Below are 131,806 nucleotides of genomic sequence, written 5' to 3'. Positions count from 1 at the left end.
ACTACCATAAATATGCGCGCACATAAATATGCGGGCACATAACTACCATATATATAACTATAATAAATATGCGCGCACATAAATATGCGCTCATAACTACCATATATATAACTACCATATATATGCGCGCACATAACTACCATATATATAACTACCATAAATATGCGAGCACATAAATATGCGCTCACATAAATATGCGCGCACATAACTACCATATATATAACTACCATATGTACATAAATATGTGCGCACATAACTACCATATATATGCACCCACATAAATATACGCGCACATAACTACCATATATATAACTCCCGTAAATATGCGCGCACGTAAATATGCGCGCACGTAACTACCATATATATATATATATATATATAACTACCATATATATGCACGCTCATAAATATGCGCGCACATAACTACCATATATATATAACTACCATTTATATATCTACCATAAATATGCGTGCACATAAATATGCGCGCACATAACTACCATATGTATGCGCGCACATAAATATGCGCGCACATAAATATGCGCGCACATAAATATGCGCGCACATAAATATGCGCGCACATAACTACCATATATATGCACGCACATATATATGCGCACACATATATATGTGCGCACATAACTACCATATGTATGCGCGCACATAACTACCATATGTATGCGCGTACATAACTACCATAAATATGCGCGCACATAAATATGCGCGCACATAAATATGCGCGCACATAAATATGCGCGCACATAAATATGCGCGCACATAAATATGCGCGCACATAAATATGCGCGCACATAACTACCATATATATAACTACCATAAATATGCGCACACATAACTACCATATATATGCACGCACATAAATATGCGCGCACATAACTGCCATAAATATAACTACCATATATATAACTACCATATGTACATAAATATGCGCGCACATAAATATGCGCGCACATAAATATGCGCGCACATAAATATGCGCGCACATAAATATGCGCGCACATAAATATGCGCGCACATAAATATGCGCGCACATAAATATGCGCGCACATAAATATGCGCGCACATAAATATGCGCGCACATAAATATGCGCGCACATAAATATGCGCGCACATAAATATGCGCGCACATAAATATGCGCGCACATAAATATGCGCGCACATAAATATGCGCGCACATAACTACCATATATATAACTACATAAATATAACGACATAAATATAACGACATAAATATGCGCGCACATAAATACCATATATATAACTACCATTTATATATCTACCATAAATATGCGCGCACATAACTACCATATATATAACTACTACCATGAATATGCGCGCACATGAATATGCGCGCACATGAATATGCGCGCACATGAATATGCGCGCACATAAATATGCGCGCACATAAATATGCGCGCACATAAATATGAGCGCACATAAATATGAGCGCACATAACTACCATATATACAACTACCATAAATATGCGCGCACATAAATGTGCTCACATAAATATGCGCGCACATAACTACCATATATACAACTACCATAAATATGCGCGCACATAAATGTGCTCACATAAATATGCGCGCACATAACTACCATATATACAACTACCATAAATATGCGCGCACATAAATGTGCTCACATAAATATGCGCGCACATAACTACCATAAATACAACTACCATAAATATGCGCGCACATAAATGTGCTCACATAAATATGCGCGCATATAACTACCATATATATAACTACCATATATATGCGCGCACATAACTACCATATATATGCACGCACATATATATATGTGCGTACATAACTACCATAAATATGCGCGCACATAAATATGCGCGCACATAAATATGCGCGCACATAAATATGCGCGCACATAAATATGCGCGCACATAAATATGCGCGCACATAAATATGCGCGCACATAAATATGCGCGCACATAAATATGCGCGCACATAAATATGCGCGCACATAAATATGCGCGCACATAAATATGCGCGCACATAAATATGCGCGCACATAAATATGCGCGCACATAACTACCATATATATAACTACCATATATATGCGCACTCATAAATATGCGCGCACATAACTACCATATATATAACTACCATAAATATGCGCGCACATAAATATGCGCGCACATAAATACCATATATATATAACTACCATAAATTTGCGCACACATAAATATGCGCACACATAACTACCATATATATAGCTACCATATATATGGGCGCACATAACTGCCATAAATATGTGCGCACATAAATATGAGCGCACATAACTACCATATATATAACTACTACCATGAATATGCGCGCACATAAATATGCGCGCACATAAATATGCGCGCACATAAATATGCGCGCACATAAATATGCGCGCACATAAATATGCGCGCACATAAATATGCGCGCACATAAATATGCGCGCACATAAATATGCGCGCACATAAATATGCGCGCACATAAATATGCGCGCACATAAATATGCGCGCACATAAATATGCGCGCACATAAATATGCGCGCACATAAATATGCGCGCACATAAATATGCGCGCACATAAATATGCGCGCACATAAATATGCGCGCACATAAATATGCGCGCACATAAATATGCGCGCACATAAATATGCGCGCACATAAATATGCGCGCACATAAATATGCGCGCACATAAATATGCGCGCACATAAATATGCGCGCACATAAATATGCGCGCACATAAATATGCGCGCACATAAATATGCGCGCACATAAATATGCGCGCACATAAATACGCGCGCACATAAATACGCGCGCACATAAATACGCGCGCACATAAATACCATATATATAACTACCATTTATATATCTACCATAAATATGCGCGCACATAAATATGCGCGCACATAAATACCATATATATAACTACCATTTATATATCTACCATAAATATGCGCGCACAAATATGAGCGCACAAATATGAGCGCACATAACTACCATATATATAACTACTACCATGAATATGCGCGCACATGAATATGCGCGCACATGAATATGCGCGCACATGAATATGCGCGCACATGAATATGCGCGCACATGAATATGCGCGCACATGAATATGCGCGCACATGAATATGCGCGCACATGAATATGCGCGCACATGAATATGCGCGCACATGAATATGCGCGCACATGAATATGCGCGCACATGAATATGCGCGCACATGAATATGCGCGCACATGAATATGCGCGCACATGAATATGCGCGCACATGAATATGCGCGCACATGAATATGCGCGCACATGAATATGCGCGCACATGAATATGCGCGCACATGAATATGCGCGCACATGAATATGCGCGCACATGAATATGCGCGCACATAAATATGCGCGCACATAAATATGCGCGCACATAAATATGCGCGCACATAAATATGCGCGCACATAAATATGCGCGCACATAAATATGCGCGCACATTAATATGCGCGCACATTAATATGCGCGCACATTAATATGCGCGCACATTAATATGCGCGCACATAAATATGCGCGCACATAAATATGCGCGCACATAAATATGCGCGCACATAACTACCATATATATAACTACCATAAATATGCGCGCACATAAATGTGCTCACATAAATATGCGCGCACATAACTACCATATATACAACTACCATAAATATGCGCGCACATAAATGTGCTCACATAAATATGCGCGCATATAACTACCATATATATAACTACCATATATATGCGCGCACATAACTACCATATATATGCACGCACATATATATATGTGCGTACATAACTACCATAAATATGCGCGCACATAAATATGCGCGCACATAAATATGCGCGCACATAAATATGAGCGCACATAAATATGAGCGCACATAACTACCATATATATAACTACCATAAATATGCGCGCACATAAATATGCGCGCACATAAATACCATATATATATAACTACCATAAATTTGCGCACACATAAATATGCGCACACATAACTACCATATATATAGCTACCATATATATGGGCGCACATAACTGCCATAAATATGTGCGCACATAAATACGAGCGCACATAAATACGAGCGCACATAAATACGAGCGCACATAAATACGAGCGCACATAAATACGCGCGCACATAAATACGCGCGCACATAAATACGCGCGCACATAAATACGCGCGCACATATATACGCGCGCACATATATACGCGCGCACATAAATACGCGCGCACATAAATACGCGCGCACATAAATATGAGCGCACATAAATATGAGCGCACATAACTACCATATATATAACTACCATAAATATGCGCGCACATAAATGTGCTCACATAAATATGCGCGCACATAACTACCATATATACAACTACCATAAATATGCGCGCACATAAATGTGCTCACATAAATATGCGCGCACATAACTACCATATATACAACTACCATAAATATGCGCGCACATAAATGTGCTCACATAAATATGCGCGCATATAACTACCATATATACAACTACCATAAATAGGCGCGCACATAACTACGCGCGCACATAACTACCAGCGCACATAACTACCAGCGCACATAACTACCATAAATATGCGCGCACGTAAATATGCGCGCACGTAAATATGCGCGCACGTAAATATGCGCGCACATAACTACCATATATATAACTACCATAAATATGCGCGCACGTAAATATGCGGGCACATAACTACCATATATATAACTATCATAAATATGCGCGCACATAACTACCATATATATAACTACCATATATATGCGCGCACATAACTACCATATATATGCACGCACATATATATATGTGCGTACATAACTACCATAAATATGCGCGCACATAAATATGCGCGCACATAAATATGCGCGCACATAAATATGCGCGCACATAACTACCATATATATAACTACCATAAATATGCGCGCACATAACTACCATATATATGCACGCACATAAATATGCGCGCACATAACTGCCATATATATAACTACCATATGTACATAAATATGCGCGCACATAAATATGCGCGCACATAAATATGCGCGCACATAACTACCATATATATAACTACCATATGTACATAAATATGCGCACACATAACTACCATATATATGCACGCACATATATATGCGCACACATATATATGCGCACACATAACTACCATATATATAACTACCATAAATATGCACGCACATAAATATGCGGGCACATAACTACCATATATATAACTATCATAAATATGCGCGCACATATCTACCATATATATAACTACCATAAATATGCGCGCACATAAATATGCGGGCACATAACTACCATATATATAACTACCATATATATGCGCGCTCATAAATATGCGCGCACATAACTACCATATATATAACTACCATTTATATATCTACCATAAATATGCGAGCACATAAATATGCGCTCACATAAATATGCGCGCACATAACTACCATATATATAACTACCATATGTACATAAATATGTGCGCACATAACTACCATATATATGCGCGCACATAACTACCATATATATATAACTACCGTAAATATGCGCGCACGTAAATATGCGCGCACGTAAATATGCGCGCACGTAAATACCATATATATATATATATATATATATATATATATATATATAACTACCATATATATGCGCGCTCATAAATATGCGCGCACATAACTACCATATATATAACTACCATTTATATATCTACCATAAATATGCGCGCACATAAATATGCGCGCACATAACCATATATATATAACTACCATAAATATGCGCGCACATAAATATGCGCGCACATAACTACCATATATATAACTACCATAAATATGCGCGCACATAAATATGCGCGCACATAACTACCATATATATAACTACCATAAATATGCGCGCACATAAATATGCGCGCACATAACTACCATATATATAACTACCATAAATATGCGCGCACATAAATATGCGCGCACATAACTACCATATATATAACTACCATAAATATGCGCGCACATAAATATGCGCGCACATAACTACCATATATATAACTACCATAAATATGCGCGCACATAAATATCCGCGCACATAACTACCATATATATAACTACCTATATATGCGCGCACATAGCTACCATATGTATGCGCGCACATAAATATGCGCGCACATAAATATGCGCGCACATAAATATGCGCGCACATAAATATGCGCGCACATAAATATGCGCGCACATAAATATGCGCGCACATAACTACCATATATATGCACGCACATATATATGCACACACATATATATGTGCGCACATAACTACCATAAATATGCGCGCACATAAATATGCGCGCACGTAACTACCATATATATGCACGCACATATATATATGTGCGTACATAACTACCATAAATATGCGCGCACATAACTACCATATATATGCACGCACATATATATATGTGCGTACATAACTACCATAAATATGCGCGCACATAACTACCATATATATGCACGCACATATATATATGTGCGTACATAACTACCATAAATATGCGCGCACATAAATATGCGCGCACATAACTACCATAAATATGCGCGCACATAAATATGCACGCACATAAATATGCACGCACATAAATATGCGCGCACATAAATATGCGCGCACATAACTACCATATATATGCACGCACATAAATATGCGCGCACATAACTACCATATATATAACTACCATAAATATGCGCGCACATAACTACCATATATATGCACGCACATAAATATGCGCGCACATAACTACCATATATATAACTACCATAAATATGCGCGCACATAAATATGCGCGCACATAACTACCATATATGCACGCACATAAATATGCGCGCACATAACTACCATATATATAACTACCATAAATATGCGCGCACATAAATATGCGCGCACATAAATATGCGCGCACATAAATATGCGCGCACATAACTACCATATATATGCACGCACATAAATATGCGCGCACATAACTACCATATATATAACTACCATAAATATGCGCGCACATAAATATGCGCTCGCATAAATATGCGCTCACATAACTACCATATATATGCACGCACATAAATATGCGCGCACATAGCTACCATATATATTTACGTATTATTCATGGTAGTTATATATATGGTAGTTATGTGCACGCATATTTATGTGAGCGCATATTTATGTGAGCGCATAACTACCATATATATAACTACCATAAATATGCGCGCACGTAAATATGCGCGCACGTAACTACCATATATATGCACGCACATATATATGTGCACACATAACTACCATATATATAACTACCATAAATATGCGCGCACATAACTACCATATATATGCACGCACATAAATATGCGGGCACATAACTACCATATATATAACTACCATAAATATGCGCGCACATAAATATGCGCTCACATAACTACGATATATATAACTACCATAAATATGCGCTCACATAAATATGCGCTCACATAAATATGCGCTCACATAAATATGCGCTCACATAACTACCATATATATGCACGCACATAAATATGCGCGCACATAACTGCCATATATATGCGCGCACATAACTATCATATATATACGCGCACATAAATATGCGCGCATATAACAACCATATATATAACTACCATATATATAACTACCATATGTACATAAATATGCGCGCACATAACTACCATATATGCACGCACATAAATATGCGCGCACATAACTACCATATATATAACTACCATAAATATGCGCGCACATAAATATGCGCGCACATAAATATGCGCGCACATAAATATGCGCGCACATAAATATGCGCGCACATAACTACCATATATATGCGCGCACATAACTACCATATATATAACTACCATAAATATGCGCGCACATAAATATGCGCTCGCATAAATATGCGCTCACATAACTACCATATATATGCACGCACATAAATATGCGCGCACATAGCTACCATATATATTTACGTATTATTCATGGTAGTTATATATATGGTAGTTATGTGCACGCATATTTATGTGAGCGCATATTTATGTGAGCGCATAACTACCATATATATAACTACCATAAATATGCGCGCACGTAAATATGCGCGCACGTAACTACCATATATATGCACGCACATATATATGTGCACACATAACTACCATATATATAACTACCATAAATATGCGCGCACATAACTACCATATATATGCACGCACATAAATATGCGGGCACATAACTACCATATATATAACTACCATAAATATGCGCGCACATAAATATGCGCTCACATAACTACGATATATATAACTACCATAAATATGCGCTCACATAAATATGCGCTCACATAAATATGCGCTCACATAAATATGCGCTCACATAACTACCATATATATGCACGCACATAAATATGCGCGCACATAACTGCCATATATATGCGCGCACATAACTATCATATATATACGCGCACATAAATATGCGCGCATATAACAACCATATATATAACTACCATATATATAACTACCATATGTACATAAATATGCGCGCACATAACTACCATATATATAACTACCATAAATATGCGCGCACGTAAATATGCGCGCACGTAAATATGCGCGCACGTAAATATGCGCGCACGTAAATATGCGCGCACGTAAATATGCGCGCACGTAAATATGCGCGCACGTAAATATGCGCGCACGTAAATATGCGCGCACGTAAATATGCGCGCACGTAACTACCATATATATGCACGCACATAAATATGCGGGCACATAACTACCATATATGTATATATATATATATAACTACCATAAATATGCGCGCACATAACTAACTACCATATTTATATTCGCGCACATAACTGCCATAAATATGAGCTCACATAAATATGCGTGCACATAAATATGCACGCACATAATTACCATATATATATCTACCATAAATATGCACGCACATAAATATGCGCGCACATAACTACCATATATATGCGAGCACATAAATATGCGTGCACATAACTACCATATATATAACTACCATAAATATGCACGCTCGTAAATATGCGTGCATGTAAGTATGCGTGCTGTAAAAGCGGGTGCTTGGGGCTGGTTGTCAGGCAAGTAAAATACACGTGAAGCTTGGTCTTCAGGTTCAACGGATGTTCGGTTTATTAGGAGCAAATTCACAAAGTTCAACATAAACAGCTTTCTTCAGCAACAAAGGGAAAGAAAAGGCTTACTTCAGCCACAAGGCAGTGCAGTCCATAAACTTAACAGGCTGGTCCTTCTGGTTCTCCAGAGCTATACTGGGTTTGGGTCCTCAGCTCTCAACAGCAGCAGCAACAATGAAAGTCAGAGACACACCCAACTGTTGGACAGGGTTTAAGGCTCTATTCACACAGAGTAACGCCAGGCGTCATTTGTGTGTAATTTGTGTGTCTTTTACGGCCGTCATAAAACGTTTACATACAGTTCTATAGGAAAAGATGGCCGTCATTTACGGCCGTCAATTACAATGACGGCCGTAAATGACGGCTGTCTTTTCCTATAGAACTCTATGTAAACGTTTTATGACGGCCGTAAAAGACACACAAATGACGCCTGGCGTTACTCTGTGTGAATGGAGCCTAAGGGTGAATTCACACTGAGTAAACGCTAGCTTATTCTGAACGTAAAACACGTTCAGAATAAGCAGCGTCTAAAGCAGCTCCATTCATTTCTATGGGAGCGGGAATACGAGCGCTCCCCATAGAAATGAATGGGCTGCTTCTTTCACTCCGTGCAGTCCCATTGAAGTGAATGGGGAGTGTCGGCGTATACGGCAAGCTCTGCTCATGCCGGAGCGTACACGCCGGCACTCCCCATTCACTTCAATGGAACTGCACGGAGTGAAAGAAGCAGCCCATTCATTTCTATGGGGAGCGCTCGTATCCCCGCTCCCATAGAAATGAATGGAGCTGCTTTAGACGCCGCTTATTCTGAACGTGTTTTACGTTCAGAATAAGCTAGCGTTTACTCAGTGTGAATTCACCCTAAGGCTCCCACTGCTGCTATTACCAAACCCTGGGATAGAGCATCGGGCCCGGGTCTACCAACAAACCCCAAAACCTGGACATGGATTCGTCCCTCACCAGGTGGAGAGGAGCCATCTCAATGGGATATATCTCCCCTCCACAACCATTCCCACTGCCTGCCTACATATCCTCCCCCTCTGCCCAAAGCCGTAGGGTTGGGCACCTTTGGAAAACAAACAATGGCTCCTAGACAAGGCATCCGCATTTGTGTGAGCTCTCCCAGGTCTATGTTCAACTATAAAGTCGAAGTCCTGTAATAATAAAAACCAGCGTGTCACTCTTGCATTATTCCCCTTATTTTTACTCATCCACTTCAGTGGAGCATGATCGGAGATGAGCCTGAATCTCCTGCCTAAGAGGTAATACCTCAGTGAGTCCAAGGCCCACTTGACTGCTAGGCACTCTTTTTCCACAATGGAATAGTTCCTCTCTGCAGAATTTAATTTCTGGCTTAAATACATTACGGGGTGTTCTTCCCCATTGACCTCTTGCGACAATACGGCTCCTAAGCCGACCTCTGAGGCATCAGTTTGCACTATAAACTCTTTAGCAAAGTCTGGTGCTATTAAGACTGGTTGTCTACACAGGGCTGTTTTAAGACTCTGAAAAGCCCTCTCTGCCTCGGGTGATCACTGTACCATCACTGACTTTCTTCCCTTAGTGAGGTCGGATAAGGGTGCTTCCATGCTAGCGAAATTGGGTACAAACCACCGGTAATACCCCACAATTCCTAAAAAAGCTCTCACCTGTTTTTTTGTGAGTGGGCGAGGCCAGCTTTGTATGGCATCTACTTTATTGTTTTGGGGTTTAATCAAGCCCCTCCCTACAACATAGCCCAAATACCTCGCCTGCTCCATGCCTATGGCACATTTTTCTGGGTTGGCTGTAAACCCTGCTTTCTTAAGAGAATCCAAAACAGCCTGAACCTTATTCAAATGGCTGCTCCAGTCTAGACTGAAAATAACTATGTCGTCCAGATAGGCTGCCGCATATTCTGTGTGTGGGGCAAGGATGGTATCCATGGCCCTTTGGAAGGTGGCAGGAGCTCCCTTCAGACCAAATGGCATCCTGACATATTGGAAACAACTGTCAGGGGTGGAAAACGCCGTTTTCTCCCTGGCATCTTTAGCCAGTGATATCTGCCAATACCCCTTTGTCAGATCTAAGGTAGTTATGTACCTGGCTGGACCCAACCTTTCAATGAGCTCATCTACCCACGGCATAGGGTAGGCATCCATTTTTTAAATGTCATTAAGTTTTCTGAAATCGTTACAAAAACGCCAAGTCCCATTAGGTTTAGGAACCAGTACAATGGGACTAGACCAGTCACTCTTGGACACTTCAATTACTCCCAGAGATAACATCCTCTGCACCTCTTCTGACACAATCTTCCTACGGGCCTCAGGTATTCTATAGGGTTTTACTTTTACGTGGGGCTCTGTAATGATCTCATGCTCTATCACAGTGGTACACCCTGGTAAACCAGAAAACATCTCCTGGTTGTGTTGCAGGAATTCTTTTGTTTCTTGTTTTTGTGAGGTTGACAGAGTCTCTGCTATGCCTACTTTATGGTGTCCTGACTCAACATTTGGGGATGGGCAGGTTACCATGGCCAAGGACTCCCTTTCTCTCCAGGGTTTGATCAGGTTTACATGGTAAATCTGGATGGGTTTTCTTTTCCCTGGTTGGTGCACCTTATAATTTACCTCTCCAACCCTTTCCAGGATTTCAAAAGGGCCCTGCCACTTCGCCAGAAATTTGCTTTCTACAGTGGGCACAAGTATTAGGACCCGGTCCCCAGGACTAAACTCTCTAACTCTTGCAGAGCGATTATATACACACTTTTGCATTTCCTGCGCTTTCTGCAAATGCTCCTTTACTATGGGCATTATCTTGGAGATTCTCTCCTGCATGTTTGCCACATGTTCTATAACACTGCGATATGGCGTGGCCTCAGATTCCCATGTCTCTTTAGCAAGGTCTAAGAGACCACGGGGATGTCTACCGTATAACAACTCAAACGGGGAGAACCCTGTAGAGGCCTGAGGAACTTCCCTAATAGAAAATAGCAAGTACGGTAACAGGCAATACCAATCTTTCCCATCTTTTTCGACAGCCTTTTTTAACATTGCCTTTAGGGTTTTATTGAATCTTTCTACCAGACCGTAAGTTTGGGGATGGTACACAGAGGTTCTCAACTGTCTGATTCTAAAAACCTTACAGAGTTCCTTCATAGCTCTGGTATAGTCCTTTGGGCAATGCGGCGGTCTCCACCCAAGACATACACAGCTGAAACAGTTATCTTCAATGGTTTGTTGCGCCAAACAACGACACTTGCCTGCCCGCGTCCTCCACCATATCTAAAAGCGGGTGCTTGGGGCTGGTTGTCAGGCAAGTAAAATACACGTGAAGCTTGGTCTTCAGGTTCAACGGATGTTCGGTTTATTAGGAGCAAATTCACAAAGTTCAACATAAGCAGCTTTCTTCAGCAACAAAGGAAAAGAAAAGGCTTACTTCAGCCACAAGGCAGTGCAGTCCATAAACTTAACAGGCTGGTCCTTCTGGTTCTCCAGAGCTATACTGGGTTTGGGTCCTCAGCTCTCAACAGCAGCAGCAACAATGAAAGTCAGAGACACACCCAACTGTTGGACAGGGTTTAAGGCTCCCACTGCTGCTATTACCAAACCCTGGGATAGAGAATCGGGCCCGGGTCTACCAACAAACCCCAAAACCTGGACATGGATTCGTCCCTCACCAGGTGGAGAGGAGCCATCTCAATGGGATATATCTCCCCTCCACAACCATTCCCACTGCCTGCCTACAGTGCACATAAATATGCGCGCACGTAAATATGCGCGCACATAACTACCATATATATAACTACCATATATATGCGCGCTCATAAATATGCGCGCACATAACTACCATATATATAACTACCATATATATGCGCGCTCATAAATATGCGCGCACATAACTACCATATATATAACTACCATATATATGCGCGCTCATAAATATGCGCGCACATAACTACCATATATATAACTACCATATATATATATATCTACCATAAATATGCGCGCACATAAATATGCGCGCACATAAATATGCACGCACATAACTACCATATATATAACTACCATAAATATGCGCGCACATAAATATGCGCACACATAAATATTCGCACACATAACTACCATATATATAACTACCATATATATGCGCACACATAACTGCCATAAATTGCGCGCACATAAATATGCGCGCACATAAATATGCGCGCACATAACTACCATATATATAACTACCATATATATGCGCGCACATAAATATGCGCGCACATAACTACCATATATATAACTACCATATATATGCGCGCACATAAATATGCGCGCACATATATATGCGCGCACATAACTATGCACGCACATAAATATGCATGCACATAAATATGCGCGCATATAACTACCATATATATATCTACCATAAATGTGCACGCACATAAATATGCGCGCACATAATTACCATATATATGCGTGCACATAACTACCATATATATAACTACCATATATATATCTACCATAAATATGCGCGCACATAACTACCATATATATAACTACCATATATATACACAAACATAACTACCATATATATAACTACCATAACTATGCGCGCACATAACTATGCGCGCACATAACTACCATATATATGCGAGCACATAAATATGCGTGCAAATAAATATGCGCGCACATAACTACCATGTATATAACTACCATATATATGCGCGCACATAACTGCCATAAATATGCGCGCACATAAATATGCGTGCACATAACTACCATGTATATAACTACCATATATATGCGCGCACATAACTGCCATAAATATGCGCGCACATAAATATGCGTGCACATAACTACCATATATATAACTACCATATATACCGTATATACTCGAGTATAAGCTGACCCGAATATAAGCCGACCCCCCTAATTTTACCACAAAAAACTAGGAAAACTTATTGACTCGAGTATAAGCCTAGGGGGAAATGCAGCAGCTACTGGAAAATTTCAAAAATTAAAATGGCTGAGCTCTTGGGTGCAGTAAGTGCTGGGAAAGGGGAGGGGGTGTTTTGGTTGTCTGTCTGCCCCTTCCCTGAGCTTGAGGACTGGGTTTTTTACCCCCACTTGGAATTCAGCCTGGCTGCATATAGGGTATCTGCAGTGCTCCTATTAACCCCTTCCCGACGGAATAGAAGCACTGCAGATCCCCTATATTCAGTAGACCGGGCACTGTCAGACACAGGGATACCTAATGTGTATGTGTTTCACAGTCATTTTCTACTTTGAGGGCAGGTTCACACCAGCGCCCAATCTCAGTTATGCAGGTTTCCGTTTCCTGCCCGAGAAACATTCATGGGTTTGAAAAGTGTCCGCCGGTGAGCGTCTTCTGCTCTCCGCATTGAAACCGTTTTTTTTTTTTTTTTTAGTCGGACATGCAGGACTTTGTGTCCAGTAAAAAACAAAAAACAAAACGGTTTCGCCATGGGCAGCAGAAGACGGCTCACCCACAGACACTGAATGTTGGTTTCTGTCTTCTGCTGACAGAAAACGGAAACCTGCATAACTGAGATCAGGTGCTGGTGTGAACCCGCTGTGAACTTTTATTTATTTTATTTTTTATTATATTTTTTTTAAACTTTTTTTAGCCCCCCTGGGGGACTTGAACCTGCAGTCATTTGATTGCAAGTTCCATAGACGGCAATACAAGTGTATTGCCGTCTATGGGAGAATCTCTACATTACTATTACGGCTGGTCATAGACCAGCCGTAATAGTAATATAGCGATGACAGGCCTGGGAGCCTTCATTAGGCTCCCGGCTGTTGTCGGAACAGGTTGGCTCCTGCGAGCTCGCTGCGCAGGAGCCGGCCTGCAACTTTAAAGGTACGGGGCCGGCCGGAGGGGGGAGGACATCTCCGGAGGGGGGAGGACATCTCCAGAGGGCACCTCCGCTGTAACGCTTACAGCGGAGATGCCGAAGCTTATGCCTATAATCAGAGATCGCAGGCATAAGCTTCAGCATCTCTGCTGTAAGCATTACAGCGGAGGTGCTGGTTTCTATGGCGACCGCTCTGCAGAACGGCGCCATTACGTTTACAGCCCGGCATCCGGACCCGGCATCCAGACACCGGGGCGGGTGCCGGGGCCCACAGCATCCCCACGCTCCTGCCAGGAGCGCGGCAATGCTGTACATTAAAATCTGCAGAAGTACTTACGGTACTTCTGCTAGCAGGCCAGGAAGCAGCCACACGCCGGGTGCGGGCCTGAGTTTACGTGGCTACGTCACCCGGCGTTTGATGGAGCGGTGGGGGGGCGGAGTCTGCTATCTTGGCCTGCTAGCAGAAAATTACCGTTATGACCCGAATATAAGCCGAGGAGCACTTTTTCAGCACAAAAACTGTGCTGAAAAACTCGGCTTATACTCGAGTATATACGGTATGTGTGTACATAAATATGCACGCACATAAATATGCACACACATAACTACCATATATATAACTACCATAAATATGCACACACATAACTACCATATATATAACTACCATAAATATGCGCTCACATAACTACCATATATATATGCGCGTACACAGCTGATAACTCAATTATTTATTCTTTCTTTACAGACTGAACCCATTAAACCGAGTGATGGCATACTGTACAGACTTGACTTTGAAGAAAGGAAATTTATTCTAAAATGCTACTGGAAGTATGAAAACGCAGTAGAAGTGCAAAGACAATTTAGGAGGGAGTTTAACAAAGAACCACTGGAATTAGAGATAAGTTTGAAGCTGATGGAACTGTTCAGGACATCCATAAGAAGCGTTCCGGAAGACCACGTACCTCGACAAGCAGGGGTGAACCTACCCCTTTCGCCGCCTGAGGCGAACTACAGAAAGCCGCCCCCCCCAGGAGTGGGCGGAGCGGAGGGGGCGTGGTGACGCGGAGGGGGCGGGGCTTAGCGCCGTTCGCAGGCAGAGAGCAGGCACGGAGAGGATGAGTGGAGGCTGCTGGAGCAGCGCTGCTCCAGTGGCCTCCCCAAACCACCACTCGGTGCTAAGCCAGTCCAGGACAGCTTGTTCTGGACTGGCTTAGGTAATCAAAAATGCCGCCCTCCCTGGGGCCCTGACATAGCGCCGCCTGAAGCGGTCGCTTCAGGTCGCCTCATGGCAGGTGTGGCGCTGTCGACAAGCCCCATAAAAGAAGAAAGATGCGGCACCTCCACACTACCATGTGTTATTCTCAGGTCCCCAGTAGGTGCAATTGTGTCTGTTAAATGAACCATTTAATTTGAAAGTGGCCTCACAATCTTTGTGGGAAAGTGTGCATCTTCGTTACATCGTTCCAAGTACCACTCGTAATACTGTAACTCTTTGGTCTGGATCATCGTCATTAAGAGCATGGACTAATCTTGGAATGTAACTTCTCCACTGACAACGTTTCATGATGTGATGGACTGATGATTTTGAAATCCCTACCTCAGGACTAGCTTGCCGCAAAGACTTTCTTGGACTTCGTTGAAATGTTTCCGGTAATCTTTCTTCTTTTATGGGGCTTGTCGAGGTACGTGGTCTTCTGGAACGCTTCTTATGGACGTCCTGAACAGTTCCATCAGCTTCAAACTTATCTCTAATTCGAGTGATGGTAGTAGCATTTTAGAATACATTTCCTTTCCTCAAAGTTCCAAAACACCGCTGTCAATGCTCGGCGACCATCAAACATACGCTGGGTTCACACCTGCGTTTGGGGTCTCCGTTCTATGGTTTCCGTCTTCTGCATGCCAGAAGACGGAAACCATAGACCGGGTCCGGCCGTGCGCGGCGGTGAGCGTTTTAGGCTCTCTGCCGCAAAACCGGATTTTTTTATCCGGACACAGAGTACTGCATGTCTGACTCTGTGTCCGGATTATAAAACCCGGTTTCGCGGCAGAGAGCCTAAAACGCTCACCACCGCGCACGGCCGGACATCTCTCTCACCCATTCAAATGAATGGGTGAGAGAGACTCCTGCAGGTTTCCGTATCCTGCCTGTGTTTTAGGCAGGAAACGGAAACCTAAGTACGGAGACCGGGCCGCAGATGTGAACGAGCCCTTAACTGAACTTGAATTGTTTTGTAAAGAGGAATGGTCCAAAATCCCTTCATCCAGGAACTGATTAAAAGCTACAGGAAGCGACTAGAGGCAAAAGGAGGATCTACTAAATATTAATGTCACTTTTCTGTTGAGGTGCCCAGACTTTTGCATCGGTCAAATTTTGGTTTAATGCATATTGCACATTTTCTGTTAGCACAATAAACCTCATTTCAATCCTGAAATATTACTGTGTCCATCAGTTATTAGATATATCAAACTGAAACGGCTGCTGCAAACACCAAAATATTTAGAACTAAAATGATTAAGATTAATAGGGGTGCCCAAACTTTTTCAACGGCCTCTTCATCTCCTACGTTTCATTGTCTTCTCTGCGCCGCCGTTCGGCTGAAATCCAGTTTTTTGTCGATATGCAAATAAGCTCTCACAGCACTGGGAGCGGGCCCCAGCACTCAGACAGCACTGGGGGCGGCCCTAATGCTGCGAGAGAACTCTCTGCAGCGCTGCCTCCATCTTCGTCAGCAACGGCCTCTTCATCTCCTACGTTTCGTTGTCTTCTCTGCGCCGCCGTTCGGCTGAAATCCTGTTTGTTGTCGGTATGCAAATAAGCTCTCACAGCACTTGGAGCAGACGGTTGGGAGGTATGATGCTAGCATTTCACCAATATCCATATATTTCCTGTGCACCCCCTCACAAGCATTCTACATCTCTCTAGTGCACCCCCATAGTGTTAAGCACTCCACAGCTCAGAGCCCCCGAAACAAGTTTCCAACAGCTCCCCATGTGTCTTTTAAGGCTGAAGCCCAACGTGGCAGAAACACCACAGCAAAAACCGCAGCGTTTACAGGCCCTGCTAAGTGGATAGGAGTCTAGCGAATCCCAAATATCAGAAAAATACCGGGGGAGTTTTTGTACATTGCAGCACATGGAAACGCAGGCAGACTCCCTATAAGTATAACTAAAGTAGAAAGTCCGCAGAGGAAAACTGCACATTTTATGTGAAAGGCGCTGTGGGAAGATCGCAATGTGTTTCCACAGAGGTTTTTCCTGCAGGGCTTTTTGGCTGTGGCCCCCTATGTGGGGCTTTAACCTAAAGTACATTGTCAATCACCTCTGCACCGCCAATGGAGGAGTTTCTTTGTGCCTCTTATGCAAACCTTAGGCCGGGTTCACATGGGGTATTTTGGACCGGAACCTGAGGCGGAGGCTGCCTCAGGTTCCGGTCCAAAATACGGGTAGCCGCAACTGGATGTCAGCGAAGTGCACCAGCATCCAGTTGAACACTCCACTCCGGATTAGGTCCAAATGAATGGACCTAGTCTGGAGGAGGCAGAGTCTTCAGGCAGATGTCGCGAGGTGACTCCACCTGAAGAATGAGCATGTCCGTTCTTTTTTACAGGAGCTGGAACAAACGGCTGCCAGAAAAAAGAACTGAACTGCTCCCATTGATTTCAATCGGAGCTGTCTTTTTGGTCAGTATTTTGAGGCGGATACGGCCTCAAAATCCTGTCCAAAAAACCCCATGTGAAATTACCCTAAATCCACCAAGCATCAACCATAGCTTGGCATCCCCTAAAGGAACACAGATCTAATTCCCCCCCCCCAATTCACCAGGCACCCCACACTCCCCCCCAGTTCACCATGCGCCCCGCATCCAACCCCCACAATTCACCAGGCACCCCACATCTCTCCCCAACAGTTCACCAGGCACCCCACATCTCTCCCCCACAGTACACCATGCACCCCACCTCTCCCCCACAGTCAATCGTGTACCCCACACCCAACCCCCACAGTACACAATGCACCCCCACATCTCTCCCCCACAGTTCACCATGCACCCCACATCTCTCCCCCACAGTTCACCATGCACCCCACATCTCTCCCCCACAGTTCACCATGCACCTCACATCTCTCTCCCACAGTTCACCATGCACCCCAATTCTCTCCCCCACAGTTCACCATGCACCCCACATCTCACCATGCACCCCACATCTATCCCCCACAGTTCACCATGCACCTCACAGCTCTCCCCCACAGTTCACCATGCACCCCACATCTCTGCCCCACAGTTCACCATGCACCCCACATCTCTCCCCCACAGTTCACCATGCACCCCACATCTCTCCCCCACAGTTCACCATGCACCTCACATCTCTCTCCCACAGTTCACCATGCACCTCACATCTCTCCCCCACAGTACACCATGCACCCCACCTCTCCCCCACAGTCAATCGTGTACCCCACACCCAACCCCCACAGTACACAATGCACCCCCACATCTCTCCCCCACAGTTCACCATGCACCCCACATCTCTCCCCCACAGTTCACCATGCACCTCACATCTCTCCCCCACAGTTCACCATGCACCCCACATCTCTCCCCCACAGTTCACCATGCACCCCACATCTCTCCCCCACAGTTCACCATGCACCTCACATCTCTCTCCCACAGTTCATCATGCACCCCACATCTCTCCCCCACAGTTCACCATGCACCCCACATCTCACCATGCACCCCACATCTCTCCCCCACAGTTCACCATGCACCTCACATCTCTCCCCCACAGTTCACCATGCACCCCACATCTCTCCCCCACAGTTCACCATGCACCCCACATCTCTCCCCCACAGTTCACCATGCACCCCACATCTCTCCCCCACAGTTCACCATGCACCCCACATCTCTCCCCCACAGTACACCATGCACCCCACATCTCTCCCCCACAGTTCACCATGCACCCCACATCTCTCCCCCACAGTTCACCATGCACCCCACATCTCTCCCCACAGTTGACCATGCACCCCACATCTCTCCCCCACAGTTCACCATGCACCCCACATCTCTCCCCCACAGTTCACCATGCACCCCACATCTCTCCCCCACAGTTCACCATGTACCCCACATCTCTCCCCCACAGTACACCATGCACCCCACATCTCTCCCCCACAGTTCACCATGCACCTCACATCTCTCTCCCACAGTTCACCATGCACCTCACATCTCTCTCCCACAGTTCACCATGCACCTCACATCTCTCCCCCACAGTTCACCATGCACCCCACATCTCTCCCCCACAGTTCACCATGCACCCCACATCTCTCCCTCACAGTTCACCATGCACCCCAATTCTCTCCCCCCAAACTACACCCTGCACCCACACCTCTCCCCCAAATCTTACATCTCTCTCCCTCTACATTACTCCCTGCAGTCCACCTACTGTATCTCCCCCCTCACTACACCCTGCACCTCGCAGGTCTCCATGTTGCTCCACTACACAGGATACAGTGGTAGGTCCTGCTTGCAATTAAAGACACGCCTATCCGGTCATGTGACCTTGTGACGTCAGAAGGTCCTTTCGGCGTCTAGTATTTAGCCTTTACCATTACAACAGTTTGTCTGTGATAAGAGCAGGGGTAGCTGTCGCCGGGCCCCTAATGTCCCGGGCCCTGTGGTAGCTGCCTCTGCCCATGACTTTTATCTCCGCATATATCAAGTGGAATGGGGGCAGAATCCCTGGACGATCGCCCAACGCAGGTGTAACAGTAGCCGTACATACAAAAAGAGAGCGTAACTAGCATTGCTGAATTGTCTATTCTTGTTCCTCTTGGTTATGCACAGTTCAGATTGAATTTGTGGTTGATGAAGCTGCTGCAGATTCAGTATCCCTGTACACACACAGCCGGTCTATGCTGTATTCCTGGCAGGTCTCCTGTATATAGTGTGAGTGTGGGACAGAGGGACATAAACAGGGTGACTCAGTCTTCTATCTGTCTATATCAATTTAGTCTTTTCTTCTCCAGTCTTGAATCCATGAATCCATAGGACCTCTCTGTATTATTTGTGGATTCAGGGCCGCCGATAGGCCAGTACTACTGCTACTGGCGTCAGGGGCCCGGCCAAATTAAAAAATGAGGGGGGGGGGGCCGGGTTTTGGCCCGCCACTGTGTGCCGGCCCCCTGGCGCCGGCAGCAGTCATTGTATGTCCTGTTTCAACTCAGATCTGCGTCCTCGCTTCGCCGCTGCCGCCTCTCTCGCTGACGCTGACACATATGCGGCTGAAGCGAGGAGCTGACCTGTGTCAGCTCCTCGCTTCGCCGCTGCCGCCTCTCTCGCTGACACATATGCGGCTGAGCTGGAACCCGGCTGAGCCGCATATGTGTCAGCGAGAGAGGTGGCAGCGGCGAAGCGAGGAGCTGACACAGGTCAGCTCCTCGCTTCAGCTGCATATGTGTCAGCGTCAGCGAGAGAGGCGGCAGCGGCGAAGCGAGGAGCTGACACAGGTCAGCTCCTCGCTTCAGCCGCTGAAGCGAGGAGCTGACCTGTATCAGCTCCTCGCTTCGCCGCTGCCGCCGGCTACCTGGCAGTGTAGACGCGATGTGATGACGTCACATCGCGTCTACAACTGTGCGCCAGTAAGAGAGAAAGGCGCGCAGAGAGCAGCGGGGGAACGAAGGAGAAGGTAAGTGTAATGTGGAACGTGAAACTGGGGGCAGATGAAGGAGAGGACGGCATGACACTGGGGGCAGAGATGGGAGACATGAATCTGGGGGCAGAGATGGGGGGGACATGAATCTGGGGGCAGAGATGGGGGGACATGAATCTGGGGGCAGAGATGGAGGAGACATGAATCTGGGGGCAGAGATGGAGGGGACATGAATCTGGGGGCAGAGATGAGGGGACATGAATCTGGGGGCAGATGAAGGGTGTATATGAAGCTGGGGGAGAGACGGAGGGGGGACATATAATTTACGGGTGACTGTAGGAGGATTATACAGTGTGCGGGCAAATGGAAAATTAATGAGTGGGAGGAGTCAACATAACAGTGGGTGGGGCTAAACCTCCTGGACATTTTGTCCCTCTTTTGGTTCTTCAAAAGTTGGGAGGTATGGGTACAGGGGGCAATGGAAAGATGTTAGAGGGTGGACGGGGGGGGGGGATTGTTGGGACATCGGGTGTGCGGCACTGCGGAGAGGGAACTGGGGCAATAATATATAATATATAAGTTTTTAGCTGGAGAACTACAAAGCACACAATACCTCCAAAGGTATGTGTGCTTTGTATTAATAATGATGTAGGCTGCTATGTTACTAGCATAACAGCCTGTTTGGGGGTGGGACTTTCACTTTAAAGGAGTGTTCACATTGCGTTTTTGGCCTCCCTTGCCGGGATACGTTGGTAACCAGTCACAATCAGCTCCCCACTTATCCCTGCACAGAGAACTGCAGGCCCCCCTTTTTTTTTAATGGCCAGTTCTTCGTGCAGGGATAAGTTGACAGCTGATTCTGACTGGTTACCAACGTATCCCGGCAAGGGAGGCCAAAAACGCAATGAGAAAAAGCCCTGAGGATTTATTAGGAGGGCTCTTATAGATGGTGTTTGCTCTCTATAGGCGCTGTCACACGGAGCAGATTGTACCTGCAAATAGAATCTGATTAAGCCTTGTAATGCTGCTAAATAAAGGGAAATGTAATACAGAATTGGTATGTCGCAAAATAAGGTAGTTTTAAAATGGCGGGGGAGGGGGGGGGCCCAGACACTTAGGCTGTATGGGGCCCCAAAATTCCTGATGGCGGCCCTGTGTGGATTATTTCTTATTTCCCCGCCCCAACACCCCCTCCCCCCCCCGTATTATATGTAGATTTTATCCTATCCATCCAATCCTAACACTACACAAATCCATAGAACTGTGCACTGTATTATTTGGGGATTATTTCCTATCTCTCCCATTCCGTCTCTTTGAGACCCTATCTCTCTAATCTCTCTCCACATGATGGACGCATTCGCTTTCTGCCTGGACCTTTAATACTGTTGATGAGTCCTTAGTGGCTGTCCGTAAGGCTTACAGGTGAACCTGTGTGATCTCTGAGGTCATGTCATCCTTTCCACATGGCAGCCACTGTTTTAGGTCTGTATACACTGAGTTTTTTGGCGAGGATTTTGATGCTGAATCCGCCTCAAAATCTGCCTCCAAAAAAAGCCTCCCAATAGAGTTGTATTGGGAGGCTTTTTTGGAGGCGGATTTTGAGGAGAATTCAGCGTCAAAATCCTCGCCTAGTTTGTGTGAATTGAACTGCAAAAAGTTAAACTTTGTTTGAATGTGTTTCTTTTGCAAAATTTGGAGTGAATCCAATTTGTTCTGAACTGTTTTGCTTATCTCTACTTACAAATTATATCTTACAACTTTATAGTGTTGAACAGTGCTTATAGTGTCATCTTATATTTCATATGTGATATCTTATAGGGTTATAGTATTACACAGTGCTTATAATGTGATGTAATATCTTATAAGTGACATTTTACAATGTTATAGTGTTATATAGTGCTTATAGTCTTTTTTAGATCATCTTCTAGATTACTCTTACATATTGTACAATGTGCTAGTGATATATAGTATTTCTAGATTACTCTTACATATTATATAATATACTAGTGATATATAGTACTTCTAGATTACTCTTACATATTATACAATATACTAGTGATATATAGTACTTCTAGATTACTCTTACATATTATATAATGTGCTAGTGATATATAGTACTTCTAGATTACGCTTACATATTGTACAATATACTAGTGATATATAGTACTTCTAGATTACTCTTACATATTATACAATATACTAGTGATATATAGTACTTCTAGATTATTCTTACATATTATACAATATACTAGTAATATATAGTACTTCAAGATTACTCTTACATATTATACAATATACTAGTGATATATAGTACTTCTAGATTACTCATATATTATACAATATATTAGTGATATATAGTACTTCTAGATTACTCTTACATATTATACAATGTGCTAGTGATATATAGTACTTCTAGATTACTCTTAGATATTATACAATATACTAGTGATATATAGTACTTCTAGATTACTCTTATATATTATACAATATACTAGTGATATATAGTACTTCTAGATTACTCTTACATATTATACAATGTGCTAGTGATATATAGTACTTCCAGATTACTCTTACATATTATATAATGTGCTAGTGATAAATAGTACTTCTAGATTACTCATATATTATACAATATACTAGTGATATATAGTACTTCTAGATTACCCTTACATATTATATAATATACTAGTGATATATAGTACTTCTAGATTACTCTTACATATTATACAATATACTAGTGATATATAGTACTTCTAGATTACTCTTACATATTATACAATATACTAGTGATATATAGTACTTCTAGATTACTCTTACATATTATACAATATACTAGTAATATATAGTACTTCTAGATTACTCTTACATATTATACAATATACTAGTGATATATAGTACTTCTAGATTACTCTTACATATTATACAATGTGCTAGTGATATATAGTATTTCTAGATTACTCATATATTATACAATATACTAGTGATATATAGTACTTCTAGATTACTCTTACATATTATATAATGTGCTAGTGATATATAGTACTTCTAGATTACTCATATATTATACAATATACTAGTGATATATAGTACTTCTAGATTACTCTTACATATTATATAATGTGCTAGTGATATATAGTACTTCTAGATTACTCATATATTATACAATATACTAGTGATCTATAGTACTTCTAGATTACTCTTACATATTATACAATGTGCTAGTGATATATAGTACTTCTAGATTACTCATATATTATACAATATACTAGTGATATATAGTACTTCTAGATTACTCGTACATATTATATAATGTGCTAGTGATATATAGTACTTCTAGATTACTCATATATTATACAATATACTAGTGATATATAGTACTTCTAGATTACTCTTACATAGTATACAATATACTAGTGATATATAGTACTTCTAGATTACTCTTACATATTATATAATGTGCTAGTGATATATAGTACTTCTAGATTACTCATATATTATACAATATACTAGTGATATATAGTACTTCTAGATTACTCTTACATATTATACAATGTACTAGTGATATATAGTGCTTCTAGATTACTCATATATTATACAATATACTAGTGATATATAGTACTTCTAGATTACTCTTACATATTATATAATGTGCTAGTGATATATAGTACTTCTAGATTACTCTTACATATTATACAATATACTAGTGATATATAGTACTTCTAGATTACTCTTACATATTATACAATATACTAGTGATATATAGTACTTCTAGATTACTCTTACATATTATACAATGTGATAGTGATATATAGTACTTCTAGTTTACTCTTATGTATTATACAACATACTAGTGATATATAGTACTTCTAGATTACTCATATATTATACAATATATTAGTGATATATTACTTCTAGTTTACTCTTATATATTATACAATGTGCTAGTGATATATAGTACTTCTAGTTTACTCTTATGTATTATACAATATACTAGTGATATATAGTACTTCTAGATTACTCTTATATATTATACAATATACTAGTGATATATTACTTCTAGATTACTCTTATATATTGTATAGCACATGAAGCTTTATCTTACATTCACTAAATATGCAATAAACAACTTTATTGCCATAATATCAGGAGTATAAAAGAACATTGGCAAGTAAAGACACAATATGATGGTAAGATAAATAATCCACTGATACGGTGTTTGTGACTCTGGGCAGGACACGGAGTAATTTGGCATCAGATTCCCTCATTGATGACCCTGCCGCCTACTGCTTTGCTATATACCGTATATATATATAGTTATAACAGTCCTGCCTAGAGCTCAGTTTAGGGTTCACTGATGTAATGAAGAATAAACCAAGTAACCCTAACCCAGGACGTCTGTCTGGTTCCTATAGAGGGGACATCATACAGAACTGACTCTACTAAACATCACCTAACACCATCATCTTCTCCACTGTGTCCATATGGTGGGTTTGGTGTTCAATGTCAGAATCCCGTGATTTTGGGTTTGTCCTTTTCTTGCAGAGTTCTGCAGTCCTATAAATGCCTGGTGTGACCCCGATAGAGACAGGAATGGCTCCTGTTCATCATAGTTCATCAGAGATTCCCTCTTCTTCGTTCCCACTCACAGACACAGCCTTGATATCAGGGAGAGAATGGTTTCTGGCCACATAGACAAGGGTGTACCACATCCTCCTCTGCATCTTCCTAAATTTTGAAACAAAGTTTTCATTGGTGACCAAATACAGTAAGGGGTTAATTGCGCTGTTCATGGCAGCCAGCCCTCTGGTCACCTGATAGGAGACATACACATCCTTCAGACTTTGGGTGCAGGTCCCCCGTAGCTGCCAAACTCTGGAGAGTAAATTGAGGTTCCGAAATATATAGTAGGGGAAGAAGCAGACGGCGAACAGGGTTAGGATGATGAAGACTTGCTTGATGCTTCTGCTCTTCAGGTTTGGGTCCACGTTTTTGTTTTTTGTAAGGACAGTGAGGATCCGGGTGTAGCAAACCAGGATGATGAGGAATGGGATGAAGAAGCCTGTGACTGTGATGCTCAGTGTGTAGGGCGCGTAGGTTTCTAGGTGCTCATTGATCGTCGAGTCGTGGCAATATGTGTCATTTTTCATGGCGTTGGTATAGAAGAGGTTAGGTAAGATCTGAGCGAGCACCAAAATCCACATGAGAATGCTGATGTACAATGAGGGGCGCAAGTTCTGGAAGCTGCCCATCATTTTCATTGGGTGGACTATACCCAGGTAGCGCTGAACACTGATACAGGTAAGGAAACTAATACTTGCGTACATATTAATGTGGAAGAGGAGGCGCGCAAGGCGGCAAAATCCATAACCAAACATCCAAACACCTTCACTAAGGTAATAGGAGACAAAAAACGGCAATGTCCCCACATAGAGAAGGTCAGCAATGCCAAGGTTCAACACAAACACATTCAGGGACGTCCATTTCTTCCAGTTTAGGCACAAATTCCATAGACCGAACCCATTGCCCAATAATCCAACCAGGAACACAATCAGGTAAACAGAAGATAAGTAGCGAAAAGTGAAACTTTTGTTGACGTTGCATTCTGAAATGATGTTAAAGTTGCCAGAAGTTATGGGTGACTCAAAGAAATCCTCTTCCATGATGGAGTGTGGAAGTAGGCATGGGGCTGCAGATGGAGACCCTGAGCAGTCTGCATGGAGAGCGCGGTGCTTGTGCCGGAGTGCTGAGAGCTGACATCTGGCAGGCAGCAGAGCCCCTCCCTCCAGTCTGTACACTCCTGGCTGTCCTTGGTGCGGCCACTCCTCACACTCACAGACACTTTCACTTCAGTCCTTGTTACTTTTACTTTTATTATTTTTAGATCACCATTCATTCCCTGTGATGTGCATATGAATAGGACTGACATACCTACTGCACGTACAGAATGCGCACGCTTCTGTCTCTCAAAAACCCAAACTACTTCTGGCCATCCATGTGGCCGATAAATGAATGCTAACCAGCACAAAGAAGGGTGACCAACATGATGGCTCTGGGGTCCTTGGAGCGCTAGGGGCAATGATTGTGGGGTCTCTTCTGCCTACATTCAGCATGTCCTAATCCACTCCTGGATCACAATCTTTATCACGTTACACCGGGGGTATAACTGGGAAATACTGACCCCATAGCAAACGTTTGACTGAGGCCTCCTGACCCCAACATGTTATAACACTCACTTTACTGGCCCTCATATGGTATAATGTCCCCTTTACAAGCCCCCACATAGTATAATGCTCCCTTTGCTGAGCCCCCACATGGCATGACGCCGTTTTCTGAGCCTCTGTCAAGTTTATAATCATGTAATGTATGAAAAAACATTGTTATCCTTAAAAGTTGAATGCTAGATATAGTTGCTTATGCTTGAAACTGGTATAATGTTATATGATAAGATGGCGCCTGTATCCAAGATGAGTGCAAGAAAAACAAATGCCTAGCTTGCTGCTACAAGACAGCTCCCCAAGGTTACCACACAGGACCGGGAGTAGCTGGCTATATATGGAACTTCTTCAACTTTTTCTGTTTGATTGAGATGTATCATACCAATCAGGAATGAATATGAAAACTTTGAATGAATATGAAAATCAGGGGCTGGTCCCCCTAGTGTCGTGGGCCCCACAGCAGCAGCTACACCTGTTATGTTGGTAGTTCCACTTCTGTTGTACATATAGGACAAGATATCAGTGAGGTCTATTAGGCTATGACCAAAGGTGACCGGTAAAGCCAGTCTGTACAAAGGGACATGGCATCCTCCTGACCCACGTCAATGGCCTCTCACCTGGCCAAGCAGAACTCTACCCTGCAATGATGAAGAACAAGTGTTTGCAGATAGTGGAGCAGGTACATATCCAAATCTCTATATACTGTTTGCCTGTAGTCTAAAAAGTCCACTTTCCATTTTCTAAAACTTTACTTTTATTTAAATATTTTAAATAAAAAATGAAATCTGGTGTAGATTACACAAAAAACTCCTGCGTGCCCCTGAAGATGCCAGTCTACTGGTGAAACAAGCTTGGGACGTTGTCAGCAGGGGTCACATACCCAGCATAGGTCAGTCTGCAGTTGTCCATGAGCAGCTGAAGATTACCAAATGTATTCTTAGTAGTCAGGAATAGATCGAACAAATGCAATGTCAGGCTCAATATTCTAAAAATGTCGCCTTAGTTATTTGTCTCCGGTTAAAAAACCGGTTTCTTAAGGCAGAAGACGCACACGGGAGGTCACCCATTCAAGCGAATGGGTTTGTAAAGGTGACTGCCGGGTTTCCGTCTCCTGTCCAGTTTCGTGGGGCCGAAGATGGAAAGTGGCCGCATTGCACAAACTGGACGACGAACGCAGTCCTGAGGGGGTTAAACAGGACTCTCACTGTCTCTCCTAAGAGTCCTGTAAGGATCTATTCTGCTTTTTACTCTGAAGTCCTGCTCCATAATTTCTCACCATTGTATGCTGCATATATCATTGCTATGTAAGATGTGGACAGGCACCAGCTGGCTCTCTCTGGGCTCCGTCGCAGTTGGCACCACACTCCTCCAGGTCCTCATCCTGCCATGTCCTGACTAGACTCTGACTCTGCATTACCTGGAGTTGCCCATGGGTGATAAAGGACACACAAGACACTTGGTTCCTGCTGAGACTCTTTACTGCAGTAAACGTTGCGGATACATGGTGGTGACTCTTCAGTAACCGCTGACAGGGGACAAACAACAGTCAAACATTAGGCCGAGCTCAGCAAGAGAGCGCTCCCCTAGACGCCGCCATAGACCGTGCCCTGCTGTCACATTTTGATGGTGCGTCTGTTCGTAGAAATGTCACCTGACAGGTTTGCTTTAATGTTTTATATCAGTGACCTTGTGTAAAAACATATATGCAAGTAATTGTCCGTATTCATTGTGACAAGAGCTCAATGACAATATTGGCCCTGACAGACAGCGCAGAGTCTCAGTAGTGCAGCCTCAGCGTGTCCTTCACTGGCTGCACCAGTGTCCTCCTCCTCCTCCATAGCTCACACATTTATGACAGGATCCGCTGGGATAGGCCTTCACATCCGAGGCTGCAGAATAATATATAATAGTGGGGGTCTTCTTCTGAGGTGTTTGGGATCCCTGAGGCGCCTGGGCCTGGTAGTGATGGCTACCTCGGCATCCCCTATAGCTACGCCCCAGCTTCATATAAAGGAGGACAATGTCTTTATTCTCTGATCCCAATCATTTGTGTTATGTTTTCTAGAATTTTATATGAAACCCCTGACACAAAGCTCCTGCTCGGGTAAATGATTGATGGCGGCCATAAATGCTTTATTACCCTGTATACTACCGTGTTCGGGCTCCGCCTCTGTATTCTGCGCCACTTCACTATCCCGCTCATGTTGTTCCTCTCACTCCTCATACACAAATGTTTCCCTTTATAGTTGGCACAACTTATGGCCTCACATGGCAGGACAATACAATGGTTCCATAGTCCATAGGACTCATGATGATAAAGCCTGCCGCTCCCCTACATGTGCAGATAAAGCTGATATCATGTCAAAAATGACAAGATTAGCCAGCACGAGCTCCTCTGTAATACTCTGTGCTGCTGGGAACATTCTTTAGTCAGTTTTGCTAGAAGCTGCACCCTAACTGAGACCCTAAATTGGAGTCTTCCTCTTAATGTGGACTAAGGATTTAAAGGGTTATTTGATATTCGAAGAAAGGATCTGCTTTACATTTCAGAAACGGCTCCCCTCCTGTCTGTGGCTGTGTCTGGTATTGCAACTCACTTGATCTGCCACAATGTCAGGACTGAAAATAAAACCCTTCCTTTCTTTTAATCTCAAACCGGTCCTTTAAGTCGCTTTATGTGTAGAACAGATACGTTTCAAGCTCAGTTCATGCGGCTTTATCTTCGGCCCTCTCTAACACAACATTTGCTCCACCACACGTTTTAAAGGTGCGGAGACATGAAGGGGTGAGACTTTACCCCGTCTCCTCCATTGTAACCAGATTTGCATCCAAAGTAATAAATTAAGCAAATTGGCAAATATTGATGATTATAAGTTTCCATCCGTTTTGTGCCTACAGCTCCTATGCAGAACTATGTGTTTTCATGGTTACAGACTACAATCACATTTTGTAGTCGCGATCATTTTAGGTGATGTTCTGTGCTGGGAGTCGCCTCATGGGACAGACGGGTCTGACTAATATCAGTACGTATTCTGCCTGAGCCCGGGCACATCACATGGTAGGCGCCTGGACGTTCTGCATGACTTGCTTGCACGGGAGTCTTCACCTGGTCTTCTAGTAGCAGACACATGAGACGATGGACATCATTAATCTCCTGGTTAATCCTGTTTTACACTGAAATTCCACCATTTCTGTCGCCGTCTGATGTGGGACACATTTCCTTAGACCACACAAGCCGCAGAACTTGGGGAGAAAGCTGCGGACGCTGATACAGCCCAGGAACTCCACCCTGACCGGATGAGAAGATTGTAGGGTGGGGACACAAGACGCTCCTGTCTGAAATAAGAAGAAGTGTCAGACTACGCCATTTCATATCATTCCAAATCATTTTTGATACTGAATATTTTGTGTGTAAAGAATTCATATTGTGTCCCAAAACCTATTTTAGGCCGGGACCCCACGGGCCGGAAACACCGCGATGTGGCTGCGCCGTAAAAATCGTGGTGTTGTAAAGTTCATGCGAATCCCATGCCCACTGTGTGGAAAAATTCACAGCGCGCACACGCTGCGATTTCCAAAACTGTTGCGGTTTACAAAATCGCAGCATGTCAATTATATCTAACGAAACGCCGGCGGCTTTCCTATATTCCTATAGATATAATTGTAACAGAAACTCTGTGAACTTTCTGTTCAAAGTGCTGCGGGAAGAACCGCAATGCGTTCATACTGCAATTGTTCCCGCAGCGCTTTAGCGCGGTGGTTTCCGACCCGTGGGGCCTTAGCCTTGCAGAAACGTAGCTTTTTTTGTTGCAGATTTTGCTGCAGTTTTTTGAGCCACAGCCAGGAGTGGATTGAGGAGAAGATAGAAGTATAAGATATTCCTATATATTTCCCATTGCTTTCGTAGACACTTTTGACTGTGGCTCAAAAAAACCGCAGCAAAATCTGCACCAAAAAAAGCTGTGTTTCTGCAACATGAGGCCTCAGGCTAAGGCAATGTTGCGTACCACAGCAACAAAGTCTTCCTGCCATTATTATACCAGCTTTTCCCTAGGTAGAGTTGACATTCTACATTTCTAAAATCACAGAATTTCAGCTGCAGATTTTTGTCTCCAATTTGTGGATGGCATTTGACAAAACCCCATTCACTTTGCAGGCAATGTGAAACGCGGTGTATTCACAATGTAGGGACCCAACTTAAGCACACAATGTCATTTTGTTGCACAAAATATAACTTTTGTGTCACCGAAATAGATTTTATCTCACACAATTCATTTTATGACACAGAATTCAGTTTGATTTTACTTCCCAAAATTCATGTGGTTACGCAGAACGTTATCATGGTGCTCTGAATTTTATTATATAATACAGAAGAAAACTGACAGAATTCTGTACGATAAGCAAGAAAATAACATTTCTGTCATAAAATAAACAAATGGGACTGAAACCTGGATTCTGGTAACACAAATTGTGCTTTATTATATGCACAAAATAAATGATGTAAGCAACTTACGCGTTTCCTCCATAAGGATTCATCAGGGGCAAATAATAAGCTCAAAGTAAGCTATAATAGCCACAGTAGATGTGGCTATAGATTTTTAATCGCTTCATTAAAGGTGAAGTTTTGATGTCTTCTATTTTTTCAGTGAATATATTATTAATTGAAGAGACTACTTAGTATCATAGATCAGTGAAATGGTTAAGGTTAAGAGGGCTGACGACTTGTCATTTGACAATCATTCGACATGTGATGGACAAACTACATTTCCCATTCATCTGCCTGCTCTCACTCTCTGTATATTCCTGCCTTCTTTACTCTCCCCAATGTGCAAATTCCCTCCCTGCTACAGGGTCTGCTTTGTGTCACAGTGTCTGTCTCGTAGCTGAATCCTTCATTCCGTCAGGCATCATTCTCCTCTACATATCTTTCCAGGAAATAAATCACTCCCACATGTTGGTTTGGAGGGGTAAGGTGGTCACATACTGCTGTGATGTTTCATTTGCTGGCTGAACTGCTTACAGGGAGGGGGAATAGTAAGCTTGCAAATGAAACATCACAACTGTGGCCAATGACCTGAAAATATATCAAATATATTAGGTCAAATTTAAGCAGGATATATATTAGGAAGTGTTTTGTATTGATGCATCTTGTTATTTGGCCCATATATTTAAAAAAACAACAACAAAAAACTGCATAACCCCTTTAAGGTCAAAATCAGTTTGGTGGCGGTCCAACTCCCGGCACCCCCACTGATCATCATATTGAAAGGGTTTCTTCTTAGTGACTGTGGTATTACATCTACCAGTCATAGGGTTTTGCTGCAGCTTCATCTCACCCAAGTGAGTTGGATAGTGCAGCTATACCAGGAATAGCCCCTATACATTTCTTCCACCAGTCTTAATTCATTGCCCCGCTGGCACAAGATGCAGAGAGGTGCCGACCGCACCCATGTGATCATAATCTTAAAGGGGATTTCCCATCAAGTCAAGTTATCCCCTATATATAGGAAAGGGGATAATTTGCAGATGCCCATTGATAAGGACAGTGGGAGAGTTTTGTACCCAGTACTGAATGTTGCAACCACCCCAATATTCAGATTGGGGGGCAATAGTTCCCACTTGTCCTGATCAGTGTGAGTCGGAGCAGTCGGACCCCCACCGATCTGCGAGTTATCTTGTATAGATGGAAGGACCCCTTCATCAATATAAAAACTTTATTTTATTATATATATATTTTTTCATCCTAATTTTTCCTACAGGGGGCGCACATTTTGTCACGCATTACTTATGCTCAGAGTTTTCAGCATTCCGTCATTAACTCTTACCTTGCCAGCTAAGTAGTCTCCGCATGGTCTCACCATGCAAAGTCGGCTCTGGCTCTCCAGCCTGCAGAATGGATTCTGGTTGGTCACTCTTACAGAGATCCCCATGCCACAGTCAGTAGAACAAGATCCCCATTCTGTGCTCCATTCAGGACAGTTAAGCTTCTCCCTGCCTGGCAAAACACAATAATATAAAGAAAGAGTTATTTGTAGGAATATATGGAGGCCGTCACCACTCATATCATTGCCGGCCTTTAGGGGTTCACTATTTCATTTCCCAATAGCAAACACAGTGGGGCCAATTACATAGGAAGCCATTTACCGTATCCAATCAGGATGCTTTTAGATGGTGAGTGACCAAGAAAGCTCAAAACAGTGGCGGACAAACAAATGCTGGTGCCCATTGGTGAATGATGATGGCCTGGTAACCAATGACGGAAGTGTTCATTGTTTGCCAGGAGGGCCCGAGGGTGAGCAGCGCGTACAATTCTCAGGACTCACCACTACTAGTTGCTGTATGATATACCCACCTTCTCCAGGATCAACTTCTCTATGCACACGGCCATGTACTTTGTCAGGGTCCTGGCCGTGTTCTTCATGATTAGCACACTGACCCCGTTATTTCTATGGCCCCATATACACAACCATGTATTACCATGGACCTGTGTATGCGGCAGTGAGTCCAGGGCAAAACTCAAGACAGGCCCTATACCTGTTTTACAGCCACTAGATGAAGTAATTGGGGCTGTGGAGACATGGGTGGCACATGGATGTCATCCATGCCATGTTGCAACGGACCGGGCACATGCATACGGTTGTATGCATACAGCCTTACACCCATGTCCCTCATACAGAAGCAGTGAGGATTTCATGGAAAGTTTAGATACGCTTTAAGGATGTCATGTATCAGTGACTACATAGAATAGGAGAAAGTAATATGTCGATATGGATTAATACAGGATTCTAGCCATGGTGTGCCGCAAACATATAATCCACATGTACAGCTATATTGCGGTCATGTGATTACAGGTGACAGGACTATCCCTTTAAGGTTATGCTGTAGCCACGAGTCACGTGAAGCAGAGAACACCCCATTGTTCATTACTGTACCTTGTCCTGCATTGGTTAGGAGCTGTGTGTGTTGCGGTTGATCACATATCCACTCATGACAACACTTCCCTGGGATAGCGACTCTTCGAGGATAGGGACATGTTGGGCTTGGAAGCATGATGTCCTCGCTGCACAGTGGAATACAAGTTACACCGCCATCTATACATGTGCACTGGACTCTGCAGCTGGGCTGAAATGTTTCTCCATCTTCATAGACTTTCCCATCAATGTTGCAGCTGCCGCCCTGGTTATCTGGGGAGAGTTCATGTCACGTACATCAGGAAATAGTACCAAAGTAATGTCAGTAATTGTGTAAGAAAAGTCTTATATCAAACCAGGCTGTCACCATCTATATCTGATCATTGTGAGGCTAGTAGTCATGGGGCAGATTACAGGATCGCCCAAGAAATACTGGTGTGGTCTATTAGACTCTACACATCTCAAGGTCTGGAGACCCTAAGGAGACCCTTCTGAGCACATCTATGGCCTCTGACCCAGCCAAGCCACTACCCGGCTTCACACTGAAGATAGGCAATAACCCCAAACAGATGTCTGCAGATGTTCAAACTAAGTCACTAGGTTTCTTAGAAAACCAGGCATTGATGTATAAATAGCTACTGTCCAGTAGATGGAGCTAGAGTGAGTTTTCCTTTCTTGATCAAGGTGAACTTATTGCATGTAAGGGAGCGTTCACACTACCGTCGGTGTCTGACAGCTAGTGTCCGCTGCTAATGTCTGTTCAAAATCTTGTGCGGACATTAGCAGTGGACACTAGCTGTGTCCGTGACATTTTGCACTGATTTAATTGGACATCGGGTGCGTTCTTTTACAGTCCATGGGTGTCCTTAAGTGTCCGTTTCCAAAGATGTCCGACTTTTCAAGCGGACAGCAAAATCCGACATGTAGGTTTTTGCTGTCCGCTTGAAAAGTTGGACATCTTTGGGAACCGACACTTAAGGACACCCACGGACTGTAAAAGAACGCACCCGATGTCCAATTAAATCAGTGCAAAATGTCACGGACACAGCTAGTGTCCACTGCTAATGTCCGCACAAGATTTTGAACAGACATTAGCAGCGGACACTACCTGTCGGACACCGATGGTAGTGTGAACGCTCCCTAAGGCTGGATTCACACTACTGTTGGATTCTGTTCAGAAGGTGTCCATTTAAAAAAAAAAAAAAAAAAAAAAAAAAAAGGACACCTATCATAACGGAAAGTAAGGGATGGCTATCAGTTAGTCTCCATTAGAAGTCCATTGCTCATAGACTTCCATGTTAAAAAAATAAAGGAAACTTGCATGTAGGATTTTTTTGTCCGCTTGAAAAAGCAGACAATAGGCTGCCTTCACACGGAGTAACGCCGGGCTCAATTTGAGCTTACTTTTATAGGCGTAGAAATCTGAGGGTCGTGTTATTGTTGCATTTACGCAGCTTTTTTTTTACTATGAGCGCATGCGCGGCGTTTTTTGCTCGCGTACACGCTTCCCGTTTTTTAACGGAGCGTGTACGCGAGCAAAAAACGCCACGTATGCGCTCATAGTAAAAAAAACTCCACGTAAGTGCAACGTTAACACAACCCTCGGATTTCTATGCCTGTAAAAGTAAGTTCAAATTGAGCCCGCCGTTACTCCGTGTGAAGGCAGCCATAGGTGTAAACGGGCACAAATGGACACAAACAGACACAAGATAAAATCCCATTGAAATGAATGGAAACTTCAGACGGACCAGCTAGTGTCCGTTGCTAAAATCTTGTACGGACAATAGCCACGGACACTGCTGATGGGATCCAACGCCCTCTTACTTTCCCTGGTTATCCTCTAACATGAAGTATATAATATGTGTGACTATAATAACAAGTAGCCAGTGGTGTAAGTACCATGGTAGCATCTGTAGCGGCTGCCACGGTGCCCATGATCTTAAGGGGCCGGGATGGCCCCAGCTGCTTTTTTTTTTTTTTCATAGGCCATTACTTGCTGGGGTCACTCCTATTACCTTACCAATCCCTGTTCCTGATAACGGCTGCTCCCCTTCTGCCCTCCAGGGTGCCCCATGCATCCCATAACACATCACTGGGGCCCCCTGGAGGGAAGAAGGAGAATCTAAGGAGGCCGTGGTAAGGGGTGGAGATCGGTGAGTAAGGCCACGGGCCCACGGCAGAAGTATTTGTTGGGCGAACCCTAACAAATACTGCTGTTATTATACTCTGGGATCTCTCTTGGTTTTGTTAGAGAATGTGGCACCACACTTGGTGATCTAAGAGGCAACATCATACAAGGGCAGCACGTCTGACATGTTCACAGTGATGACTTAGGGATATGCGTGGTGGGATCTTACAGTTACAGGTTCCTTCTTTTCCATTAATACTTGTAGAATAATCGCAGGTCAGCTCCTGCCTCTCATCGCACAGGTTAATCTGGTCACAAGGCTCCCCAAGGCGTCGTGAACAGACCTTGCAGCACCCACAACCATCTAAGATTAGGACTGAGCCAGGAGGACAAGGCGCTGGAATCCAGGGACAGGTACATGGACGTCTGCAAAGCTGTGAGCAAATCTGTAAAATGAGGACAATATGTAAAGTGAGTGCATTGAGAAGCTTGGATGTCCCCTGATGCCACACACATATACCCTCAGCTCATCCAAGTAGGGCACATAAGTTAACTAGGGAGAGGGAAGAAAGTCGCTGTCAGATCGCTCTGCTAGGAGTTGTTCTCCCAGAGCCAAAAGGATCAGGAGGTCAAAAACTCACTTGGCTCCTGCACATGGTATTATGTTCTATACTGGAGGGCCAAGAGAGGTGACAAATATAAAAAAATCTATATTACTCACCTTCTCTGCGCTCTGTGATCTCTTCGGCGCCTCTGCCTGAAGTCAGCGACCACTGATTGGGTCACAGAGGTCACGTTGGCGTCATTATACATAACGATGCCGACATGACCCCTAAGGCCCTATCAGTGGTCTCTTACTTCAGACAGAAGTGTCATACAGAACACAGCAGCTGCGGAGCGCAGGGAAGGTGAGTAACATTGTTTTGTAATGTTTGTCACCTCTCATGGCCATCCACTTATTATACTCTGGGGTCTGAAGAGACCCTACAGTGTAATAAAGCAGTTTTGTTTTGCCCGTGTTTGATCTGATCGAAACAGCTGGGCGAGGACTCTGGCTGCCCATTCCAGGGAAATAAGCCTCGCGTGCCACTTTTGGTACATGTGCCACGGGATGCCGACCCCTGCTCTATACTGTCAGGTGGGCAGTCATAGACTAAAGTGGAAAGTCAAGGACCGCCCACGTGACAACATACTGTAGATCATAATTAAGCTGAGAGTAACTGCACTGATTGCTCAGGAACGGTGGGGGCTAGAGAAAAAATTCTAAGTGCACTGGAATCCGTTGAGGAGTGTCTATTGAAGGATGCGATGAGTTGGAGTTGGTGGAGGTGGTGAAAGGTCCTCTTTAAGATTGTCCTCTCTTTTGAAACTGTGGGAATACAGGTGATCAGTTCCATATACAGAACACATCCCCCAATTCTTACCCTTCCACCGACACTCATCAAGGCTTGCGAATTAAACATTCCTGCTCTTACTCGGTGCTGAGAACTCCTCTATAAATCGCCTTCCCTATCTGGAATGTCGCATGCTTCTTCTCTACAGGCAGTAGTGATTAAATCCCTATAAACTAAAGACCCTTTTACTGCTCGTTCCACCCCTTATATAGAGGTTGGTTTTGGAAGAATCTCTAATTGTCTAATATTTTTCTTCGGATCTACTTTATCTCCAGCAGTTTTCAGTTTTATATATGTCATGTAATCCAAACTATTTACATCATATTGAGCTTAAACATTAGCTCGGCGCCATTCCTGCAGCCTATTTATTCATTTTCTTTGCCATGTCCTTCACTTTCATTATAGCTGAAAATAAGACATACTGAAGTCTGACAACTATAGGCGGAATAATCCCCTCCTACTTGTACCATCAGATTCCTTCCAGTTTCTAATCAGATGATATACTAGGATGTCTCTTGGCAAATCTACATGTAGAAGGAAGAGAAGAAATCATCGCCTGCCTTAGGGACCAACCTTTGGGAAAAGTACTCATCAACTAATCCAATTCTAATCCAACCAGACTAACCCTGACCAAATTAGAACAGTCCCAATTCCACCAAACTAAACTCAATCCAACTAGACTAATTCTAATCTAATTTGACTAATACATCTCAACCAGACTAATCTCAATCCAACCAGACTAATCCCAACCCAACCAGACTAATCCATCCCAACCAGACTAATCCATCCCAACCAGACTAATCCCAACCATACTAATCCATCCCAACCAGATGAATCCCAACCCAGCCAGACTAATCAATCCCAACCAGATGAATCCCAACCCAACCAGACTAATCCCAATCCAACCAGACTAATCCATCCCAATCCAACCAGACTAATCCATCCCAATCCAACCAGACTAATCCATCCCAACCAGACGAATCCCAACCAGACTAATCCCAATCCAACCAGACTAATCCCAATCCAACCAGACTAATCCCAATCCAACCAGACTAATCTCAATCCAACCCAACTAATCCATTCAAACCAGACTAATCCTAATCCAAACAGACTATTCCATCCCAAGCAGACTAATCCCAATACAACCAGACTAATCCAACCCAACCAAACTAATCCATCCCAACCAGACTAATCCATCCCGACCAAACTAATCCATCCCAACCAGACTAATCCATCACAACCAAACTAATTCCAACCCAATCAGACTAATCCATCCCAGCGAGACTAACCCCAGCCCAGGTGATCTTACCTGAGATAGAGTGCAGGCTAGAAGCACCAGAGTTGCCCTGCATACTGCCCTCATCCTAGCAGCCTGTGTCTGCTGTGTGGACGGTCCGGCACTGGCTGTGTACGGCTGCAGAGCTGGGATGTTACTCACAGGCAGCAGTATAAACACAAGTTCTTTGGACTCTTGACAAGATTTTCTTTTTTCTTTTTTTAATGTCTCTCATTTCAGCTCATGTTTTTAACTCACCTCAACTGAAAAGTCTTCACAAACCGACTTCAAGATAAATCATAACCAGACACAATAACCATGGCAGAAGCTGCTGCCCATAGCAATCCTATCTGCTGAGGATGACAGTCTGCAGTCGCTGGTGGTATAGTCACCTATGTATACAGGAGGACATGGGGAAAGTGCAGAGAGTGAAACAATTGGGAATCAGGGCAAATGTCCAAAAAGATCTGATAATGAAACAGGGACCAGAAGAGCGGGGACGCCGGGGAGTGTCTTCTCTACAATACAGAACTAGAGAACCATTGCTCCCCCAGAGTCTACACAATCCACATCTAGCAATGCTGCAAGGGAAGGGGGTGGTTATACATCTAATAATGCATAAGATGAGCTTCTAAGATCAATATTTCCAGCCTCCCCTCCTAGTTAGCTCCCTAATATGAGGAACATCATTGTCAGAAGTTTGGTGTCCTTTCCAACAATAGGAATGTTCCCTCACACCAAAATCACAAGTCCCTAAGTTTCTATACTTGCACCCCACAAAATGTCCTGCTGGGTGACGCTATCTAGTAGTGTCCTGCTGGTAATCTCTATGCAGTTACATCCTACTGGGGGTCTCTATGTAGTAATGTCCTGCTTGGGGTCTCCATGTAGTACTGTGCTCCTGGACGTCTCTATGTAGTAATGTCCTCCTGGGGGTCTCCACATAGTACTGTGCTCCTGGATGTCTCTATGTAGTAATGTCCTGCTTGGGGGTCTCCATGTAGTACTGTGCTCCTGGATGTCTCTATGTAGTAATATCCTCCTGGGGGTCACTGTGCTATAATGTCCTGCTGTGGGTCTCTATGTAATGATAAGAGATGGGCAAACCTGTGAAGATTCATTCAGTTTCAGGCTCAGGTGATTCAGTCCAAAGATTTGTTTAAGGTCAAATAAATTCATTACAAACCCAACAAACTTATCAGAGTTTAAGCTGTCTGAAAACATAGTGTATGACACTGACATGGCTCCTGGGACTCTATATCTATAATACATAGTGTATGACACTGACATGGCTCCTGGGACTCTATATCTATAATACATAGTGTATGACACTGACATGGCTCCTGGGACTCTATAGCTATAAAACATAGTGTATGACTTCATTGTCCCCTTTAGATTTCACTTGTGTGCCTGTACCACAGCATGACTACCAGTACCTCACCCCCTGCCAGTACTAACAGACATGTCTTCATGTAACTGTTCTCATTCAACTAGTCAAGAAAAGGAAGACTAGAACTAGGAGGAATATCTTTCTCAGCAGGTGCCACATCACTACCTGGGATCAAAGTCAGCAAAGATGAAGATATGCTTGACAGAGCAGAAAGGCCGAATGAAGTTTTATAATAGTATAGGAGAAAAAAAAAAACGCAGACCCCTGACTCAAAGTGACTGCATCACTGTCAAATGTAATATCTGTTGAGATGAGCTGTATTGGCATTGCTGGCTGGAGTAGTCACGTTCTCTCCCTGCACCTATCATGTCAGAGAATGTCTCTTAGCAATCTGCATAATTTTATACGGTGCATATGACATCATCACCGCGACCCCTCTACCCACAGAACATGAATGGCTTAGAGACTGTCAAGTAATGGTGGCAGACCCCGTCTAGGTCACACAGACCAGTTGATCCTCTTCTTCGGTGCTATCTATAATCTGAAACTCATGTACTGTATTATTCCTGTAAACTGTGTAAGAGTCACTGTTATATACTGCACTGTTCCTATATATTGTGATTCCTATATACTGTGACTAGGGTTGAACCGATCTTGAGATTTCAGGATCGATTTTAAAAACCTATCCCGATCATGAAATTTGCTCGATCGATGATGGGATCCGACCTCAACCCTATTAATGATACAGTATATACATGAATGGGGTTGAGCCAATCATGAGATAACCTCCGACCTCGATCCCGCCGGAAAAGATCGGTATCGAAATTCTGATCGCGATCATGAAATTTACTCGATCACCGGCCGGAATTCCATCTGTTCCGATCCCGATCGCTCAACCCTAACTGTGACTGTTCTTTACTGCACTAGTCCTATATAGTGTGTGTACAGAGGTCATATACTTTATCTTTCCTGTATAGTGTGTATGGGACTCATATACTGTTATATTTTTACATACTGTGTGCATGTGGTTCTTATATACAGTGTGTAGGTGACTTATATACTGCATTATTCTTATATACCGCTGTTGCTTGCTGTTTTGGGTTCCACCCATCAGTTATGAGCAGGTCCTCCAGTCCTTCCATTGGCTTTGCATGCAGTTGCCAGTCCTCAGGCTGTAGTGGGGGAGGGGTGGCTGCTCATTAAAGGGGCTTTCAACTTCTTGTAGTCTCGCCGGATAGACTAAGAGCTATGTATTTTATGAAACATTCAGCGACTAATAATTTCCACTTTTCAAAGCCAAAAATACTGGGACGAAAAATAAGTAAAAAACTGGAAAACATTTCCTTCTGCCAGTAAAGTTCAGATTTTGTTGCACAATGTTTTTGGATTACAGAAAGAAATGTGCACAAAACATGAAAATTCTCACCATCGCTGCAGCTGAGACATGGCCGACTGTGCCGTCCACTATTAGTATGTATGGGAACCGGGCTGTGCCCCCAATTCTGTGGACAGAGTTCTGTATGATGAAGACCCCCCCCCCCCCCCCCCAGTCTCCTGGCAGATTTAGCTGTGGTGGATTTAGCTTTGTAGTTTTGGGTGTCATTGGGCAGCAGCTATATGCCCCATATCCTGCACCATCTACATATCACTTTAACCCTTTACTCAAGGGCAGACTGGCCTGGTGGTAGTGTCGGACTAGTGTCGGACTAGCAGATCAGCTGTACTGAGACAGGGAAGCTACAGGTAATAACAATGCCATATTATATTGCTCACCCGCCATACAATGTGCACCACTGCACTACCTAAACCCACCACTACACTCTGTATGGCTAGAGAGCAGCTTGGTTCCTGGAATTGTTAACATTACTTGTAGTTGCACTGTCCTGGAAAATCTGATCTGCAGAGGTCCTGGCTGTCGGACCACTGCAGATGTAACATTGATGGATTATCCTAAGTACAGGCCATCAATATTAGGAAGTTGAATAAATCTTCTAAAGAAATTGTCCAGAAACTGCAGCAGCCCATGTAGTGGATGGGACGTATAAAATAGAAATAAAATAAATATACTCACCTGTCCCGGGCACTCCATTGTTCACTGACAGTGTCTGTTCAGTCTCATGCTGGTGCCTTCTTGCTGGGAGTCCTGTGTCTCATGTGACTGCTAAGACCAATTCGGTATAGGATTTCCAGAAATGAGGCGCAGCCCTGAGACTGAACAGACACTGGTGGGGGACCATAAGGTGCTGGGGAGAGGTGAGTATGCTTCTTTTTTTTTTTTTTTTAAATTTTGTACCTCCCTCATCACCACAGGGGTGCTCCAATTTATGGACAACCACTTTAAAGGGGTTGTCTGGTCCTAATATTTTAATGGCCACTTCACTGTTCCCCCCTATACAGTGGCCTCTTCACTGGTCCCCCATACTGTATAAGGACCAATGATGGGGCCATTGTATTGTGAGAAGGCAGTGATGGGGGTTAACATCCTGTGGGGGGGACATTAAAGTGTGTGGGGCATTAAGTGGGTGTATTAAAGGGGTTGTCCAGGCTTAATTCTTTTATAGTCTATCCTCAGGATAGACCATAAATACCTCATCAGTAGGGGCCATCACTAGGCCCCATCAGCTGTGCAGAGATGCTTCCGGCTACTGTCCTGTATGCAATAAAGGGATGGAAGCAGGGGTGTAACTACCATAGAGGCAGCGGAGGCAGCTGCCACAGGGCCCGGGCCATTAGGGGGCCCGGTGACAGCCGCTACCGCTGCGTTTTTTTAATTTTTTTAAATAGGCTGTTAGGGGCCCTATTCACTTGCCGATCCTGGCTGGGCCGGGATCGGCAAGTGACACCGCGGGCCCCACAAATACTATCATTATACTCGGGGGTCTTTGCAGACTCCCGAGTATAATGATTGGCGGATCGGGAGAGGTAAGGGAACGTAAAAAAATACTGTTACTTACCTCTCCACGATCCTGCCAGGCCTCCTTTTTGACGTCTCTGATGTCTCATGAACCCGGCCTGCGTCCCGGGTCATGTGTTGTCTGACGTCATATCACAAGGACGCCTATGGGGGATAATACTGTGTGCAGGGCTTACTAAGGGACATAATAGAGTGCGGAGGAGGGGGTCGGTCGAGGTCTTCGACGTCGGTGTCGGTTGGGGGGTGGATTGGGGGGGGGGGGCATGTCAAAAGTTCACCACGGGGCCCCGCCATTCCTAGTTACGCCACTGGATGGAAGATGCAGTTTCTGAGATGCGGTAAAGGCTCAGGCTGATATTCAGGGGATGGAGATTTCTGCTTCTGGACCCGGATTGTTTGCAAGACAGGCGTAAGAAGTGGCTCCGTACAGCTGATCTGTCCAGGGGCCATGTATCAGCCCCCTAATCAGGTATTTATGGCCTATCTTGAGGATAGTCCATAACAAAAATGAAGCCGGACAACTCCCTTAACATTCCCATCTAATGCCCCCACAAGATGTTAGCTCCCATCACTGCCCTCACACAATATAATGTATACATTACTGCATACAGCATAGGGGACCAGTGACATGGCCACTGTATGGGGGAAATAGTAAAGGGACCACCTTATGGACCATACAGTGGCCTCTTCACAGGTCCCCTTTATAAAATCCCGGAGGTTGCTGCTGCTGCTGGAGGTTGCTGCCGCCAGGCGGACCCCGCGGCTCTAGCCTGAAGAAAATGCCGTTCACGGAAAGAAGTAGCCTGGCGGTCTCCATAGACCACCATTGTGAGGAGGTGGACTATGACGTGGATTACGCACCATAATCTACCCCCTCTGTGCCCATGTGAAAGAGCCCTAACAGTATTAGTTCACTACTTACCTGTCTGCTCACATGTTCCACTCCTTCTTGCTCCAGGCACACTGTTGTGACGTTACATGTGCCAGGAGCAGGAAGAAGCAGGAATGGCTGGAGAGCAGAGAGGTAGGTATTGATACCCTGAATATAGTCTGTGGTCTACAAGTTGGCGAGTGGTATAGCATGAAGCCTGTGGTTTTCTGGTCTACTAGTAGCAGAATCTGTCCGAGGAGCTGGTTCTGCAATCTGGTAGTATTATTATTTTTTTAAAATGCAGATTGTGACTCCTTGCAGATTTTGTTCCTGGTGGGATTCGAACCCAGGACTCCAGCGCTACAAGATTGCAGTGTTACCCACTGAGCCAACGAGTTGCCCTCAATATTTTTAACAATCAGATTGGCGGAACCAAGGAGAACTCACTGCATCACCTACCAATCCCAGCTCCTGCTCACAGCCTCCTATTCTCTCTTCAGCCTTCAGTGGGCCCTGTGCACCACATATCACATGGCTGCGAGCAGGAGCTGGGATGGGAAAGTTAATAGAGCAGACCTCCAATGTTTATTAAAAAAAAAAAAAAAAAAAAAAAAAAGCAGTTGGGGGTCTGGTATGGCCCCCGAAAGGTATTGGACCCACTGGAGGATTCACTGGTGGGCCAGTCCGAGTCTGCATGGTGGACTGCTGCTTTTGACTAGAGATGAGCGAACGCTATTCAAAACAGCCGTTTCGAATAGCACGCTCCCATAGAAGTAAATGGAAGCGGCTTAACCCCCCACATGCCGGCTAAGTCCATTCATTTCTATGGGAGCGTGCTATTCGAAACGGCTGTTTCAAATAGTGTTCGCTCATCTCTACTTTTGATCATTTGGCTGAAACGTTTGCAAAATTTTGGTTAAATCCAGTTAATTCTGAACATGGTCACTCATCTCTAGTACCTGGGTAAAGTAAAAAATTGAGAGAACAGGCTACGTAAGTGGACCACATTGTTGAAAAAAGTCAAGAACCTCACATTTACATATTATACAATAATCTAGGCCTAAAGGAAAATGAGATCTTAGGATACAATTGTTCAATTTGTATAAATACACTAGCCATGTCTTGGCAACCACTATATAGTGGCTATATACATAGATATCATACAGGTATCACTCATGATGGAAAAATTCCTCTGTAGGAATGTCTCCCTCAAAAACTGTCTGTTAGGGAGAACCGCTTCTTACAGCATAGACCTCCTTATTTCAAGGGAAGAGCATTGGCCATATTTAAAAAGCAGGTAGCCAATAGGGTACAGCTTAAGGCCTCATTCATATCTGCATTGGTAATCCATTCGGGGGAGTCTTCGTGGGGACTACCAAACGCACTGGCAAGCGGTGTGCAGTGAAAGCACATGGACCCCATAGACTATAATGGAGTCCATGTGCTTGCGGTGAGATCTCCACAGGGATCTTGCAGACATGAAAGTAGTTCACCATCTACTTTCCTGTCCGCATGACTTGTGTGGGCAGCGTGCGGCGAGCACACAGACCCCATTATCATACCTCCCAACTTTTGAAGAACCGAAAGAGGGACAAAATGTGCGGCGCGCCCACTTTTATGTTGACTCCGCCCATTCTCATTAATTTTTCATGTGCCCGCACACAGTATAATCCTCCTACAGTCACCCGTAAATTATATGTCCCCCCTCTATCTCTCCCCCAGTTTCATATACACCCTTCATCTGCCTCTGCCTCCAGATTCATGTCCCCCCATCTCTTCCCCCAGATTAATGTTCCCCCATCTCTGCCCCCAGATTCATGTCCCCCCATCTCTACCCCAGATTCATGTCCCCCCATCTCTGCCCCAGATTCATGTCCCCTCCATCTCTGCCCCCAGATTAATGTTCCCCATCTCTGCCCCAGATTCATGTCCCCCCATCTCTGCCCCCAGATTCATGTCCACTCCATCTCTGCCCCCAGATTCATGTCCCCTCCATCTCTGCCCCCAGATTCATGTCCCCCCATCTCTGCCCCAGATTCATGTCCCCCATCTCTGCCCACAGTTTCATGTCCCTCTATCTCTGCCCCCAGATTCATGTCCCCCATCTCTTCCCCCAGATTCATGTCCCCTCCATCTCTGCCCCCAGATTCATGTCCCCCCATCTCTGCCCCAGATTCATGTCCCCCATCTCTGCCCACAGTTTCATGTCCCTCTATCTCTTCCCCCAGATTCATGTCCCCCATCTCTTCCCCCAGATTCATGTCCCCCATCTCTGCCCCAGATTCATGTCCCCCCATCTCTGCCCCAGATTCATGTCCCCTCCATCTCTGCCCCCAGATTAATGTTCCCCATCTCTGCCCCAGATTCATGTCCCCCCATCTCTGCCCCCATATTCATGTCCACTCCATCTCTGCCCCCAGATTCATGTTTCCTCCATCTCTGCCCCCAGATTCATGTCCACTCCATCTCTGCCCCCAGATTCATGTCCCCTCCATCTCTGCCCCCAGATTCATGTCCCCCCATCTCTGCCCCAGATTCATGTCCCCCCATCTCTGCCCACAGTTTCATGTCCCTCTATCTCTGCCCCCAGATTCATGTCCCCCATCTCTTCCCCCAGATTCATGTCCCCCATCTCTGCCCACAGTTTCATGTCCCCTCCATCTCTGCCCCCAGATTCATGTCCCCCCATCTCTGCCCCGAGATTCATGTCCACTCCATCTCTGCCCCCAGATTCATGTCCTTTCCATTTCTGCCCCAGATTCATGTCCCTCCATCTCTGCCCCCAGATTCATGTCCCCCCATCTCTGCCCCCAGATTCATGTCCACTCCATCTCTGCCCCCAGATTCATGTCCCCTCCATCTCTGCCCCCAGATTCATGACCACTCCATCTCTGCCCCCAGATTCATGTCCCCTCCATCTCTGCCCCCAGATTCATGTCCCCCCATCTCTGCCCCAGATTCATGTCCCCCCCATCTCTGCCCACAGTTTCATGTCCCTCTATCTCTGCCCCAGATTCATGTCCCCCCCATCTCTGCCCACAGTTTCATGTCCCTCTATCTCTGCCCCCAGATTCATGTCCCCCATCTCTTCCCCCAGATTCATGTCCCCCATCTCTGCTCACAGTTTCATGTCCCCTCCATCTCTGCCCCCAGATTCATGCCCCCATCTCTGCCCCCAGATTCATGTCCCCTCCATCTCTGCCCCCAGATTAATGTTCCCCATCTCTGCCCCAGATTCATGTCCCCCATCTCTGCCCCCAGATTCATGTCCCCTCCATCTCTGCCCCCATATTCATGTCCCTCCATCTCTGCCCCAGATTCATGTCCCCCATCTCTGCCCACAGTTTCATGTCCCTCTATCTCTGCCCCCAGATTCATGTCCCCCCATCTCTTCCCCCAGATTCATGTCCCCCATCTCTGCCCACAGTTTCATGTCCCCTCCATCTCTGCCCCCAGATTCATGCCCCATCTCTGCCCCCAGATTCATGTCCCCTACATCTCTGCCCCAGATTCATGTCCCCTACATCTCTGCCCCAGATTCATGTCCCCTCCATCTCTGCCCCCAGATTCATGTCCCTCCATCTCTGCCCCCAGATTCAGGTCCCCCCATCTCTGCCTCCAGATTCATGTTCACTCCATCTCTGCCCCCAGATTCATGTCCCCTCCATCTCTGCCCCCAGATTCATGTCCCCTCCATCTCTGCCCCAGATTCATGTCCCCCATCTCTGCCCCCAGATTCATGTCCCCACATCTCTGCCCAAGATTCATGTCCCCTCAATCTCTGCCCCCAGATTCATGTCCCTCCATCTCTGCCCCCAGATTCATGTCCCCCATCTCTGCCCCCAGATTCATGTCCCCCCATCTCTACCCCCAGATTCATGCCCCCATCTCTGCCCCCAGATTCATGTCCCCACATCTCTGCCCAAGATTCATGTCCCCTCCATCTCTGCCCCCAGATTCATGTCCCTCCATCTCTGCCCCCAGATTCATGTCCCCTCCATCTCTGCCCCCAGATTCATGTCCACTCCATCTCTGCCCCCAGATTCATGTCCCCTCCATCTCTGCCCCAGATTCATGTCCCCCCATCTCTGCCCACAGTTTCATGTCCCTCTATTACTGCCCCCAGATTCATGTCCACCCATCTCTTCCCCCAGATTCATGTTCCCCATCTCTGCCCAAAGTTTCATGTCCCCTCCATCTCTGCCCCCAGATTCATGTCCCCTCCATCTCTGCCCCCAGATTCATGTCCCCTCCATCTCTGCCCCCAGATTCATGTCCCTCCATCTCTGCCCCCAGATTCATGCCCCCCATCTCTGCCCCCAGATTCATGTCCCCCATCTCTGCCCCCAGATTCATGTCCCCCCATCTCTGCCCCCAGATTCATGCCCCCATCTCTGCCCCCAGATTCATGTCCCCACATCTCTGCCCCAGATTCATGTTCCCTCCATCTCTGCCCCAGATTCATGTCCCTCCATCTCTGCCCTCAGATTCATGTCCCCACATCTCTGCCCCCAGTTTCATGTCCCTCTATCTCTGCCCCCAGATTCATGTCCCTCCATCTCTGCCCCCAGTGTCATGCCGTCCTCTCTTTCATCTGCCCCCAGTTTCATGTTCCACCTCAATGTCTACACACAAAAACCACTTACACTCACCTTTTCCTCACTCCCCGCCGCTCTCTCCACAGTCTCGCTAACACAGTTGTAGGCGCGATGTGACGTCATCACATCACGCCTACACAGCCACTAGCCGGAGCAACGCGGCAAAGCAAGGAGCTGAGCTGTGACAGCTCTTTGCTTTAGAGAAGCACATGAACCAGCCCCCTGGTAGGTTTCGGCCAAGAAGGAAAACAGCGCTCGCCCAATATGGATAAAAGGTACTCCTTTATTGATACACAACGCGTTTCGGGCCATACAGCCCTTTCTCAAGTGCATATATTTCTTCAAAAAAAAACATATAAAAACATATAAAAAGAAGCAGTCAAGTCAAAAAAAGACAAAAAAGCATGTTTTTATATGTTTTTATATGTTTTGTTTTGAAGAAATATATGCACTTGAGAAAGGGCTGTATGGCCCGAAACGCGTTGTGTATCAATAAAGGAGTACCTTTTATCCATATTGGGCGAGCGCTGTTTTCCTTCTTGGCCGAAACCTACCAGGGGGCTGGTCCATGTGCTTCTCTGCATCTCTACGTCTGAGTGACGTCTACAGCAGATGCCCAGACCCTTGTTTTAGGGTGTTACGAGCTTCTTGAGTGTTGTGGCATTACACAACCTCTTCAGGTGAGGGGGCATTTGTCCCAACCTATACTAGTTCAATTTTGTAAATTTATTACACGAGGATCCGCTTGGTGTGGTCTCTTCTCTTGTATTTACAGCTCTTTGCTTTAGTCGCATATGTATTCAACTCAGATATGCATCCTCCAGACGCAGATCTGAGTTGAAATCGGGACATACCTCCCACCAACCGAGACCGCGGGACACGTCACCGAAATCGTGAATGTCCCGCGGAAATCGGGACGGTTGGGAGGTATGCCATTATAGTCTATGGGATCTGTGTGTTTTCACTGCACACCGTTTGCAAATGCGCTTGGTAGTAATAAGTAATAGTAATAAGTCGGTTACATGCACAAACTGCATCATGACATCAAGCACACGCACACATGACGCCAGCATCACATGACCATGTGCACAATACACCAGCGCCAGCCTGAAGGGATGAATGAGTGAATGAATGAACGAATAAAACGGAGATCCAAAAGCTTAGAATAGTTAACCCTAACCAGACACTTTTGCTATATAATGGATATTTTGGAATGACCAAACACCTTACAATGATCCAAAACCCACTTCAATATAATGACAATCATTAACGCTGTGTATATCAAATGATTATCGGCGATGTATAGGAAATGAAAAATACTTTTATTGATAAGTGGAAAAATGACTCAGTAATATGTGTATGGAAGCTAACAGGCCAGAGATACAGATATACTGAGAATAAGTCATTCACAAACGTGTACAAGTGCAACCTGGAAACATGGAAGTGCTGGAATCTAGTGACTGTGATCACATAGCGCCACCCAGTGTTAGGTCTGCGAGTGATAAGCATTAATACACAAATTATACAGCGTGAAGGTTTTTCCCCGATAGGACAGTGACCGATTCATTTCTATCAGCCCGTGCACACGCCTGGGATTTCCAGGTATCCGTGTGTGTGCAGGCCGACAGTCTGTGCTACAAAACTTAGGACAGGTCCTATTCCTGTCCACCTTTGTGGCCGTGCTCACTGGGGTTGTAGAAGTGCAACCAATGCACGAGTGGCACAATGATAACATCCATGGTGTTCAATTTGGACATATTGTTTTGACACTTTGGAGGACACTTGTGTCTGCTTCGGAGTAACAATGCCACCCACCTGTTGCACTGAATACCCTTTCTCACCGTACATTGGAGGATGGACAAGACAGAACACCGATGGCAAACTAGGCAAATTCCTACTACTGGACCAATCTGATGACCTAAGAGTCCATGGGGTCAGGGCTTAGGGCTTCTGCTGGGGTAAGGGCACAGTCCAGGTGTGACTGAACCTGGATATTACAGGTTATTTGTCTCCTGATGTGTATCAGACTGGCACTGGTCCATCATATTACACAAAGTGTATTGGCTTCTGCTGCAGAGGCGGTGGAGCATTGATTCATCGGGGAGTAGAGAGGGGCTTTCAGGTTAGATGGAGGGCAGCTAACTCTGGTAATACGCCAGTTTTGCCTCCCTTTCAGAATCAGAAAATGTTCTCCCATTTTGCTTTAATAGAGAGGGTCTAATAGCATAGCTTCCCTATAGTCATCCCTTTGCTTGATGCTAACGATATGTCTGCCAACGCATAGGGCACCTAAGCCTGCACCTTGTCACACCAGTACTCAGTGGCCTCATTCTCTGCTCTGCATTGTGATATTTGGTCATGGCCAGAATCGTTGTTCTCATCATCAACAGTCTCTTGGCTTGGCATGCCCCTCCACACCCAACACCTCTCCTTCCTGCACCTCCTCTTGATTGCGACACTGTCAGTGCAAGCCCCCCAAAAGTTGGCATGCTAGATGTAGCAGCTGTTGTTCCTCCTCCGTCCCCTATTGCATCAGTGTGAGTATTCGCTCCTGTATAAGTATGAGGGGAAGTCATTGGTGATGCCGCTCTTCTCCATAAAACCCTGGTGGCCTTTTCAACTGTCCAGAGTAGTGAACACATGTCCCCGAGGCGCAGACGCCGCTTGATCTGGGAATAACACATTGTCCCTGTGGTTTGGTACATGATGCAATGTTTTCTGCCTCTCATACAGATGGTCCTGAATATGCAAGGTAGAATTTGGAATATAGGACTTGGAATGTCGTAGCTCATAGACAGATCATTCTGTCATTCCACCACAAATTTATGACATGAGCCATGCATGGACATAAATAGACAGCCTGCAAAATATCCAATATTCGGGTGAAACTTGTGATCACGTGTTGAGAAGCCTTAAGAGATAGGACTCATAAGGTCCATGATCGGAAGAGTCAGCTTGTTGTAAAAACAAAGTGGAAGTTTATTAATGTCTTCAAGGAAAAAAACAGCAACAGGGAAAACTTCCAGAATAACAGAAATATCAGTCAATGTCTCATGAGCTAACATCACCAGAGAAGCTCATAGATGGGTTTCTTCATCTGGATATCTTGTAGAGTCCCTGCTTGGTTCACGCTTGATCATCTGGTTGATGGACTCTGGGATGGTCACGACATCTTGTCTAGTATGACAGAGAAAGATAGCAGGCAGACCCGCCATAGATCCCCCCCATGGATGACCACCACACCCACGACCGGCGACCCAGACGTGTGTGTCTGTTATTCATTTATGCCCATGAGAGTGGGTGTTGTCCTCCATCTTGTTGCTTTATAAGGTCAACTCTAAAATGGTGTACGCTGACCGCACCCATGTACCAAAATATAGAAGAGCGAAGTCAGCAGAGTATTAACCCTATGTATGCCATGAATATTGTAATATCATAATATTTAACACAGCCCAAATTCAATGTATGCAAAATATTCCTACTGTTGTCACAGAAACTGTTCTTCTGTGTATGGCTTCCCTTGCCCAGACGCATCAGTTGTAATACAACACGGCAACATGTCAGTTTACACACATGAAAGAAGGGAGGGGGTGCAATGCTTTATTTTGTTTTATTGTTATTGGGGAGAACAAGATGTCCACTGATGAGGATGTGGAGGAGGTGAATGGAACCAGATCTGCACAAGTGTCACTATCCCTGTTAGGAACCTGACACAACACAATCACTATGAGTCTTGGGTAACTAGAATCCCCAGGCACCAAGGCAAAAACAGTCCTTAGTCTACTATGCTCTCCTAACCTGAGCGGAACAAGACCCTGGAGTTCTTAGTTAGAGCTCTTGGTGGTGGAGTTGGACTCCCGAGGCCCAGATCGGCAGTTGCCCAGACAGTGCCGCACACCCAGTGAACCCCAAGTAAGGAGGACCCAGAAAAACCCAGACACTAGCCTCAGTGCAGGAAGAGTCACGAGAGCAGGTCAGCACGGAGAAACAGACGTACAGGATCCTCAGGTAATCCAGAAGTGAAGCAGGTTCCAGCAGAATCAAGCCGAGTTGGTAACAGGAGGTCACATGGTAGCAGAAGGAAGAGGCAGAAGCGTGGTCAGGAGAGCCGGGTCATACACAGGAGGTAGCGGAGTAGCCAAAACAGGATCCAAATAGGGGAGGTCAGGAGAAAGCTGAAGGTCATGCACAGGAGGTCAGGTAAATGTCAAGTCAGGAATTTCAAGAATGAGTTGAATGTAAAGCAAGCCAGGGGTTAAACACATACAGGACATATCAGTAGACAGGAGCAGGAGGCAGGGTACACGCTAAGGAGCTGATTCCCGTGAGAAAACAAATGACCCAATGATGCCGAAAGTAAAGGGTCCCATCACTAGAGGGAGACCGGAATTCCCACAGAGTCAAGTGGAGCTTCCAGCCCAACTCCACAAGGGACCAGAAGCGCCACTCTGGCGCTGAAGACAGACTGGGACGGGAGCCTCCATGTGGCACACTCCTAATAATCCCCTGCCTTCTTGGTGGTGGTGTATTGCCGCCACTGCCATGTATAAGATTGACCCAGTGGGCCATGAAAGATATGTCTTGTTCCTTGCCGTAACTACAGTTCCACATGCTAAGGGTGGTGTGCACCTAGCTAGACAGCAACAATTCCAAGGGGTATCCCATGTTCTCTGCTATGTGAGACTGTATACAAGGTAGGGACTGCATTGAGAAATAATGGTGCAAGGTATCCTCTATTGATGCTGAGCTCATTCCATCAGTTGTGTAAAGACAGTAGAATGTACTTAATATAGCAGCACATGCACCACCAACGCTAGGTGTGAGTTCAGTTAACACATGTGGATGACTGAGCATGTATTTTTATTTCCTGCCCACACAATCTGTTATGGATGACTGACAACGCAACAGAAGAGGAGGAGGAGGAGGATTTGGAGAAGCAGACTGTGATTATGGCAATGACCGTGTACTACTTGTGGATGTGGCCTGGCTCACGAATGATCACAGGGAAGAGAACGATCTTGCTTACTTTGCTGACCCAGTTTTTTCACATGATGATAGCACTGTACAGTAGGAGAGCTCCAGATCCAAGATTTGTGCCTAAATGGCCATGGTTTATTTTTTGCTTGCAGAGCTTGCACACTACCATGTTTTTGCTGGCCAGACATTTTCCACATGGAAGATACAATTTCTGCAACCGGGAATTCAGCTTGCCCTAAGTTAGTGATGTTCCTCTTCATCTCTGCCTAATCTTCCTCCTCATCACACTCCAGCACTGACCTCATCCAACTCCACAGGAAAACTATCTTAGGCTAAGTTCAGACTGAGTTTTTTTGGTCCGGAACCTGAGGCGGAGGCCACCTCAGGTACCGGACCAAAATCCGCGTAGCTGTGACTGAAAGCCAATGCACTGCACCGGCATCCAGCTGAGCACTCCGCTCCAGATTAGGCCCAATGAATGGGCCTAGTCCGGAGGAGGGTTTGTCTTCAGGCCGAATCGCGAGACTGGAAACCAAGACGCATTACTACAGGGTTCTCTAGCTCTGTATATACTGAAGGACGAGGAGGACGAGGATGTAGATGCCACCAATAAAGGTAACACATCAACTATTATTATTATTATTTATTTATATAGCACCATTAATTCCATGGTGCCAAACTGGATAATATAGAGATGGTCTAAGCTAAGCTGAACATAATATATACATATGAACAAGGCCTCAGGTCCAGTTTGGTCATTGCTTTACCCCTCTTTAATGACTGGAACACGCCAAGGGAAGGGCACAGCACAAATGTCAGCTTACCGGGCTAACCACGCTCACTTTCCAACCAGTTAATGAGTGGCATAAAATGGAAAATTTAATTAAGTTCAAGAGTAAATAAGTACAAAAATTAGAAAACCTGCTTCGTGAAGTTTTGATGCCAGAATGGCAGGGCCTGATCAATTTGTGCCTAATTCTTTAAGTTGGGCTTCCGAGAACGTTTTGTACAGTTCCACACTACGCTCTGGTCAGTCCTTCAGGACACTGGATTCCTATAACACACATTTTTTGTTTGTTTCCTCATCAGCCATTGGAAGATCAGATCTCAGCATCGAAATGTTAAATGTTCACTCTTATATTTCATTGGACATCAAGGACAATAAACACATTTACTTCCAGTGGTTACGCCTTGAGAGCCATATCAGATGTGTCCATATGGGTTAAAGCATGAAAAGTTCCTATGACCCATGTGGATCACCCCATAACATGCTATCAGGACGCAGAAGTGTAGAGGAAAGTTACCCGGACGTCTCAAGTGTTTATCGCTAGGCAAAGTCAGACGTAATCCTGGGAGTTAATGCGAGAGAGAATGTTAATCTGGAAAATGCAACTCCTGGGGCTTCATTGCCCCTCCATGCTGATCCCTCGGAGATTTAACCCCATTAATTTGGACATTTTCTCTTCCAACACCTCGAAGGGTAGCAGTGAAGCTGTAAACTATTAAAGGACCAGTAAAAAACTCTCGGAAGGTAAAAAGAATCATGCATACACGGCTTCAAGCCATTTTTTGGCAAGGGTTTTGCAACTTTTTTCACCAAAAAATGCCAGTCACAGTAAACAAGGTGGATTAACATGGTGCGAGTTGAAAATTCAGTCTGAGAATTCAACCATTTATGGCCATAGAGATAAATTGCAAGTCTATGGAGTTTCGGCACCAAGTATGGTTGGAATTCTCAGACTACAGCAATAACATGGAAGGGGCTTCAGACTGAGATTCTTCTATGTCCGATGGGTGTACACGGATTTTCAGAACCATAATATAAACAATTCGTGTAAAGTTTTCTGGTTGTACAGATGCAACATGGAGTGCAAAGCCCCAGGGTGGTAGAGAGCAATGGTTTTACTGTCTTGGTCTGCCCACTAAGCATGGCGGTCTGACAGATGCAGAGACTGGGAGATTGGGAACATGGGTTTGGTGCACATTGGGTCATTGACATCCAGTTCAATCAAAATCTGTACAAAGGAGAGGGAGATTCCCTTTGTGGCAGCCAGCTGCTGAAGGCTACTATTTTTAGGAGCCCATATTTCCAGTTTCTCTGTTATCAATTTGTGCAAAGTTGTTCGACACTCACAAAGTTACTGTAAAGAAAATTGAAACTCAAACATGGTTGTCATTTTTGTGTCCAATACCTAGTGTCTAGGCAGTTCGAGGAAGTATTGTAATCTGGAGGAGTCATTCCTGGGAAACCATTGCTTTTTGTGGGTGAGCATTGTCTTGCTGAAAAATACCAATTGGATATATTGCCATGAGAGGCAACATATATGGCCACAGAATGTCCTGCATATATTACATTGCTGTTAGTGCCTCTCGTATCCAGGGGTGAACCTAGGGTTTCTGCCGCCTGAGGCAGATGTCAGAAAGCCCCCCCCCCCCTTGAGGAGGAGTGGAGGGGGCAAGCGGAGGGGGCGGGGCGGAGCGAGCGTCGTTAGCAGGCAGGGAGAGGACCTGCCTGAGCGTGAGGGGCGGCCTCTGGAGCAGCGATGCGTCCACAGGGCCGCTCCAATCCACCGCTCGGTGACGGTGACGCTAAGCCAGTTCAAGACAGCTTGCCCTGGACTGGCTTAGGTCAGCAAAAATGCCGCCCTCCCCCGGGGCCCCGGCATAGCGCCGCCTGAAGCGGTCGCTTCAGGTTGCCTCATGGGAGGTGCGGCGCTGCTCGTATCACTAATAGGTGACCACCGTCCTATGTGATGGCTCCCCAGATGATCACACAGCAATTAGAGAAGTGGGTTGATCCACAGAAAAGGCAGGATTGAAGGTCCCACCACGAGGCCTCAAAGCCGACCGTCATCACAGTCCAAACACAACCTGGATTTGTCATTAAAGACAATATGGTTCCAGGCTGTAGCTGTCCAGGTTCATGACACCACTGGAAACAAAAGCAATGGTAGCTGGCTGGTAATGGCAGAACACGTAAAGGGCACCATGTCACCAAATTTATTCCTGCTAAGTTCCTGGAATTGCTCCAGGCACAGAAGGTATAATGAAGGCGAAAGTTATGCCTGGATGGTGGACAAGGAAAGTGTGGGAGCTGCTTGTTCTTAAAAAATACTCTCTATTGGTATCTGTCTGGTGCCTGTTCACTATGTGTGCGTGCCCTCACATAACTACTGCTCCCAATGCCTCCTAACAGCCTAGATAGGGTTCAAAATGACCATCCCGCTTCTCTCGAGCCCTCGACACGCCCCTCTCAAAGTCTGTCAACTGGGCAAAATGTCCTTACCATCCACAAAAATAGTACTGCTAAGTAAGCACATAACTATTACCTGTAACCATCGATAAAAATAGGAGCAGTAAGTAAACATATAACTATTACCAGTAAGCATCCAGATACTACAAGTAAATACACATAGGTTTATTAGTAGGAAGTGAGCATATAACTACTAAAACTAACCATGTAGATAAATAATACTGGTAAGTAAGCATATAACTAATACCAGTAACCAATCACATAAAAAGTACTGATCCTACTAATATAAGAAATGTGAAAGTTTGTGAGTTTGGATGTTTGTTACTCGATCACGCAAAAATGGCTGAACAGATTTGGATGAAATTTGACACAGTTGACCACTCTCTCCTGTTAGAAATTCTCTCATCCCTTGGCATCTCAGACCTGGCCCTTTCCTGGATTTCCTCATACCTCTCCAACAGCACATTCAGCATCTCCCACTCGCACACCACCTCCTCACCTCGCCCTCTCTCTGTAGGTGTCCCCCAGGGCTCCGTCCTAGGACCCCTCCTGTTCTCCATCTACACCCTTGGCCTGGGCCAACTCATAGAATCTCATGGTTTTCAATACCACTGCTATGCTGATGACACTCAAATATACATCTCTGGACCAGACATGACCTCCCTGCTGGCCAGAGTTCCAGATTGTTTAACGGCCGTAGCCTCCTTCCTCTCCTCCTGCTTTCTCAAACTCAACATGGAGAAAACAGAGTTCATCATCTTCACCCCACCCCGTACGGCCCCTCCACCTGACCCATCTATCAAAGTTAATGGAACTACAATTACCCCTGTCCCACAGGCCCGATGCCTTGGGGTAACCCTGGACTCCGACCTATCCTTCAAGTCACACGTTCAAACCCTCAACACCTCCTGCCGCCTCCAACTCAAGAACATCCATCAAATCCGCTCCTTCCTCACCCCTGAAACTACTAAGATGCTCGTCCAGGCCCTCATTATCTCCCGCTTAGACTACTGAAACACCCTTCTGCATGGACTCCCAGCAAACACCCTTACTTAGGGTCCTTTCACACTTGCGCTCGTTGTCCAGTTTGTGCATTACGTCAGTTTTAAAACTCTGAATGGGTTGTTAAAGGTGATCTTCTGTGAGTGTCTTCTGACTGTCCACGGGGAAAACAATTTTTTTAGCTGGACACAAAGTCAGACATACAGGACTTTGTCTCCAGTTAAAAAAAGCGTTTTTCCCACGGACAGGCAGAAGACACACACAGACGATCACCTTTACCAATCCATTCAAGTGAATGGGTTTTAAAACTGACCGCCGGGTTTCCGTCCCCTGTCCAGTTTTGACGGGGCAGAAGACGGAAACCCGGCGTAATGCACAAACTGGACAACGAGCGCAAGTGTGAAAGGACCCTAAGTAAGCATATAACTCTTACTAGTAGAACATCCACAGAAACAGTCATGACAGCCAGGGAAACAGTACAGGTGAGTAAGCCTATAACTATTACTAGTAGAACATCCAGAGAAACAGTACAGGTGAGTAAGCATATAACTATCACTAGTAACTTTCCACATGAGTAGTCCTAGAAAGTAAATATCTAACTATTACAAGTAACCGTGTATATTAATAGCACTGGTAACTATACACATATCTGTTTACTAGACTGTGACATCCTCTAGGACTGCGGCCAACTAGTTTCGAGCTAAGACAGCATTAGTAATGTGAAGTGACAGTCTCATCCATGACTTTGGGTAAACAGACGGTAGTCAGCCATAACAAACAGCCTGGTTAATAGGAATACTCAGCACTTTCTGTTTTTTTTTTATACTGCAGGGAATTAATAAATGGACCAAAAATTATTAACTTTTTGGAGTTAGATGTCAGTCCTATTGGGAGAAGCAATGGCTTTATCATGTGCTACAAAATGTATCGCCGGAGTAGCAACAGGCTTGGTGTAATACTAAAGACAAAACTGGAAATATAGATACTGTATATTAGATAAGCTTATCGGACATAAAATCCACATGCTCAGCTTCGCACGCGCTGCCTCTACATGATCATAAGGCAGTAGCGATTGGACAGTTTGTTTCAAGTGGTAATTGTACATACACATGGGTAAACATAAGGATGTGACAAAGTGGCAAAAAGGGGCAATCGTGTTTGGCCGTGCCCATACAATGAGTGAAGTTGCTGGATTTGTTGGTGTTCAGCGTGTCTACAAGCAGTGGTGCAATACACGTGGCCACAAAACATGACGTCAGACTTGTGATCAGAAAAGGATCCTAACTGGGAGTGACCAGAGACAAGTTTCACGGCTTGTGGATAAAAATTGCTTCCAAACACAACAGGAATTGCTGCAGTCAGTGAATGAAGGTCCTTCCCAACCTGTTAGTGAGTGAATATTGTGATGGGAACTGCATGCAATAAAAATATGGAGCTGTTCACCTCGCAAGAGGCCATTGCTCACACAGGCACATAAAGCAGCACGTCTCCAAGGGGCTAGAAATCACCGAATGTGGACAGTAGCTGACTGGCGCACTGAACACTCACATACCCTATTACATCTCGATTGGCCTGCAAAATCACCCGACTTGAACCCCATCGAAAATCTGTGAGCCATGTTGGAACAGCCAGAGATGGACCTAGTCTCTCTGTTGCTTGAGGCGGACAATCAAAAGACGCCCCCCCCCCCGGACTAAATACGGAGGAGGGGGAGAGTGCTAGTGGTGACATTACAGTGAATACAGTGAAGTAATATTTTGTTACTTACAGGAGACGTCTTCTCACATTTCCCGACTCTTCTCTTTGGACCGCCATGACCACTTCATCCAGCTGTGACTTGTCTCTGTAAAGTTTGCAACACAGACATCTTTGGCTCCTCACTTCTGCATACAGCTAACCGCTATAAATATATATAAATATTAATATATATATAACATGCTCCTTCTATCCCTAATGAACGCTTTTTATAAATGGCGCAGAATTATACCTCACAGTGGCCCCTGCAGCCTCTATTATGCCCCATGTGATCCACGTGACGTCTGGGACATTAGCACACAGGCCAAAGCCTGCTAGGAGTAATATAGGATCCAGGAGAGGTGAGTAACACTGTTTATTATGTTCCCTCACCTCCCCTGGGTCTTCAATTATTATACTCGGGGGTCTGAAAAGACCCCTGAATATAATAATAGCGATTGTTGTTGGGATTCATGGCCTGGGCCTGCTCACAGATGCTTCTGCGTCCTATAGAAGAAGGGGAAGCCGGGGGGAGGCCATGAGCAGGCCTGGGGATTTAGGTAAATAGGCCACTACCTACTGGGGATACTCCAGTGGGTAGCAGCCTATTAAAAAAGAACAAAAAAATAGGCTTACTTACCTACCTTGTGATCCCTTGCCAGAGCCGTCCCTGCATCTACCTCTTTATCTGGCAATAAGACATGCATCTCAGCGCAGGTGGCGTCATGACGTCGCCTGCGCTGAAACGCACAGGTCTAAGCCAGCCCAGGATAGGCTGCTCAGTTTTGTTTTCAGAGCGGCCTGTCTTGGGCTAGTTTAGGGGAAAAAAAGAAATAAAATGGTTGATTTTGCCCACCTAAAGTGCCGCCTGAGGCGGCCACCTCACCTCATTAGCGGTGCGTCCCTGGGAACAGCAGGTAAAACACTGACATCAGCATCCCTGTAATTTGCTGTATTTGCACAATCAACTCCTAAATGGGTGGCTTCAACTGGATGTGAAATACCTGGAAAACCTTCTGGACTCACTTCATTACCGAATTCAGGTGGTTATCAAGGCCAGAGAAGGAGTTACACGATATTAAATGATGAATTTCATGATTTCTTTAGGGGTGACTAATTTTTTGGCCGGTGAGATTATATTGTCTGTAATAACATAAATGATGGACAAGGCAGGAGATGTGCGGCTGTGTAGGAATAGTAGTAGCAGTATAACTATAAACTAATATAATCTATACCAGGGGTAGGGAACCTTTGGCTCTCCAGCTGCTGTGAAACTACAACTCCCAGCATGCTCCATTCACTTCCATGGGAGTTCCCAGAACAGCAGAGCCAGTATGCATGCTGGGAGTTGTAGTTTTGCAACAGCTGGAGAGCCGTACGTTCCCTACCTCTGATCTATACATACCCGGGAACACTGTGAGATTAATGTTCTTTGATTTCTCCAGTGCGTTCAACACCATTCAGCCAGGGCTACTGAGGGAGAAGCTGAACCTTGGTGGAGTGGACCATCAGCTCTCCAACTGGATCCTAGACTACCTCACAAACCGCCCTCAGTATGTGAGAGCCCAGGACTGTGTGTCTGACACTGTGATCTGTAGTACGGGGGCACCACAAGGTCCAGTTCTCGCCTCATTTCTCTTCACACTGTACACTGCTGACTTTAGGCACAACTCATCCAGCTGTTACTTACAGAAGTACTCCGATGACTCTGCTATAGTAGGCCTTATCACTGATGGCGACGATAGGGAATACAGAGACTTAAACCGGGATTTTGTGGAATGGGGCAACGGGACCACCTCAGGATTAATGCTGGGAAGACCAAGGAGATGGTGGTGGACTTTAGTAAGTGGAGATATGTACCAAAACCAGTGGATGTCCAGAGGACAGGCAATGAGATATTCAAGACCTATAAGTACCTGAGTGTGCTCCTCAATAATAAACTAGACTGGGCCGATCACCTGGAGGCGCTGCACAGAAAGGGCCACAGCAGACTCTACCTGCTCAGGAGGCTGAGGGCTTCGGAGTCCAGGGGACACTTCTTAGGGCACTCTGTGGTAGCATCAGCCATCTTCTTCAGAGTGGCCTGCTGGGGGAGTCAGGGACATACATAGACTTGATAGGCTGGTTAGAAGGGCCAGCTCTGTCCTGGAGAGCCCCCTGGACCCAGTACAGGTGGTGGGTGACAAAAGGATACTGTCTGTGGTGTTAGAGCACAACTCCCATCCCATGCATGAGACCGTGATAGCACTGGGCAGTACTGTCAGTGACCGACTGCTTCACCCCAAGTGTGAGAAGGAGCTATCGGAGATCCTTCCTCCCAACCGCGACCAGGCTGTATAATCTGCATCAGGCTAAGTGGAGATCACTCCGCACAGAGAACTAAATGATCCTGAGTCTTTCTTTTTCTTTGCTATGACTCCTGGTATCTATCTGCTATGCGCTTGTATGTGTTCTCTCTTGTAATATATTACGGTATTATCCATGCTGCCGTAACACACTGAGTTTCTCCATGGTGGGACTATTAAAGGATTATCTTAATCTTAGTGGTTCTTTGTTATACACATTTGATCAAACAGTAAGAAGCCCACCTGCCACGACCTCATTCAGATGGGACCCTACGCTCAGTGGCGTAACTAGGAATGGCGGGGCCCCGTGGCGAACTTTTGACATGGGGCCCCCCCTCCCCAAACCGATGCTGAAGACCTCGACTGACCCCCTCCTCCGCACTCTATTATGTCCCTTAGTAAGCCCTGCACACAGTATTATGTCCATTAGTGGCCTCTGCACACAGTATTATCCCCAATAGTGTCCCCTGCACACACAGTATTAACCCCTATAGTGTCCAATGCACACAGTATTAACCCCTATAGTGTCCCCTGCACACACAGTATTAACCCCTATAGTGTCCCCTGCACACACAGTATTAACCCCTATAGTGTCCCCTACACACACAGTATTAACCCCTATAGTGTCCCCTGCACACACAGTATTATCCCCTATAGTGTCCCCTGCACACACAGTATTAACCCCTATAGTGTCCCCTGCACACACAGTATTAACCCCTATAGTGTCCAATGCACACACAGTATTAACCCCTATAGTGTCCCCTACACACAGTATTAACCCCTATAGTGTCCCCTGCACACAGTATTAACCCCTATAGTGTCCCCATATGTCCCACTGTGGACACCTATAAACATTTATTATACTCTGGGGTCTGAAAAGACCCCAGAGTATAATAATCGGAGACCCGGGGGATTAAAACCATTAAAAGAACAGAGATAGTTGCTTACCTGTTCCTGTCGGCTGCCGCTCTGGTCCAGCTTTAATGACGTCAGACGTCACATGACCGGGAAGCTGGCCTGGGTCATGTGACGTCAGACACGAATGACGGAGGCCTGGCAGGATCGTGGAGAGGTAAGTAACACTGTTTTTTATGTTACCTTACCTCTCCGGTCCGCCGATCATTATACTCGGGGGTCTGCAAAGACCCCCGAGTATAATGATAGCCTCTGTGGGCCCGCAGTGTCACTTGCCGATCCCGGCCCAGCCAGGATCGGCAAGTGAATAGGGCCCGTAACGGACTTAAAAAAAACAAAAAAACCGCAGCGGTAGCGGCTGTCACCGGGCCCCCTAATGGCCCGGGCCCTGTGGCAGCTGCTACTGCTGCTACCATGGTAGTTACGCCCCTGCCTACGCTAAATAAAATACCTCTCTTTGACCCCAACCAGGGCTACAAATTTCAGGGCAAGTAGGATCCAGAACTTACTCTATTTTGTCTTTGCAGGTGGGCTTCTTACGAATTGATCAAATGTGTATAACAAAGAACCTCTCATTTGTATCTATAGATTATAAAAGATTCTGGAAATAATAGTTTTCTATTCCTTTTACCTCTGTGCTGTGTGCAGGGAGCGCCTATATTTTCTATATTGATTTATTGCCATGGTAGTACAGCACCTGTTTACATTGGCGTGTGCACTCCGAATTTTCTTTTGTTTCTTACGTCTCCTGGTGATGGTTGCTACTCTGTGTGATATCTCCCAGTGGTGCTGGGTTCTGACTCTATGTGACTTCTCTCGGTCATGCGTTCCTACCCTATGTGACTTCTCCTGATAATCCATTCTCACTCTGTGTGATGTCTCCTGGTGATGATGTGTTCCTACTCAGTGTGACGTCTCTCAGAGATGATATGTTCCTACTCTGTGTGATGTCTCCTGGTGATGACATTTCTCTACTCTGTGTGACATTTCTCGGTGATGATGCGTTCCTACTCAGTGTGACGTCTCCCAGTGATGATATGTTCCTATTCTGTGTGATTAGAGATGAGCAAACACCGTTCAATCGAATACATATTCGATCGAATATCAGGTCGTTCGAGGCGTTCGATTGCAATCGAACACCACGAGGCAAACGCAGTAAAAATTTGTATCCCCTTCCACCTTCCCTGGTGCGTTTTTTGCACCAGTAACTGCACAGGGGAGGTGGGACAGGAACTACGACAACGGAGGCATTGAAAAAAAATCGGAAAATGAATTGGCTGGCTAAATCAGGTGACCTCCAATTTATACGAATGGTGGATTTAACATTCGACTAATTTGGGACTGTGAACTATGTGACTGTGAGGCAGGGACAGATCTACAGGCAGGGATATCTGTATTTAGGGGGGAATGTTACTCACCCAGCTCTTTGGGGCTCTATCTGGTCGGGTTCCCTGTCAGCTTGCATTATGCGGGAGCTGACTTTTTCCCATAGGAATGCATTGACTAGTGTTGATTGGCCGAATGCCATACAGAAGTACGGCATTCGGCCAATCAACACTGGTCAATGCATTCCTATGCCGAGATGAAGCAGAGCTGAACCTGCTACACACTCAGCTCTGCTACATCGGACACTGTTACATCGGCCAGCACTGTTACATCGGACCGTGCGCTCAGCTCAACTACTCCGGAGATGCAGCCAAGCAGAGTGCACGCCCAGCACTGCTACATTGGAGATGAAGCAGATCTGGGCGTGCGCTCTGCTTGGCTTCATCTCTGGAGTAGTTGAGCTGAGTGCACGGTCCGATGTAGCAGTGCTGGCCGATGTAACAGTGTCCGATGTAGCAGTCTGATGCAGCAGAGCTGAGTGTGTAGCAGGTTCAGCTCTGCTACATCTCAGCATAGGAATGCATTGACCAGCGCTGGTTCTGTCGGTGGAGGCGGAGTCTAAAATCGGTCCACATAGTCTCCATTCTGGTCCGATATTAGACTCCACCTCCTCACAGACGAGCCTCCGGCAGAACCAGCGTTGATTGGCCGAATGCTGTACTCTGTATGGCATTCGGCCAATCAATGCTGGTCAATGCATTCCTATGGGAAAAAGTCAGCTGCTGCATATCGCAAGCTGACAGGGATCCCGACATAATAAAGGCACTTGGGCATGTTAGATGCCCCCAGACATGCTTCCCCTGCTGTCCCAGTTGCATTCCAGGGTGTTGGCATCATTTCCTGGGGTGTGATAGTGGACTTGGTGACCCTCTTGAGTCGAATGGTGAGATCCCCTGAAAGTAAGCATTTTTCCCCATAGACTATAATGGGGTTCGATATTCGTTTGAATAGTTGAATATTGAGCGGCTATTCAAAACGAATATTTAACATTTTATTGTTCGCTCATCTCTATGTGTGATGTCTCTTGGTGATGCGTTCCTACCCTGTGTGATGTCTCTTGGTGATGCGTTCCTACTCTGTGTGACGTCTCTCGGTGATGCGTTCCTACCCTGTGTGATGTCTCTTGGTGATGCGTTCCTACTCTGTGTGATGTCTCTCGGTGATGCGTTCCTACCCTGTGTGATGTCTCTTGGTAATGCGTTCCTACCCTGTGTGATGTCTCTTGGTGATGCGTTCCTACTCTGTGTGATGTCTCTTGGTGATGCGTTCCCTACTCTGTGTGATGTCTCTTGGTGATGCGTTCCCTACTCTGTGTGATGTCTCTTGGTGATGCGTTCCTTCTCTGTGTGATGTCTCTTGGTGATGCGTTCCTACCCTGTGTGATGTCTCTTGGTAATGCGTTCCTACTCTGTGTGATGTCTCTTGGTGATGCGTTCCCTACTCTGTGTGATGTCTCTTGGTGATGCGTTCCTTCTCTGTGTGATGTCTCTTGGTGATGCGTTCCTACCCTGTGTGATGTCTCTTGGTAATGCGTTCCTACCCTGTGTGACGTCTCTTGGTGATGCGTTCCTACCCTGTGTGATGTCTCTCGGTGATGCGTTCCTACCCTGTGTGATGTCTCTCGGTGATGCGTTCCTACCCTGTGTGATGTCTCTCGGTGATGCGTTCCTACCCTGTGTGATGTCTCTCGGTGATGCGTTCCTACCCTGTGTGATGTCTCTTGGTAATGCGTTCCTACTCTGTGTGATGTCTCTTGGTGATGCGTTCCCTACTCTGTGTGATGTCTCTTGGTGATGCGTTCCTTCTCTGTGTGATGTCTCTCGGTGATGCGTTCCTACCCTGTGTGATGTCTCTTGGTGATGCGTTCCCTACTCTGTGTGACGTCTCTTGGTGATGCGTTCCTTCTCTGTGTGATGTCTCTCGGTGATGCGTTCCTACCCTGTGTGACGTCTCTTGGTGATGCGTTCCTACTCTGTGTGATGTCTCTTGGTGATGCGTTGAAATTGGGACATGCTGACCCAGGGCCGGCTCCAGGTTTTTATGGGCCCTTGGGCGCCAGAGCCTCAGTGGGCCCCCTTGTAAAGGAGGTGGGGGAGTCGAGACACTGTGCGTCGCAGATGAAGCGAGTGACGTCATGCAGGAGTGTGGCATCACCAACACCATACCTCCTAATTTTTAATGAGTAGAAAGAGGGGTAAAATGTGCGGCGCACTCTGCGTGCCGCGGCAAATTTGGCTCCACCCACTTTTGTGTTGATTCCACCCATTCTCATTCATTTATCATGTGCTCCCACACAGTATAATCCTCCTACAGTCCCCCGTAAATTATATGTCCCCCCTCCATCTCTCCCCCAGTTTCATATACACCCTTCCTCTGCCCCCAGTTTCATGTCCCCCCCTCCATCTCTGTCCCCAGTTTCATCACGTTCTCCCCCTTCATCTGCTCACAGTTTCATGTCCCCCGTCTCTGCCCCAGTGTCATGCTGTTCCACCCCCCTCCCCTTCATTTGCCCCCCAGTTTCATTGGGCCCCCTCCATCTCTGTCCCCAGTTTCATGCCGTTCTCTCCCCACCCCCTTCATCTTCCACAGTGTCATGCCGTTCCCCCCCTCCCCTTCATTTGCCCCCCAGTTTCATGGGCCCCCTTCATTATGTTCCACCTTAATATTTAATACAAAACAAACACTTACACTCACCTTCCATCGTTCCCCCGACGCTCCTCTCTCACTCCAGTCACATACGCGATGCAGGAGCTGTGACCTCAGCTCCTGCTTAGCTCCGGCCTGGCTTGCGTGTGTAAGCGTGATGTGATGACGTCATCGCGCCTACACACGCAAGCCGGGCCGGAGCTTTAAAGTAGGAGCTGATCTCACAGCTCCTGCATTGCGTATGTATTCAGCTCATGGCGGACGGACGCTGATGAGCTGAAATCGTGACAGGCAAGTGCCGGGGGGCCCCCAGAGGCTCTGTGGGCCCCGGCACTTGCCCGACTGCCGAGCTGACCGGGACCATTTTGTTAGGGCCGGCCGCGGGGCCCCGCTAAGCCCCGGGTGGTTGCCCGGCTTGGTGATGCGTTCCTACCCTGTGTGATGTCTCTTGGTGATGCGTTCCCTACTCTGTGTGATGCGTTCCTACTTTACATGATGTATTCCAGTGATGACGCGTTCTTACACCATCTCACATCCCAGTGATGATCTCTCCTGTGCATTGCTGCTTCATTTGATGTCCCCCATGATATACTGTATACACCCCCATGTGATGCTATTGCCTCGTCCTCACTTCTTCCATTCACTTGTGTCCCGCTCATAGATAAAGAGAAACAGCGTTATCCAGTCGTCAGAAGTAAATATAGATTAGTCTGCTCGTCACTGCCCTCAACAAACATGTCGGCTCCAGCTTCGTCATACCCGTCATTCTTAGCATGAGAAGCTCCGGCCGTTACTATAGTAACCACAGGGCCTGTCCGTGGGTGTGTCCGAGATCCGGCTACAGCGGCAGCTGCTGTACATAAAGCCGAGAAGGTAGGGGGAGTGTTCGGCTTTGGCATCCAGGAAACACCGAGGCCTCATTGGTTTTTTTCTCGGGTAAGAGGCTAGCGGCCGGCCGCTATTATAGTGAGGGTCGCATGAACCCGCAGGATAGAAGCCCCCGCCCCTTATTACATGAGCAGGTCGGGGGCCCCAATAACATAATAGAGGGCCAGAGGGTCCCATAACTGTCATATAAAGGGATTCCCATAGACTGGAGCCGCATGAGTGTGTTATCCAGGGGCCCTCATAATACATAAGGCTGGGGGCCCCATGATACATTAGAAGTCTGGGGGCCCCATGAGTGTGATATCCAGGGGCCCTCATAATACATTAGAAGGATGGAGGCCCCATAGCTGTTACGCAGGGTTCCTCATAATAAATAAGGCTGGGGGCCCCATGAGTGTGATATCCAGGGGCCCTCATAATAAATAAGGCTGGGGGCCCCATGAGTGTGATATCCAGGGGCCCTCATACTACATAAGGTTGGGGGCCCCATGAGTGTGATATCCAGGGGCCCTCATACTACATAAGGTTGGGGGCCCCATGAGTGTGATATCCAGGGGCCCTCATACTACATAAGGTTGGGGGCCCCATGAGTGTGATATCCAGGGGCCCTCATACTACATAAGGTTGGGGGCCCCATGAGTGTGATATCCAGGGGCCCTCATACTACATAAGGCTGGAGGCTCTATAAGGGTATGTTCACACAGTAGAATTTGCATTTCACGTGTGAACACTTATGCGCGGCTCACGGGGTGCCCATGCAGTGCACCGACATCCCGCTCCGGATTAGGCCCGAGGAACGGATCTGATCGGTAGGGAGCCTTGAGCCTGCGGCTGAGCCAGCTGTGGAATCCACAGTAAGATAGGGCAGCTCGCTTATTTTTACGGCTACTAGCTAGCGGAGAAAAGAAACAAGTGGCTCTCATTGAACGCAATGGTTTTTGAGGCGGATTCTGCGTCAAAATCCGCTCCAAAAAACTCCGAGTGAACATACCATGGCTGTGATATCCAGGGGCCCTCATAATACAGTAGAAGACTAGAGGCCAGGTAACTGTAATAGCCATAATGAGACCCCCCCCATAATACAATAGAAGGTTAGAGGCCCCGTAATGGTAATAGTGCCAGACCCTCATAATATATTGTAAGGCTGCAGGTCCCCATATCTGTAATAGCCATAACGAGAGACCCTCATAACTATGATGGCCAGGGACTTCCTTTCCCCCATGAGAAGCCTGGAGGCCCTCATAAGTGTGATATCAAGGGAATCCCCTCCCCATAACATGAGATAGCTAGAGCCCTCCATGACTGTGCCTGCCAGGGCTCCCCATGGTAATAGCGGATCAGAGTTGAACAAAACTGCCAGTCAGGTGCCCGACTAGATGTGACTGCTGGGCACCCATTATATAAGAAGACTACCTGACTTCTAATGGCCGGCAGGGACTCCACGTAGAACCAGGGTGGGCACGGAGGATCCTTTCAGATCAGGTTTACATCCATATAACGGTTTGAAAAACAGATGGCCCTCCGTATACATAGATGCCAATGTTAAGAAAAAAAAAAAAAAACCACAGGCAAATGTAATTTTATATATAAATTTTTTTTTCAAGACATACAAACTAGTTTTGCGTCGATCCCCAAAATATTTTATTAACTTTTTTTTTTCCCCCCAGATTGAGGTTTCTGTAGACAGGTGGCCATCTGTTTGCAGCTGTTAAACAGATGTAAAAACGTGATCTGAATAGAGCCTGACAGAAATGTTGTACTGATGATATTTCTCATAATTTTTTTTTTTTTTTTTTTTGCAGAGCCGGCGTCTCCTCATTTGCGCGCCTCATCGCTCTTCGCTCCGTGTCGCCCTCCGGAAGATGGAAGTTAGAGGTTTGGATATTGTTTCTTTTAGGGATCAATTAAAGATAATCCTCCGTCTTGCTCCTACAGCTGAGTGTTTGTTGCATTGTATCAGTGTGAATAACAGTCCTGTACGAGCCAAACACAGCACCACTGTCACAAACCCTCAGCTACGCCAGACTAAGTCAGGCAGGTTTGTCTAGATGTGAACTACACGTAATTTTCCGGTCAGTGTCAGTGAGAAGATGATTAGTGAGAAGGCTGACGGTGTAGAAGTCCGTGACACAGCGGCCTCCAGGCGAGCGGGGTGCAAACACCGCCATGTGTAGCGTTGCCAGAGACAAAGAGGCTTGTGCTGTGATCTTCTCAGGTCATTGTCCATACTACTTGTAGGACTTTGCGAGGTTCTTGCTTTTGCCGCATAGCCGTGACCCCATTAGATACGCAGTCGCCTCCTCTTCTGTTGTGGAATTACGAGCACCCCATAGTAAACTGTTATAGAGCATCCAAAATGGTTTATTTCAAGGCAAATGTCAACAGATGAATCGGCACAGTCTGTTCCTGAGACCACTAGAGGAATTGCCAGACACGAGGCCTACTTGCCCCTACTATACTCATCCCCGACAGCAGCATTGACTAGAATAACTTAATAAATATTTGGTTTGCTTGAACCCGTCGGCCTTGACTTTGCAGATTACCCTGTAGGCGTGGCCCAGTCTCCTGGTATTTGCAGCTATGATAAGACGAGATAGCGTGTTCCCTGCATGCACCTCCCCTGTCATCATCATTCACATTTTGTCCTTACATTCCCTTTATCGACACGTGACTGGATTCAGTGTGCCAGGACCTGAGGGGGTGGGGGGGAAGGAAAGTTTATTGCGCTGGGGGCAACACTGTTCCGTTGAGGCTTTGGCAGCTTTTGTTTAGTACCTCGCCTTTGCTCAAATCCATTTCCAGAAAGTCGTCTGGCATGTCCTGCACTTGTTGGCACAGGACTGGTGGCTTCTTTTTGCAGAATACAGTCCGACATGGCCTCACCAAGGCCAGAAAAAGGGCCCCTAGCCCCATCCCAAGTGCACAAGAGTAGAATGCAGAGCCGTAGTCATGTGTCCAGTCCACCAGCAGTCCTGCAAGGAAGAAAGAAGGCATCATTAGTGATCTGATGGAGCCACAGTTATGGGATAGCATCACCAGAGGAACACTGGGTCCGAAATTAAATCCTGTCCACTGCACTGCATCATCCTAGGTGTGCACTCATCTTAAGAACTTGTGAAGATTGGAGTCTGGACCTTTCCTTATTGGTCTGTGTCTGACTACTGTCACCCCCTCAATCAAGTCACTCATAATAACCAGGGATCCCTTAGTCTATCATGTCAAGTTTCGTACAATTCTGATGGTCAGGCTCGTAGAGATCCAGTAGAATACCAGTTGTCACTCCAATCTGTAGAATTCTTATGTATGGGTTAGAAATATTAGGATTTGTTCTAAGGCTTATGTTTGGTCAGACTGATGACTATAGTATACAAAGCACTACAGCCCGCCCCCCCCCCCCCCCCCCCCCCCCCCCGTTTCCCCTACACCAATATAAAGAACATTGTTTTTACCTGCAAGTGGTGGGCCGGCTAGCCCTGCAATGCTCTGAAAGCACACATAGACTCCCACGCCAGAAGACATCTTCTCAATCCCAACAATATCTTCTTCAGCCAGCAGAGGAAGGTGAGTGCCAGCCACTGTACCCAGCATACAACCAAAGAAGACACTACACACCATGAGCCCCCAGAAGTCGTAAGCAAAAGGGAATGCGATTAAGGCGACGCACAGTATCACGACAAAGACCAGCTCTATGTAAACCTTACGGATTGGCTTCTTATTGAGTAACCAGCCAGCACCAATCCTCCCAAAGACCTCAGCAATGGCCATGGCGGATAGCATGTACGCCGACAGGTCCTTGTCTATGCCTCGGCTTAGGCTGAGGGGGATTATATACAGCGATGGAGCAAAAAACCCGATTGTGGCAAAAAGGCCAAAAAGCGCATAGCATATAAAACTGGAATTTCTTAAGACGGAAAAGTCTAGAAGAGGAGGGGTCTTGTTTTTGGACACTTTTTCCACCAACTCTTGCCCCTCTGTTCCCCCTTGGATTTTTTTGTCTGATTTCACATTTATTGGGATGTTTTTCGGTGAGGTAGATACTACTACTCCAGAGTCAATGGAGTCTAATGATGTGAGCGTCTGCTCATTCTCCAGCATGTAGGCGTTCTCCAGGTTCTCAGACTTTGGTAGTTTCTTATTTTCGTCTTGTGATTTGATAGTTATCGGCCTGAGCAGCGCACCGCACACCACAATGTTGAGCTGCAGAGCCGCGACGATCAGCATAGAGTACCTCCACCCGACCTGGTCGTTTAATGCTGTGATGGCTGAAAAGGAGAGGCAGAAACTTTTGGGTTACCGTATTTTTCGGACTATAAGACGCACTGGACTATAAGACGCACCTAGGTTTTAGAGGAGGAAAATAGGGAAAAAAAATTTTGAAGCAAAAACTGGTAAAATATTTAATATATGGGAGTTGTAGTTTTGCAACAGCTGCAAGGCCACATTGACAGGTGACCCTGCAGCTGTACGGGGACGCATAGAGCGTTTTTTTTGCGGGGCCAGCTGTAATTTTTAGTTATACCATTTTGGGGGATATCTATTGCTTAGATCACCTTGTATTGAAAAAAAACCAGGAGGTGATTTAGAACTTTTATTTATTTCATATTTTTAAAGCTTTTTTTTTTTTTTTTTACTATTTTATTCCCCCCCGGGGGCTTGAACCTGCAGTCACTTGATCGCAAGTCCCATAGACGGCAATACAACTGTATTGCCGTCTATGGGACATTCTGTGTATTAGTATTACGGCTGGTCATAGAGACCAGCCGCAATACTAATATAGCCGTGACAGGCCGGGGAGCCTCATTAGGCTCCCGGCTGTCACCCGAACAGGTCGGCTCCTGCGATATCGCCGCGCAGGAGCCGGCCTGCAACTTTACAGGTACGGGGCCGGTGGGGACTGGCCCCGGGGGAGAAGGGGCCACGGATACTGACCCGGCATCCGCTGTACTAGAGAGGCGGATGCCGGGGAGGGATAGACGCCGGGGCCTGAGACATCGCTACGCTCCTCTGCCATGCATGAAGCCAGCGGCGGGGGGACGGAGGAGCGGAATAGCATCACCCCTGCCGCTGCTGGCTTCATGTAGGGCATAGAAGCGCAGCGATGTCTCAGGCCCCGGCACCTGTAATGGCGTCTATCACTTGCCGGCTTCCGCCTCTCTATTACAGCGGATGCCAGGCGCCACCTTCAGACTATAAGACGCACCCTTCTTTTCCCCCAAAATTTTGGGGGAAAAAAGTGCGTCTTATAGTCCGAAAAATACGGTAGTCATAAGAATAAGGATTAAGTCTGACTATAGTATACATGGAAGAGCGCGTGTTTTGGATACGGCTGGAAGTCTGTCCCACCCCATTGCTCCAGACACACGCATTAAATGGTGGCCAGTCCATTGGTGGATCTAGGTGGCCATCAATGACTCTATGGCACAGATTTGTATACCCATATTGACTACCCAACCAGATGACGTGAAGGGATGAGATAAGGGTTAAACTCTACCTGGTGCAAAGGCAAACATGGCAAAACATTCTCCAGTGGAAGCGATAGCCGTGACCAACGAGCGGCGCTTGTCAAAGTACTGTGACAAAATGGTGACAGTGGGAAGGAAACTAAGACAATATCCAAGACCTGAAACAGAAGACAAAAGACTCCATTTACTAGTGTGCGAGGCCTGACCACAGTCATCAAATCCCCCATAACCTCTAGTGCGTTTACACATCCCCTATAAATCCTCACTTACCAGACACCACGCCGATGCAGATGTACATCTCCACAATGCTGCGTGCAAACGAAGCCGCCATCATGCCCAAACTGATGAGGAAGCCTCCAAGCATGACCACTGGCCGGTGTCCAAAGCGGTTGCTGAGGATCGTCGCGAGGGGAGCTGAAGGAAACAAAGGTGAAGTCCTGACATGTGAGCACAATATGGCACAAAGGTATTGTATGCCAAGGCCTACAAACTAGTCAGTCCAGCTTGAGGTTCCCACAAGAATGCAAGGAGAGGCAATTTCTACAAGCCCTAACCTAAGGATGTGAATGTCTGCTGATGGACACTTACCTGAGAATGTAAGGACAAAGACACAGATGGAGATGATCCATGATATCCGACTGTTGCTTTCTTCAAAGTAGATCTTCAGATCCTTAAAGAAGACCCCAAAAGACTTGATGACCCCATAAGTCAACGCTTCCACAAAGAAAAACGCCACAGCCACAGCCCAGCCCCATCCTCCATCAGGCACTTTTGTGTAGACTTTGGCACCCGCGCATTTCTCCATGTCTCTCATCTTTAACTGCCTAGGGACAGGAAACAGTACAGCAAATGAGGAATAATCCGATAAGTTAGATCTGAGAAAAGTGTGCAACTCTCACCACCAAGCTCTAAACCTAGACTGTAAGCTCTTAGGAGCAGGGTCCTCACTAATGGCCTCCTATACCCTCAGACTGTAAGCTCTTGTGAGTAAGGGTCCTCACTCATGTCCTCCTATAACCTCTTAGAACAGGGGAAGGCAACCTTTGGCACTCCAGTCGATGTAAAACTACAACTCCCAGCATGCATATCTGCTCTACTCTTTTTTTAAACCTCCTATGGAAGTGGATGGAGCATGTTGGGAGTCATAGTAGCACAGCAGCTGGAGGGCCGAAGGTTGCTGACCCCTGTTATCGACTGAAAGCTCTCAGGAGCAGAGTCCTCATGTTCTCTATACAACCTCATAGATTGTAAGCTCTTGTGATCAGGGTCTTTGCTCCTCTTGATACTCTAGTATCTCCTTTTTTTTGTGTCCCCCAATTTGTACAGCGTTGTGGAATAGGTTGGCTTTATATTCTTTGATCAGACAAGCGTGAAGGCTATTGACACTTCATTACAAGGATCCAGTGAGCCGTAACATCCAGGAAGCTTCAGGTTTAAGTCTACTTGGACTTGAGTTAGAGGTGCAGTGAAGACTGGCAATGAGAGAGTAGTGCGAGTGCACAATACAGGTGTCTGCAGCCCTACAGTAACTGTATAACTACTACTACTGTGCTCACTGGTGTGCTATAGTCACTGGTATTAGTCGTACTGGTATCAGCACTGCTATAGGTCCTGGTATTAGTTGTATTAGGCTCAGCACTGCTATAGGTCCTGGTATTACAGTCGTACTAGTATCAGCACTGCTATAGGTCCTGGTATTAGTTGTACTAGTATCAGCTCTGCTATAGGTCCTGGTATTACAGTCGTACTAGTATCAGCACTGCTATAGGTCCTGGTATTAGTTGTATTAGTTGTACTAGTATCAGCACTGCTATAGGTCCTGGTATTACAGTCGTACTAGTATCAGCCCTGCTATAGGTCCTGGTATTAGTTGTACTGGTATCAGCCCTGCTATAGGTCCTGGTATTAGTCGTACTGGTATCAGCACTGCTATAGGTCCTGGTATTAGTCGGACTGGTATCAGCACTGCTATAGGTCCTGTTATTAGTTGTACTAGTATCAGCACTGCTATAGGTCCTGGTATTAGTTGTATTAGTTGTACTAGTATCAGCACTGCTATAGGTCCTGGTATTACAGTCGTACTAGTATCAGCACTGCTATAGGTCCTGGTATTAGTTGTACTGGTATCAGCCCTGCTATAGGTCCTGGTATTAGTTGTACTGGTATCAGCCCTGCTATAGGTCCTGGTATTAGTTGTACTGGTATCAGCCCTGCTATAGGTCCTGGTATTAGTCGGACTGGTATCAGCACTGCTATAGGTCCTGGTATTAGTCGGACTGGTATCAGCACTGCTATAGGTACTGGTATTAGTCGAACTGGTATCAGCACTGCTATAGGTCCTGGTATTAGTCGTACTGGTATCAGCTCTGCTATGGGTCCTGGTACTACAGTTGTATTTGGATCAGCACTGCTATAGGTCCTGGTATTAGTCGTACTGGTATCAGCACTGCTATAGGTCCTGGTATTAGTCGTACTGGTATCAGCACTGCTATAGGTCCTGGTGTTACAGTTGTATTAGGATCAGCACTGCTATAGGTCCTGGTATTAGTTGTACTGGTATCAGCCCTGCTATAGGTCCTGGTATTAGTCGGACTGGTATCAGCACTGCTATAGGTCCTGGTATTAGTCGGACTGGTATCAGCACTGCTATAGGTACTGGTATTAGTCGAACTGGTATCAGCACTGCTATAGGTCCTGGTATTAGTTGTATTAGGCTCAGCACTGCTATAGGTCCTGGTATTACAGTCGTACTAGTATCAGCACTGCTATAGGTCCTGGTATTAGTTGTACTAGTATCAGCTCTGCTATAGGTCCTGGTATTACAGTCGTACTAGTATCAGCACTGCTATAGGTCCTGGTATTAGTTGTATTAGTTGTACTAGTATCAGCACTGCTATAGGTCCTGGTATTACAGTCGTACTAGTATCAGCCCTGCTATAGGTCCTGGTATTAGTTGTACTGGTATCAGCCCTGCTATAGGTCCTGGTATTAGTCGTACTGGTATCAGCACTGCTATAGGTCCTGGTATTAGTCGGACTGGTATCAGCACTGCTATAGGTCCTGTTATTAGTTGTACTAGTATCAGCTCTGCTATAGGTCCTGGTATTACAGTCGTACTAGTATCAGCACTGCTATAGGTCCTGGTATTAGTCGTACTAGTATCAGCTCTGCTATAGGTCCTGGTATTACAGTCGTACTAGTATCAGCACTGCTATAGGTCCTGGTATTAGTTGTACTAGTATCAGCACTGCTATAGGTCCTGGTATTACAGTCGTACTAGTATCAGCACTGCTATAGGTCCTGGTATTAGTTGTACTGGTATCAGCCCTGCTATAGGTCCTGGTATTAGTTGTACTGGTATCAGCCCTGCTATAGGTCCTGGTATTAGTCGGACTGGTATCAGCACTGCTATAGGTCCTGGTATTAGTCGGACTGGTATCAGCACTGCTATAGGTCCTGGTATTAGTCGTACTGGTATCAGCTCTGCTATGGGTCCTGGTACTACAGTTGTATTTGGATCAGCACTGCTATAGGTCCTGGTATTAGTCGTACTGGTATCAGCACTGCTATAGGTCCTGGTATTAGTCGTACTGGTATCAGCACTGCTATAGGTCCTGGTGTTACAGTTGTATTAGGATCAGCACTGCTATAGGTCCTGGTATTAGTTGTATTTGGATCAGCACTGCTATAGGTCCTGGTATTAGTTGTATTTGGATCAGCACTGCTATAGGTCCTGGTATTAGTTGTATTTGGATCAGCACTGCTATAGGTCCTGGTATTAGTTGTATTTGGATCAGCACTGCTATAGGTCCTGGTATTAGTTGTATTTGGATCAGCACTGCTATAGGTCCTGGTATTAGTTGTATTTGGATCAGCACTGCTATAGGTCCTGGTATTAGTCAGACTAGTATCCGCACTGCTATAGGTCCTGGTATTAGTTGTATTTGGATCAGCACTGCTATAGGTCCTGGTATTAGTTGTATTTGGATCAGCACTGCTATAGGTCCTGGTATTAGTTGTATTTGGATCAGCACTGCTATAGGTCCTGGTATTTGTTGTATTTGGATCAGCACTGCTATAGGTCCTGGTATTAGTTGTATTTGGATCAGCACTGCTATAGGTCCTGGTATTAGTCAGACTAGTATCAGCACTGCTATAGGTCCTGGTGTTAGTTGTATTAGGCTCAGCACTGCTATAGGTCCTGGTATTAGTCGTACTGGTATCAACACTGCTATAGGTCCTGGTGTTACACTTGTATTAGGCTCAGCACTGCTATAGGTCCTGGTATCAGCTGTATTAGGCTCAGCACTGCTATAGGTCCTGGTATTAGTCGTACTGGTATCAGCACTGCTATAGGTCCTGGTATTAGTTGTATTTGGATCAGCACTGCTATAGGTCCTGGTATTAGTCAGACTAGTATCCGCACTGCTATAGGTCCTGGTATTAGTTGTATTAGGATCAGCACTGCTATAGGTCCTGGTATTAGTTGTATTAGGATCAGCACTGCTATAGGTCCTGGTATTAATCAGACTAGTATCCGCACTGCTATAGGTCCTGGTATTAGTTGTATTAGGCTCAGCACTGCTATAGGTCCTGGTATTAGTTGTATTAGGCTCAGCACTGCTATAGGTCCTGGTATTAGTCAGACTAGTATCCGCACTGCTATAGGTCCTGGTATTAGTTGTATTAGGCTCAGCACTGCTATGGGTCCTGCTGACCCCACTGTGTAGACATTCTCTATAGGGAATGAATCCCCCCCAGTGTAGATCTGCTCCATAGGAGGTGACCCCATTCTATAGGACTGCTCTCCCATATAGGACCAGAGTCCCCTGATACCATACAGACTGTGTCTCAGCCGGTGCAGACTTCCCTGTCCCTCTATGGGGGTTATATAAGTATCCCCATATCCCTCAGCTGCACCCCGATCCCCCTCCCGGCCCGGCTCTACCTGTACTCACTGTGTCAGGCGCTCAGCGGGGTCATGTGGCTCTCAGGGGCCCCATAGCAGCTTCAGCTCACACGCCACACTCTGACTTTCTATATATACCGGCTTTAGCCGGTCTGGGGCGGGGGCGCGCTTGTGCCGGGGCCGCGCCTTCTGTCATTAACTCCCTCCCTGCCGGCTCTATGTGAACATTAACTCCTGCACTGCTGGAAGGGGCGGGGCTTCTCGGCAGCTCCGAACGGGTTAATTACGTAACGCCAGGAAAGAAATCTATATGCGTCATCTTTGTATCCGCAACTAAAGTGCAAGCTCTTGGGGCAGCGAGACAAGTGTGCAGGCACCTGGCGGCCAGGAGCGGTACTGCAACTGCACCACTTACTGCATCAGCGCCGTAACCTGCTCTGCGGTACAGCTGACAGTCTGCCCCAATACACCCCAAATCCTGACAGTCTGTCCCAATACACCCCATATCTGACAGTCTGCCCCAATACAGCCCATAGCCTGACAGTCTGCCCCAATACAGCCCATAGCCTGACAGTCTGCCCCAATACAGCCCATAGCCTGACAGTCTGCCCCAATACACCCCATATCTGACAGTCTGCCCCAATACACCCCCATATCTGACAGTCTGCCCCAATACACCCCAAATCCTGACACTGTCCCAATACACCCCATATCTGACAGTCTGCCCCAATACACCCCCATATCTGACAGTCTGCCCCAATACACCCCAAATCCTGACACTGTCCCAATACACCCCATATCTGACAGTCTGCCCCAATACACCCCATATCTGACAGTCTGCCCCAATACACCACATATCTGACAGTCTGCCCCAATACAGCCCATAGCCTGCCAGTCTGCCCCAATACAGCCCATAGCCTGACAGTCTGCCCCAATACACCCCATATCTGACAGTCTGCCCCAATACACCCCCATATCTGACAGTCTGCCCCAATACACCCCAAATCTGACAGTCTGCCCCAATACACCCCATATCCTGACAGTCTGCCCCAATACAGCCCATATCCTGACAGTCTGCTCCAATACACCCCATATCTGACAGTCTGCCCCAATACACCCCAAATCTGACAGTCTGCCCCAATACACTCCATATCTGACAGTCTGCCCCAATACAGCCCAAATCTGACAGTCTGCCCCAATACAGCCCAAATCTGACAGTCTGCCCCAATACACCCCAAATCCTGACAGTCTGCCCCAATACACCTCAGATCCTGACAGTCTGCCCCAATACACCCCATATCCTGACAGTCTGCCCCAATACACCCCAAATCCTGACAGTCTGCCCCAATACACCCCATATCTGACAGTCTGCCCCAATACAGCCCAAATCTGACAGTCTGCCCCAATACACCCCAAATCCTGACAGTCTGCCCCAATACACCTCAGATCCTGACAGTCTGCCCCAATACACCCCATATCCTGACAGTCTGCCCCCAATACACCCCATATCTGACAGTCTGCCCCAATACACCCCATATCTGACAGTCTGCCCCAATACACCCCCATATCTGACAGTCTGCCCCCAATACACACCAAATCCTGACAGTCTGCCCCAATACACCTCAGATCCTGACAGTCTGCCCCCAATACACCCCATATCTGACAGTCTGCCCCCAATACACCCCATATCTGACAGTCTGCCCCAATACACCCCATATCTGACAGTCTGCCCCAATACACCCCATATCTGACAGTCTGCCCCAATACACCCCCATATCTGACAGTCTGCCCCCAATACACCCCAAATCCTGACAGTCTGCCCCAATACACCTCAGATCCTGACAGTCTGCTCCAATACACCCCATATCTGACAGTCTGCCCCAATACACCCCAAATCCTGACAGTCTACCCCAATACACCCCAAATCTGACAGTCTGCCCCAATACACCTCAGATCCTGACAGTCTGCCCCCAATACACCCCATATCTGAGTCTGCCCCCAATACACCCCATATCTGAGTCTGCCCCAATACACCCCAAATCCTGACAGTCTGCCCCAATACACCCCAAATCCTGACAGTCTGCCCCAATACACCCCAAATCCTGACAGTCTGCCCCAATACACCTCAGATCCTGACAGTCTGCCCCCAATACACCCCATATCTGACAGTCTGCCCCAATACACCCCATATCTGACAGTCTGCCCCAATACACACCATATCTGACAGTCTGCCCCAATACACCCCCATATGACAGTCTGCCCCCAATACACCCCAAATCCTGACAGTCTGCCCCAATACACCTCAGATCCTGACAGTCTGCCCCCAATACACCCCATATCTGACAGTCTGCCCCAATACACCCCATATCTGACAGTCTGCCCCAATACACCCCATATCTGACAGTCTGCCCCAATACACCCCAAATCTGACAGTCTGCCCCAATACACCCCATATCTGACAGTCTGCCCCAATACACCCCATATCTGACAGTCTGCCCCAATACACCCCATATCTGACAGTCTGCCCCAATACACCTCAGATCCTGACAGTCTGCCCCAATACACCCCATATCTGACAGTCTGCCCCAATACACCCCATATCTGACAGTCTGCCCCAATACACCCCATATCTGACAGTCTGCCCCAATACACCTCAGATCCTGACAGTCTGCCCCAATACACCCCATATCTGACAGTCTGCCCCAATACACCCCCATATCTGACAGTCTGCCCCAATACACCCCATATCCTGACAGTCTGCCCCAATACAGCCCAAATCTGACAGTCTGCCCCAATACACCCCATATCTGACAGTCTGCCCCAATACACCTCAGATCCTGACAGTCTGCCCCAATACACCCCATATCTGACAGTCTGCCCCCAATACACCCCATATCTGACAGTCTGCCCCAATACACCCCATATCTGACAGTCTGCCCCAATACACCCCCATATCTGACAGTCTGCCCCAATACACCCCAAATCCTGACAGTCTGCCCCAATACACCTCAGATCCTGACAGTCTGCCCCAATACACCCCATATCTGACAGTCTGCCCCAATACACCCCATATCTGACAGTCTGCCCCAATACACCCCATATCTGACAGTCTGCCCCAATACACCCCCATATCTGACAGTCTGCCCCCAATACACCCCAAATCCTGACAGTCTGTCCCAATACACCCCATATCCTGACAGTCTGCCCCCAATACACTCCATAACATGACAGTCTGCCCCCAGTAAACCCCATATCCTGACAGTGTATACTCAGTACACCCTATAACATGACAGTATATACTCAGTACACCCTATAACATGACAGGTTATACCCAGTACCTGACAATATGCCCCTGGACCATCCCTCACAATGGTAGCCTACACCCCTGCTGTAGCCCAATGTGTTTTATTTGTTACTTCGTATGATGTGTATGAGGGGGCGGGAGATGGTGCGGTGCCGCTGCGGCATTGGTGTGTACACTGTCCATGTCTGTGACACCTGTCACTTCCGGTGCAGCTTCCCGGCCCGCACGTGTTGTGTCCGCGGGCGCGCGCATGGAGCTGCACAGTCCGGGCAGAACAGGTTTGTGCCGGTTGTAGGGAGGGGAAGGATAGCGGCGGCAGCGAGTCAGACCTCACCAATAGGGGGCGCTGCTGAGCGGGAGACGTCACAACCCCCTCACCCGGGGCCCGCCCGCCGAGTGTCCTCTACATACCTGCGCACCCCATCTCCATACTGACCGGCTCACACCTATCCCGTCACCATACTGGCCTGTATAGTGACCCCCAATTACCTGTGTATTCATCCTATAATGCTCCATCACTGGTGGTCCCCCTCACCATAGTGTTACATGCCTGTGGACCCCCTCCCCATAGTGTTACATGCCTGTGGACCCCCTCCCCATAGTGTTACATGCCTGTGGACCCCCTCCCCATAGTGTTACATGCCTGTGGACCCCCTCCCCATAGTGTTACATGCCTGTGGACCCCCTCCCCATAGTGTTACATGCCTGTGGACCCCCTCCCCATAGTGTTCCCCACTTATCTGTGTACCCCCTCCCCATAGTGTTCCCCACTTACCTGTGTACCCCCCTCCCCATAATGTTACTCACACACCTGTTTGCCCCCTCACCTGAAGACGATTCGTTATGCCCCACTGTTGGGTGTGACCACTCCTCTCCGCTGCCAGCTGGTGCCGAGGTTGGAGCTTACGTCTGATCACTTTGCGCACCCTGTTTCCATCATGTGTGTGCTCTGCTGTCTGTGGCCTTTAGAATATTATTGGCCTCCTGGAATTGTGATGCCTGAAGATACAGGACGGCCCTGACATGTCCTGCTGGCTGAGTTATCGCTGTTCTGGGAATGTGAGGGCACCAGGGCTGTGAGCGCTGCTGGCACCGTGCCCTATGCCTAGTGTTCATCAGATCGCACTATTGGGGTCACAAGAAATAAATTTAGTGAAAAGAACTTCACTTATCACAATGCGCAGGGCATATTGCCCTTTTATTCTGCCCAGCCTGCCATGTGTGCTGCCCTCTGCTACCGCCTGCCCTGCCATGTGTGCTTCCCAGCCTGCCTTGTGTGCTGTTATCCTGTAAGTACACACTTTGATTTCTTGAGCCACAAGCCCTCCAGCTTCATTCATCATGTTTCCATGATGTGGCACCTTGCCTTGTGTGCTCATGTAGAACTGACTCTTTCTGACCCTTGCCCTGTAATGTGTGCCCTCGGGCATTCTGGTGTGTCCTGCACAGGAGGTGACTTGTGATATATGGGGCCATAAAAGAACAGGCTCAAATACATAATGAGCATGGAGCAATCTATAACAGCTTTCACTATATGGGGGGGGAGAGAAGACCCCACAGACCCTAAGAGCTTACACTCTACAGGAAGAGCGAGGACCCCACTGACCATCAGAGCTTATACGCTAGAGGACATGCCTCTCACCAGAAGACCTTTCCTATAGAGTGTTAGTTCTGATGATTTCCCTCTCCGTCCTTTCTCCTGTACACTCTGATGTTCAGCTGCTCTCTATATACCTTTATATCTTTCTTGTAGAGTGTAGGCTCTTAAAGAGGACCTTTCACCATATCCAGGCACATGCAGTGTTATATACTGCCAGAAAGCTGACAGTGCGCTGAATTCAGCACACTGTCGGCTTTCCCGATCTGTGCCCGGTGTGAAGAGCTTACGGTCCGGTACCGTAGCTCTTCTATGGTCAGAAGGGCGTTTCTGACCATTAGCCAGGAACGTCCTTCTGCCTCACGGCGCCAATCGCGCTGTACTGTGGAGCGGGGAGGAACGCCCCCTCCCTCCCTGATAATGCTCGTCTATGGACAAGCTGTGTGAGCAGAGGGAGGGGGCGTTCCTCCCCGCTCCACAGTACAGCGCGATTGGCGCCGCGAGGCAGAAGGACGTTCCTGGTTAATGGTCAGAAACGCCCTTCTGACCATAGAAGAGCTACGGTGCCGGGCTGTAAGCTCTTCACACCGGGCACAGATCGGGAAAGCCGACAGTGTGCTGAATTCAGCGCACTGTCAGCTTTCTGGCAGTATATAACACTGCCTGTGCCCGGATATGGTGAAAGGTCCTCTTTAACTCCGATGGTCAGGGTATCCTGCCTCTCTCCTGTAGAATATAAGCTCTGATGGTCAGGGGAGGTCCCGGCTCTTATGGTGAGGCAGGGTCCTCCCTCCTGTAGAGTGTAAGCTCTGATGGTTGGGGGGGTCTTCTATCCTGTAGAGAATAAGCTTTTATGGTCGGCAGGGTCCTCTCTCCTGTAGAGTGTAAGCTCTGATGGTCGGAGACCCTCCTTCTCTCTCCTATAGAGTGTAAGCTCTGATGGTCGGAGGCCCTCCTCTCTCCTGTAGAGTGTAAGCTCTCATAGTTGGAGGCCCTCCTCTCTCCTGTAGAGTATATGTTCCGATGGTCAGTGGAGTTATCTCTTGCTCTCTCCTGTAGAGTATAAGCTCTTCTGGTCAGCAGGGGTTCTTGCTCTCGTCCTCTTTCTGTTGCATTTGTTTCCCCAGATTTTTGATAATTTCCACCAGTTTCCTAGAATAAACCATGCATGAAGTCTACACCATCTAAGAGCTATTTCAGTGCAGGAGCACCTACTGTGTGAGGAGGTTCTGCGCCTCTCGCATCCTTGGCCGGCACAGGAGACAATAAGACCAGTCTAAACAAATCTCCCCCAGTGATTTTCTAATTTACACAGTAGCTGGAAGAGAAGGCCGAAAGGTGACAAATATCCAAAATATGTAAGAGGCATGGCTTCCTTCTAAGGGATTCTGATCCTACAAACCAGGAATCTTACCTTGGAGGGCAAACACTCTGAAAAGGTTTTGCTCCTCGACAGATAACCAGGAACATGCCAGAAGCGAATTCCCTCGGACTCTTCCTTTCATAGTAAACATAGATTAGATGTTGAGTTGTCAGACGATTGTCAATGTCAAGGAATCAAAGTCATCGTATACATGAGGTCTTTATGGGGTCACCTACCTGCTATACCGTGTTGGCCAAAAGTATTGGCACCCCTGCAATTCTGTCAGATAATACTCTTGTTCTTCCAGAAAATGATTGCAAGCACAAATTCTTTGGTATTATTATCTTCATTTAATTTGTCTTCAATGGAAAACCACAAAAAGAATTGTCAAAAAGCCAAATTGGATGTAATTCCACACCAAACATAAAAAATGGGGTGGGCAAAAGTATTGGCACTGTTTGATAAATCATGTGATGCTTCTTTAATTTGTGTAATTAACAGCACCTGTTACTTACCTGAGGCACCTAACAGGTGGTGGCAATAACTAAATCACACTTGCAGCCAGTTGAAATGGATTAAAGTTGACTCAACCTCTGTCCTGTGTCCTTGTGTGTACCACACTGAGCATGGAGAAAAGAAAGAAGACCAAAGAACTGTCTGAGGACTTGAGAAGCAAAATTGTGAGGAAGCATGAGCAATCTCAAGGCTACAAGTCCATCTCCAAAGACCTGAATGTTCCTGTGTCTACCGTGCGCAGTGTCATCAAGAAGTGTAAAGCCCATGGCACTGTGGCTAACCTCCCTAGATGTGGACAGAAAAGAAAAATTGACGAGAGATTTCAACGCAAGATTGTGCGGATGGTGGATAAAGAACCTCGACTAACATCCAAACAAGTTCCATCTGCCCTGCAGTCCGAGGGTACAACAGTGTCACCCCGTACTATCCAGTGTCAGCGTCTGAATGAGAAGGGACTGTATGGTAGGAGACCCAGGAAGACCCCACTTCTTACCCAGAGACATAAGCCAGGCTGGAGTTTGCCAAAACTTACCTGAGAAAGCCAAAAACGTTTTGGAAGAATGTTCTCTGGTCAGATGAGACAAAAGTAGGAAAAGGCATCAACATAGAGTTTACAGGAAAAAAAGAGGCCTTCAAAGAAAAGAACACGGTCCCTACAGTCAGACATGGCGGAGGGTCCCTGATGTTTTGGGGTTGCTTTGCTGCCTCTGGCACTGGACTGCTTGACCGTGTGCATGGCATTATGAAGTCTGAAGACGACCAACACATTGTGCAGCATAATGTAGGGCCCAGTGTGAGAAAGCTGGGTCTCCCTCAGAGGTCAGGGGTCTTCCAGCAGGACAATGACCCAAAACACACTTCAGGTCAGCACTAGAAAATGGTGGTGAGAGAAAGCGCTGGAGACTTGTAAAGTGGCAGCAATGAGTCCAGCCCTGAATCCCATAGAACACCTGTGGGGGAGGAGAGATCTCTTGGTGGCAGTTTGGAGAAGGCCCCCTTCACATCTCAGGGGGGACCTGGAGCAGTTTGCCAAAGAAGAATGGTCTAAGATTCCAGCAGAGCCTTGTAAGAAACTCATTGCTGGTTACCTGAAGCGGTTGTGCGCAGTTATTGTGTCTAAAGGTTGTGCTACCAAGTATTAGGCTGAGGGGGCCAATACTTCTGTCCGGCCCATTTTTGGAGTTTTGTGTAAAATGATCAATGATTTGACTTTTTTTTCATTCTCTTTTGTGTTTTTTCATTGCAAGCAAAATAAATGAAGATATTAACAAAGAGTTTGTGCTTGCAATCATTTTCTGGAAGACACTGAGTATTATCTGACAGAATTGCAGGGGGGCCAATACTTTTGGCCAACACTGTATGTGATATAGGGCAGTCCAGTCTGACTGAATGACCACAGATTCAAAGGGATCCGGGCGATTTTTCAAATTTTTTTAAAATAACCTGTGATTCCTGACCATTATTAAGGTCTCTGCTTTACTGTGAAATACTCGGTGACAATCCCTGTGGTGTAAGTACTATTGCTCTCCAAATGTCACCTGTATCCCGCGCACGTTTGTCCTGCTTTTGTCTGTACGTGACCCATTTTCTTTGTGTGACTGTTCTCTGCAGCATCGTGACATCCTCTTTTTTTTTTTTTTTTTTTTGCAGACATTGAAGTCATGTGGATGAAGACCTGATGGTGTCATCATGGCCTTGACATCCTCTTACTTCCGTTTGGTTCTGGCTTCAGTTTGTGCCAGTTTTGTCTGGTTCTCAGAATCCTGCTCTTGCCATGAACAGAACAATTACAAGCAACCCAACTTTATTGTTATTCTAGCAGATGACATAGGATGGGGAGATCTGGGGGCAAATATGGCTGCTGAGCAGTCACATACTCCCCACCTGGACAAGCTGGCCTCTGAAGGATTGAGGTGAATTTCAGAGTTGTTTTGTTCTGATAGAATCGTCCTGAGCCTGTAGATTATGGCCAAGAGAGAGCAAGGTTCAAGGGGAGAGCGGGGGCTAGGGCTAGCATACAGCAGCTTCTGGGGCCAGAGTAGATTCATGTCGGGAACAGAACAGGTGTAGGAATAGATTAAGGTTTGTCCAGGGGAGTATAGCAGGGTACGGGGGCATGAGAGGTCTGCAGTAGATAAGAGTCCAGGGGCTGGAGTGAGGTTTGGAGCAGAGCAGGGTCCAGGGGCTGGAGTGAGGTTTGGAGCAGAGCAGGGTCCAGGGGCTGGAGTGAGGTTTGAAGCAGAGCAGGGTCCAGGGGCTGGAGTGAGGTTTGGTGTTGAGCAGGGTCCAGGGGCTGGAGTGAGGTCTGCAGTAGAGCAGGGTCCAGGGGCTGGAGTGAGGTTTGGAGTAGAGCAGGGTCCAGGGGCTGGAGTGAGGTTTGGAGTTGAGCAGGGTCCAGGGGCTGGAGTGAGGTTTGGGGTAGAGCAGGGTCCAGGGGCTGGAGTGAGGTCTGCAGTAGAGCAGGGTCCAGGGGCTGGAGTCAGGTTTGGTGTTGAGCAGGGTCCACGGGCTGGAGTGAGGTTTGGGGTAGAGCCTGGTCCAGGGGCAGGAGTGAGGTCTGCAGTAGAGCAGGGTCCAGGGGCTGGAGTGAGGTTTTTGAGTATATTGGGCCTCTGCACTGTGGTTGCCTCCTTTATAAACCCTTGAGCCTGACATCTGTCCTGCTGCCTGGTCATACACTGTAGTCAGCTGACATCAGAGTCCCTGGTCCTGTGCTGGGGGCAACCACATTCAGTTTTCCATCCATGCTTATTTCATGCTTGTCAGTGACTGAAGATTTGTAACCTTCTGCCGTCCTATTTCTTCCATTCCTCTTTATTGTGTCTTGTAGACTCGTTGATTTCCATTCTGCAGCTTCTACTTGTTCGCCATCCAGAGCGTCGCTGCTGACTGGAAGACTTGGGATCCGTAACGGGGTCACACACAACTTTGCGGCCACTTCAGTGGGGGGCCTCCCCACCAATGAGACTACTCTGGCTGAGGTTTTAAAGCAGTGTGGCTACATGACTGGCCTTATAGGTACTTGTGATCAATAGTGGTGGTTTGGGGGAGGGGGGGTGTCATCTCCCCTTCCCTATTTTTAAGCCACATTGCCTGCTATGACCGATCCCATTTTTTATTCCCAGGAAAGTGGCATCTGGGTCATTATGGCCGGTTTCATCCCAGTCAGCGCGGTGAGTGTGCCCGGCCGTGAATCTCTCCATAGGACAGACAATGAGACTTACTTTACTGTCTCTCGCTTTTTAGGTTTTGATTACTACTATGGCATTCCATATAGTAATGACATGGGCTGTACGGACTGCCCTGGATACAACCTCCCACCATGTGCACCATGCCCCCAACATCCCGGCACCCCCCCCAGGTAATGCCGACCTCATGACATGGGTTCTGTCAGCAGTGTTTTATGACTCTGTGTATTACTGTCTCTAGGCCAGCTGGAGGATGCCATACAGAGCTGGCACTACCCCTTATGGAGAACTCGACTATCCTGGAGCAGCCGGTCAACCTAACCAGCCTGTCTGCGCGATATTCCCAGCAGGCGGCGGCTTTCATCAGGAATGCCAGGTTAGTAATCTTGGCCTGTCTGTGTAATAGTGAGTGGCGCCGTGAGATGTGGACTGTGGGTGACTGGCCCGTCACAGCCAATGCCACTGGAATTTGTGGTAATAGGATAGGACTGTGCCGTGTTTGTGACCGCTGCGGTCAGGTGATGTTTGTGCACATCAGATATCAGGTTGTGTCATCTCATTGTCCAAAGTACATAACACGCCTGATGTGACTACTCCATGGTGGTGAGTGCACATTTGCTGCCTGACTTAGCAGCAGATGGGTGTCCCTGCATGTTGTGTCTTCAGTACTCTCATCACATCTGCCAGTGTAAAGACGTCTAGTTGGTTGCTGAGCTTTGCATTGACACTAAGACCAGGTGGTGGCCTCTCCCCAGAGGTGATAGGCCCAATATACTGTGCAATGACAATGGTGAATGAAGAAGCTACAGTGTGACATGCCGCCGGTGTCTGTGCTGCAGGTATCGGGGACAGCCGTTCTTCCTCTATGTGGCTCTGGCACATATGCACGTGCCACTATCACCTGCCCGTGTGTACCCTGAACATGGACCCTATGAGGAGAGCCTACGGGAGATGGACCAGCTAGTGGGTGGTATTAGGGCCTACACTGATAGTAACACCCTCATCTGGTTCACAGGTACGTTCACAATATCACATTTGTCCTGTGTCCTCTGCCTCCTGACTCCATGAGCTTGTGTTGCTGTAGGTGACAACGGACCGTGGGCTCAGAAATGCCATCTTGCAGGAAGCACGGGACCTTTTTCAGGACAGTGGCAGACAATGCAAGGTATTATTGATTCTGGCACGGACCGGTATTACTGCCAGGTCTTTGTAACCTCACAGAGTGCTTGTTGTGCTTGACAATGTACAATGACGCATTCATATTGTCTAGGTGGCAGCTCAGCAAAGCAAACAACATGGGAGGGCGGTCACCGGGTGCCTACAGTGGTCTATTGGCCTGGCCAGATTGCACCAAACAGCACCAGCTCTGCATTATTGAGGTAGGTGCTGAAGCCATGGCTGGCACGTGACTAGGTTAGTGGAAGATACAGCAGAAGTGCCAACATGTCAGAGCCTGTACCCCATACTACTAGTATAATTACATTCACATACAAATAATATACCCTGCTTACTGACGTTTTCCAGAAAACAAAAATATACAGATTAAAAGGAAGTGAAAGTGACCAAAATGACGACGAGAAATGAGACTAAGATGTCAGGCTTGTCTCTGGGGCAGACCTATTATATGCTGTTGTGGGGTTGTCCTTACCGAGGGCAGCATTTGGCGTCGTCCTTGTTGTTCCACGAAAGAAGTCACAGCCCCCAAGGTCAGAATTCTGCCCGCCAGTGGATTGGTAGCGGTGCCTGGGCGGTATATTGCATCTAATGATCTTTGTGACCTGGATGATGAACTTTTCTCCAGTTGAGTAGAATTCATTCCGCCCCCTCCCCCCCTGTGTGTTATTGTATTTCATGACCTGAAATGGAGAGCACATTGATAAGAAATGGTTGGGGAGGGGGTGACATCCTCCTAATCCTATGTATGGGCGCTGATGTCTGCTGCATGTATGAAACGTATCGGCTGCTTTTTATGAATTCCTTTGTAATTCCTTCTGGTTTCCAACCCTTGTGCTCAGCGAGTTGTCTGTGACGCTGAGATGTGTTGCCACAGACAAAATGTGTGGTGCTAGAAACGAAATGTATTGTGCTGTTGTATGTAATGCTGGAGATGTAGAAGACACAAAGTAATGGAGAACGAGATTACTGCCCTATTGTCTGTGACACCAGGGGCCAGACATGTTGTGCATTTGATGCTGGAAAGGAGATCCGTGGCACTGTTGTATGTGGTCTTGTTATATGTAGTGCTGGAGAAGAGACACGTGGTGCTGTTGTATGTGACACCTGAGGTGAGACACGTGATGCTGTTGTATGTAATGCTGGAGTAGAGACTTGTTGCCGTTGCATGTCATGCCGGAGATGAGACACATGGTGCTGTTACATGTATTGCCGGAGATGAGACACGTGGTGCTGTTGTATGCAATGCTGGAGATGAGACACGTGGTGCTGTTGTTGTATGTAATGCTGGAGTAGAGACTTGTTGCCGTTGCATGTCATGCTGGAGAAGAGACACGTGGTGCTGTTGTTTTTCACCAGAGGTGAGACTTGTGGTCCTGTTATATGTAATGCTGGAGTAGAGACACGTGGTGCAGTTGTATGCAATGCTGGAGATGACACGTGGTGCTGTTGTATGTGACACCAGAGGTGAGACTTGTGGTCCTGTTATATGTAATGCTGGAGTAGAGACACGTGGTGCAGTTGTATGCAATGCTGGAGATGACACGTGGTGCTGTTGTATGTGACACCAGAGGTGAGACTTGTGGTCCTGTTATATGTAATGCTGGAGTAGAGACACGTGGTGCAGTTGTATGCAATGCTGGAGATGACACGTGGTGCTGTTGTATGTGACACCAGAGGTGAGACTTGTGGTCCTGTTATATGTAATGCTGGAGATGACACGTGGTGCTATGTGAAGCCAGGGATAAGTCAGACGCTGCTGTTGTAGGCCTTGCTGGAGTAGAGCCACGTTGCCTGTCATGCTGGAGATGAGACTTGTGGTCCTGTTATATGTCATGCTGGCGTAGAGCCACATTGCTGTTGCATGTCACGCTGGAGAAGAGACGCCGCGGAGCTATTGTATGTGACATCAGAGCAGAAACGTATTGTGCTGTTGTATGACACGTGTGGTAGGCACAGAGGTCTCGGCGTTTTCTTTGGCTGCCTCTCTGCTTTGTCTTGATGCTTTTGTATTGTCCATTCTCCAGCGTCAGCCAAAAGAAGCCCTGGATAGACACCAGGCCGGGGCAGGGACTGGAGCGAAGGATAATTCATGGATTTCATTGACTTTTCTGATCCCTCTCCTCCCTCACAGCACTCTGGACATTTTCCCCACATTAGTGACACTGGCACATGGCACACTACCTGCCAATAGGCGGTTTGATGGAAAAGATGTGTCTGAGATCCTACGCGGGGGCCAACAGGACACAAGGAGGGTGAGTGCGGCCACATGTGCTACTGACCTCAGAGATCTGCTTATATCCTGCCAGCGAGAACAGCCCATGTCTCATGGAAAATACTTCAAAGACGACGTGTGTTCCAGCTGATTCCCATGTTTTGCTGCTTTTTAGGTACAAGACATTACACATCCTTGGCTCCGGCCTCTTCCCACTTCCTTTTGGTCAGCATGTTGTCTCCAGATGTCCCAAATCTCTCTCCTTTGTAGTGGCTGATGGGAGTGTAAGCTCTCCCGATGCTGAATGTATGACCACAGATATGGGATCCCACTAGGCCTCCATTTTTTGTATGCTTTGGGATCTGGAGACTATCATATTACAGAATTAAATCTTCTTCTTCCTCCTTAGATCTTGTATCACCCCAACAGTGGAGCTGGTGGAAGGATCGGGAACATAGAAGCTTTAAGATTGGGGCGCTACAAGGCCTTCTACACCACAGGTAGCAGACTCACCTGGGCAGGAGCACAAGGAAAAATCCAAGTGTGTGTGTGTGTGTGTGGGTTGGTTCACATCTACTTTTGTATTCCGTCCGGGGAAGAGTCTGCATGGAGACCCCCCTGAACGGAATACAAATGCAATTACAAGCGCTGTGCTGCAAAAGCACACGGACCCCATAGACTATAATGGGGTCCGTGTGCTTGCCGTGCGCTGCTTGCACTAATCATACGGACAGGAAAGTAGTTTGGGAACTACTTTCTTGTCCCCCACGATCCCTGTGGACATCTGCTGGTAAGCACACGGACCCCATTATAGTGTATGAGGTCGGTGCACTTTTATAGCACAGCGCTTTGCACTTGCGTTAGGTATTCCGTTCGGGGGAGGGGGGTCCCCATGCGGATTCCCCCGGACGGAATCCAAACGCTGATGTGAACAGGGCTTTAGAGAAAGAAGCTACATAGGGGGACACCTGGTCCCTGAATTCCATGCCCACAAATTCAGGAAAATGTGTGTTACATGTCGTTAGAAGCCCTGGTAAGGGCCAGCTGACAATAACAATCCCCTTAGCCCCCAACGCACACACTGTGGGTCTGAGTTTGCAGCAGACTGCCGTCAGGTGACATCCGAGTGCATTACGTTATGCATTGAGGTCTATGCGGGCTTCCAATCCATTCCGATGACATGGAAGATTATAGAGCCGTACCTATTCTGCTCCGTGTCCATTGAAACGTAATGGATTGGAAGGCTAAATAGAGGTACATAGACGACATTCAGATGTCACTACGAGTGTCATCCAAGTGCGTACTGCTGCAAACTCGGCCCCACGTAGGAAACGCACTTGGTTGTGTGCATGGGGTCTTAACTAGTGTCTATAGTGTTATAGAGTTTCCCTGTGGACTCCTTTTTCTGCAGGCTACATTCCCATATTCCGTGTCCCCTCTTCTACAGGCTACTCCCCTATACTAACCCCCCCCCCCTTCCATAGTAACCCTCCCCTCCAGCATCTTCTGTTTAGTAAAATCTCCTTTGGTTCCTGCTTATTCTTTGCTAGGTGGCGCTTTAGCGTGTGATGGCAGTATAGGACTTCCCCAAAGCCATGATCCACCTCTGGTGTTCGACCTTTATTCTGACCCTCAGGAGGGGGCGCCGCTGTCCCAGGAAAGCGAGGAGTATATTCTGCTCCTTCCTCTCATCTTCAAGACAATGGCTATTCTTCATGATAGCATCCGCACAGACAACATTTCGTCGGCTGACTACTCCCAAGATCCTTCAGTCGTACCCTGCTGTAACCCGCAGCACGCCGCCTGCCGCTGTCAGTAGCTGGGCCGCGATTAACTCTTTGCAATCAGCACGACATTTCTTGTTTGCAGATTTTAATGACTTGATACTTATGTAAAATGTTAAAATACAGAATTAATTGTTAAAAGGTGGCGGCGGTGACCTATCCCACACCCCTGGCCTGTAACCTCACCCATCTTTTATTCTTACTCCATCGTGTGTGCGCTTCTGCATTTTGGCGTCTGGTCACGGCCAATCGTCTCTCTGACCTCCACGGCACAAACTTATCTACCAAAATCAAAACAGAAGTGCCTTATTCTCCAGTGTGCAGGGGGTGTTATCAACATGCAAAGACCCCCGCCGCGCTAAAACATGGCCGCCAGGAGGTTACACTGGAGAGTAAAGTGCACCCCTAGATCTATTTTATTATAACCTAGGGGTTCAGTGGGTGGGAGGGACCAAGTGCTAAAATACACCCCCGCCCCCCTCCCAAAATAAAATCCTGTAATATTATAACTTGTCAGCTACAACAAGATGTTACTAATTCCCCTCCCCCCGCTATAATATGGCTAATACAAGTCATCTGGTACAGGGTACAGCTGTAATATAAGGGATGTCCCTCCCCCCATAATATTATATGGATTATACAGAACCCTGGTGTGATATAAGGGACATCCCTCCCCCCGCCCACTGTAACATATGGATAATACAAGGAGCCTGGTACAGAACACTGGTGTGATATAAATTATACCGCTCCTTCCTGTAATATTATATGGTCCTTTCCCCTGGCCATATACTGTGTAAGTACTGTAGTATTGCCCCCACTCAACATTATACAGAAATTACAGGACAATGCTGTCATATAAGGATTAATAACTCCCCCCTCCCCCCCTGTATGGATAACATATAGTAGCCGACTCCTTGGAGTCCTGTGATTTTCACCTATCGTGTGACCCACAAAGCAGCATCGGGGTCACAGCGCACATACAGCCCCTGGTTGGCACTACTACCCAGGCTCGAGAAAGCAGCATGGCTGATCTGGTACTGCAAGCCTTGGCTGGCGGGTCACATGGAACAAGCAATATCATCAGCCAAATTATCAAAACATCCCACATGAACAAAATATGTTGGAAGGGGTTCATGGGGGTCCTCCAAATACAGCCACCTGCGTCATGCCGATGACATCCACAAGACACTATTCCAATACTTGACCCTCATCAAGGTGTTACAGAGGGAATCAATAAACCATCAGCTGCACAAGGGGTTAATCCAGACCTGACTGGTGCACTGGAATGTAAGGGTCACTGCGCCTTCCCCACCCCAGGCCACATCTCAAGGACCCTGAATGCTCACAGGAGGAAACTCTTTCTCATCATCCAGTTGCACCGGACCCACGGCAAACTCATGTTCTGGTAGCAGCTCCCCACGAAGGGCGCCTCCATCCTCCGAGTAACCTGAGGAACAAAAGAGTTATTAACATAGCGAATGCCAAAAAGACAACCCAACATTCTCAATCACGGGTCTCACCTGTCACCGTGGACGTGGAGGGGGCGTTGCTTGGCCTGGCCACAGTGGCTGCATAGGACACGGCTGTGGGAATCTCCACATCACCATCCGACTTCCCAAGGAGGCTGAAAAGACAAGATGATAAACCAAGGTTATGAACCCGGCATGTCATGTGACCCAGGAAGAGGAGCTTTATACCGACTGTAGATGTGACCCCCATAAGAGGAGCCTTATGATCACATATATCACATGAGCCAAGAAGACACACCTCATGACTAGATGCCAGAAAGACTCAGAAGGAGTTCGATATCATATGACCCAAGAGGAGGAGGAGTCTTCCAAACATTTTGGATAACACATAATGAGAGATGGGTGAACTTGTTTATATCAAATGGATTCCACCCAAATTTCTCAAAAGTTACTGATTAAACCGAAACGTTTGCAATTCGTTCTGGCAAAAATGGCAGCAGCCAAGTGAAACATCTGGAAAAGGCGTGAGGAGGAGAGGTCACATGACCCGTGTCACAGGCAGGATTTTGCAGTCACCAGATGAAAGTTGTGCCAATTACACCGCGCAACAACGATTTTGCTACTGAGAGAAAAACATGTGATGTATACCAAAATGATTGTGCTGATTCCAAACATGAACTCGGAATTTGCCTGACACGTCTAGATTTTAAGTTCTAATATTAATATTAATGCATTATATATTGGAAATATTCCAATGGACAGGCCCAGACCAGTCCAGCACCACAACTTCACACTTTCGTCATCGACACACCAAGTTAGTTGCACACTATGCGATGTCTGTTTCTGTACAAATGGGCTTGATATGGAGTTAGATGGTGCACACGTTCCCAACAAATGGAGGCTATTCATAGACTCTAGCAAAACAAGTCTGAAAGCCGTCTTGTTGCACAATGGTAATGAAAAACTATCTGTTCCATTGGCTCATGTGGTTGGAATGAAGGACACCCATGCTTCTATGGAGTTAATTTTGGAAATGATCAAATAGTCAGAACATCAATGGAAAATTTGTGCCGACCTGAAAGCGGTAACTGCTTGGTCTAGAGTTGGGGTACATAAGGCAGATTTATTTCTCGTACCTATGGAATAGTCGTGATGACAACAACCATTACAAAATGAGACAATGGCCTCTCCGAGTCGAGCACAAAGTACAACACAAGTCACTGGTCCATCCACTACAAGTTTATCTTCCACCGCGTCACATTCAACTTGGGTTAATGAAAAAATTTGTAATTGCTCTTGACGCTGATGGAAATGGTTTCCAGTATTTGAAGAAGTTTATCAGACTGAAAACTGAGGCTAAAATAAAGGCTGGAATTTTTATTGGTCCCGAAATCGATGGATGACATGAAAACTAATGGATGACATATTCAGAACAAAACTCAACCTCCGGAACTTACAGCTTGGGATGGATTTGTGCTAGTAGTGAAGAACATCGTTGGGAACAGAAGAGCTGAACTTGGGACCCGTAAGTGACGAACATGGAGAGCGGTTCCATAAAGATATTTCTACAATGTAGAACAGGTGTCATGGCCGCTGGAATCCCAACATGATGGGGGACTACTGCTGGTTTTAGAAAATAGAACCATTCATAAACACAAAAGCAGATGCCTGAAGAACTTGTAACAGTCCGGGCCTTGCGCAAGTAAGACTTCTAAAGTGAAAAATGAGACTTCTTGAAATTTTGATATTCCAGTACATTTCCTGATGGGGAAGTAGATCTATCTGTCTGTCTGTCTGTCTGTCTGTCTGTCTGTCTGTCTGTCTGTCTGTCTGTCTGTCTATCTATCTATCTATCCTGTATACTGTATGTTCCTCTATACATGTATATACTCTTATTTCTCCAGCAAGGCCTGTGTTCTCAGCCTGTTTGACCTAAGTCATCTTGTCCAGTCTTCAGTACTTAAATCGACATTCGTGTCCGGAATTACCAGCATAACAGAATAATAAACTGGCATAATAAAGATAATATGACTTAGATAAAGTTGATGGAAAAAAATGAATATTAAATAGTCATTGGGACTTTGACTTGTCACGTAGCAAGATGACTTCAGCTATGATGCGATGGGAAGTTACCTTTTGGGAAATTCTCATTGGAAACATGACCCAAAACTGCTTATTGTTTACAGGGGCTCGATCAGCAAAATTTTACTGTGAGCCCCACATATGTGTGAATAGCCTTTAAAAAGGCTATTCAGGCACTACTAATTTTATTTTAAACCTCCCCCCCTCCTGTTTTAAAATAAAACCATAGAAACATATGTAAATCATACCTATCGTGCACGCTGGGCGGTCCTCCGATGTCATCTTGCTGTCACGCCTTCCTCTTCTTTCTTCTTCCAGCGACATCCTCCTGTCCTCACTCTTCCCCGCCTTCATCTTCTTTTCTTCCGGAATGAAAAAGTACGCTCGCGTAGTTCTAAGGGGTACTTAGAACTACAACAAAAATGGCGCCGACGCGTGCGCAGGAGCGCTCTGGAGGGAGCGATACTGCGCACGCGCGGGATTTGAACACAACACGCCAGAAGAACAGAAGGTGAAGGCGGAGAAGATCCAGGACAGGAGGACGTCACTGGAAGAAGAAAACAGAGGAAGGCGGGACCGAAGATGACGTCAGACCGTGGAGGACCGCCCAGCGTGCACGTTCAGGTATGATTTACAAATATGTTTTTATGGTTTCATTTTAAAACGGGGAAGGGGGGGGTTTAAAATAAGATTAACGGTGCCTGAATGGCCTGTTTAAAGGCTATTCAGGCATATGTGGGGCACTTACAGCATAATTTTGCTGATAGAGCCCCTTTAATTGTATATTTACGCCCACTCCATTGGGTATTAAAAGGTGCGATGTCCACCATAACGGTATGCTTCTACCCAGGTTCAATTGGTCTCTGTGTTGAATGCATCATGGACTCGAGTCTTTATCGTTAAACTTGTCTATCGTCCAATATACTTAAGTTGCCCCCTTGAGACTACTCTGACAGTACAAAAACATTGACGTAGATCAGGTCATTGTTGGCGTAAAACGCGTTCTGTTCAAAATCATTCAATGCTGTCCAAGTGCTTAATTCATTTAGGCATACGTATGCATAGCAAAATTTCCTGACACGTTACAACAATTCTGACTTAAGATTTGGAATCCGCAGACTCGATTTAGTATAGGACAAGTGGTTTTTGTCCAGTAGCAGACAAAAGTTTTTTTTGTTGTTGTTGTTGTGCGGTGTTATGAGAGGAGGGTGAAGACGTCATAGGCCCTATATAAGATTATGTACAGAAAGGAGCCTTTTGGGGGAGATGAAAATGGGGACGTTCTGCTTACAGTGCCAGCCCTGGGGCGTGGAAGAGAGAAAGCAATTGCTGTACTCCAGTCTCGTATAGGAGAGGAGGATACACTTCTGTAATATAGGGAGATATCATTAGAGTTAGGGACAAGCACTATCTAAGTAAGGCGGAGGCCTCACTTTGCAGGAATACAGTTTTTTTTGTTGCAGGTTTTTGAGCCAAAGCCAAGATTGGATTGAACAGAAGGGAGAAGAACTTCCATACAATCTGTACAAAAAAAAAAAAAAAGTGACAATTTCTCTGACACCGCATGTGCTAAAGCAGATTTTGTTAGCCATTTTGGTCTTGGCAGCATCTCCTGTAGTTGTAGGTTTGTTCTAGTTCATGAGAATGAAGAAAAACTTTTGATCACTTGTCTTGGTCACCTCAGTTGCAGCAGAATATTACGTCTGTCTCTGATGCCACGACTCTGTTAGGGTTCTGTGTGCACCTCCTCTGTTGTACCACTTCATTTTCCGAAAGTCCATTTTGCTCGGTCTTGTTCTTCGCTGACACTGATCCCTACTGATGAAAAGACACCATCCTTGTGCTTATAAAAAAAGATATTCCTCCTAGTTGTTCTGTTCTTGATGAGTTGGATGAGAAGAGTCATTGTTTTGATGTGCAGGAGGAAGACAAAGTTGTTTGTAGTGACACGAGGTGGGGTGCCGATAGCGAAATCTAGATGTGGGAAACAGGAGGGAATGCAAGAATCCCTTGGCCATGATGACAGGTCTGAAAAACGTGGCAAGGAAGACAATCACATTGGTTATTAGAATGTAACCAGGTCAAGGGGATAATGAAAGGAAGTGAGTACTGACCATGATGGTAGTGACAAGCCGAGTAGAGGTACGGCCACAACATTAAAAAAAAAAAAAAAAACCAGGCAGAGGCAGGCTCAGATGGTGGTGGCGGCATTACAGATACTTTTCTATCTCTGTCGGAGGTGGCAGTGGTTATGTGTGGTCACCTCAAGCAGAAAGTAGAGCATGGCAGTGCAGGCATAAATGCGGGAACTACATCTTTCTGCACCAGCATAAAACCGTTCCACCGTTTGGTGAAATAGAATTGGCAGTGGCGACAAAGTAAGCAAGACCATCCTACTCCATCTCCTTATGAGCTTTCTTGTAACCAAGCCATATCCACACGTAAAACATGGTCCTCATTATCATCATCTTCGCTGTCTGCTCCTCCTTCATTCCAACATAAGGCGACGTCAAAAACAATATACACCCAATTGTCCAATGGTTCTTCAACCTAATATGCACCTGACAAATTGCTACTACTGTGCTCACTGCCGTACTACTTTTGCGTCTCACCAACTCATGGTGTTTGCTCAGCCTCAGAAAATACGTAGCCACCATTATTTCTCTAGGTCAGCTCTCCTTGCGTTATATCACCATGTGCTGGACAATTTTGCCTGTGCTTGGATGGATCAGTGTAGAGAAAGGTTCACACTGCTGTCGACTTATGGAACAACTATTATGGGGCAGGGACCATACATGGCCTCCACAACTCACTGGGTAAGTGTTTTGAGTGAGGGTACAAACACGTCAAGGCCTAGTGCTATTACTGATACCATTCCCAGTTCCAAGCATATGCAGTACCTCTCCCCCAGTTCCTCCTGATTATACTACCTCCTGCCACCAACCTCAGCAGGGCAGGCCGCTCACTTGGTTCTTGGTTGTAAGGTGAAGCGCTGTCCAGGAAGTTTCACAGTTAATCGGTCTGGGGCAGAGAAGCCACTGAACAAAATGGCTGCTCCACTGTATCCTGCAGTAAGTATCCCACTCCTCGACACCTACAACTACCGCAATAGTAAGGGTGGACTGCAGTTGGGTAAAATAACAAATTGTCCCTGCAACGCCTATATGGTGGTCCAGAGGAAGTGCTGCTTATGGCCAGAACACTGCACATTTCTGATGTCCTAATGTGACCAAGAACCCCCTTCTGGATTTGGAGCCACTAGAGATGGGTGAATTTGTTCTGAACAAACCCAATTCGAGAAGTTTTAATCAAAGGGGGGAGAGGGGGTTCCATCATCACCTGACAGCCTCTCAGACAATCATCAGGGGTAGGTGGAGAGGCTACGGGCACAGGCATTGCATTGGTTTGGGCCTGTGCAGCTTTCTACTGTCTCTTAGATTGGGGGCAAATACTTCAGCCAATGAACTTCATGGCTCTTACTGGTGCTTTATTAAGATGTAAGGGAGATATTGAAAAACAAGGGGGTCCATAACTGTTCTTACATAGGGACCCTCAGCTGTCTTGTGTTCCCACCTCAGTGTCATAAGCACTACAAAAAATATAGAGAGGGGAGACAAAAGCAGGGACAGAGCCCGCAGTGCCATGACAGGGATACTGGAAATATCGACAAACGTTGCTGTAATACTACAGGAGATTTATTTAAAGAGGACCTGTCACTTCCTCATCGATATACCGTATTACATACCGCTAGAAAGCGGACAATGTGCCAAATTCAGCGCACTGTCTGTTATGTCAGTCCAGGTAGCTGCAACGGGGCTAAGGGATAGCAGTAGGGAATCTCGCCCTGCACTACTCCCACTAGCTATCCTGGTCCCTGCCTCACGGGTGTGGGTCGGCTGTACTCAGGCTAAGCCTGACCCCGACAGCTCCTCTCTCACTGATACCGTAGGCCTAGAGGGAAGTGGGAGAAGGAATGCCCTATAAGACCTCTAGGGACTGGAGACTAAAGGGGGTCACCCCTAACGAACAAGTGAAGCTGCTACTGACAGGGACTGACAAGGGTGTGCGCTGACTAACAACACAAGCAGCACACAGGAAAAATGTGGGAAAGGATTCCCCCAAACCAATATGGGAAGGAACCTTACACTAGGAAACAAACACAGGGAAACTGAGTAGAAATCAAAGGATAAGGCAATTCACTCACACAGTCAATTATACACAGAGGGAGGATTGGTGAACACAGAAGGGAAAACACACAAACCAACTCGTTCACCCAAAAATCAACCACGGAACTTCCTCTATCCCAGAACACCACCTACTCCTCCTGCTAAGGCCTAGCTCTGTAAAAGCGACACTCAGCACAGAACCATGGGAGGCCTGGGTTTAAATACAGAGTAGAGACCACTCCTCCCAGGTGCAAATGGGAGGACAGACTAATCAACCAGGAGATAAAGCTGCCTACCATCAGTGCGCGCGTGCAAGTCAGAAGGTGTGCACCAATACTCACGACAGGACAACCCCGCAGCGCCAGGATGCCACCCCAGACACTGCGCAGCCAAAAACTCCCCAGGTAAGAAAAATAGAAAGTAAAGAACCTAAATACTCCTAACACTGTCAGCTTTACTGATATGTGGGACTGGTGTTGGAGATATCGGTACTGTTAGTTTCGGCACAGATATCTCTCCACTGTCAGAAAGGCGGCATTACATCCTGATGTCATCACTGGGCGGTGAGGAAAGCCCCATAACCAGAACTCTTCTATAGCCTTGTACTGGAGCGAGGATGCTAGGCCACAAGGCCCGTCCTTACAATGGAGAGATAGCACTGCTGAAACCAATCGCCATGATATCTCCAACACTGGAGTGTATACGGAGAAAGCCGCCATTGTCGTCTGTAATACCGCACATCTCTGAGGAGTGGGGGATAAGCTCTGCACTGGACTGTGGCTACGGGTTTTTTTTTTTTACCCTTTGTGTGCCACTTTTAATGAATCATATGTCAGTTATATTTTTGGGATGTGGCCATTTATAGGTACCGTTCCTATAAACTTAATTGAACGGCAGACGTTATATCGTATTTATCCCAGTGTGTCGGCTGTTGCTCTGGTTTCTTCGTCGACAACCTTTCCTTTCGAGGTTGAGTAAAAGTTGTAAACCTCTTCACCAATTTCGTGATTATGATCCAATAGGACAGACGTTACCTTTCATATATTCCATTTGTTTCCATAAAAGTTGTGCCGCCAGCGTAAAAGTAGTGTCGATTCCGACGACTATCTTTTCTTTCGCTCACCTTTCGTTTCATTCCGTGATGGCTTTTATAAATCAGTTTCTTGTCGTAATAATAAACGGTTCCAGTTTTCATTCATCACGGAAATTTGGCACAAACTCTTGTACTTCATCAAATGAGTTAAATCCAGTGCCAACAATAATGGAACAGGTTTCACGGGACGCCACGATTTTGGATAATAATCAAGGGAAGACAGAGAGAGCATGGAGCGCTTTGAGAGAAGAAAGGGTCAAACCATTTCAGGAATGTGGGGAGGGAGGAGGAACGTTGTGTATCAGGGGATAGTGCATAGATCCAGCGGTTAGTGTATAGGTACATATACATAGCCACATCCATATATTTTACATACACACTACAGTCATAGTAACCATTTCATTGACAATTTTTTTTTTAATCCAATGGGGAAAATAAGTATTTGATACAATGGCAATTTTGCAAGTTTTCCCACCTACAAAGAATGTGAGAGAATCTAAAAAAAATAATCCCGAAAATCCTTTAGTTAAATAATGAATGTGCATTGTCTTGTATGAAATATGTATTTGATGCAATAGCAAAACAGAAACCTTTGTTTGCAGTTGCAGAGGTCAGACGTTTCCTGCGGTTGTTGACCAAGTTTGCACGCACCGCAGCAGGGAGTTTGGCCTAATTCTCCATACAGATCTTCTCCAGATTTCAGGGCTGTTGCTGGGTTACATTGAGTTTCAGTTCCCTCCAATGATTTTCGATTGGGTTCAGGTCTGAAGACTGCCTAGGCCCATCCAGGACCTTGCAATGCTTCTTACGCAGTTGCGCTGCCTGTTTGTTTTTAGTCATTGCCAGTCATCTTCAATTATTGAGGGAAAGGGCCAAAATCTCACAATACATCCTCCCTTGAATAGGGTGCAGTCGTCCTGTCCCCTTTGCAGAAAAGCTCCCCCAAAGTATGATGTTTCCACCCCTATGCTTCATGGCTGGGACGGTGTTCTTGGAGACGTACTCATCTTTCTTCCTCCAAACACAGCGAGTGGAGTTGATACCAAAGAGTTCTATTTTGGTCTCATCTGACCACATGACCTTCTCCTGTTCCTCCTCTGGATCATCCAGACGGTCATTGGCAAACTTCAAAGGAGCTTGGATATGTGCTGGCGTGAGCAGGGGAACCTTATGTGCCCTGCAGGATTGTAATCTATGACTGCGTAACGTGTTACTAACGGTAATCATGGAGACTGCGATCCCAGCTCTCTTCACGTCATTGACCAGGTCCTTCCGCGTAGTTCTTGGCTGATTCCTGCCCTTTCTCAGAATCAATCTTACCCCATGAGGAGAGATCTTGCATGACCGAGGAAGATTGACAGTCATCTTGTGTTTCTTCCATTACAGTTGTTCTCTTCTCACCAAGCTGTTTGCCTATTCTCCTGTAGCCCTAACGCAGATGTGAACGAGGCCTGACAGGTCCATGAATGCCTGAATTCTTGCTGGTTGGAGGTGATCAAATACTTATTTAATGCAATAAAATACACATTAATTATTAAAAATCATTGAAAATAATTTCTGACTGCCAAAAGCCAATTTAAATCATATTTGTTGACTGCAGCGTTATCCACGTGACTTGTTTAGGTCGCATATACCAGAAATGTTAGCATAATATTCATACAGGTAGGTGCCAGTTTAGACCACATAGTTTTAGAAGCTGTGCACACGGCAATGTCATGTGTCAGCCGTGTGTAGGGCAGTGACAGCACATTGCACAGAAAATATCCACACATATGACATCATTACATGTTTCTTTAACTTCTGTACTTTCACTTTCACTATCTCACTGTTGCCAACTAAACACAAAATAAAACCAACCGTTTCTTCCACTGCTGCCATCTTGATGTGGCGTCATCCCTAAAAGGGATCATTTATTCAGGTTTTGTTTATTTCTTAAAGCCACCTCTTTCCGAGTTAACAAATTCACATTAACAGATCGGGACAAATTTTTCTTCAAACACTGTTGCTGCCTTATTAAGGAGCCTTATGACAACTGTAGACGTCTCCCGATCCATGAGAAGGGGCCTTTCGACTATTGTAAATATCATATGACACAGGATGGAGCCTAAAAACTATTGTAGATACCACACAACCCAGAAAAAGGAGCCTTATTACTACTGTAGATATATGGCTCCTCCTCCTGGGTCATGTTATAACTATTCTAGATCCCACATGTCCTAAGAGGAGGAAGAGCCTTATAGCTATTCTGGATCCCACATGTCCTAAGAGGAGGAAGAGCCTTATAGCTATTCTGGATCCCACATGTCCTAAGAGGAGGAAGAGCCTTATAGCTATTCTGGATCCCACATGTCCTAAGAGGAGTCTTATATCTATTCTGGATCCCACATGTCCTAAGAGGAGTCTTATATCTATTCTGGATCCCACGTGTCCTAAGAGGAGAAGGAGCCTTATAGATATTCTGGATCCCACGTGTCCCAGGAGGAGGAGCCTTATATCTATTCAGGATCCCACATGTCCCAGGGGGAGGAGCCTTGTAACTATTCTAGATCCCAAGTGTCCCAGGAGGAGCCTTATATCTATTCTGGATCCCACATGTCCCAGGAGGAGGAGCCTTATAATTATTCTGGATCCCACATGTCCCAGGAGGAGGAGCCTTATATCTATTCTGGATCCCACATGTCCCAGGAGAAGGAGTCTTATGACTATTCTAGATCCGACACGTCCAGGAACATGACCCTAATAGTTATAGAAGATATGGTAACGATGGAGGGAGTGCCTTTATCGGTAATCTAGATCCCACATGTCCCAGGAGGAGGAGCCTTGTAACTATTCTAGATCCCACATGCCCCAGGAGGAGGAGCCTTATGAAGATTTTTGCGCAGTAATGGCTTTCTTCTGGCAACTCAACCATGCAGCCCATTTTTCTTCACGTGTCTTCTTATTGTGAAACAGCCGCACCGATAGCGTTCAGAGAGTCCTGGATTTCAGCTGATGTTGTGTGTAGGTTTTTCTTTGCATTCTGAACAGTTTTTGGGGCAATTGCAGCCAAAATTTTGGTTAGTCTACCTGACCGTGGTTTGGATTTTACTAGAGATGAGCGAGTACTGTTCGGATCAGCCGATCCGAACAGCACGCTCCATAGAAATGAATGGATGCACCTGGTACTCCGCTTTGACGGCGGCCGGCCACTTAACCCCCCGTGTGCCGGCTATGTCCATTCATTTCTATGCGAGCGTGCTGTTCGGATCGGCTGATCCAAAGAGTACTCGCTCATCTCTAGTTTTTACAGAGCCCTTGAGTTCCCATTTGCTAATCACAGTGTAAACATGGCTGACCGGCATTATCCATTGCTTGGACCCCTTTCCTGTTTTATACAGTTCATCCAGTTCATCTACCTTTTCCCGTAGATCTAGGGTCAACTTTGGGGCTTGTTATTAGGCCGAAATCACCGGGGTAGGTGAACTTTTGAGCAGGGTCATTGAGATGTTTTTGGTTGTCATTACGATATAAAAAGAGAAAACACAGAAGTTTGGCAATAAATGGCGTCACCCAACTACCAACCATAGGGTGTCATCATTCATATTCTATGAAAAAAGGCCAAAAAAACGAAAAATCTGCCGGGGTGTGTAAACTTTTTAGCGCAACGTTATCACTTAACCCAGGAGGAGTTGCCTTCTGACTATTGTGGATATCACCCCCCCATTCTAACTATCCTCTACAGTCCCACCACCACTGACCGTCCACCATATCCTCCATAAGTTACCTGTGTTTCCTTATTAAGACGCACTCTCCGCCATCTTGAGGGTCCAGGTTATAGATGTAGAGGTGGCCACTGGAGGAGGAGACTAGGAGTCGGGGTAGTTTCTGTATTCTGAAACCAGAGGAGTTGCATCAGTATCTTACCCCCGGGCGGCCATGTCCAGTATTTCAGGGTGTAAGGCACTTACGTCACAAGAGTACAAGCATTTTTGTGTCCCGAGAAGCTAAGACGAACAGTGGCGAAGGCGCGGTCCTGGTTCATCATGTCCGATACCTGGGCTGGGAGGTAGGTAGAAGCTGCCATGAACATTTTGCCCACATAGCCACTCCAAGACGAGTTTTCTTCTGATCTAGAGAGCAATATAACAAAAAAAACAGCGTTAGCTTAAAGCTCGAAACTGTTCACTGATACTGACGGAGCATGGCAGGATTAGTTATGAACTGTCGCCACCTCCTGGTGACCACGAGGAAGAGCACATCACACACTACAACATGAAGCTGCCCCCATCATCCCTCTGGCCTGCACTTGCTGTGTGTGGTGGGGAAGTTTGTGCGGTAACCAAAATTACTCTTCAACTACACAAATATTAACCCCTTCCCGCCGTGGGCATTTTTAGATTTTCGTTTTTGACTTCCTGCCTTCCAAACCCCATAACTTTGTTATTTTTCCACTCTCAGAGCCATATGAGGTCTTAACGTTTGCAGGACTAATTGTTCTTTATGATACCGCTATTAATTATTCTGTATAATGTACTGGGAAGCTGGAAAATATTCAGAATGGGGGGGGGGATTTGTGTGACTTTCTTACAGGCTTTGTTTTTACAGCGTTCACTGTGCAGACAAAGTGACCTGTCACCTGTATTCTATGTTTTGGTACGATTCTGGGGATACCAAATTTATATGGTTTTATTTATATTTTAACCCCTTAACAAAAATCCCAAACTACCCCAAAATGTTTTTCAAAAAGTCGCATCCCCCTGTGTACGGAGATGCATAAGGCATAATTTTTTTTATTAAGGGATTACTGTATATACTCGAGTATAAGCCGATCCGAATATAAGCCGAGACCCCTAATTTTACCACAAAAAACTGGGAAAACTTATTGACTCGAGTATAAGCCGAGGGGGGGGGGGATCCACCATTGCAGATAGTCTGGTCATGTGCATTGCAGCTCAGTAAACCCCATCATGTCCCTCACATTAACCCCCCGTGTGCCTCACATAATACTAACTGATATGTGGGACATATGGAGGTAATAATTAGGTATCTTCATAATTATGGTCCTTCATTAGTCCCCTCATGTGTCTCACATATTAGTAACCCTTATATGGGGCAGACAGGGGTTAATATGAAGGACATGATGGGGTTAACTGCTATTAATGTGAGGCACATGGAGTTACTGAAACTAAATTAATAACCCCAAATGCCTGACATTACTAGGCAGAGTAAGTAAAGGAAGGTCCCTGTGTGTCACGTTACTGGAGCTTCCTCTCCTCCATACAACAGACATCTTTCATAAGACACAATGAATCCCGGCCACTCATCTGCAGGGTAGATGCTAAATCCTAGTGAGCTAAAGGACCTCTGATGACGTCATGACCATGTGATCGGACTGTGGTGTGGGCGGAGCTACTAGGATTTAGACTCAACCTTATCTGCAGATGTTACATACCAGTGGCTACAGGACCTTTGATGACATCACAGTCATGTGACCTCATGACAAGCCAATCACAGAGCAGTAGCACTAAAGGACCTCCCCCTTCCAGGTCCTTCCAGTTTTCTGTGCTCTGTGGACCCTGACTCGTGTATAAGCCGAGGAGCATGAAAAATGTGCTTAAAAAGTCGGCTTATACTCGAGTATATACGGTATTTACATTTTTTATAGTACAGCAATCATACATTAACAAACAAGCAGTAATTAAGTTACATTAATTATCAAATAAGTAGATATAAAGGGGAAAACATAAGACAAGACCAGAAACAAAAAGGAAAGGGAAAAACAAAGGAAGGTCACAGTAAATTAAAGTAAGTTAGATAATATGGATGGAATAACCCTCGTGCTCAAGTCGCCCCAAAAACTATAGTGGTAATAATCAAGGAATAATTACAGGACCATATAGTGTATTAATGGGCGGTACAATATGAGCTTTCTCCTGCATTGAACTACAAGAGCAAGAGCGGCCTCCCAAAAATGGCCGACTGCCTTCATGCGCAGTCGGCTCTACTAGTGTCTCACTGGCAGAGCCAACTGCGCAGGCGTTGGAGGTGACCAGGGCCGCCATCAGGAATTTTGGGGCCCCATACAGCCTAAGTGTCTGCCCCCCCCCCCCCCCCGCCATTTTAAAACGACCTTATTTTGCGACACACCAATTCTGTATTACATTTCCCTTTATTTAGCAGCATTACAAGGCTTAATCAGATTCTATTTGCAGGTAAAATCTGCTACGTGTGACAGCGCCTATAGAGAGCCAACACCATCTATAAGAGCCCTCCTAATAAATCCTCAGGGCTTATTCACATTGCATTTTTGGCCTCCCTTGCCGGGATACGTTGGTAACCAGTCAAAATCAGCTGTCAACTTATCCCTGCACGAAGAACTGGCCATTAAAAAAAAAGGGGCAGTTCTCCGTGCAGGGATAAGTGGGGAGCTGATTGTGACTGGCTTTGCGCGCCGCGGGAAATTTAGCCCCACCCACTGTTATGTTGACTCCGCCCACTCTTTAATTTTTCATGTGCCCACACACTGTATAATCCTCCTACAGTCACCCGTAAATTATATGTCCCCCCTCCGTCTCTCCCCCAGCTTCATATACACCCTTCATCTGCCCCCAGATTCATGTCCCATCCATCTCTGCCCCCAGATTCATGTCCCCCCATCTCTGCCCCCAGATTCATGTCCCCCCATCTCTTCCCCCAGATTCATGTCCCCTCCATTTCTGCCCCCAGATCCATGTCCCCTCCATCTCTGCCCCCAGATCCATGTCCCCTCCATCTCTGCCCCCAGATCCATGTCCCCTCCATTTCTGCCCACAGATTCATGTCCCCACATCTCTGCCCACAGATTCATGTCCCCACATCTCTGCCCCCAGATTCATGTCCCCACATCTCTGCCCCCAGATTTATGTCCCCTCCATCTCTGCCCCCAGTGTCATGCCGTCCTCTCCTTCATCTGCCCCCAGTTTCACGTTCCACATTACACTTACCTTTTCCTCGTTCCCCCGCTGCTCTCTGCGCGCCTCTCTCTCTTACTGGCGCACAGTTGTAGACGCGATGTGACGTCATCACATCGCGTCTACACTGCCGGGTAGCCGGCGGCAGCGGCGAAGTGAGGAGCTGACACAGGTCAGCTCCTCGCTTCAGCGGTTGAAGCGAGCTGACCTGTGTCAGCTCCTCGCTTCGCCGCTGCCGCCTCTCTCGCTGACGCTGACACATATGCGGCTGAAGCGAGGAGCTGACACTGGTCAGCTCCTCGCTTCGCCGCTGCCGCCTCTCTCGCTGACACATATGCGGCTAGGCCAGCCGCATATGTGTCAGCGAGAGAGGCGCGCAGCGGCGAAGCGAGGAGCTGACCAGTGTCAGCTCCTCGCTTCAGCCGCGTATGTGTTCAACTCAGATCTGCGTCCTCTGGACGCAGATCCGAGTTGAAACAAGCAGGACATACAATGACTGCTGCCGGCGCCAGGGGGCCCGGGCCCCCCCCCCCATTTTTAAATTTGGCCGGGCCCCTGACGCCAGTAGCAGTAGTATCGGCCTATCGGCGGCCCTGGAGGTGACGCAGGAGGAAGACAACAGAGAAGGGGAGGATCCAGCCGAAGATAGAGGCGTCGCAGGATCGTGTTCTTGAGCAGCAGCGGGGACGCCCCCATCACTCTCAGAGAACTAATTTACATACTGGTATTTCTAAGGAACGGCACAGTGGATACCACGTCTAAAGGTAAGAGACGAATAGCCTTTCTAAAGGCTATTCAGACGCCTTATCCACAAAAAAAGAGGTTTTAATGGTAGAATCCCTTTAATAAAGACACAAGGGTAGCAATATGGTATTCCTGAATATCTGGGACTCCAAGACCACCCAGCAAATTATGTCTAATCAAAATTGTACGAGAGAGGCGAGGTTTCTTTCCTGCCCAAATAAATTTAGTAAGTAGGCCATTCACAGAAGTGAAAACCGCAGATGGGAGAGTAATAGGTAATATACAAAACAAATCTAATAAATGAGGAAGAAGAAGCATCTTAAAAGCTGCGATTCTGCCCAACCAATTCGATCTGCCTCAGAAATGCATATTTCTGTTTAAGCAAAGAAATCTCCAGCAGATTCAACGGAAGAATCTGAGTTTTAACCATATTTAATTTACAATGGGAAATAGCGCTATATCGTTCAATCAAAGTAAGAACCGATTGTAATGACAGCTGAGGATTAGTCAAAGATAAAATAATATCATCAGCATAAAGCAATATAATAGGAGATCTACCAGAGATATCGGTATGAGATCTAATAGCACACGCCAAGGGGCCAATAGAAAGAATAACAATTAAAGGAGATAAGGGACAACCTTGGCGTCTGCCATTAGTGGGAAAAATATTTTTATAGATTTGTAGACCGGACGTTTTCAGACACAGTGATACCTAATATGTATGGGTTTCATAGTATTAAAGTACTTTTATATGTATTCTAGGGAAAGGGGGGTGATTTGAATTTATTTTTTTTAACATTTTTCTTAATGCATTTATTAGACCCCCTAGGGGTCTTGAACACCAGGGGGTCTGATCACTAATGCAATGCAAAAAAAAAAAAGAAGCCATTACCAGGCCTGGGAGCTTTCACAAGGCTTCTGGCTGTCGGATATCGGGAGGCCGGCCCCAGAGCTTGCTCCGGGTGCCGGTGATCCCCAGCAAAAGCTGAGTGTCCGACAGGTAGTGTCTGCTCAAAATCTGGCACGGACATTAGGAGCGGACACTAGCTGTGTCTGTGACACCTGTCATTTATTTAAATGGGCATTGGGTGCGTTCTTTTGCACTCCGTGCCCTCCCTTCCTTGTCCGCAAGTGAAGATGTCTGACTTCTCAAGCGGACAGAAGAACCCTGCATGTCGGGTTTTTCTGTCCAATTGAGAAGTCGGACATCTTCACTTGCGGACAGGGAAGGGAGGGCACGGACTGCAAAAGAATGCACCCGATGCCCATTTAAATAAATGACAGGTGTCACAGACACAGCTAGTGTCCGCTCCTAATGTCCGTGCCAGATTTTGAGCGGACACTAGGAGCGGACACTACCTGTCGGACACCGATGGTAGTGTGAACGCCCCCTTAAATGCCTTCTTCTCTACTGTATTTACACAGGAAAATCCAATGGCCAAAGACACGATTAGGGGTCGTGTAAATTCTCCATCAACTTTCACCCAGGAGAAAGTAGGACAATGCCTCCAAAATACTAAAATAGACAAATCACTGGGTGTAAATGGCGTACACCCCCGAGTTCTGAGGAAATTATGTCCAGCCATAGATAAACCCGTATATCTAATATTTAAGGAGTCAGTAATGAGAATCTGTTTCACAGGATCAGCCCATAGCAAAAGTGATGGCAAAAAAGTATAAAGTTATCCTGGAAACTATTGACTGGTATATCTATAGTGGAAACATTAACTTACAGTGTTTCTAAGAGATACTATAGTGCGGTACATCAATAACTGTATAAGACAGTACCAATAGGGATTTATGAGGGATCGGTCCTGTCAGAAATCAGCTTTTATGGGGAGTGAAGTTCCTATCTAATCCTGGGCAATACCATAGATGTAGTAAGTCTGGACTTTTCAAAGGCGTATTATACTATATCACATATAGAGAGAATACTGGTATTAGGGGAAAATATCTGGAACCAGGTTAATAAATATCTTGCAAATTGTACCCACTAATAACCACCCTCTGTTTCCAAACTCAGATTGGGTTACCAGTGGGGTGCCACAGGGGTCAGTACTGGTGCGCTTCTTTATAATATTTTATCAATAAACTGATAGAGGGATTATGGGGTAGAATCTCAATATTTGCAGGTGATAATAAGCTCTATAGTCACCACAGAGGAGGAAGGTGCAATATCACAAAAGAGGAGATAGTATAATGTCACTATAGAGGAGGATATGGCGTAATATCATATAGGAGGATATGGTGTAATATCATATAGGAGGATATGGTGTAATATCATATAGGAGGATAGAGTAATCACTACAGAGGAGGACTGTAATGACAGAAGCTATGTAGCATTATGTCTGTATTAGTGTATGTGTGTATGTATGTGGGTATATATATATATTACATTATAATATATATATTATTATATATATACATATATACACACATACACACCCCCCTTTATTGAAAGATTTGTTTATGTTTGTGTGTAGAGATGAGCGAACACTATTCGAAACAGCCGTTTCGAATACCACAATCCCATAGAAAAGAATGGACGTAGCCGGCATGCGGGGAGGTTAAGCGGCCGGCCGCTGGCAAAGTCTGCGTTCCGGCCGCTTCCATTCATTTCTATGGGAGCGTGCTATTCGAAATGGCTGTTTTCTCCCTGAGGTTGAGTTATGGAGCCGTCTGCCCCCTCCTATATCCATTACTACTGCTACTGGTTTCTGTACACGTAATTCGGTTAGGTGTAAATGTAAAATAGCAAAAAAAAAAAAAGCTGAGAAAAGCCCAAGCAATCATATTATGGGTATGGGGCACCAGACTGCTAAAACAGGTTATGATGTAGCTAAAAAGATTCCTGAAAAAAAATAGAGTGATCTGAATACATTAAGGAAAGCGGCTTGCTGCCAACAATAACACAAGCAGATAGTCACAATATACAGAAGTCCACTGTAAACTCCTTAGGTCCCTTGCAGACAACTGTCGAGTAGTTCAGTGTGCTATCCAGGCCTACAAAACTCCTACTCCTGTTCACTTTTGCAGCCGTGCTTTCATAGCTCCTGTTCACTGAATGAATAGGGGCAGCGGAAGCACGGCTGGTGTATGGGCGGCACATGGATGACATCCATGAACTGCTTGTGCCGTTTAATCATGGCTGTCAGCGAACACAAAGTAATGTGCAACCGGCCTTACATTGTGGAAGCTGTAGCATTCTCTCAGTGCCTGCAGTGTACGGGAAGAGAAAAGTTTGTGCAGACATGTAGAGGTTGTGAGAAGCCCCTCAGAGGGAAAAACAAAATCCTTTCCAACTCCGAGTCCCTCCTCTCATTGTGAACCCGTCTTGATTTCGAAGGTGACTAAGGACAGCACTTTCCTTAGAAGGCCCCTTGCAGACGACCATGGACTAGCTGTGATTGAACGGTATGGCCGACACATGATGTCATCTACGTGCCGTCCGTCCGTTCAATGAATAGGAGCCGCGGAGACAGTAATAGGACCTGTCCTGAGTTTTAGGTCAAGTGCATGGGCCAATACAAATGAATGGGTCAGTGTGCAAACTGGGAAAAACCTGGATATCATACTGAACTAACACACGGTCATCTGCAAAGGGCCGAACAGGGAGTGAACAGCAAATTCGCTAAAAAGGAGTCATCTAGTGGCAGGAATTATAAAGAGGTTACTCGGGTAGAAAGCAACAACCATTGTAAGTAAAGTGCATTATATTTTGGTCCAGAATAAAATGATCTATTAAATAAGACCGCGTTGTCTGAAACGTTATTGACCATTTAAGCAAATGAAAAGCGCTCGAGTAATATCTAACCACAAAGGTAAAAGCATTGAATCTAACCCAACACATAAATGTATGGCTGAAGGGGAATGGGAAAGTGGATGGCCAAGGAAAACACACAAAACCATTAACTAGATCTGAACAGTAAAAGGTGGGAGTTCAGGAGGGATTTACAGATCTTAAAAGCCTTCGGCCGCCATCCTTGTCACAGGAGACGTTATCGAAATGGTCAAGACAGAGAGAGTAATGGTCAAGGGCAGGGCGTGAGGGACGAATGGGCCGACCACAGAGTATAGGCCGGGGGTTTTGCCAGTCTTACTGATGATATTGAGCTATTCCTTAGGGCTTGTTCACACGGGGCAAGAGGGGGCGGATTCTGACGCCAAATCCACCTCAGAATCTGCCCCCTCACAATAGAGGTCTATGTAGAGCGCTAGCTTTCTATTTTCTGTGAGTGGTATGTTCCCTGCCCTTTCTTCAGCTGCCCCGGCTTCCGCCTGGCGATAGCACTCTCCGGACTGCGCCCATTCATTTGAGCCTACTCCGGAGTGGGTAGCCGCGACTGTCACATTTTGATCCAATTCTGACAGGGCTTCCCGCATCAAAATCAGGACCAAAATACGCGGTCACTAGCCCTGTGTAAACTAGCCCTTAGAGATCAGTCAGTTTCCTGTATCTATGTAGGGAACTAAAAGAGCTGTTTCATGTAATATACAAAATGTATCCGGACTAGTGCACAAATAAAATAATTTTTTTTTTTTGCTTTTATTTTATTTAAAGTCCTTCTACAGAATCAGACAAATCCGTTTGGCTCCACTGAAATGGATCAAGTTAGACTGCAATACCGCACATCACCTGTGGACAGGTGTGGCACAGTTTTTGGTAGAAAGCAGTCGCGATTTTCTAATTCTGTACAGCCTCTTTAAACAGAACAAGCAATGACCTCCCTCTGTGACAGCCATGGGGTCTCCACCCCTCTCACCTTTCCGGTATATGTTCCAGTTTGAAGATGTGCACGGTCTCCGTGTTGCTGGACACACACAGGAACTGAGAGTCCATGCTGAATACCAGAGAGCTGATGTTAACGTACCTGCAGCACAAGAGAAGATCAGAAATGACTGCAATGTCCAGATGCCTACAGATCCCCAGGTTCCCATATTTTTACATCATTTTGTCACTTTTGGTTGGTCAAGAGTGGAACTCCATAGACATCATAGGTCCCAGTATATGTGCTGTAGATGCAGGATACACCAGTAAAACCATCACACCACAGTCACACATGCAATGTCCAGGTCTACCAAGACAACATCCCCACTCAGCTCACACCTATAATAAACCCTGGACAACCCCATGCCATGTAGGACCCAGGTACCAGTATATCTGCTGTAGATCCAGTATACACCAGTGACGTCACACATGGGTTGGGGCACTTTTAGACACATTACAGTGACAATTGCTGGTAGAGCAGGATGTCCATGAAGACTCGTCTATGAACCGATGCCTAGGAGGGGGTAAGACTCACCTCTTCATTCCTCTTCTGAACTCATAAAGTCTCTGCCCTTCGGGGATGGAGAAGACCCGAATCACAGTTCCCTGCAATGAGAGGTCGGGTCAGCTGGTGCGGGTCACTGGGACGTGGACCTTCTGCCTGTCACTCACCTTCTCTGAGGCACTGGCCAGTTTGGTCCCTGTGGAGTTAAAAGCGATGGCAGCAAGCGGGCTGTCATGGGCCGGGATTGTGCATTCTATTTTCTGTAGAGAGACACAACACATCAGCATTCACTAACACTCGCAGTCCCCGCCCACCAATGACATCATCAGTACTAAGCTGCCATGGCAAGTGCTGGAACTGCCCATATCAGTAAAAGAAGTGCTGTATGTGGATGTTACACGGGAGACACTCACCAGTATGTTGGCATCGTACACCATGATCTCACCCATAGAGGCGCTGCCAGGATACGCCAGGTAAGAGTTGGAATGGTTAATAGAGAGAGCGCAGAGGCCTGAAGAGTGGGAGACAAAGCGACAACTTTGCGTCAACACCCTACTATTGACTACAACATCCTGCTGCTAGTCCCTCCTACATCGCACCTTCCCGCTAACCTATCCCCGTGACCCATCCTCTCACTATCCCCTCCGCCTTCCTATGACTATCACTTTATCACTGACTGACTCTCTAGCCATTTCCTTCCCCATACTGCCCCTGACTGGGTCCTGCCCATATTACCGGTGGGATTCCGGGGGGTGTCAAGCAGAGTTCTCAGCAGCTTCATGTCTTTGATATTATGGATGTAAACAGACTCCTCCAGACACACCACCAGCCTCTAGAACACAGAGTGAAGGCATCAGCCGGCTCCTCCCCCTTCAAAATGTCCCGGCCACCCGCCACCACATACCTGCCGGTTCAGTCTGATGGACAGGATGTTGGCGGAATAGTTGTAGTTGCAGATTTCTGTCCCTTTCTTAAAGTGGAAGACATTCATCTGCCGAGGCTTGGAGTGACTGACGACGACCACGAGACTGCTGGAGAAGAGCCGCTCAACGATGTATACGTCCGAGAGGTCATCTGCATGATACAGGTACAAAACATGAGAGTATGGGCCCCAGTGGCCTAATGGATAAGGCACTGGCCTCCTAAGCCAGGGATTGTGGGTTCGAGTCCCATCTGGGGTGATTACTTTAGGGACCACACGGTGGCTCAGTGGTTAGCACTGCAGCCTTGCAGCGCTGGAGTCCTGGTGTTCAAATCCCGCCAAGGGCAAAAAACCATCTGCAAGGAGTTTGTATGTTTTCCCGTGTTTGCGTGGATTTCCATCCCATATTCCAAAAAAAGACATACTGATAGGGAAAAAATGTACATTGTGAGCTCTATGTGAGGCTCACAATCTACATTTAAGAAAAAAAACAAAAAAAACATGAGAGGAGTAGGAGACAGAAACAGGGCAGGAGATGAGGCAGAGGTGGGGCAAGAGAACAAAGAGATGATGCAGAGGTGGGGCAGGAGAGAAAAGAGACAAGGCATAGAGTAGCCTGCAAAAGAAAATCATTACAGACAGGCCTGGGAGCTTTCACAAGGCTCCTGGCTGTCATGCCAATGGGAGTCCGGCCCAGAAGCTTGCTCCGGGTGCCGGCGATCCTCGGCAAAATGGCGGTGCTCAAAGCTGACTGAGGCACCAGAGGGGTTAATGCCCACAATTGGGGCGGGCATTAGCGCTGAGTGTCTGCTGTCCACCATCTTTAAACACCCGGCATCCGCCATACTAGTACTGCGGATGTTGGGAAAGACTTAAAGGGGCTCTATCAGCAAAATCATGCTGCTAGAGCCCCACATGTGCGTGAATAGTCTTTAAAAAGGCTATTCAGGCACCGTAAATGTTATATTAAACTACCACCCCCCCCCCCCCCCCCCCCCCCCCGTTTTAAAATAATAACCTAAAAAAGAATGTGCTCTACTTACGGATCGTGCACCCTGGGCGGGCATTCAGGGTGTGTCTTCATCTTCCTCCATGCCTCTTCTTCCTTTGATGTCCTCCGGTCCCGTCCTCCTCCGGCGCTCGCTCGCGGACACTGATATAAAAAAACGGCCTGGGCGCATGCGCAGTAGCATTAGGCTTCTACTACAGCTACTGCGCATGCGCCCAGGCTATCACTGTCCGTTCGCGAGCGCTGGAGGAAGACGGGACCAGAGGACATCGGAGGAAGAAGAGGCGGGGAAGAAGATGAAGACACACCCTGAATGCCCGCCCAGCGTGCACGTTCGGTAAGTAGAGCATATTCTTTTTTAGGGTATTATTTTAAAACGGGGGGGGGGTTGGTTAATATAACTTTAGCGGTGCCTGAATAGCCTTTTTAAAGGCTATGCACGCATATGTGGGGCTCTAGCAGCATGATTTTGCTGATAGAGCCCCTTTAAGAAACTAAAAACTAAGAGTGTTGGCCCTCTCCAAAATAATCTGGGTGTAATGGTGTAGGAGGATGAGGATGAGGCAGATCTATTAAATGCCTTCTTCTCTACTGTATTTACACAGGAAAATCCAATGGCCAAAGGCACGATTAGGGGTCATGTAAATTCTCCATCAACTTTCACCCAGGAGAAAGTAGGAAGATGCCTCCAAAATACTAAAATAGACAAATCACTGGGTGTAAATGGCGTACATCCCCGAGATCTGAGGAAATTATGTCCAGCCATAGATAAGCCCTTATATCTAATATTTAAGGAGTCAGTAATGAGAGTCTGTTTCACAGGATCAGCCCATAGCAAAAGTGATGGCAAAAAAGTATAAAGTTATCCTGGAGAACATAGAGCGGTAATTTTATTATCTGTAGTGGAAACATTAACTTACAGTGTTTCTAAGAGATACTATAGTGTGGTACATCAATAACTGTATAAGACAGTACCAATAGGGATTTATGAGGGATCGGTCCTGTCAGACATCAGCTTTTATGGGCAGTGAAGTTCCTATCTAAGCCTGGGCAATATCATAGATGTAGTAAGTTTGGACTTTTCAAAGGCGTATTATACTATATCACATATAGAGAGAATCATTAGGGGAAAATATCTGGAACCAGGTTAATAAAAGTCTCCCAGATTGTACCCACTAATTACCACACTGTTTCCAAACTCAGATTGGGTTACCAGTGGGGTGCCATAGGGGTCAGTACTGGTGCTCTTCTTTATAATATTTTATCAATGAACTGATAGAGGGATTACAGGGTAGAATCTCAATATTTGCAGATGATAATAAGCTCTATAGTCACCACAGAGGAGGACGGTGCAATATCACAAAAGAGGAGATAGTGTAATGTCACTATAGAGGAGGATATGGCGTAATATCATATAGGAGGATATGGTGTAATATCATATAGGAGGATATGGTGTAATATCATATAGGAGGATAGAGTAATCTGAGTAATCTGTAGATGTCAGAACTGATGTCACATCTGTGGAAGCAGCCATGAGAGCAGAGGTAGGAGCACAAAAAGACAAAGCATAAGTGGGCCAGCAGAGCAAAGAGACAAAGCAAAGATGGGGCAAGAGTGCAGAGAGACGATGCAGAGGTGGGGCAGCAGAGCAAAGAGAGGAGGAAGAGGTAGGCAGGATAACAAAGACATGAGACTGAGTCAAGGGCAGGAGTGCATAGAGATGAAGCAAAGGCGGGTCAGCAGAGCAAAGAGACAAAGCAAAGATGGGGCAGGAGAGCAAAGACATGAGACAGAGTCAGGGCAGGAGAGCACAGAGATGAGAGTGTCCTGAAGTGGTTGTCACTTCGCTTACTGACTATCAGCAGTTACGGATTATGTGTTATAAAATGCCAACAGTCACTCGATAACCACATTGGGAGAAGTGCTATGAAGCAACCCCAGCACCACAGAGCGCCCTCCACAGTCACACTGAGACTCTTACAGCTTTCATGGACAAGGTCGAGCTGCTCCACTGAAGAAAGAGAGAAGAGCTTATACCCCGTCCTCATCCCGATCGCTAGGGACCTGCAGAGACGAAGAAAGAAAGATATGAATACTTTGCCTGACCTCACAAAACCCCACAAGACGTCAGCATAACAGAAGCCTCCCTCAGTGGTTAGAGACCCATACTATACTTAGTCTAGGAACTCCGCCCGAAATGTGTCCCCATGACACATCACATAGCAAGTATTCATTATATATCGAGGCCGGAGGTAATTATCATAACAAACACTCATTATCTGGAGGAAGCGTCAGAAGGAAACGTAACTGTAGTCATCCAAGAGAAGAGCCTACACCCTACAACATATATGGAGTTACATCCTGTATTATACTCCAGAGCTGCGCTCACTATTCTGCTGGTGCAGTCACTGTGTACATACATTACATTACTTATCCTGTATTATACTCCAGAGCTGTGCTCACTATTCTGCTGGTACAGTCACTGTGTACATACATTACTTATCCTGTACTGATCCTGAGTTATATCCTGTATTATACTCCAGAGCTGCGCTCACTATTCTGCTGGTACAGTCACTGTGTACATACATTACATTACTTATCCTGTATTATACCCCAGAGCTGCACTCACTATTCTGCTGCTACAGTCACTGTGTACATACATTACATTACTTATCCTGTACTGATCCTGAGTTACATCCTGTATTATACTCCAGAGCTGCGCTCACTATTCTGCTGGTACAGTCACTGTGTACATACATTACTTATCCTGTACTGATCCTGAGTTACATCCTGTATTATACTCCAGAGCTGCACTCACTATTCTGCTGGTGCAGTCACTGTGTACATACATTACTTATCCTGTACTGATCCTGAGTTACATCCTGTATTATACTCCAGAGCTGCACTCACTATTCTGCTGGTACAGTCACTGTGTACATACATTACATTACTTATCCTGTATTATACTCCAGAGCTGCACTCACTATTCTGCTGGTGCAGTCACTGTGTACATACATTACATTACTTATCCTGTATTATACCCCAGAGCTGCACTCACTATTCTGCTGCTACAGTCACTGTGTACATACATTACATTACTTATCCTGTACTGATCCTGAGTTACATCCTGTATTATACTCCAGAGCTGCGCTCACTATTCTGCTGGTACAGTCACTGTGTACATACATTACATTACTTATCCTGTACTGATCCTGAGTTACATCCTGTATTATACTCCAGAGCTGCGCTCACTATTCTGCTGGTACAGTCACTGTGTACATACATTACATTACTTATCCTGTACTGATCCTGAGTTACATCCTGTATTATGCTCCAGAGCTGCACTCACTATTCTGCTGGTGCAGTCACTGTGTACATACATTACATTACTTATCCTGTACTGATCCTGAGTTATATCCTGTATTATACTCCAGAGCTGCGCTCACTATTCTGCTGGTACAGTCACTGTGTACATACATTACTTATCCTGTACTGATCCTGAGTTATATCCTGTATTATACTCCAGAGCTGCGCTCACTATTCTGCTGGTGCAGTCACTGTGTACATACATTACATTACTTATCCTGTACTGATCCTGAGTTATATCCTGTATTATACTCCAGAGCTGCGCTCACTATTCTGCTGGTGCAGTCACTGTGTACATACATTACATTACTTATCCTGTATTATACTCCAGAGCTGTGCTCACTATTCTGCTGGTACAGTCACTGTGTACATACATTACTTATCCTGTACTGATCCTGAGTTATATCCTGTATTATACTCCAGAGCTGCGCTCACTATTCTGCTGGTACAGTCACTGTGTACATACATTACATTACTTATCCTGTACTGATCCTGAGTTATATCCTGTATTATACTCCAGAGCTGCGCTCACTATTCTGCTGGTGCAGTCACTGTGTACATACATTACATTACTTATCCTGTATTATACTCCAGAGCTGCGCTCACTATTCTGCTGGTACAGTCACTGTGTACATACATTACATTACTTATCCTGTATTATACCCCAGAGCTGCACTCACTATTCTGCTGCTACAGTCACTGTGTACATACATTACATTACTTATCCTGTACTGATCCTGAGTTACATCCTGTATTATACTCCAGAGCTGCGCTCACTATTCTGCTGGTACAGTCACTGTGTACATACATTACTTATCCTGTACTGATCCTGAGTTACATCCTGTATTATACTCCAGAGCTGCACTCACTATTCTGCTGGTGCAGTCACTGTGTACATACATTACTTATCCTGTACTGATCCTGAGTTACATCCTGTATTATACTCCAGAGCTGCACTCACTATTCTGCTGGTACAGTCACTGTGTACATACATTACATTACTTATCCTGTATTATACTCCAGAGCTGCACTCACTATTCTGCTGGTGCAGTCACTGTGTACATACATTACATTACTTATCCTGTATTATACCCCAGAGCTGCACTCACTATTCTGCTGCTACAGTCACTGTGTACATACATTACATTACTTATCCTGTACTGATCCTGAGTTACATCCTGTATTATACTCCAGAGCTGCGCTCACTATTCTGCTGGTAAAGTCACTGTGTACATACATTACATTACTTATCCTGTACTGATCCTGAGTTACATCCTGTATTATACTCCAGAGCTGCGCTCACTATTCTGCTGGTACAGTCACTGTGTACATACATTACATTACTTATCCTGTACTGATCCTGAGTTACATCCTGTATTATGCTCCAGAGCTGCACTCACTATTCTGCTGGTGCAGTCACTGTGTACATACATTACATTACTTATCCTGTACTGATCCTGAGTTATATCCTGTATTATACTCCAGAGCTGCGCTCACTATTCTGCTGGTACAGTCACTGTGTACATACATTACTTATCCTGTACTGATCCTGAGTTATATCCTGTATTATACTCCAGAGCTGCGCTCACTATTCTGCTGGTGCAGTCACTGTGTACATACATTACATTACTTATCCTGTACTGATCCTGAGTTATATCCTGTATTATACTCCAGAGCTGCGCTCACTATTCTGCTGGTACAGTCACTGTGTACATACATTACATTACTTATCCTGTACTGATCCTGAGTTATATCCTGTATTATACTCCAGAGCTGCGCTCACTATTCTGCTGGTACAGTCACTGTGTACATACATTACATTACTTATCCTGTATTATACCCCAGAGCTGCACTCACTATTCTGCTGCTACAGTCACTGTGTACATACATTACATTACTTATCCTGTACTGATCCTGAGTTACATCCTGTATTATACTCCAGAGCTGCGCTCACTATTCTGCTGGTAAAGTCACTGTGTACATACATTACATTACTTATCCTGTACTGATCCTGAGTTACATCCTGTATTATACTCCAGAGCTGCGCTCACTATTCTGCTGGTACAGTCACTGTGTACATACATTACATTACTTATCCTGTACTGATCCTGAGTTACATCCTGTATTATGCTCCAGAGCTGCACTCACTATTCTGCTGGTGCAGTCACTGTGTACATACATTACATTACTTATCCTGTACTGATCCTGAGTTATATCCTGTATTATACTCCAGAGCTGCGCTCACTATTCTGCTGGTACAGTCACTGTGTACATACATTACTTATCCTGTACTGATCCTGAGTTATATCCTGTATTATACTCCAGAGCTGCGCTCACTATTCTGCTGGTGCAGTCACTGTGTACATACATTACATTACTTATCCTGTACTGATCCTGAGTTATATCCTGTATTATACTCCAGAGCTGCGCTCACTATTCTGCTGGTACAGTCACTGTGTACATACATTACATTACTTATCCTGTATTATACCCCAGAGCTGCGCTCACTATTCTGCTGCTACAGTCACTGTGTACATACATTACATTACTTATCCTGTACTGATCCTGAGTTACATCCTGTATTATACTCCAGAGCTGCGCTCACTATTCTGCTGGTACAGTCACTGTGTACATACATTACATTACTTATCCTGTACTGATCCTGAGTTACATCCTGTATTATACTCCAGAGCTGTGCTCACTATTCTGCTGGTGCAGTCACTGTGTACATACATTACTTATCCTGTATTATACTCCAGAGCTGCACTCACTATTCTGCTGGTGCAGTCACTGTGTACATACATTACATTACTTATCCTGTACTGATCCTGAGTTACATCCTGTATTATACTCCAGAGCTGCGCTCACTATTCTGCTGGTACAGTCACTGTGTACATACATTACATTACTTATCCTGTACTGATCCTGAGTTACATCCTGTATTATGCTCCAGAGCTGCACTCACTATTCTGCTGGTGCAGTCACTGTGTACATACATTACATTACTTATCCTGTACTGATCCTGAGTTACATCCTGTATTATACTCCAGAGTTGCGCTCACTATTCTGCTGGTACAGTCACTGTGTACATACATTACATTACTTATCCTGTACTGATCCTGAGTTACATCCTGTATTATACCCCAGAGCTGCGCTCACTATTCTGCTGGTGCAGTCACTGTGTACATACATTACATTACTTATCCTGTACTGATCCTGAGTTACATCCTGTACTATGCTCCAGAGCTGCGCTCACTATTCTGCTGGTATAGTCACTGTGTACATACATTACTTATCCTGAGTTACATATATAATGGACCAGCCCTGTCACTCCCCTCTGTATAATGGTACAGGTCCTGTCACTTTCTCTTGTATAACAGCCCATTCCTGTTGTTTCCCCCTATGTAATGGTCCGATCCAGTAACCTGGACACTATAGACATTGTATAATGGTCGCGTTCTGTCACATCCCCCTGTACAACAGAAAATTGACAGCAGAAAAGGATCAGACCATCTAATCAGCCCTTCCTTTCCTCCCTTCTGCTCCCTGAATTGCCCAATCATTGGTCTCGAGCCGCAGATCCTAAGGCTATATCAGCCAAGCAATACACGGCAGGATCGAGCCCAATGTCCTGCTCCAATGTCTGAAACAGATTCCTGCATGTGAACAGTGGCACAAATACCGGGGTATCAGCAGTAGCGGCTGCTACAGGGCCCGGGACATTAGAGGGTCCCGTGGGCCTCTGATTTTTTTTGTTTTTTATTAGGCCGTTGCCTGCTGGAGTAACCCCAGCAAATAAAGGGCCTTATTTACTTACCGATCCCTGCTTCTGCTCACAGCTGCCTGCACTTCCCCTTCTGCGTCCCATATCATGTTTGGTGTGGCCCCCTGGGGGTCAGAAGCGGGGATTGGCAAGTGAAGCCGGGGGCTTGTGAACCCCAACAAACATTTTTCCAACTCAGGAGTATAATAATCGGAGGGCTAGGGGAGGTCATCAAACATAAAAAACACTGTTACTTCCCTCTCCTGGGCTCCGGTGCACTCCCTGTTACTTTCGACCCTCTTAAATGTTGATACTGACATCACGGGAGACAGGCCGGCGTTGCGACACATAATGATGCCATCCTGGCCCACATGAAGTCACCAAAGAGGCCCAAAGACTGTCAGAGTGCAGGAGAGGTGAGTAACAGTGTTATTTATGTTTGTATCCTTCCCTGGGTCTCCGATCTTTATACTATAGGGCCCGAAAAGACCCCAGAGTATAATAATGGATGATAGGTAGGTCACTACGTGGCATAGTACTGTGTGCAGGGGCCACAGTGGAGCATAACAGTGTATGTAGGGGCACTGGTGGGGCATTATACTGTTTGGAGGCCACTTGGGGACATTGTACTTTGTGTAAATGGGGTGTTATACTGTGTGGGGGCTAGGTAATGGGAGCACTATGCCGTGGACCACCCCACCTCAAGACAAAAGCTTTTTCGGGGGCCCAGTCTTTGCTAGTTACACAACTGCATGTGACCATACTCTAAGGGGCCGTTCTAACGTAGGAATTTACAGTAATTTAGGGCAGTTTATGCCCAGATTCTGATCCCACTGTTTATAGTGAGAGGCGGCGATTGGAGCAGGAATGGGCCTACTCAGCAGCAGAAAGCCGGAAGATAGCGGAAAATGAAGAGTTAGTTCTCCAAATGGTCTGGTTCCCTCTGCATAATGGTCCGCTCCTGTCACCTCCCCTTATACAATGGTCCAGGCCAGACACTAACCCTCTATAATGGGGCTGATCAATCCTGTCACTTCCCCCGGTATAATGGTCCAATCCAGTCACTTCCCCTGGTATAATGGTCCGGTCCTGTCACTTCAGTATAACGGTCCAATCCTGTCACTTCCCCCAGTATAACGATCCAATCCTGTCACTTCCCCCAGTATAACGGTTCGGTCCTGTCACTTCCCCTTGTATAATGGTCTGGTCCTGTCACTTCCCCCAGTATAACAGTCCCATGTTGTCACTTTCCCATGTATAATGGTCTGGTCCTGTCACTTCCCCCAGTATAACGGTCCCATGTTGTCACTTTCCCATGTATAATGGTCTGGTCCTGTCACTTCCCCTTGAATAATGGTCCGGTCCTGTCACTTTCCCCAGTATAATGGTCCCATCCTGTCACTTTCCCATGTATAATGGTCTGGTCCTGTCACTTCCCCCAGTATAATGGTCTGGTCCTGTCACTTCCCCCAGTATAATGGTCCCATCCTGTCACTTTCCCATGTATAATGGTCTGGTCCTGTCACTTCCCCCAGTATAATGGTCTGGTCCTGTCACTTCCCCCAGTACTTTCACTTGACCACTACAAACATATAATAGGATGAGCTGCTTTCCCCATGTATGATAATTGTACTAAGCTCCTCCCCTTCCCCACCATACAATGAGCTGATAGTTCAGTCCCTCACCCCCTTTTATTATGGTACTGTCCCTACTCCTCCATCTTTTTGTCCTTACTATCCAGTCCAATTTGATAATGGACCAGTCCTGCCTCTGCCCCACCTCACAAAGTGAGAATGGTACAGCCCCCGCCACATCCACCCGGCACAGTCGCAGATCATTACGTGCAGTCCTGGTTGTATGACAGGCAGCAGATGTCGGTGCTCCCGTCTCCCGCCGCTCCTCCTCCGCCGCCGGGCTCCATCTCGTCAGCCCCAGCCTGAGCTCCTCTCGGACCCCGGCTCCCTCCACATCCGCAGTAAACAAACAACAGCTGACAGCGCGTCACCGCCCTCCTCCATCCTCATTGGCTGTCGACTTCGCTGGCAGATGATTTGTCCAAATACTTTGCTGCCGACCAATCAGCGCAGAGAGAATGAAGGCTGCGGCCGTGAACCCAGTCACAAGACTCTGACGCTATAGTCTGTGTGCCCCGCCCTTTTCCAGCAGGACCGCACAGGATTGGTAAACAAGTACAAGAGCGACATCTCTTGATTGGCTGTGCGGGCCACGCTTCCCACACGCAACTAGTGACGTCAGTAGAAGCCATCTTTGTAGTGGAATGCGTCAGCTTCGTACTAATCTAGCCAGTATGGCTGACACGTTAACCCCTTATGGTATTGTGTGTATTATAACGAGGCTGGGATTGTTGTTTGCGGGATGAGTTGTAGTTATCATGGCTACCACTTTGGTATACAGGTAACTTTGTCACCTCTTTTTATTCTCTTTTTGTCCTGCACTTGCTGTTTTCATCATTCACATGCTGCGGCTAATCATTCCTGTTTCCTGATGATATTTTTTTAACCCCTTAAGGGCCTGTGCGTGGTTGATACTCAAGTTCACGTCGCTGTTTGTAGGTCTTTCCGTTGTCTCAGCATAAAAACCATAACTCTTACCATCGTGTCTACATACCAGGCTTATTTTTTGCGGGATGATTTGTATTTATCAGTGGCGATCATTTTTTGATTACATTTTATTGCCCCTGTATAATGGTCACTTACATACATCACCGGCACCCACTAGAACGGACACCGGAGCGTTGCGGACAGCCGAGTATGATTTTTTGTTATGTTACTGCCCCGGCATCCTCCGGGATTGCAAAAATTAATGGACATTTAACCTTTTTCTGACTGGATAGCAGTTTGGGGTCTTGTCTTTTTTGGGATCAATTTGTATTTGTTTGATTTTTTGTTATATTCAACTTTTTGCTCACACTTTACTTCATTTGGGGGCCCAGTGAGATCAAAACACATCAACTCGTGTGTGTTTAGTGGGGGGGGGTGCTTCTTGTTTTTTACAGTATTCACTGTAGGGGATATATTGAGTTATTGTGTTAGCGTATTTACATCCAGTATGGAGTGACCACAAGGAGGCGCAATTGCTACAATATTTCTGTACAATACATTATACTATTCAGCCTGAGACCTTGACTGAAGTCCTGACTCTACTCCAATACACCCCTCCCATCACCACAACAACACAAAACACTCTGCAGGGATACCAATGGGGGCATAATCAGGAACAAACCCCTTAGTTGTTGCATCTAGGGGGTTAAATTGCAGCAGCTGTTGCTCAAAGGTATCATCTGTATGGTTAGAGTTTTCACTTTTTTTGTCAAAAAAACACCAGCCAGGGTAATAAACAAAAATTCTGGAAATTGGGTAAAAGTAAAGAAGCAGTGTTACTTCCCTGTTCTATCCCCTGCCATTTGAGGTGGGGGACTCCCTTAGTGGTTCCCATACAGCATAATGCTCAGTTATTACCTTTCCACACCTATAATGCCCCCTTATTGTCTTCAACAAAGTATAATTCCTCCTTACTGCCCTCACACAATATAATGCCCAGTAGTGCCATCCCATTTAGACAATGGTAACTCTTTGTTGTTGCAACGTTGGTACTACTAGGACTCTGGTTCAGCACATCAAGAGTGCTTAGAAGTGGCGGCACTTGCACTCATGCCTCATGTGATCTGAGGTCTTACTGATGTGTATGCGATATGAGAACCTACTCATGTGTTTGGGACCTGAGGTCCTACTGATGTGTATGTGATCTGAAGTCCTTCTAATGGGTGTGATCTGAGATCTTACTTCTGGACTATAGGAGGGTATCTTCATGTGGCCCACTCAATTTGGCAGGTTTAAGAGTTTTTGTTGAATCCAACACTGTTTCAATGTCCTCTACAAAGCCAACTGTTATGGTTGTTCATTAGAGATTTAGCAGCAACGGGTTTCAGCTGACTAGTAAATCCAGCTCACCCTTCTCCAAGAATATGAATTGTAAAGACCAGCGAGCACGGAAACCTTTTTGGATCCAAGGTAAGGAATATATTCCAGTCTGTAACATTGACTCCGTGATCATTATGTGACGGTTTTATTATTTTTTGCTAAAATAAAAGTTGAATTTTATTCTACCACGTACGGCTGATTCGTTGGACTTCAGTTGAAGCTGGATTTTACTTCACAAGAGAATGGTTTAAGCTGAGTTTACACACCATGAGTCTGTCCAAGTCATTCAGGATGTTCTGATGGGTGTTTGGGTCATCATGACCTCCTCTATCACAAATATCCCCTTTTGTTTGAGTTGGAAAGAGAAATGTCCACCTGAATTACATGGACTACTAGTAGTGGCAGACTCCTGAGAGCCGTAGGATACACACAGGAGGCATCGCCTTCATAGACTAGAACGAAGATCTGGTTTTCATAAAAGGCTATAGCCATGGTTGGGACTTGGGACTAGGAATCCACTTTGTCTTTAGTTCCATTAAAGCTGGTTGTGACCACAGGACACCCCCACTCCAAGCCTCCTTAAGTTCCCCACGGCAATTCCCTCTAGGGAATTCCCTCTCCCCTCCTGTTTTTACCAAGGTGAACAGTAAGGTCCTTTATAATTCTTCCTTATCCTTACTGACTGTTTCATTCAGCACTTAGTGTAACAATAGATCAAGGCGTCTTTACACGTTGTCTTGCAACTCTCTCTGGAGCAGCTGACTCTGCCAGCCTGGACTGAATAGTTCATCACAACCACATCTGTATCCCTGAAGCCCCCGTGACCCCCATAATTCTGTCTCTTGCTTTTGTATAACTTTGCTCTCATTGTTATCATAGGGTGGACAGGACATAAAGTGGATGTTGCTTCTTCACTCATTACGTTATATCTTATCTTGCCAACTACGCCAAGTTCTAATTCGTTTACCTTGCAGAAATGTGGGGCACTCTCTATGTTGGCTTCATGACTGGCTTACTCTTACTGTGCAACAAGGTCTCGCTGAGACTTGAAGACTTTGACCACTGCAGAAGGTCCAAACAGAGTCCAGATTTTAATGGAAATCTTCAAGCGGAATCTGGATAAACATATAGCTGGGATGATTTAGGAAAACCTGCACTCGCAGGGGGTTGGACCCGATGGCCCTTGAGGTCCCTTCCAACGCTACCATAAGAAAAAAATAAGAAAATAAGAGTCTGTCTGTGCCTCCAAACATGTTTATTGTCACCATCTCGTCACATAGGGGTTGTCCTCTGACATGGAGAATCCCACTTCAATAACTATGGTGCACTGTGGTCTAGAGCTCACTCAATGACGTAGATCTGTCTGGTGGTGGCTATCTCCTGCTCTGAACACTTCTAATAATGTGAGACAAAGTCCACAGTAGGTTCCTACAACCAACCAACCAACCATGGTTCTCCTGCTCTGTGCTGGTGAGGGTCAGGATAAGTAGCCTGAAACTGCTGTCAAGGAGTCTTGTAGGGTTTTTTCTAGTGACCGGTTTGGGCTCTTTATGTCATGTGACTGTAATAAAATGAATATTGATCCCTTTAATTACAAGATCTAAAGTACCGATATCTGGATAAGGATCTGGAGTCCATCCATGAGGTTTGTTTGCTGTATATTTCTGATGGTTATGGCTGTTCGGTTGTACTTTGTCTATTTTATACGGCTACAATTTTTTATTAGATTTATGTTTTGAGGGATGTTCTTTTTGGATTTTCAATATGGTTTCACTGAAGTAGTAATAGTCCTGAGTAGCTAAAAAGTTGGGCAGGCATCCCTAGTATGAAAGGGTTAGCATAAACAGGGCAGTCAAAATGGTGCTGGCTTCATGTCAGTGCCTGGGGGAGCTCTTTGTTGGCCTGATGAAGGGTGGAACGGCAGGAAACTCTAGATAGAGAACGATAGAAAAGGGAGTTTAAAAAGATTTGCAAAGGAGAGATTAGGACCCAACCAACCCACCCTGTTCTGCTTAGATCATGATGTACAGTATTATATTTAAAGTGAGGCGATATCAGGGTCGTGCACATTTGGTGAGGTCAGTTTGGTGATGGACCACTGCATATGTACCATAAACCTCACTGCAGAATGTGGGGGGATACTAGGTACATGGTGATCCCCAGGATTTTTTGGCCTAAGCAGTCTTACAGTCCAGACACTGGTATGGCGGCTGCTAGAGGGACAGCTGTGGCAGATGGACAGAGCGTCTTGTTCAGGCCATGCAGAGGTGTAGGGGTGTCTAGGGAGTTGTATAATCATACTATCTCACCAACTTCTTTTGGCTCTCACGGTGGTTCTCCTCTGACACTCACATAGGGAGACATACATTTGATCTGATCTTCGCCTACCTCTGTTCTCTATCCAACATGGCCAACTCTCCCACCATTATCTCTGACCACCACATACGCATATTCTCATCCCTTTTCTCTTTAACACTTTCTGTCTTCTACCCCTTTCTGGCATATCCTCACTCCAGGATATTCTCAGCTGCCTCTGCTTTCTATAACACCACCATTACTTCAGCCCTTGTCTCAGTGGTTCCCCCTCGTATGCACCAGAACCAGACCAATCAATAGGCCACGCTGGCATGATGTGCTTCAGATATATCTACCTTCACCTACTATGTCTAACCCCTTTCCCTCATAGATTGTAAGCCCTTGCGGACAGAGTCCTCGATCCCACTGTACCAGTTGGTCACTGTTAGTATTATGCTTTCTCTGTGTGTTTTGTGTATTGTATGTAAACCCTGAAATCTACAGTACCATGGAAATAATACAATAATGTACAGCACCATGGGATTACTATAATAATGTACAGCACCATGGGATTACTATAATAATGTACAGCACCATGGTATTAATATAATAATGTACAGCACCATGGAAATAATATAATAATGTACAGCACCATGGAAATAATATAAT

The 131,806-nt window shown here is 46.0% G+C and overlaps 5 protein-coding genes, 1 non-coding gene and 2 pseudogenes across 8 annotated transcripts; 3 read left to right on the top strand and 5 right to left on the bottom strand.

Moving 5' to 3' along the window:
• The first annotated feature begins 21,410 nt into the window (after positions 1-21,410).
• LOC142211075 (small nucleolar RNA SNORA17) lies at positions 21,411-21,535 on the top strand (annotated as a pseudogene).
• Positions 21,536-26,191: 4,656 nt separating this feature from the next.
• LOC142209446 (P2Y purinoceptor 1-like) lies at positions 26,192-27,426 on the bottom strand. Its single transcript, XM_075278434.1, has one exon. The coding sequence runs from the start codon at positions 27,389-27,391 to the stop codon at positions 26,336-26,338; it is 1,056 nt and encodes a 351-aa protein (XP_075134535.1). The 5' UTR covers positions 27,392-27,426; the 3' UTR covers positions 26,192-26,335.
• A 2,033-nt stretch (positions 27,427-29,459) lies between these two features.
• Positions 29,460-39,779, bottom strand: LOC142209445 (CCN family member 5-like). Its single transcript, XM_075278433.1, has 5 exons — positions 39,689-39,779; positions 37,215-37,431; positions 34,879-35,130; positions 33,772-33,941; positions 29,460-31,282 (listed from the first exon to the last, which is right to left on the bottom strand). Exons 1-5 carry the CDS (start codon positions 39,740-39,742, stop codon positions 31,061-31,063), a joined length of 915 nt encoding a protein of 304 aa, XP_075134534.1. The 5' UTR covers positions 39,743-39,779; the 3' UTR covers positions 29,460-31,060.
• A 28,740-nt stretch (positions 39,780-68,519) lies between these two features.
• ARSG (arylsulfatase G) lies at positions 68,520-94,165 on the top strand. Its single transcript, XM_075279560.1, has 13 exons — positions 68,520-68,622; positions 70,377-70,449; positions 87,376-87,638; positions 88,556-88,743; positions 88,851-88,898; positions 88,972-89,086; positions 89,155-89,289; positions 89,753-89,928; positions 89,998-90,078; positions 90,184-90,292; positions 92,221-92,341; positions 92,711-92,801; positions 93,852-94,165. Exons 3-13 carry the CDS (start codon positions 87,415-87,417, stop codon positions 94,118-94,120), a joined length of 1,557 nt encoding a protein of 518 aa, XP_075135661.1. The 5' UTR covers positions 68,520-68,622; positions 70,377-70,449; positions 87,376-87,414; the 3' UTR covers positions 94,121-94,165.
• SLC16A6 (solute carrier family 16 member 6) lies at positions 70,915-83,145 on the bottom strand. 3 transcript variants are annotated; one of them, XM_075279559.1, is made up of 6 exons: positions 83,077-83,145; positions 74,625-74,860; positions 74,307-74,450; positions 74,066-74,194; positions 72,024-72,836; positions 70,915-71,546 (listed from the first exon to the last, which is right to left on the bottom strand). In XM_075279559.1, exons 2-6 carry the CDS (start codon positions 74,848-74,850, stop codon positions 71,293-71,295), a joined length of 1,566 nt encoding a protein of 521 aa, XP_075135660.1. In that variant the 5' UTR covers positions 74,851-74,860; positions 83,077-83,145; the 3' UTR covers positions 70,915-71,292. The 3 variants fall into 3 exon arrangements, with proteins under 3 accessions (XP_075135660.1, XP_075135658.1, XP_075135659.1); XM_075279557.1 differs by lacking the exon at positions 83,077-83,145 and adding an exon at positions 78,995-79,075; XM_075279558.1 differs by lacking the exon at positions 83,077-83,145 and adding an exon at positions 78,985-79,017.
• On the bottom strand, positions 94,157-126,928 carry WIPI1 (WD repeat domain, phosphoinositide interacting 1). Its single transcript, XM_075279562.1, has 13 exons — positions 126,743-126,928; positions 119,754-119,836; positions 116,746-116,915; positions 116,577-116,673; positions 116,255-116,352; positions 116,009-116,101; positions 115,872-115,942; positions 115,332-115,439; positions 106,843-107,004; positions 106,659-106,766; positions 95,606-95,709; positions 95,432-95,532; positions 94,157-94,366 (listed from the first exon to the last, which is right to left on the bottom strand). Exons 1-13 carry the CDS (start codon positions 126,820-126,822, stop codon positions 94,325-94,327), a joined length of 1,317 nt encoding a protein of 438 aa, XP_075135663.1. The 5' UTR covers positions 126,823-126,928; the 3' UTR covers positions 94,157-94,324.
• Positions 110,084-110,198, bottom strand: LOC142211063 (small nucleolar RNA SNORA17; annotated as a pseudogene).
• Positions 116,950-117,022, top strand: TRNAR-CCU (transfer RNA arginine (anticodon CCU)). Its single transcript has one exon. It is a non-coding gene; the product is annotated as a tRNA-Arg (tRNA).
• Positions 126,929-131,806: the final 4,878 nt, after the last annotated feature.

Source organism: Leptodactylus fuscus, chromosome 6 (genome assembly GCF_031893055.1).
Source record: "Leptodactylus fuscus isolate aLepFus1 chromosome 6, aLepFus1.hap2, whole genome shotgun sequence".
NCBI classification, from domain to species: Eukaryota; Metazoa; Chordata; class Amphibia; order Anura; family Leptodactylidae; genus Leptodactylus; species Leptodactylus fuscus.
This window is presented reverse-complemented; position numbering and strand designations above follow the sequence as displayed.

Coding starts and splice junctions, on each gene's coding strand:
- LOC142209446 (XM_075278434.1), bottom strand. CDS start 27,391: ATGGAAGAGGATTTCTTTGAGTCACCCATAACTTCTGGCAACTTTAAC.
- LOC142209445 (XM_075278433.1), bottom strand. CDS start 39,742: ATGAGGGCAGTATGCAGGGCAACTCTGGTGCTTCTAGCCTGCACTCTA. Junction 37,432..39,688: donor TAGCCTGCACTCTATCTCAG/GTAAGATCACCT, acceptor CTCATTTTACAG/ATTTGCTCACAGCTTTGCAG. Junction 31,283..33,771: donor GAGACTACTTAGCTGGCAAG/GTAAGAGTTAAT, acceptor TTCTTATTTCAG/ACAGGAGCGTCTTGTGTCCC.
- SLC16A6 (XM_075279559.1), bottom strand. CDS start 74,850: ATGAGAGACATGGAGAAATGCGCGGGTGCCAAAGTCTACACAAAAGTG. Junction 74,451..74,624: donor CTTTGTCCTTACATTCTCAG/GTAAGTGTCCAT, acceptor TGTTTCCTTCAG/CTCCCCTCGCGACGATCCTC. Junction 72,837..74,065: donor CATGTTTGCCTTTGCACCAG/GTAGAGTTTAAC, acceptor TCTCCTTTTCAG/CCATCACAGCATTAAACGAC.
- ARSG (XM_075279560.1), top strand. CDS start 87,415: ATGGCCTTGACATCCTCTTACTTCCGTTTGGTTCTGGCTTCAGTTTGT. Junction 88,899..88,971: donor GTTTCATCCCAGTCAGCGCG/GTGAGTGTGCCC, acceptor CTCGCTTTTTAG/GTTTTGATTACTACTATGGC. Junction 89,929..89,997: donor CACCCTCATCTGGTTCACAG/GTACGTTCACAA, acceptor GTGTTGCTGTAG/GTGACAACGGACCGTGGGCT.
- WIPI1 (XM_075279562.1), bottom strand. CDS start 126,822: ATGGAGCCCGGCGGCGGAGGAGGAGCGGCGGGAGACGGGAGCACCGAC. Junction 115,943..116,008: donor TGGCCAGTGCCTCAGAGAAG/GTGAGTGACAGG, acceptor CTCTCATTGCAG/GGAACTGTGATTCGGGTCTT. Junction 115,440..115,871: donor TTCAGAAGAGGAATGAAGAG/GTGAGTCTTACC, acceptor CTTGTGCTGCAG/GTACGTTAACATCAGCTCTC.